The 144,179-nt window shown below is 44.8% G+C and overlaps 1 protein-coding gene and 1 long non-coding RNA gene across 6 annotated transcripts; one reads left to right on the top strand and one right to left on the bottom strand.

Moving 5' to 3' along the window:
* The first annotated feature begins 72,619 nt into the window (after positions 1 to 72,619).
* On the top strand, positions 72,620 to 132,991 carry TP53INP2 (tumor protein p53 inducible nuclear protein 2). Of its 5 annotated transcripts, none has more exons than XM_030212728.1 (5): positions 72,620 to 72,885; positions 80,769 to 80,809; positions 95,562 to 95,918; positions 121,734 to 122,076; positions 132,592 to 132,991. In XM_030212728.1, the coding sequence occupies exons 3-5, from the start codon at positions 95,801 to 95,803 to the stop codon at positions 132,839 to 132,841; spliced, it is 711 nt and encodes a 236-aa protein (XP_030068588.1). In that variant the 5' UTR covers positions 72,620 to 72,885; positions 80,769 to 80,809; positions 95,562 to 95,800; the 3' UTR covers positions 132,842 to 132,991. The 5 variants fall into 5 exon arrangements, with proteins under 5 accessions (XP_030068588.1, XP_030068587.1, XP_030068589.1 ...); XM_030212727.1 differs by having other exon boundaries at positions 80,766 to 80,809; XM_030212731.1 differs by having other exon boundaries at positions 72,621 to 72,885; positions 80,766 to 80,809; positions 121,947 to 122,076.
* A 2,215-nt stretch (positions 132,992 to 135,206) lies between these two features.
* On the bottom strand, positions 135,207 to 137,106 carry LOC115476377. Its single transcript, XR_003943171.1, has 2 exons — positions 135,673 to 137,106; positions 135,207 to 135,539 (listed from the first exon to the last, which is right to left on the bottom strand). It is a non-coding gene; the product is annotated as an uncharacterized LOC115476377 (long non-coding RNA).
* Positions 137,107 to 144,179: the final 7,073 nt, after the last annotated feature.

Here is a 144,179-nt window from a genome sequence, read left to right as displayed (position 1 = left end):
AACAAATCATGGAACTCTTCACAGAACTTGGAAAGAATGTACTGCAAAGACGTTTAACGTTCTCAGGTGCCGTGGAGGACTTGCAGCTCATCTGCATATCCTCGGAGCCTTCGCCGGAGTGACTCCCAGGTCCGTTCCGATCCACTCGGGGCCTCTGCTCAAGGTGCACAGTGCTCCTACCAGGTGCTGTGGAGGACTTGCAGCGTTCTGCATATCCTCACAGCTGCATCCGGGGTGACTCCCAAATCCACCCCGACCTTCCCAGGGCCTTCGCCACAGTTACCCAGGGCTTTCGCTCCACCTACCCAGAGCTACCAGGTACTTCTTAGCCAGGATCAGGTGACCCTCAGGGGGAGGAATGCTGGCTTCGGCCTAACCCCTGGTAAGCCTTTTCTTGGTTGAGAGGTGCCCAGCTCTCCCACAGGTTGCCTTCTCAGGTGCCGTGGAGGACTTGCAGCTCATCTGCATATCCTCGGAGCCTTCGCCGGAGTGACTCCCAGGTCCGTTCCGATCCACTCGGGGCCTCTGCTCAAGGTGCCGCGCGCCTAACGGTGCGCGAAAGCTTTCCTTCTAATAAGTTCTGGGAGAAGAGGATATTTCTCTGGTAAGTGAACAAATTTTGCTTGTGCTTTCGGAACTTGAAGATTGGGGTTTAAAGGAGGAACTGTAAGTTAGTGATAGGCTGATATCCTTAATACTTTAGCAAGTTTTAAATTACGTAAAAACTCAAAAAACACTAAGATGGAGTCAGCAGTCCAGCAGCGAGAGGGGTGCTATCCAGTCTTTTGCATTGAGTGTCACATGTATGATTATCTCCCAATTGGTGAGGTGTCATATGTGTGTGCCCGATGCAAAGAGCTCCTAGCTCTCAGAGAACGTGTCCGTTCTCTAGAGGCTAGAGTAGCAGACTTGATGGAGCTGAGGGAGACAGAGAGGTACATAGAGGAGACCTACAGGGATGTTGTAGAGAAGTCCCACCTCCAGTCAGGTAGCCCCTGTGCTACCTTGGAGGAGGGAGGTCTCCTAGAAGGAGAGCATCACCCTGGTGAAGTAGGAAGTACTCCTGTAGCCAGGACCTGCCCACCAGGGGATGTATTATCCTTTCGCACCGAGGATATATCTCCAAATGTTGCCCGGAAGGGAAAGGTTAGGACAGCTGTTGTACTTGGTGATTCGATCATTAGGCATATAGATAGCTGGGTGGCTGGTGGACGTGAGGATCGCCTGGTGACTTGCCTGCCTGGTGCGAAGGTGGCGGACCTCACGCGTCACCTAGATAGGATTTTATATAGTGCTGGGGAGGAGACGGCTGTCTTGGTACATGTGGGTACTAATGACATAGGAAAATGTGGGAGAGAGGTTCTGGAAGCAAAATTTAGGCTCTTAGGTAGAAAGCTGAAATCCAGATCCTCCAGGGTAGCATTTTCTGAAATGCTACCTGTGCCACGCGCAGGGCCCAAGAGACAGGCAGAGCTCCAGAGTCTCAATGCGTGGATGAGACGATGGTGCAGGGAGGAGGGCTTTAGATTTGTTAGGAACTGGGCAACATTCTGGGGAAGGGGGAGCCTATTCCGAAAGGATGGGCTCCATCTTAACCAGAGTGGGACAAGGCTGCTGGCATCGGCGTTTAAGAAGGAGATAGAGCAGCTTTTAAACTAGAAATGGGGGGAAGGCCGACAGTCGCTCAAAAGAGCATGGTTCGGGATAAGGTATCTTTCAAAGATATCACCATAACAGGGAAGATAGAGTATCCTGATAGTAAGGTTGCAAAAGAGATTGTAGTAGATCGGGTATCTTTAAATAACAATAAAAATCAGACAAAAGATTGCCAATTAATACTGTCAAGTACTAAGCATGATGTACTTAGGAACAACAAACATAGTTTGAAATGTCTATATGCGAATGCCAGGAGCCTAAGAAATAAGATGGGGGAGTTGGAATATATTGCACTAAATGAAAAATTAGATATAATAGGCATCTCTGAGACCTGGTGGAAGGAGGATAACCAGTGGGACAATGTCATACCGGGGTACAAATTATATCGTAGTGATAGGGTGAATCGGATTGGTGGAGGGGTAGCATTGTATATTAACGAGAGCCTTGAATCAAATAGATTGAAAATTCTGCAGGAAACAAAACACTCCTTGGAATCACTGTGGATTGAAATTCCATGTGCAAAGGGGAAAAGGATAATGATAGGAGTGTACTACCGTCCGCCTGGCCAGGACGAACAGACGGATGCGGAAATGTTAAAGGAAATCAGGGACGCAAACAAACTGGGCAACACAATAATAATGGGGGATTTCAATTACCCGCATATAGACTGGGTTAATGTAACATCTGTACACGCAAGGGACATAAGATTTCTTGATGAAATCAAGGACAGCTTCATGGAACAGCTAGTTCAGGAGCCGACAAGAGAAGGAAAAATACTAGACTTAGTCCTTAGTGGTGCTCATGATCTAGTGCAGGGGGTAACGATACGAGGGCCGCTTGATAACAGTGATCATAATATGATCGGTTTTGATATTGGCATTGAAGGAAGTGAAACTAGGAAATCAAGTACGCTAGCGTTTAACTATAGAAAAGGTGATTACGACAAAATGAGAAAAATGGTGAAAAAAAGACTGAAAGGAGCAGCTCGCAGAGTAAAAAACTTGCATCAGGCGTGGATGCTGTTTAAAAACACCATCCTGGAGGTTCAGGACAAATATATTCCACGTATTAGAAAAAAGGGAAAAAAGACTAAACGTCAGCCGGCGTGGCTAAACAGTAAGATAAAGGAAATCATTAGAGCCAAAAAACAATCCTTCAGAAAGTGGAGAAGAGAACCAACTGAAAGTAACAGGATAGATCATAAGGAATGCCAAGCCAAATGCAAAGCGGAGATAAGGAGGGCAAAAAAGGACTTTGAGAAGAAATTAGCGTTGGAAGCAAAAATACATAGTAAAAATTTTTTTAGATACATTAAAAGCAGGAAACCGGCCAAAGAGTCGGTTGGGCCGCTGGACGAAAATGGTGTTAAAGGGGCGATCAAGGAGGACAAAGCCGTAGCGGAGAAATTAAATGAATTCTTTGCTTCGGTCTTCACCGAGGAGGATTTGGGGGGGACACCGGTGCCGGAAAGAATATTTGAAGCGGGGGAGTCGGAGAAACTAAACAAATTCTCTGTAACCTTGGAGGATGTAATGGGTCAGTTCAGCAAGCTGAAGAGTAGTAAATCACCGGGACCTGATGGTATTCATCCCAGAGTATTAATAGAACTAAAAAATGAACTTGCGGAGCTACTGTTAGAAATATGCAATCTGTCCCTAAAATCGAGTGTAGTACCGGAAGACTGGAGGGTAGCCAATGTTACTCCGATTTTTAAGAAGGGTTCCAGAGGAGATCCGGGAAATTATAGACCGGTGAGTCTGACGTCGGTGCCGGGCAAGATGGTGGAGGCTATTATTAAGAATAAAATTGCAGAGCATATACAAAAACATGGACTGATGAGACAAAGTCAGCACGGATTTAGTGAAGGGAAGTCTTGCCTCACCAATCTAATGCATTTTTTTGAGGGGGTAAGCAAACATGTGGACAATGGGGAGCCGGTTGATATTGTATATCTGGATTTTCAGAAGGCGTTTGACAAAGTGCCGCACGAAAGACTCCTGAAGAAATTGCAGAGTCATGGAATCGGAGGTAGGGTATTATTATGGATTAAGAACTGGTTGAAAGATAGGAAGCAGAGAGTAGGATTGCGTGGCCAGTATTCTCAGTGGAGGAGGGTAGTTAGTGGGGTCCCGCAGGGGTCTGTGCTGGGTCCGTTGCTTTTTAATGTATTTATAAATGACCTAGAGATGGGAATAACTAGTGAGGTAATTAAATTCGCCGATGACACAAAATTATTCAGGGTCGTCAAGTCGCAGGAGGAATGTGAACGATTACAGGAGGACCTTGCGAGACTGGGAGAATGGGCGTGCAAGTGGCAGATGAAGTTCAATGTTGACAAGTGCAAAGTGATGCATGTGGGTAAGAGGAACCCGAATTATAGCTACGTCTTGCAAGGTTCCGCGTTAGGAGTTACGGATCAAGAAAGGGATCTGGGTGTCGTCGTCGATGATACGCTGAAACCTTCTGCTCAGTGTGCTGCTGCGGCTAGGAAAGCGAATAGAATGTTGGGTGTTATTAGGAAGGGTATGGAGTCCAGGTGTGCGGATGTTATAATGCCGTTGTATCGCTCCATGGTGCGACCGCACCTGGAGTATTGTGTTCAGTACTGGTCTCCGTATCTCAAAAAGATATAGTAGAATTGGAAAAGGTACAGCGAAGGGCGACGAAAATGATAGTGGGGATGGGACGACTTTCCTACGAAGAGAGGCTGAGAAGGCTAGGGCTTTTCAGCTTGGAGAAGAGACGGCTGAGGGGAGATATGATAGAAGTGTATAAAATAATGAGTGGAATGGATCGGGTGGATGTGAAGCGACTGTTCACGCTATCCAAAAATACTAGGACTAGAGGGCATGAGTTGAAGCTACAGTGTGGTAAATTTAAAACGAATCGGAGAAAATTGTTCTTCACCCAACGTGTAATTAGACTCTGGAATTCGTTGCCGGAGAACGTGGTACGGGCGGTTAGCTTGACGGAGTTTAAAAAGGGGTTAGATAGATTCCTAAAGGACAAGTCCATAGACCGCTATTAAATGGACTTGGAAAAATTCCGCATTTTTAGGTATAACTTGTCTGGAATGTTTTTACGTTTGGGGAGCGTGCCAGGTGCCCTTGACCTGGATTGGCCACTGTCGGTGACAGGATGCTGGGCTAGATGGACCTTTGGTCTTTCCCAGTATGGCACTACTTATGTACTTATGTACTTACTATCAGATTCATTCTATTTTTAAGCTGCTTCAAGTTATCCCACACTGTGCTGTAATTTCTCAGGCATTGCACATTGTAACCAAGTACCTCCAAGTGCAGCCAAGGATAGAACAATCTCCTCCAGCCACAGGCTCCCGGTACAGTCAGGAAATAAATGTCTACCAGCAACTTTAATCTTTAAGGACTTTATTCCATGCAGGTTTCCAGTAGACCTGATACAGAGTTCCCACAGCAGCATTCACCTTCAATCTTAAGCACATGTAAGCCACCTGAAAGTGTGTGGCAAATAGTCCCCTTTAAGCAGTAGGCTATCAGCACCTATCAGGATTCAATACAGGCTCACAGTCAGCTCCAGTCTGGGTTCTTTATCCAGTGCATAGTAAATAGTAGTTCAATTCCAAATAAAAGCAGTTCATTCAGTTCATCATCTCAGTTAAATCACAAAGCAGCAGTTTCTACCTTCTACTCTCTTTACCTTCAATGGAGGGTTAAGTGACTTGCCCAGAGTCACAAGGAGCTGCCTGTGCCTTAAGTGGGAATCAAACTCAGTTCCTCAGGACCAAAGTCCACCACCCTAACCACTAGGCCACTCCTCCACTGTTGCTACTATTTGAGATTCTACATGGAATGTTGCTATTCCATTAGCAAAGTCGGCCCTTGCAGATCACCCATGTGGCCGCGCAGGCTTCTGCTTCTGTGAGTCTGATGTCCTGACGTGCAGGACGTCAGACTCACAGAAACAGAAGCCTGCGCAGCCTTCTACATGGAATGTTGCTAGTGGAATAGCTTTCCCACTCCTTCGTGCTCTCTTCCAATGTTTCTTCCCTTCATCCTCTCCTCGTTTCATCTTTCTACCCCTTGCTATCTCTTCACACACTTCCCCCTCCACTTTTCCATCTCCTCCTATCCCATCAATGGAAACACAGGCTGTGGGGATCAGCAGCACTGTACATATTTCAAGCCTCTGAAGAGCAGCAAGTAACATCGCTACTCCTGCCTGCCATTCCACTCACTGCACGGCACTACCTCCTGATGGCTTCACAACACACTTTCCAGGTCTTCATTACATACCGCACTTGAGTACCATTGCTACTCAGAGGAGCTTGCTCCCAGTGCCTTTAGAACCTCTTAGCGAGAGTCTTGGGGTAAGTCTCCAAGGTCAGAGAAGAAATCCTTTTCTTTGGGGGAACAATAGATCTTCTCGGAGCTTGACCCACAGAGTTAGATTCAAATTGGAATCTATGTTTATGGTTTTATATTGTGTTTGTAGAGCAGAGGGACGACTGTTTGGAATCTCATTGCCAGTACTAGAACCAACAAAAATTTACATCTTGTCTGACCTCAGTAGTAAGCAGGCAGGCTAGTACTTGACGGATGCATCTTCTGGCCTCTTCCAGAAAGAGAAAGAAGCTGACAGAAACCAGGAGGACACAGGAGTGACTATGATAATCAGTGGGAGGGCACAGACTGTAGATGAAAGCTCCCTCTGACTTTAAAGCTGTTTTCAATTCCTAACTTGTCACTTGCTTGTAACCTTTATCTTGTCTTCCTCTCTTCAATAGTCCCTTTTCCCTATGTGTCCTATCTGTCTGTCCTTCCCTTATCCCTTATTTGTCCTGTCTGTCTGTCCTGATTTAGATTGTGAGTTTTTGAGCAGGGACTGTCTTTTCTTCATGTTCAACTGTGAAGCGCTGCGTACGACTGGTAGCGCTATAGAAATGATTTGTAGTAGTAGCAGTAGATTCAAACCTGAATAACTGTCTTTGGCTTCTGAGATCTCCCCAGCCTTTGGCCTTTACTGCTAGAGTTAGGCCGCCAACTGGATCCAGATTTGCAGGACAGGGTTGATCTAGTCCTTGGTCTACTTCATTGCATGCAGGGACTTGTTGTTCTGATTTTCCCCATTGCATTGCCTAAAAAAATCAAGACTATAAGTCCCAGCATGTACTGGGGTAAACCCAGGACTGGATCAACCCTGTCCTGCAAATCTGGATCCAGTTGGCAGCCTTACACTAGAGCAAGTCTAAGCCTGAGCAATATAGATACTAGGCAAGGGGCCACATACCAAGCTACCAAGAAAAGGCTAAGGAAGTTACTGGAGCAGACAGATGTCAGAATTGCTTCAGCTGCTACCTTGTTTGGATGCTGGAGAGCAGAGGGAAACAACAAATCGAGCGGAAGATATCCAGAAAGACCAGACTGAAGTCATAGATGTTAAAAGCCAAAATGATTTATTAGGACCCAACACGGTCCGTGTTTCGGCCAAAAAGGCCTTCCTCGGGGGTCTTCAAATTGGCATATATGGATAATCCTTCCAAAAAGTTTTTATGAAATGAGACGATCTGGACAAAACATATGCGGAGCAATAACTCCATTCTTCAGCAAAACACTGGGTCACAACAGCCTCTTTGGTGTCGGCTGAGTTATTCAGAGACTCGATTGGAGAAAAGTCTGAGGGAATTTGCTTATTCAGCCTCCTGGTATGAACTAGTCCCGACTCTGCTCCGAACAACCAATACATTCTGTTCATGAGCTGGGTTCCCATTACTCTGGGCATTCGCTAGGTCACTGTACATAAGTACATAAGTATTGCCATACTGGGAAAGACCAAAGGTCCATCGAGCCCAGCATCCTGTTTCCAACAGTGGCCAATCCAGGTCACAAATACCTGGCAAGATCCCAAAAATGTACAAAACATTTTACATTGCTTATCCCAGAAATAGTGGATTTTCCCCAGTCCATTTAATAACGGTCTATGGACTTTTCCTTTAGGAAGCCGTCCAAACCTTTTTTGAACTCCGCTAAGCTAATGGCCTTTACCACATTCTCTGGCAACGAATTCCAGAGTTTAATTGCACGTTGAGTGAAGAAAATGTTTCTCCGATTCGTTTTAAATTTACTATATTGTAGCTTCATCGCATGCCCCCTAGTCCTAGTATTTTTGGAAAGCGTAAATAGACGCTTCACATCTACCCGTTCAACTTCACTCATTATTTTATAGACCTCTATCATATCTCCCCTCAGCTGCCTTTTCTCCAAGCCGAAGAGCCCTAGCCGCTGTAGACTTTCTTCATAAGGAAGTCGTCTCATCCCCTTTATCATTTTCATCGCCCTTTGCTGCACCTTTGCTAATTCCACTGCCTAAATGACAAACACCTAGGTTACATATTTGTAATATTAATTTTGTTTTGTTTTATGTTTGATTCTAGTGTGAATCTCTTCATAAAGGCGGTTAATAAATCCCAATAAATAATAATATATGAATTATATGTTTTAGTTGTACGCTGCATAAAATGGTTTTAATCAGTTTTCTAGTTTATAAATGTGCTACTGTCTGGTCACCAATGCCAAAATTCTTGGGCTGTGTCCTTTGTACCTTTTGAGCACGTGCAGTTCATGATTGCCAGGACTCAGATGGCTCTATTTAGGGTTCCCATCTTCAAAGACCTGCTGAGGTAATGGCGATAGTTCTTTCTGAAATCTCCACACAAACTCTCGATTCCTCAGGTATCCCTTACATAAGGAAGTTTTCATAACTCTCCTGGAGAAGGCTCTGGAAACCTCTCTGGGCTCCCAGTACACATCCTATTAGATAAGACCACTGTTATTCCCTTCATGGGCGTGACAAGATCACGCCATGTCCCTAAGCTAAGGTAACAAGACCTTATATTTTCAAAGCACTTAGCCTTCCAAAGTTCCATAGAAACCTATGGAACTTTGGAAGGCTAAGTACTTTGAAAATATGCAATATGTACAAAGTGTCCTTCCAGAAGTAAACTGGTGAAGAGTCAGGAGACAGAAGTGTGCAAAAGAAAGTAAACAAGGCAGGGAAAATATAGAATGAAAAATGAGCATGATTGTAACCCCAGAGGCTTCTTCCAGTATGCAAATAGCTGAGTGCAGACTGGAGGTATTATACCAGCCACTTTGAGGATGAGACACTGGAGACATTAGACAGAAACACTTGGTTCCTTTTTGCAGCTGCATTTGGTAAGGAATTTGCATTTTAAAAAACATGTTACATTATGCAAACTAACAGAGGATGATACACTAGACATTATAAGGTTTAATGAAGAGAGGACTTAGGAGAAAAGGCTGATTAGCATGCATATTAATGAGGCATCAAGTTATAAATAGCATTTATCTTCTGTCACTGTTCCCTCTAAGCTGAGTGGATGACCTCCAACTGCATTGCGGCCACTGGGGGGTGCTGCTTCAATATTGTGTTTTTCAATCGCAGACACAGACAGGTTCCCTGGAGTCACTATTGAAAAGGTGACAGTGAAACAGCACCACCCACTGGCAGGACTGTATGTGGAGGACTCCCACTCAAGGGAACAGAGGTCTAAGTATAGTCCTTGCAGATCAGTTTAGGCTGTAAAGTTTATGTAGAATCTATTCCTAACGGGTCCAGTAATCAAAACCACTTAACTGGGAGGGAGAGGCTTATACCTTGTTAAATGGTGCTATCTGGGATTATTTGGTGTCACTTACCCAGATACTGCCATGTAATATTACCTCTAACCGGTCCAACAGAAACTGGCTGTCTTGTGGTTAGTCTGGGGCTAGAGTCAGCCCTTAACCGGTAAGTTAACCGTTCAAATAGGACCACAGAAATATCAGTCCTATCTTTGCCCAGTTTAACTTGTTTGCTTAAGGGCTGAATATTAACTGGATAAGTGCTGGCCATTTACACATACCTAATGTAGTAAATGATGGCAGATAAAGACCTGACTGGTCCATCCAGTCTGTCCAACAGTCACATTCATTCTCAATTCTAGATTTAAACGACTTGATCATGGTCTTTCTTTGTTGTTTCTGGGACATAGACCGTAAGAGTCCGCCGGGCTCTGTCCTTTTGTTCCAACTACTGGAGTCGCCATCAAAGCCCACTCCAGCCTATGCGATTCTGTCTTCTCATTTGCGGGACACAGACTGTAAAAGTCTGCCTGGCACTGCCCTCATGTCCCAAATTACTGGAGTTTCTGTCAAAGCTCCCTCCAGCCCATCCTAAACTGGAGTGCTATATGCGGGGCTCAGTCTCTTTATTGTGTTGTGGTGAAGATACATAGATGACGTTCTGTTGATATGGAAAGGTGACGATATAGTTTTACAGGAATTTAGACCATACCTAAACCAAGTGGATAACAATATATCTTTTTCAAGCCATGTGGGTGGTACAGAGGTGTGCTTTTACTACTACTACTACTACTTAACATTTCTAGAGCGCTACTAGGGTTACGCAGCGCTGTACAATTTAACAAAGAGAGACAGTCCCTGCTCAAAGAGCTTACAATTTAATAGATAAGAGTGAGACAAATATAGGACAATCAAGCCATTGTGACATCACTGATGAGGTTGGCTCTTAGGCATTGGTGGAATGAGGCATTATGACATCACAATCTCAGCTCTGGTTAAATCACTGCTATATGTAATGCTACTACTACTACTTAACATTTCTAGAGCGCTACTAGGGTTACGCAGCGCTGTACAATTTAACAAAGAGAGACAGTCCCTGCTCAAAGAGCTTACAATTTAATAGATAAGAGTGAGACAAATATAGGACAATCAAGCCATTGTGACATCACTGATGAGGTTGGCTCTTAGGCATTGGTGGAATGAGGCATTATGACATCACAATCTCAGCTCTGGTTAAATCACTGCTATATGTAATGCTACTACTACTACTTAACATTTCTAGAGCGCTACTAGGGTTACGCAGCGCTGTACAATTTAACAAACAGAGACAGTCCCTGCTCAAAGAGCTTACAATTTAATAGATAAGAGTGAGACAAATATAGGACAATCAAGCCATTGTGACATCACTGATGAGGTTGGCTCTTAGGCATTGGTGGAATGAGGCATTATGACATCACAATCTCAGCTCTGGTTAAATCACTGCTATATGTAATACTACTACTACTACTTAACATTTCTAGAGTGCTACTAGGGTTACGCAGCGCTGTACAATTTAACAAAGAGAGACAGTCCCTGCTCAAAGAGCTTACAATTTAATAGATAAGAGTGAGACAAATATAGGACAATCAAGCCATTGTGACATCACTGATGAGGTTGGCTCTTAGGCATTGGTGGAATGAGGCATTATGACATCACAATCTCAGCTCTGGTTAAATCACTGCTATATGTAATACTACTACTACTACTTAACATTTCTAGAGCGCTACTAGGGTTACGCAGCGCTGTACAGTTTAACAAAGAAGGACAGTCCCTGCTCAAAGGAGCTTACAATCTAAAGGACAAAATGTCAAGTTGGGCAGTCTAGATTTCCTGAGTAGAGGTATAGTGGTTAGGTGCCGAAGGCGACCTTGAAGAGGTGGACTTTGAGCACGGATTTGAAGATGGGCAGGGAGGGGGCCTGACATATGGGCTCAGGGAGTTTATTCCAGGCATGGGGTGAGGCGAGGCAGAAAGGGCGGAGCCTGGAGTTGGCAGCGGTGGAGAAGGGTACTGAAAGGAGGGATTTGTCTTGAGAGCAGAGGTTACGGGTGGGAACGTAAGGGGAGATGAGGGTAGAGAGGTAAGGAGGGGTTGTAGATTGAGTGGATTTGTAGGTTAGTAGGAGAAGCTTGAACTGTATGTGGTACTTGATCGGAAGCCAGTGAAGTGACTTGAGGTGAGGGGTGATATGAGTATATCGGTCCAGGCGGAAGATAAGACGTGCAGCAGAGTTCTGAACGGATTGAAGGGGGGATAGATGGCTAAGTGGGAGGCCAGTGAGGAGTAGGTTGCAGTAGTCAAGGCGAGAGGTAATGAGAGAGTGGACGAGAGTTTGGGTGGTGTGCTCAGAGAGGAAAGGGCGAATTTTGCTAATGTTATAGAGGAAGAAGCGACAGGTCTTGGTTATCTGCTGGATATGTGCAGAGAAGGAGAGGGAGGAGTCGAAGATTACTCCGAGGTTGCGGGCAGATGAGACGGGTATACAAATGAAGTATGAAAAAGGGAAGTTCATTACTAGGACTTACAGAAAACCCACGGATCGGAACTCCCTTCTCCTTTATGAGAGTTCTCACCCGCGTGCATTAAAAAACAGTATACCGGTCGGGCAATTTTTAAGAGTTCTTAGGGCTTGTTCGGATAAAGATGATTTTAAGACACAGGCAGTGGAAATGCAGAACAGATTTTCTCAGAGAGGTTACCCTAAAAGAGTGGGAAAACTCAAGTCAAGAATGATAGCCACATTACCTGTGTTTTACCTAACGGACCTGGTATCTTTAAGATCAGAGATATCATTAATAAACATTGGCCCTTGCTGGGGATTTTGGATGGTTTTGAGGAAAAAACCCAGGTATGCTTACACAAGGGGGGCGGAACATTGGAGAACACTTAAAAAAAGGAAAAGGCAGATATAGCATGGAAGGAGGTCATACCAAGTGCAAAGGTTGTGTGTATTGCCCACATGCGTTGGAAACAAAATGGATATTGGTACCAAATCAGGCACATGTTAAAAAATGTTACTTACAAGATAGAACTGATTGCGAGTCTGATATGGTGATATATGCAGTCACTTGCCCGTGTGGCCTGTGGTACATAGGTCAAATAGTCAAAAAGGTGAAATTTCGCTTGGCACAACATTTAAGTAGCATATGGTTATCTAAAATAGATATGCCGTTGGTAGAGCACCGGATGACTGAGGGACATGCTATTGCTGATTTCAGATTTGTAGTGTTGGTACAATTCAGAGTGGGGGAAGGGGGAAATATTTTGCAGAAAATGATGTGTAAAGAACAACGATTGATATATGAATGGCACACAGTATACCCACGGGGTTGAATAAGGAAGTGGAGTGGGTGGGGTTGTGAGGCTGTTCTAGGTAGGTGTCAGGCTTTCAGAGCAGAACCTGGGTTCGTGAGCCCTTGGGCCACTGCCGAGGAGTGGCAGCGGCAGGCAAAACCACCCCACACCAGAGACAAGGCAGAACTCTGGCAGGGACAGCTAGATTTCACCTGCACTTGACCACCATTCCCCAGGGGTTGAGCCCCCAGGTGCAGGTGGCCGGCAGGACTTACCGGACAGGAACTGGAAACCAACTAGGCTGAACAGGGTAGGACTAAGGGTCAGAGGGGAAAGGAATATTCATGGGCAGCAAGGCAGGAAACTGGGCTAGGACTCACAGACAGACAGTACTACACTAGGCAGGAAATGGACAGGCTTAAGGGTCAGGACTGAAAGCTGCAAAGCAGCCACTAAGAAAGGAAACACAGACAGGTAAGAGACAGAACTGAAAGCTGCCAGGCAGCCACTAAACAAGAAACACAGACAACCAAGAACTAGACAGAGAAATACAAACAAGAAACAAGACTGGGAAACAAGCAATACAGTACAAGATACACTACACAAAGACTAGACTAAAATCAGGCAAGAATCTCAGACAATAAACTGGGCTAGGCAGAAGTGCACAGAGCACACCAGCATACCAGGGACCTTAGGCGAAGCAAAGGCAAACACAGAAGTCTCTAGGTGATTAATAAAGCCCATCAGCACCTGAGGCTCAGCTGCATCAATCTCAAGGCAACTACGGGTGCTGTTCAGGCACAAACAAGAAAGACAAGTCTGGCAGCCTGGAAGATCCAGATCGGACTGGGCCTGGAACGGGTAGGGACAGCAAGACAGTCTATGGCAGCCACCAGTTCTGGTCACCAGAGGGCGAGGGGAGCACAAACCAAGAAGCAGGCAGAAAGCATACTGAAGCACAGAGAGGTTCAACATATACAGGTGCAGCACAGTGGAGTAATTAGAGCCATGCTGGAAGCAGCCAGCACACAGAGACAGAACTAACTCAGAAAGGACAGACAGAAGACAGCTCAGAAGCTGACCCCCAGAAATAAGGTAAGTCTGAGAGGGGTTACGCCCACAGATGTGACAGTAGGAGGAGCCATTGGTCCCGGGTATTTAGAGAGAGCGCATGCGCTGGCGTTTTTCAGCAGCAGCGCCATTATTCTGTGACTCCTGAGGGGGATCAAACCTGTAGGAGCAGCCGTAGCGATTTTGAAGGTACATCATTTTCTGAAAAGAAGTAAATGGTAAAGAGTATATAATAAGTGGTATTGGTATTGCTAATAGGTTATTCCCATGGTAACAATTCTATTTCCTCATAGTTAAACCCATGAAGACGCCTCTGGGTGAAACGAATGGATTGCGTTGGGTTTGACGGTGTTGGAAGCTGTTTATTGAATCTACCAACTGAGGACTTGTGTGTGTGTGATTGAAAGTTGGTAAGAAGTGGTTTTCACTCTGGATACAGGACACGTGACAGGACTGAAGGGACAATAACTGACCCGCGGATATTTATATTAACTGAAGGTTGTCTAACACAAAGCTGAAAGAGGCATAAAGAAGAGGATGTATTAAGGAAGAACATGAAGCCGTTTGGATTGTTGGCTCTATAACCTTGAATTATGGACCAGTGTGAGGACTTGTGAACACATAATTGGAATACGCTTCAGTAAATTGAAGGTTTGGTTAAAAGAACTAATGAACGCTGTATGATACCTCCAGTTAGAAAATTTAAAAAATTGAGTTTGAAAAATTGTTAGTGAAAAAGTCTAAATTTGTTGGATTTTTTGCTCTTTTTTTTTTGTTACATTTGTACCCTGCGCTTTCCCACTCATGGCAGGCTCAATGCGGCTTACATGGGGCAATGGAGGGTTAAGTGACTTGCCCAGAGTCACAAGGAGCTGCCTGTGCCTGAAGTAGGAATTGAACTCAGTTCCCCAGGACCAAAGTCCACCACCCTAACCACTAGGCCACTCCTCCACATAAACACATAAGCACCGCCATACTGGGAAAGACCAAAGGTCCATCAAGCCCAGCATCCTGTCTCCAACAGCGGCCAATCCAGGCTTCAAGAACCCAGCAACCCCCCCCCCTCCCAAAAAAAAAAAAAAAATTAAAATATATATATATATTTAAAATGTTCAATGGGCTTTTCCTTCAGGAATCTGTCCAAACCCCCTGTAAGGTCTTGTATCATAGAGGAATATATGTTATTAGAATATGAGAGGTATGATTGAAAAGAGTGAGTGGATTGAATGATTGGTGGAGGAAAAGGCGGATATAGACAGTCCATTGGGAAATTATTGTATACAAATGATTTGATATAAGTTTATAATAAAGTTACACACATATATAAATTTAAATGTGGCTACTTAGGGGAGGATTAGAACAATTGGTTAGGGGAGGAGTGGCCTAGTGGTTAGGGTGGTGGACTTTGGTCCTGAGGCACCTGAAGCTCCTTGTGACTCTGGGCAACTCACTTAACCCTCCATTGCCCCATGTAAGCCGCATTGAGCCTGCCATGAGTGGGAAAGCGCAGGGTACAAATGTAACAAAAATAAAATAGATACTATTGGAGATTCTACACGGAATGTTGCTACTATTGGAGATTCTACATGGAATGTTGCTACTATTGGAGATTCTACATGGAATGTTGCTATTCCACTAGCAACATTCCATGTAGAAGGCTGCGCAGGCTTCTGTTTCTGTGAGTCTGACGTCCTGTACGTACGTGCAGGACGTCAGACTCACAGAAGCAGAAGCCTGCGCGGCCACATTGGTGATCTGCAAGGGCCGGCTTCTACATGGAATGTTGCTAGTGGAATAGCAACATTCCATGTAGAATCTCAAATAGTAGCAACAGTGGAGGAGTGGCCTAGTGGTTAGGGTGGTGGACTTTGGTCCTGGAGAACTGAGGAACTGAGTTCGATTCCCACTTCAGGCACAGGCAGCTCCTTGTGACTCTGGGCAAGTCACTAAACCCTCCATTGCCCCATGTAAGCCGCATTGAGCCTGCCATGAGTGGGAAAGCACAGGGTACAAATGTAACAAAAATAAAATAGATACTATTGGAGATTCTACATGGAATGTTGCTACTATTGGAGATTCTACATGGAATGTTGCTATTCCACTAGCAACATTCCATGTAGACGGCTGCGCAGGCTTCTGTTTCGGTGAGTCTAATGTCCTGCACGTACGTCAGACTCACAGAAGCAGAAGCCTGCGCGGCCACATTGGTGATCTGCAAGGGCCGACTTCTACATGGAATGTTGGAATAGCAACATTCCATGTAGAATCTCAAATAGTAGCAACAGTGGAGGAGTGGCCTAGTGGTTAGGGTGGTGGACTCTGGTCCTGGGGAACTGAGGAACTGAGTTGGATTCCCACTTCAGGCACAGGCAGCTCCTTGTGACTCTGGGCAAGTCACTTAACCCTCCATTGCCCCAGGTACAAATAAGTACCTAAGCCGCATTGAGCCTGCCATGAGTGGTACAAATAATTAAAAAAAAATATATATATATAATTGGTAACTAAAAAAGAAACGAGAGCTCAGGAATAGAGGTAATGCATAACCATTGGGAATATCCAATTATCTTGATGAGCCTGAATCTGATATTACTTTAGAACTACTGATCTAGACCTAACCTAGGAAACTTTGGACCATTAAACCAGACGTCCAATCAGAGGCTAATGAATTCACTTATTAAAGGCAACAAATCAGCATCTTGAGGTTCAGTTATCAAAATGAGCTGTCATTTTTCAACAGGAGAATCACATCAATGTTTACAAAAAGTTTTAAAATTCTAAAATGATTTAGCACATACTAAAATGCAAAACCAAAAGGTCAGACCTGAGGGCTATCAAGCCCAGTGGCTAATTCAGGTCACAAGTATCCAACAAGATCTCAAACATTGGATGTATTTATTCTCAAAGTGGACACATCCCGAGCGCTAAAAATTATTAAATGATATTTTTCTTTTCTATTTTTGTTGTCTGGGCATTTTAGTTTTCTAATTGGGCGGGTCCCGGTCTCTTTTCCACTTTTCTTGTGTCCGTCTCCTCCTAAATTATTTCCCAGGTTTTCCTTATCAAATGATGTCATTTGAAGGAAGAATATACACTGTCATTCAGAAGTGTCTGTGAGGCTAACTAGGAGAATTTGTTATACACAAACATATATGCTTGCTGTCTTAATTCACATTTTTTCATAGATATATCACAAATTCCTGCTTAGACTCAAGGGCACCTCCTTTTTAGGCATCTGGTGCTACATAGTGAGAGCACATTGTATAATGGTATGTGATCGCCCGGATTATACTAGCGTAACCCAGCATTGGTTCCAGTGGCGTAGCCAAGGGTGGGCTTGGGTGGGCCCAGGCCCACCAGTAGCAGCACACCTATGATGTGGCCAGCAGAGATTCCCAAGCTGAAAACTCCTAACAACTGTCCATCCTGCATACCTTATAAATAGCAGATCTTCGCCTGCAGGAAGCAGCGACTGATACATACTGCTTACACCGGCCCCACAGCCTTCCCTCTGACGTATTCCCGCCTATGGGGAAACAGGAAGCTGCATCAGTGGGAAGGATGTGGGGCCTACATGAGAAGTGTGTATTAGTTGCTCCTCACTGCCGGTGAAAATCTGAAATTTAAAAGGTGTGCAGGAGAGGAGGGATATTTGAGAGACCATATGGCATGCAGGCAAAAGGAGAGACCAAATCACCTATGGGATGAGGTGGGGTTCTTCTGCCCACCCATCTTGGGCCCAGGCCCACCCAAAATTGGGTGTCTGGCTACGCCTCTGATTGGCTCACCTTTATTTTTAAGTACCTGCAATTCCACCACCATAGCCCTGCTGTAACTGTGGGTGTAATGTACAGTATTCTGTAAGTTGCGCATGTAAGTGGCGGCAGTGCCTGTGCCCCCCCCCCCCCCTTCACGCCATGCCTATTACATGCACCCTTACAGAACAGTTACCTGCAAAACTACTGGGCTTCTGCATGTTTAAGATGTGCAGGTGTTCAGTTATAGAATTGTCCTTATGATGTGCAGAAAACAGGAAATTTGGATTGACTGGCGTATTTGTGGGTTGCAGAATACCAAAGTACAGGCAAGGTAAAGCGCACTGATAAATTGCATGCTTTCGCACAGGAAGAGCAATATCACCCTCTGCTGGTTGCAGGAGCACATAACACCAAAAGCTATGGTTTTTCAATGGAGGACACAGATAATATAGTCAGAGAGGCTTGTCACAAGCTGAACCCAGCATAGAATCAAAGAGGCAGACACAGGACACCCAAGTAGCAGACTGCTAACTTTAAGAGAGATTCTCCGCAAAGTGCCTGCACTTAGGAAACGAAATGTTCATGCATGAGAAAGAAGTACCTTGAAGTGCAGTGGGGTTCCCATCTCTCACCTGGCCATTGAGATACCTGCACTGTGGTGAATTAGGAAGTGGTGACAAGGTTTCCAATCCCTACCAACAATGGAGATCCCCACGCAGCAGAGTGGGGTGGCTTGGACTGAGTTATTGTATGACAGTGAAATGATGAAAGCGTGCATTGATCTTTTGCCAGTGCGCCCCTCCCCCCAGTGAAGTGGTCCTGGCCTGGACCCGAGGAAGGCTCTCCACAGAGTGGATGAACACAAAATCCTACGGGGTACAGATATAGAAAAACAAAGTGGGAAGTGGAGCAATGACTTCAGGACGCTGAGACTAAAGTGATATAAAGTAGAATAAACTTTATTGTAGACTTCCAAGATCGTAAGAAAACGCTTGTACTTTTTAAACCTACAAGCGTTTTCGTATGATCTTGGAAGTCTTTGATTAGACTATCCAGCGTTGGATACAAATGTTTTTCGGTAACATCCAAGACGAGACAGTGATTCAAAAAATTATTTACACCGCTCAAGACTCCTGAGGCGGGCCTGTGGCCGAAACACAGTACTGTGTCGAGTCTACAATAAAGTTTATTCTACTTTATATCACTTTAGTCTCGGTGTCCTGAAGTCATTGGTCCACTTCTCACTTTGTTTTTCTATGCCTGGCCTGGACCCACCAAGAAAAAATAAATACATTTTATCTGATTACTCTGCCTAATACTTATCCAGGCATGAAAGGGTTCCATTTCTATTTGTTAACATTCTCATTCTGACACTTGCACCTTTAGTCCCATGTGATTATACATCAGTTCATCATGTTGGCCCCCAAATTCACATGTTGCTTGATGACATTCTGGTCATAGTTCAGACTGGGCTTGGGCTGTTGTATTAACGATATGTTACCTGTAAGATATTAATAACTCTTACCGAGTAGAATTTCACTGTTTGAATTTGCCTTTGTTTGAGATTTTGGGCTTCTTTTTCAAGCCACGCTAGTGGTTCCCACGCGGCAATGACGATCACGCCCATTCAAGTGACTGGTCTTTGTCATCATTACTGCACTGGGGATCGCTAGTGTGGTTTGATAAATGTGGCCCTTTATTATGTCTGTCCTTTTTATTTTCCATCTTGGATAAAGGCAGTGTATAAATCAATATTTTATTCTAGAGGATGCTTTGGTTTAAAGAGGTCTATAAATAAAATAAACTTTATTAATTAAGAGGATTTTTTACTATGCTGCATTAAATACCTAGCATGGATTTTAACGCGCAGTTGACACTAATTCAGACCTGTGGAATGCCCTCCGCATATTAAAACCAGCAGCAAAGTAACAATACCAGCACTGGCTTCCTAATGCAGGTAGAAGTGGGAGCTGGGTGTGACATGTTGAAAGTGCAGCCAGTTGTGACCGAATCATACTACTTGCTATCTGTTAAGACTACTGACAGCAGGGCTACACTTACTGCAAGGCTGAGAATGTTAGGGCTCTTCAGCTTGGAGAAAAGGCGGCTGAGGGGTGGTATGATAGAAGTCTACAAGATAATGAGCGGAGTAGAGCGGACAGATGTGAAGTGTTTGTTTACACTTTCAAACAACAATAGAACCAGGGGACACAAGATAAAGCTAGAATATGGTAGATTTAAAACAAATAGGAGAAAGTTTTTCTTTACTCAGCGTGTAGTTGGACTCTGGAACTCGTTGCCGGAGAATGTAGTGACAGCAGCTGGCCTTATGGAGTTTAAAGGGGGTTTGGACAGATTCCTGAGGGAAAAGTCCACTGAACATTATTAAAAATTAAAAATTTGTTTTTTGGAGGGGGTTTGCCGGGTTCTTGAGCCTGGATTGGCCACTGTCGGAGACAGGAGGCTGGGCTTGATGGACCCTTGGTCTTTTCCCAGTATGGCGGTACTTATGTTCTTATGTTCTCAAGAGGAGGCAGTAAGGAGGAAAATTCAATAAACATAAGCTGTGAGCCCTCCAGGGACAGGGAAATGCTCAGGATATCAGAATGTAACTCACCTTGAGCTACTACTGAAAAAGGTGTGAGCAAAATCAAAATCAAAATAAATAAATAAATAAATACGGCTTAAAGTTAGGTGCCCAAAATGGAGACACTAACCCCTGGATTCTACGTGGTGTGCTTAGATTTAGGCGCTGAATCAGCACGGATTCTGTGGAAACTCAAGCGAATAAAATCTTTCTTTCCTAGAGAAATATTTCGATATCTAGTCCAATCAATGGTATTAAGTCACTAGACTACTGCAATGGCATATATGCAGGATGCAAACAACAACTCGTAAAGAAACTTCAGACTGCACAAAACACAGCAGCAAGACTAGTCTTTGGCAAACCCAAATTCGAAAGTTCCAAGCCCCTTCGAGTGAAATTGCACTGGCTCCCAATAAAGGAACGAATCAACATCAAGATCTGCACCCTAGTCCACAAAATCCTTCATGGAGATGCACCAGGCTACATGTATAACCTCATCAATCTTCCAGCCAGGAATACATCAAGCACATGCCGTTCATGCCTAAATCTCCACTACCCTACCTGTGCAGGCCTCAAATATGAATCCACCTACGCTTCCTCTTTTTCGTTTATTAGCACCCAGTTGTGGAATGCGCTTCCAAAAGCTGTGAAGACTACTCAAAACCATCTCAACTTTAAGAAATGACTTAAGACCAATTTATTCCGGAAGGCCTACCCCCTGGATCCAACATAAAACCTAAAGTACTGCAAACCAGCACATAATTGGACCACTGTGGACCTTACTACTATTACTATTTAGCATTTCTATAGCGCTACAAGGCGTACGCAACGCTGCACACTTTCCCGCTTTCCCTCTACACCCTATTCTTTCTATCCTCAATGCCTACAATATTCTATTGTATTTGTCTTCTGGTGGATTGGCGATAGCCTTTTTCGGTTTATTGTAAGCCGTATTGAACCTGCAAACATGTGGGAAAATGTGGGGTAGAAATGTAATAATAAATAAATAATCAATGCATATAACTTAACAAGCTTAACAAGCAGTAATGAGCACTAATTGACACAACTCGCTAAGTGTATTCTGTAACAATGTGCACCAAACTTCTAACATGTACAGGCAAAAAAGGGCATGATTATGAGTGGGGAAATGGGCGTTACGTTGGCGTTCCAAAATTTATGTGCTCAGTTATAGAATATGGCCTAGTGCACCTAAATCTACACGCAAGGATTCATACCAAGTTTTCATTGGTGTAAATGGATGCGTGTAGATTTAGGCGCTGAAATATGAACGAAATGTATTCTATAATCGGCGCCTAAATCTAAGCACTGATTATAGAATACGCTTAGTTGGAACTGACTTCAGCACTGATTTTTTAGGTGCCATATTGTAAAGGGGTCCGCTTCCTCCACTCTGGGTTGGGGCCGGCAGCCCTGTTAGGCTCACAGGTTTCCAGCAAAGAACCAGACTGCCATACGGACTTAAGACCAAAGTGCTTTATTCTCAATTCAGTTCCACTCTCAAAATTGAAGTGCAGTTCACAAACAGGGTTCAGGCCGGGTTCCAAACTCCAGCCAACATCCTTAATAGTTCAGGCCCACTTCCTTTGCACTACCTTCCCCTCTCCCTCAGAAGGGCTCAGTCAAAGTTCAGCCTGCTCTTCTATACATCCCAATAATTCAACCCTTTCACATACAGTCTCTTCAAAGGAAACCACTACTTAATGCCCCTGTCCTCTTCACAGCACCCAGGAGGACCTCACAGCACCACACCCCTGTGGCCTCTCACACTGCCTTCATGTGCTGGACAGGGCTACCTTTACATTCTCACACTCCATGCCAGCTTACTCTCCCCCACCCAGGGAAGCTCCAGTGGCAGGCCCTTTCTGTCCTCTACCTACTCCATGGCAGCTTCTCTCTCAATCAGTTTCCTTTCCATCCTGATGGCTGGGAGCCACCCAGAAATCTCTCCCCCTCTCACAGCTGGAGGGAATTATATACCGGCAATGTAGCTAAGGGACTGAGCTTCACCTCCCCTTCTCCCTCTAGTGGGGAAGGGAGTAACTGGCTCCCCTAGCACTGAGCCACTGCTCCCCCTGCTGGGGTTGGAAATCCGTTCCACCCTTTTGGGGCTACCCTCCTTTCTCCTGCTTGCAAGGGCTTCTGGGAACCGTAGTTCAGGGATTAGCTGTTTCTCTGTGGGGCCCCGAGTGCTAGCTTTGTCACAATATATAGAACTCCTAAGCTAGTGTTCTATAAAATCAAATTTGTACAGAGGTCCAGAGTCTCAATGCATGGATAAGATGAAGGTGCAGGGATGAGGGATTTAGAATTATTAGGAACCGAGCAACATTCTGGAAAAGAGAGAGCCTATTCTAAAAAGATGGGCTCCACCTTAACCAGAATGGAACCAATTTGCTGATTTTGATTAGAATTTGAAAGATTTTCATGTGGAGTTTCTTATGACCTGTGATGACATACAGTAGATGAAATAAATGACTGCTTTATGGAGCAGATACTTCAGGAACAAACAAGAGGGGAAGATATTTTATATTTAGTCCTTACTGGTGTAAGAGGTTACAGTGTTGGATCCAAATTTCAGATAATAACTGAAATGAAGGCACTAAAGAAATCTACTGCAAATCAACAGATTTAACTTTTTGGAAGGGCAACTATGATAAAATGAGGACAATTATTTTAAAAAACTAAAAGGCGCTGTTGCAAAGGTTAAGAATTTAAATCAGACATCGTCTTTGTTTAAAAATGCCATCTTGGAAGCCCAGATCAATTGTATTCCATGTGTCAAAAAAGGTGATAGGAAGGTAAAACGACAGCTGGCATAGTTAATACTAGGTAAAAGAGGCCGATAGAGCCAACAGAACATCTTTCAAAAAATGAAAAAAGGATCTGAATTTAAAAAAAAACAGAAGCACTAGCATGTTAGATGCAAGGCATTGATAAAGAAGGCTAACAAAGAATTTGAAAATATACTTGTTATAGAGGCAAAACCTCATACTGTAGCTAAAACTGTTTTAGGTATATTAGAAGCAGAAAGCCTTTGTGGGAGACAGCTGGACCTTTAGATCACCAAGGCATTAAAAGAGCACTCAGAAAGGACAAGGCCATAGTGGAGAGGCTAAATTAATTCCTTGCTCTGGTCTTTACCGAGGAGGATATAAGGAAGTTACCTGTGCCAAAAGGTATTAAGGGTGATGATATAGAGGAACTGAAATAACTTTTGGTGAACCTAGAAGATGTAATAAGCCAAATAAAAAAATTAAAGAGTGGAAAATCCCCTGGACCAGATGGCAGTACATCCCTAGGTACTGAAGAACTCAAAAATGAAATTGTAGATATACTATTGATAATCTGGAACCTGTCATTAAAATCATCCAGGATACCTGAAAATTGGAAGGTGGACAATGTAACACCAATTTCCAAAAAGGATTCCAGGGGTGATCTGGGACACTACAGACCAGCAAACCAGATTAAAATTACTGAACACGTAAATAAACATGGTTTAATAGGACAAAGTCAACATGGATTCAGCCAAGGCAAGTCTTGTCTCGTCAATTTGCTACACTTTTTGAAGGCATGATAAGATGAGCTGGTTACAGTGGCGTTCCTAGCCTCGATGACACCCGGGGCGGATCGCAGATGCGCCCCCCCGTGAAATGACACCTCCCCCCCGGGTGCACACTGCTGGGGGGTGTGCCGTGGCGCGCGCCTCTCGGCTCCGAGTTCGCTACGCTAACTTCGCTGGTTCGCTGCAGCTCCCTCTGCCCTGGAACAGGAAGTAACCTGTTCCGGGGCAAAGGGAGGGAGCTGCAGCGAACCAGTGAAGTTAGCGTAGCAAACTTGGAGCCCACAGGTGCGCACCGCGGCACCCCCCAGCGGCGCGCACCCGGGGCGGACCGCCCTCACGGCCCCCCCTTGGTACGCCACTGGCTGGTTAATGTAGTATATTTAGTGGTCCTTTTACTAAGGTGCGGTATTCGCTATTGGATTTAATGCTAATGATTAGTGTGTGCTAAATGATAAGATGCCCATTATAGTCTTATGGGCATCTTATCGTTAGCATGCGCTAAATCTGATAGCACACCTTTGTAAAAGGAACCCCTAGTTTTTCAGAATGCTTTTGAAATAGTCTCTCATGAGAGTCTCCTGAGAATATTAAAAAGTCATGGGATGGGAGGCAATATTCTGTTGTGGACTGAGAACTGGCTAAAAGGCCAATTCTGAATGGAGAAGAGTGATTTTGGTCAAGTTTCAGACATATTTTTCGGTTTGTTTCAGAAATGAATACAAGTAAATTTGATGAATGCATGTAAAAAATTTGGAATGCCCACAGGTCAATTTTACATGCATTAATTCAAATGCATTTGTTATGCACATAAAATATTTTGAATAAAAACCGCAAACCCAGTGTACATCCCTATGGGAATGAGTAAGAGGGGTAATCATTTATTCTGCCAGTAGATGGCAGCACATAAGTACATAAAAGAATCCTATAGGTGCTTTTAGTTATTATTTATTTGTTGCATTTGTATCCAAGTAACAAAAGGTCACGGGAATCACTCTACTGATTTATAATTAATAACAACTGAAAAACAGCGAGTGTTAACTAACGAATGTGAAACAAGTTCTAACTCAATGAGAAACAGAGGAGGAGAGGACCTCAGACCAGTGCCACCTTTTTAATCAATAAAATGATATCCATGTGGCCGTAATCATATAATCACTGGTCCTCTACCAACCTCCTCCCTCAATGTTGATTTGTGTGCTGCCTGCTCTATGACGGTGCTACCTATCGCCCCCGTCTTTAACAAATATTAAACACCACAGCCACTTAGCTCATTGCTGCTCCAACCAGGGGCTCCCCGACGGTCCCGTTTCGCCACTAGGGCTTTGTCAAGGGAAAAGCTCCCTGCAGCACCGAACTGTGGTAAGTATCGGACGAGCCAGTGAAGCCGCCGAAGAGATGTGCGCATTTGTATCCCTCATTTTCCCACCTATTTGCAGGCTCAATGTGGCTTACATAGTACCGTGAAGGCGATCGCCAATACCGGTATGAGCAAATACAGAGTGATGTTGTAGCAGAGTACAGTTCATGTGTTACAGACACGTTAGGGAATCGTAAGGGGAAGAGTTAAGTTATGTCCAGTATGAGCTTTGGTTTCATTGTGTTGCAGGGTTAAGGCATTTAAGTTGGCTCGTTAGGGTATGCCTTTTTGAACAGGTTGGTTTTTAGTAGTTTCCGGAATTTTAGGTGGTTGTTTGTTGTTTTTACGGTGCGTGGTAATGCGTTCCATAGTTGTGTGCTTATATAGGAAAAGCTGGATGAATAGGTTGATTTGTATTTGAGTCCTTTGCAGCTTGGGTGGTGAAGATTTAGGTATGTTCGTGTTGATCTTGTTGTGTTTCTGGTTGGTAGGCTTATGAGGTCTGTCATGTATCCCGGGGCATCACCGTAGATGATTTTATGAACCATGGTGCAAATTCTGCTGCACGACTAATATTCCGCCAAAGTCGCTATGCTCACATCAGCCCTCTCCTGAAGTCGCTTCACTGGCTCCCTATCCATTTCCGAATACAGTTCAAACTCCTCTTATTGACCTATAAGTGCATTCACTCTGCAGCCCCTCAGTACCTCTTCACCCTCATCTCTCCCTACACTCCTCCCCGGGAACTCTGTTCACTAGGTAAATCTCTCCTAACTGCACCCTTCTCCTCCACCGCTAACTCCAGACTCCGTTCCTTTTATCTTGCTGCACCATATATCTGGAATAGACTTCCTGAGCCAGTACGTCAAGCTACATCTCTGGCCGCCTTCAAATCTGGGCTAAAAGCCCACCTGTTTAATGCTGCTTTTAACTCCTAACTTTTCACTTGTTCGTAACCCTTATCTTATCTTCCTCACTTCAATAGTCCCTTATCCCTATGTGTCCTGTCTGTCTGTCCTGACCCTTATCCCTTATTTGTCCTGTCTGTCTGTCCAAATTAGATTGTAAGCTCTGTTGAGCAGGGACTGTCTCTTCATGTTCAATTGTGAAGCACTGCGTACGTCTGGTGGTGCTATAGAAATGATAAGTAGTAGTAGTAGTATTTGGAATGCACTGAAAACTTGACTGGCAAGGGGGTACTCCAGGACCAGACTTGGGAAGCACTGCCATAGGATACTGGCATGAGTCCCCATCCGCACACCTAACATTAGGAACTTTTACCTTTTGGTTGGTTCTGAAAGGAGGTAAGAGATGGTAAAAGTTTGAAATAGTCTCATGTTTAAAGGAATGATGGTAGAAGTCACTAGATGCCCTAGGAATGATTACATTTAACACATAATTTGTACAATATCCCCCAAATTCTAGAAAGTTGAACATGCTAATTATAGAATATGGTCAGTTGTGTCACAACTTAACTCCAATTAACAGCCAGTTATTGAATTACAGCCAATTAGTGGATATAATTGGCCTTAATTAGCATTAATTGGCAACAATTAGTAGTTATGTGCACAGCCTCCCTTAGAAGCTATTCACCTTCAAGGGAGGCATGGACATGGAAGGGGCATGGGCGGATCAGGAATGTTCTAGAATACTCCCATTTAGCTGCCTAACTGCCTACAGTCCTTTGAGCTGGCGGAAGTGCTCAGATCTAATGCTAGGTGTGCGGATGGGGACTTATGCCAGTGTCCTATGGCAGTGCTTCCCAACTCCGGTCCTGGAGTACCCCCTTGCCAGTCAAGTTTTCAGCACATCCATTATGAATATGCATGAAAGAGATTTGCATAAAATGGAGGCATCGTATGCAAATCAATCTCGTGCATATTCATTGTGGATATCCTGACTGGCAAGGGGGTACTCCAGGACCGGACTTGGGAACAGCAGTTCCGCACAGAACCGCCATTATAGAATTCCTCCTTAGCGCACATTTTGACTCCATTTCCTGAATTTCCCCTTATGGAAGCAATTCTATAAATGGGGCCTCAATTTAGGTGCCCTGAGGACATGTGGTGAGAGCTTATTCTGTACCGGCATCTGGGCCCCCCAGATTCAGTTATTGAATATTAGTAGAGAGATGCGGTAGCCGTGTTAGTCCACTTCTAAAAGCAGAAAATAGAAATAGAATAAAATAAAACAGAGAAAAGAAAAATAAGGTGATACCTTTTTTATTGGACTAACTTAATCAAATCTAATCTATCAAAAAATGTATTGTTAGTCCAATAAAAAAAGGTATCACCTTGTTTTCTTTTCTCTGTTTTATTTTATTCTATTTCTATTGACTGCTTGACTATTAGTGTAACCTGGTATCGGCACACCTAACGTTTTTGTGCCTGCCAGAGAACTGGCGTAAATGTGGCAGGGACTCAGGTAACCTACCGTGTTCTGTACATTCTGTGCATAAGTGGGAATCCTGAACATGTCCCACTCATGCTCCGTCCATGCGTTTGCCCCTTTGCATTTCTGCACAATTCCACTCACACATGCCACTCACAAATGGCCACCAAACCCAAGCTAAAAATCAGCGGATAGCCGGTTATATCACTTGATATAACTGGGTAGCTGCTAACCAGCGATATTCAGTGAGAGACAGCTGCCTCTCTCCTGCTGAATCTTGCCCGATAGTAAGTACCATTTAATCAGCCAGGTGATTTTGAATACCGTGGGTAAGATCATATGACAGAGAAACTGACTCATCCAAGGTGTCAGTGATAGAAGCGGGATTTGAATCCTGGTTTCCCTTGATCTCAACAGCTATGATCTAACCCTTAGGTTGTGGAAATTGAATAATTTTTATACCAGAAATATATATATATATACATTAATATAATATTAGTAAGTAGAGCAGAATCTGCTCTATGGTCTACAAGGTCACTTCCTCTCATAATTAGTCCCAGAGTTCAACACTGTGTCTGCAGGCGCAATGATAAAGTTATACTGTAGGGGGTGCCACATGTCCCTGGCAGTCTAAGATGATGAAAGCCATGAGGAGGTATGGACTGGAAATTAGATGATGTCAGGATTAGGTCTGGGAAGGATTTTTCTCTTTCTTGCCATTTTTGTGTAAGGCATAAAACTTTAGTCCTAATATATACATAGTAACATAGTAGATGACGGCAGAAAAAGACCTGCATGGTCCATCTAGTCTGCCCACGATAAACTCATATGTGTATACCTTACCTTGATTTGTACCTGTCTTTTTCAGGGCACAGACCGTATAAGTCTGTGCAGCAGTATTTCCTGCCTCCCAACCACCAGTCCCGCCTCCCATCACCGGCTCCGGCACAGACCCCGTATGTCTGCCCTCCCCCATCCTAGCCTCTCAACCACCAACCCCTCTTCCCCCCGCCACCCAATTTCAGCTAAGCTTCTGTGGATCCATTCCTTCTGCACAGGATTCCTTTATGCCTGTCCCACGCATGTTTGAATTCCGTTACCGTTTTCATCTCCACCACCTCCCGCGGGAGGGCATTCCAAGCGTTCACTACCCTCTCCATGAAGAAATACTTCCTGACATCTTTCCTGAGTCTGCCCCCCTTCAATCTCATTTCATGTCCTCTCGTTCTACCGCCTTCCCATCTCCGGAAAAGATTCGTTTGCGGATTAATACCTTTCAAATATTTGAACGTCTGTATCATATCACCCCTGTTCCTCCTTTCCTCCAGAGTATACATGTTCAGGTCAGCAAGTCTCTCTTCATACGTCTTGGAACGCAACTCCCATACCACCCTCGTAGCTTTTCTTTGCACCGCTTCCATTTTTTTAACATCCTTCGCAAGGTACGGCCTCCAAAACTGAATACAATACTCCAGGTGGGGCATCAGAGTAACGTGTAGTGGATGATGGCAGATAAAGACCAGTGTAGTTCATCCAGTCTGTGCAACAGTGGTGTAGCCAAGGGGTGGGCCCAGGCCCACCCACTTTGAGCTGAGGCCCATCCAGTAGCAGCACACCTATGATGTGGCTGGCAGGCATTCTTCCCAAGCCCCACCAGCCGAAAACTCCCAACAACTGTCCCTCCTGAATACCTTGTAAATAGTAGATCTTCACCTGCAGTGAGCAGCGACTGATACAAACTGTCTACACCAGCCCCACAGCCTTCCCTTTGATGTATTCCTGCCTATGTGGAAACAGGAAGTTGCATCAGAGAAAAGGCTGTGGAGCCAACATGAGCAGTGCATATTAGTTGCTGTTCGCTGCTGGTGAAAATCTGCTATTTAAAAAAATTTGCAGGGAAGGGGGGGTGTTTGACAGACCATATTGCATGCAGGCAAGAGAGGGAGAGACCTGCTTTCATTTGGGGGGGGGGGGGGAGGGGAGATTGTACCTGCCGTGCAGTGCAAGTGACTTTGAGGCAGAGAGGGTGGTGGTTTGTACCTGCCACATAGAATGGGTAACTTCCTAGTTTTATATGGGGAGGGGGTGTACCTGTTGCATAGTGCAGTTGACTTTTCTCATAACTATTTTTACTTTTGGGGGTGAAGTGGGAATCGAACTCAGTTCCCCAGGACCAAAGTCCACCACCCTAACCTCTAGGCTTCTCCTCCACTCCTAGGTTAGGTGCTGAATATTCAAGGTATAGTCTTGTCTACGTGAGGAGTGGAACTGAAGATCACAGAAGGAGCTTGGGAGAAGAGTCTATGTTCTGACAACCTGCCTGAGTAGGGATCAGCAGTCAAGGTCCCAGGGACTGGACCACTGGAATGGAGCCCTGTTAGTCAGGATAACTGCAAGACTGAAGAATGCAAGAGGGGCTGAGATATCAGAGACCTTTCTGAAATTATTTATTCCAATACCCTTGGTGGTTCAGGGAACCAGTAAGGAAAAGGACATTTGGAGATTTTACATACATTGATAACCCCAGTGGGTTCAACAAATCTGGAGGACTGGAGAGGAAGGAGTTAAAGATATTCTGGGAGTTTGCAGAGTCCAGAAGCTGGAAGAACATGGATGTGAGACCAGGAAGAGAAGGGAGAGCCACTCTGCCTGCCTGATCAGAATGTCCCTGGATCAGCTTTAAAAGGAGGAGTCCCTTAGCTTTTGAGCATGAGACAGAGTTCTAGCAGTATTACACCATTACTCATTTTCTGTGAAGAGAACAGTATGTTCAGAGAACAGAGTAACTTTTATTTATCACCCAGTAAAGACTGTGAGGTCAATATTCAGTTACATGCAGTACACCTAACGCAGATGCTTTCAAATTACACATTTCCCATTTCCGTTTTCATCTATTTGGTCTTATATCCCACATTATCCAAATCAGGATTGGTTCTGTGTGGTTACAGTGTAACAGGGTCCATTAAACATGGTTTACATTGTACTAAGTAGCTGCAGTGAACAAGTTTACAGTGTAAAGAGGGACTTACTATGATTAGGAGTCAAACAGAGAACTGCAGTCATGGTGCTTAGAGGGTAACAGGGAACCTGCTATAACAACAAACCTACCTTGTAGCAGTTACATTGTAACAGAGAGAGGCTACAATCAGCAGGGTAACAGCGAAATTAAGAGCTAGTGTCACAATGTAATAAAGTACATACCCAGTAACAGTGTGGCTGTGTGTTATTATGAAATCAGGGAAATGTTATTGAGGGGCCTAATCGAATGGTGCCGGCTATCTATATGGGCGGCCATCTATATGGCCGGCGCCGCAAAGAGAGGTCCCAAACCGTATTATCGAAAAATATGGCCGGCCATCTTTCGTTTCGATAATATGGTTGGGGTCGGCCAAATGTCAGAGATGGCCGGGTTTGAGATGGCCGGCATCGGTTTTCGCCGATAATGGAAACCGAGACCGGCCATCTCAAACCCGGCCAAATCCAAGGCATTTGGTCGTGGTAGGGGCCAGAATTTGTAGTGCACTGGTCCCCCTCACATGCCAGGACACCAACCGGGCACCCTAGGGGGCACTGCAGTGAACTTCAAAAATTTCTCCCAGATGCATACCTCCATTACCTTGTGTGCTAAGCCCCCAAAACCCACTCCCCACAACTGTACACCACTACCATAGCCCTTAGGGGTGAAGGGGAGCACCTACATGTGGGTACAGTGGGTTTTTTGGGGGGGGGGGTGGAGGGCTCAACACTTACCACCACGAGTGTAACAGATAGCATGGGGATGGACCTGAGTCCGCCTGCCTGAAGTCCACTGCACCCACTAAAAACTGCTCCAGGGACCTGCATACTGCTGTCATGGAGCTGGGTATGACATCTGAAGCTGGCAAAAAAATGTTTTTAATTTATTTTTTTTAGGGTGGGAGGGGGTTGGTGACCACTGGGGGAGTACGGGGAGGTCATCACCAATTCCATCCGGTGGTCATCTGCTCAGTTTGGACACTTTTTTGAAGCTTGGTCCTGAAAATAAATGGACCAAGTGAAGCCGGCGAAGTGCTCGTCAGAGCCGGCCTTCTTTTTTCCATTATCGGCCGAAGCCGGCCATCTCGTAACCACGCCCCGTCCCGCCTTCCATACCCTGACGAAACGCCCCCTTGAAGTTTGGCCGGCCCTGTGATGGAAAGCAGTTGAAGCCGGCGATCTCCTTCGAAAATAAGCAGGATTGTTAACTCAGTTGAAGAGTGACTGGGAACCGTTTTGTACGCGGTCTTCGGAGGCTTAGCCTTTGTTGGTAAAACATTTTGTGAAGAGGTGTGATATTAGCATTTTGTGAAATGTAAGGTAGTCGTTTACACATGTATTCATTTGTGCTGTCTATTTAGACAGTGCCCATGACCAGGAACGTCCCAAGCCGGAAATGCGTCCCGCCCACAGCATCACAGCCAAGCAGGGAAGGCAATAGACAGGACACAATTATGTTGCCCTGCCTCCTTTACGTCCTCTGCCGCCACACTGCCCACACATAGCTCACCACGGCCCTGCCAATGACTATACGCATGGAACATCCAAATTATTGCAGGTATAACCTAGGTATTTAATTTAGACATTTCAGCGAAAATTCTCAACATTTAGGCGCCTGGATGATGTGAACTAAGCATGAATTCTTGTGCGGGCATCCGCCATTTTGAAATACTAGTGTAAGTCTGCATTTAGGCTGGAGTACTAAATGCCCACATCTGACCGTAAAGTGCACGAATGATGGGACCTCTGGGGGAGTTTCAAGATGGCGGACGCAGCTTGAGAGCGTTCGTCGAGTCTCCCTGGACCTTTCTCCTTTTTCTGATTTAAAACAAGATTTCTTCAACTAAAATGCCCCATACTAAAAGGAAAGGGGTGGTCAAGAGCTTACCACCCGCAGCGACGACCACTCGATCGGTCCAGTCGACCCTCGACGCTTTCGCCACAAGCATGCCACGGGTGACAGCGGTGAGGAGTTCCGCGGTGGAAGGGGTCGGAGGAGCGACGGCTTCCCTGGAACAGGATACCATCACTCTATCCTCACCGGATATTTCCCCACCTCTGTGTCCCGCAAACTACCGAGACGCGGTGGAATCTCCAACAACGTCCGAAGTTGACGTTGAGGATTATTCGGCGGTTGGCACTGCGGGGGCAGCGAGCGGGAGAGGTTTTCAACAACAAGAGCAGGAAGCTCGCACGGAGGTAACCCTCGAGGCCATATGGGCAATGTTAAAAACTTTGAATCAAACAGTTCTAAAGGCTGCAGCTGATACAGCTTCTCTTGTGACTAAAGTAGATTCTTTGCAAGACTCTCTTGAAAAAATTAAACAAGATACTATTAAGCAGAATGATATTTTTCAACAAGAGATTTCTTCTATAAAAAATACAACTGTCTCCTTCATAAAGGATAAAACCTTTACTCATAGTAAAATAAATCAGCTGGAGAATTATAATAGGAGACTTAACCTGAGAGTATTAAATTTCCCAAAAATGGTTGAACTGAGTGGTCTAGAACTATTTAAGAAATATCTCACTGAGGTTCTCAATTGTTCCCCCGAGATGATTCCTCCTATAAATAAAATATATTACCTTCCAATTCCACAGAAGAAAACGGAGGAACAAAGGAGAAAATCAGAAGCACAGGGAATGCAAGAGGACGGATTACAAAATTTAACAGCTTTTCTTGAAAATTCATTGCCTGAAATTCACACCCGTTCAACTTTGCTAGTTTCTCTGGTCTTTGAGCAAGACCTTAATTCTATTATGAAACTATATTTCAAAAATGCTCAAAAATCTTTTTTGGGATCTCGCTTGTGGATCTACCCAGATGTCACTAGATTTACTCAGGAAAAAAGAAGAGAGTTTCTATTATTGAGAGATGAAGTTAAAGCTTTGGGAGCTAGCTTTTTGCTAGCCTATCCATGTAAATGTCTAATCAAATACTTGGATAATAAGTACATTTTCTATGAACCTGAACAATTGAAAAGCTTTGTTGGATCAAAGAAGATTGTCACATGACCTCTTGGACTAAGGGAAATAATGAAGTATTGACTACCTGTGGGGCGGTCTAGGTCCTATTGCCTAAATAAGAAAAATAATTTGTTTTTGTTCTCCTCAATTTCTTTAACTTCCCCCTAAAGTGTTTGTGGTCTAAGATAGGAAAATATTGTTTCTATTGATATGAGAAATATTATTGTAATTTCTTTTGTTTGATATTTCAATTCCGAGTTTTCTTTAACAAGTGTATCTTGTAATTATGTGAAATTATAAATAAATAAATTAAAAAAAAAAAAAGTGCACGAATAATAGTGTTCTACAACCAACACACGCTACTACCCAACACGCCCCCTAAGTGCACGGAAAATACTTGGTTAGCCATAGACAGGTAATTTAACCAGTCAGGAGCCTCTCCTGGTCATTTAAATCATTTGGAATATCGGGTCCATAGCTGCCGGAGTTCAGAAGCCGGCTTTACATGTAGTAGTGATTCCAGATGGCCCTACACAAACTCCCCATTGCCAACATCAACACTTGCTTACCGAGAACATAGTTATGTACATTCACTACAATGCCATGGAGAAAAGATTTTTTTTTCTGTGATGGCCTGTACCCTATGGAATCCCCTCCCTTCGTCAGCAGGACTCCCTGAATCAGTTTAAAACTGACTTGAAGACTTTCTTTTGAGGCTGCTTTTTCTTGATCCCTTCTTCGCTGGAGGGGAACGAAGGGGAGTTCGTCAGCATGGAAGACTGTCTTAGTTGGTAGAGTACTCTTTGTGTGATGTGTCCTAGACTCTTGTGTATCTTTCCTATCCCAATGGAATTATTTTCTGGCATATTTATGTAGCGTTCAGTTCTGGTCGCCGTATCTCAAAAAAGATATAGCACAATTAGAAAATGATAAAGGGGGTGGAACTCCTGCCATATGAGGAAAGGCTAAAGAGGTTAGGGCTCTTCAGCTTGGAAAAGACACATCTGAGCAGAGATACGATTGAGGTCTACAAAATCCTGAATGGCGTAGAAGGAGTAGAAGTAAATCAATTTTTTACTCGTTCCAAAAGTACAAAGACTAGGGGACACTCAAGGAAGTTACATGGAAATACTTTTAAAACAAATAGGAGGAAATATTTTTGCACTCAATGAATAGTTAAGCTCTGGAACTCTTTGCCGGAGGATGTGGTATCAGCGGTTAGCATATCTAGGTTTAAAAAAGGTTTGGACAAGTTCCTGGAGAAAAGGTCCATAGTCTACTATTGAAACAGACATGGGGAAGCAACTGCTTGCCCTGGGATTTGTAGCATGGAATGTTGCCACAATCTGGGTTTCTGCCAGGTACTTGTGACCTAGCTTGGCCACTATTTGGAAAACAGGATACTGGGTTAGATGGACCATTGGTCTGACCCAGTATGGCTACTCTTAGGTTCTTATGTACTTATAATTTAAAACAAATCGGAATTCATTGCCGGAGAACGTGGTGAAGGCGGTTAGCTTGGCAGAGTTTAAAAGGGGGTTAGACGGTTTCCTAAAGGACAACTCCATAAACCTCTACTAAATGGACTTGGCAAAAATCCACAATTCCAGGAATAACATGTATAGAATGTTTGTACGTTTGGGAAGCTCGCCAGGTGCCCTTGGCCTGGATTGGCCGCTGTCGTGGACAGGATGCTGGGCTCGATGGACCCTTGGTCTTTTCCCAGTGTGGCATTACTTATGTACTTATGTCCTCTACTTGGCTCACTTTTATTACATAGAGCAGTGATTTAACCTATTGTGATGTCATAGTGGCTCATTCCACCAATAAGAGCCAACCTCATTAGTGATGTCACAATGGCTTGATTGTATAGAATGTTTGTACGTTTGGGAAGCTCGCCAGGTGCCCTTGGCCTGGATTGGCTGCTGTCGTGGACAGGATGCTGGGCTTGATGGACCCTTGGTCTTTTCCCAGTGTGGCATTACTTATGTACTTTATGTAGATTTGAATTTGATTATGTAAACTGCTCAGACAGCCTTCTTGATGGGCAGTATAGCAAGTAAATAAAGAAACTTGGAAATATATATCTTTCACCAAATATTTAATGCTATTTAATAGGTCAGAACAGATGCTGACTGGTTAAATAGTGCTTAACCGACTATCTGCTGATATTCAGTGATGGATAACTAAACTATCCTCCGTGGAATATCACAGTTAGCAGCTGGCAGATAACCAGTTATCTGCTGATTTTTAAGCCGGGTTTTGCAGTTATGGTGCACTAACCAGTAGGCTACTCCTCCAACAGTTCAGGTGTACCCATGTGTGTTCAGCCATGTCTCGCCCTGTTCAACAGGAAGTTTGCATCAGAAGGAATAGGATGGCCATGGTGGAGCTTTGAGTATCTATGCAGCAGAGACATTTTGCTCTCTGGTGAAGTGCAATAAAGACTTCAGAAACACAGAGCTCACCTAAGCCCGTGAAGTAGTCATGGAGACGAAAGCTACGGCATTGGGCACTTAAGAGGAAAGATTTGGAATGGCTTGAGACTTTTGTCACGCAAATGTTGCTGGCACCTAACTTTAGGGGACCTTTTGAGAATTACCTTCTAGATGGGTCAACTAGTAGTATTCTATGAAGGGAGAGAGGTTCCCCTTCTCTCCACAAGTGTTACTGTCAAGCCCTCTTAGATCTAAGGGTCATTTCCTCCTTCATAGGTGAAGGTAATTCTCTGGGTTTCTTCTTCACTAAGTAAATTATATTGATGACATTTTTCCTTTCTTTTTCCTGATTTACTAAGTGTGTTCTACTTTGCCCCAGGATACATTGAGCTCTGCACCAGAAAAACAGTATCACAATACTGGTCCAACTTGTTCTGCAGTCCACGCAGTGCGCAGCTCCCGGCTGTTAGAGATACTTGATACAGGTGATGTCAACATACCAAACTTTCAATGCATGAGGAAGCATTTCTAAATTATAGTCCATGGGCATCAGCTAATGGAAACTGGCGCTCAGTACCGCATCAATACTTCCAAGGTTTCAGGAATGGGGATAACCCAATCAGCCACTGAGGCATTCATGCCCTACAAGAGCCACACAGATGTGCCAGAGACCAGACATCCCAGATGCCACAAGTCTGAAAGTTAATTAATTAAGAGGATTTCGGTTTGAAGGATTTGTACAGGGTAGGATAGAGGCAAAACCAAGCTGGAATGGGTATACTGTATATTGGTGTATCTTCCTTCTGTTTTTAATTATGTCAGTTTAATTTGTACTTTGAAATAAATAAATAAAACTCTAGGTTCCTGAGCCCTGAAGTCATGTTGGGTGAAGAAAGAACTCACCTGTGGGATGCTGTGTTCCTCCTCTGGCTCCACCAATTTGTTGACCCCTCAAGTACACTGCAGGTCTCTCAATAAAAACACACGGATCCACGTGCAACGCCATAGCTGACTTCATTTTTATGGCGATTACATAAAATACAGATGTTCAGCGCTGCAATCTGGATACTGAATCTCTGGATACAGCAGCGAGTGTTGCCACAATAACTAAACTATCCAGACGACATTAGTACAGAAATTTTTCTGACCTAAGTTTATCAAGATAGTGGGTTGCACTCAAAATAACTTCTTCCTTTGCCCATGCTCTGCCCTCATAGTTTGCCACAATAATTAAAAGAAAAACTACAAATAAATTATAAATTTTAGTTTTAGTGGTATAAAACTGAGATGTAAACAGCACCGAAGGTGTCAAATATCACATTTCAAATATATTTTTTAATCCTCACACAAGTTTTTTTATGTATAAAAAAGTGTCCAAAGTGAAAATCTGAAAAACATATAGCTTGCAAAAAAAAAAAAAAACATCAAAACCAAGAGTTATCATTCCAAAGTCTATCAGCAAAAACATGGATATATCCACAAAACTCCCTGTCTCATCAGCTTGTAACCTTGGGGTCATCTTCGACTCCTCCCTCTCCTTCTCTGCACATATTCAGCAGACTGCTAAAACCTGTCGTTTCTTTCTGTATAATATCAGCAAAATTCGCCTTTTCCTTTCTGAGCACACTACCTGAACCCTCATCCACACTCTTATCACCTCTCACTTAAGACTATTGCAACTTGCTTCTCACAGGTCTCCCACGTAGCCATCTCTCTCCTCTTCAATCTGTTCAAAATTCTGCTGCACGACTAATATTCCACCAGTGTCGTTATGCTCATAGTAGCCCTCTCCTCAAGTCACTTCACTGGCTTCCTATCCGTTTCCGCATACAGTTCAAACTCTTCTTATTGACCTATAAGTGCATTCACTCTGCAGCTCCTCAGTACCTCTCCACTCTCATCTCTCCCTATACTCTTCTCCGGGAACTCCATTAGGTAAATCTGTCTTATCTGCACCCTTCTCCTCCACCGCTAACTCCAGACTCCGCTCCTTTTATTTTGCTGCACCATATGCCTAGAATAGACTTCCTAAGCTGATACATAAGTGGGGTAAAAATGTGGAAAAAAGTGGGGTATAAATTTTCATAAATAAACAAACAAACAAATAAATAAATAAATAAATAAGTAATGCCACACTGGGAAAAGACCAGTACGTTAAGCTTCATCTCTGGCCATCTTCAAATCTAAGCTAAAAACCCACCTTTTTGATGCTGCTTTTAATTCCGAACCCTTATTCACTTGTTCAGAACCCTTATTTTATCATCCTCACTTTAATATTCCCTTATCTCTTGTTTGTCCTGTTTGTCTGTCCTAATTAGATTGTAAGCTCTGTTGAGCAAGGACTGTCTCTTCATGTTCAAGTGTACAGCGCTGCGTACGTCTAGTAGCGCTATAGAAATGATAAGTAGTACTACTAGTAGTCTTTGGGATTCCGGAATCTTGCTACTCTTTGGGATTCCGGAATCTTGCTACTCTTTGTCCTTATCCCTTATTTGTCCTGTTTGTCTGTCCTAATTAGATTGTAAGCTCTGTCGAGCAGGGACTGTCTCTTCATGTTCAAGTGTACAGCGCTGCGTACGTCTAGTAGCGCTATAGAAATGATAAATAGTAGTAGTAATAATACTTATCTTAATATTTATTGTAGGTATGTTACACTCTGCCCAGTGCGTAGCCACTAGAGAAACAAGGAAAAGGGAAGAGAAACGCTTGGCTCAGGGTTATGTTTTAATAATCACAAGAAATATTCTTTGTGGCCCTTTCCCTCATCAAGGGTTGCATAAAAGACACATCGGGATTTTTGTCTCCTAGCAACTGTTCTGTTTTGATGGTTTCCACTTGACGTGCAATTGTGGCTTTTAAGAGACGTGCTAGACCCATAGGTTTTCATTTTTCTCAGCAAAATGCAGGGCAAGGCAAGGGAGGGATGTGTTATTTTACAAACACACCCAAGGTAGACACTCTCTCACTTTCTACAAAGTTACAGTCAAGCTTTATTTTGAAGTCTTGCTCATTTTACGGATGTTACATTGCTATGTAATTAGAAAGCAATGTAGACCAGGTCAAAGTGGAAGTGAACCAGGTGGGTTTCTGTTCAGTTTGCTTCTGTAGGAGTCTAGTGACTTCCAATTTGCAGGGATTTCTTTTTTTCCTATTTTAAAATGGTGCCTGTGACGGGGTCTACAGAACGTTGCCCCTCTCCCTTAAGGAAAGTCCCTCCAATAGCCAGGGCCACCTTAAGAAATATCCTTCTATAAGTAACCAGGGCCACCTTAAAAGCACAGGTCCCGCCACGGGAGGGGTGGAGCTGAAAGCGGGGAGTTTAAAAGTAAGGGCCAGACAGAGACAAGGAGACAGGAGAGCCTAGAGGAGAGAGAGGAGAGGCTCAGCGTATGCCCTGACCATAGGCATAGACTAGGGGGGGCGAGGGGGGGCAATGCCCCCCCAAACGATGCGAGGCGCCGCCGCGCCATTAGTTAAAAAAAAAAAAACACATGCAGGCACGCGCTCCTCTCCATCCGCTTGGCTTCCCTGCCCTCTCTATCTGTGTCCCGCCTTCCTCTGACGTCATTTCCTTTCGGGCGGGACGCAGACAGAGAGGGCAGGGAAGCCAAGCGGACGGAGAGGAGCGTGTCCGTCTACCCCTCTCTCTTCCTCCCTCCCTCCGGCGCAGGCAAAGACTGCTGCCGCATAGGTGGGAACAGGAACTTGAAGAGAAGGCTTCCGGGGCAGACCGAAGGCAGCGTGTACATCGCTACCGCTGCCAGGAACGCTGGAAAAGACTGCTGCCTGCGCCGGAGGGAGGGAGGAAGAGAGGGGGTAAACGGAGTCACCATCTTGGACCTCGCGGGGGGGGGAGCAGAGGGAAGGAGCAAGAAATGGATGGGACTGGGAGGGGTGGGGAGCAGAGGGAAGGAACAGAAGATGGATGGCACTGGGAGGGGTGGGGAGCAGAGGGAAGGAGCAAGAGATGGATGGGACTGCGAGGGGTGGGGAGCAGAGGGATGGACCAGGAGATGGATGGAATTGGGAGAGGTCAGGCACAGCAGAGGGAAGGAGCAGAAGATGGATGGGATGGAGGGATGGTGAGCAGAGGGAAGGAACAGAAGATGGATGGGACTGGGAGGGGTGGGGAGCAGAGGGAAGGAGCAAGAGATGGATGGGACTGGGAGGGGTGGGGAGCAGAGGGAAGGAGCAAGAGATGGATGGGACTGGGAGGGTGGGGAGCAGAGGGAAGCCTACTGGAAAGAAGACACTGCATAAAACAGAAGACACTGGGATCAAAGCGAATAGAAAAACTAAATGATCAGACAACAAAGGTAAATAAAAGTGTTTTATTCATAATTTATTAATTGAAATGTGTCAGCTTTTTGAAATGTGCATCTGTGATATTTTGCCTGTAAATTTCATTTTCTTCCTCCATATTAGCATATTCATTTGCATATGTATATATGCAAATGATATGCTAATATGCTCTGCCCATTCTTTGCCCCCCCAAATGAAACAGTCAAACTACGCCTATGGCCCTGACTGAAGACATCCCAATGCTGTGATCAGGCTGAGGAAAGCCCTTGCTGCTGTTTAAACTTTGCCAGTTTGCTGGAGGTCTGGCCGGAACCAGACCTGAAAAGTAAAACAGAACTGAAAGGCTGTGTTTGAGACTTATCTGCCAAAGCTTACCCACTGGGGGTTCCCCATTCCATGCCTCGGACTCTGTGAAAAAACAGACCCAGGGCTTTTTGTTCTTGTAAATAAATACATATTTTTGCATTCTACATTTTTGTCCGGCTGTATTATTTCCTCCTGCCATACCCCCCCCCCCCCCCATGGATTTGTGGATTTTCCAACAATTCTGTGCAGATTTTGCTGCAAACTGGGCCAATCTTAAAGGAAATGAGGTCAGCAAATACGTATGAGATTTTATGGAATTTGCACAAAGTTGGTTGCTGTTACTCATAAGCCTAATTTTGGAACATTCACATTTCTCGATTTCCAGCACACTGCTAAGAACGCCTACACATTGTCACTGAATGGGTGACTCACTATATGAGCTAATTCAGGTTTTATTGATGAACTGTGACATCCATAAGAATTTCTAGAACTGGAGAGAGAAATCACATCAGGATAGATACAAGACTAGGGGACTCTCAAGGAAGTTACAGGGTCCTACTTTTAAAACAAACAGGAGGAAATATTTTTTCACTCAACAAATAGTTAAGCTCTGGAACTCATGGCCAGAGGATGTGGTATCAGCGGTTAGTGTATCTGGGCTTAAAAAAGGTTTGGATAAGTTCCTGAAGGAAAATTCCATAGTCTGCTATTGATATAGACATGGGGAAGCCACTGCTTGTCCCTGGGATCGGTTGCATGAATCTTGCTACTCTTTGGGATTCTACATGGAATCTTGTTACTCGTTAGGATTCCAGAATCTTGTTGTTCTTTGAGGTTCTACATGGAGTGTTGCTACTCTTTGGGCTTCTGCCAGGTACTTGTGACCTGGATTGGCCACTTTTTGAAGCAGGATACTGGGCTAGGTAGACCTTCAGTCTGACCTAATATGGCTGTTCTTATGTTCGTATACAGCTTGTGTGTTTGCCTAGGAAGAGGCATCAGGTTGGAGGATGTTCAATCTACTGTTTGTACTTTTGATTGTAATAATTTCAATGTTTATGTCTGATAGATGGAACACCTCAGAGATGCAGAACATTTCTGCTTCACAGTGGTAAGGGCTTCTTGTGGACCAGATGTTTTGAGTTGTTGAATGTACACAAATTAACGAGGAATTCTCCACAATCTAACCTCCATTGGGTCAGTTAAGTAACGCATAATCCTACCCTGCCAAGGCATCTTCTGGAGGTAGGTATGAGAAGCCAGGACAAAAAATAAAAAAATGATTGCATACCTCCAGGAAAGTTGAAGGATTAGATGGCATTTATGTATTCTGACTCAAAACAAGGTATCTAAGTAATTGGTTTTGTTATTTAGAACAATACTCAACCAGAAAAGAATGTAAATTGACCCCTTGCTTTACATTAACAGGTAAACTCAGCTCACTTGCAAAAAAGATACGCAACACAAGTAACATTTTTATCTTTATCATGAATCTTCTTTTTCTCTTTATTTTCCAACAGGGCTTCTATTTCTATATGACAATTGTGTTGTTTTTCCTCAATGGATCAAGAACCTTTCTTGAAATCTCTCTCTCACTTTATATACAGGTGTGAAAAGCGAGCATGCGCGACGTGAGAGAAAAACCAGCCACAGGGGTAGGGCAGGCAGTTGCGTCAGATTGAAGAGCAGCTCAGGAGAAAGACTCCTTCTGCTGGCGGAGCCTCGGAATCCTGCCAGCCAAGGTATTTGTAGTTGCGGCGGGGGGGGGGGAGGGGCGGCAGTGGCGACGACCCTGGGGGGTGTGGTGGCCCCGCCCTGGGCCCGGCTCAGTCTCACGGTGGCCCTGCTCTTTGCAGCCAGTTACTGCTAACAAATTTTGACTTTTTCTCATTGCTCTGCTCACTGAGTGTGTTGATTAAATCACTGCTGTGAGGAAAATAAACTTTCATTGTAGTACTGTAACTGGGGAAGGCCCAATGTCCCACTCATTTCTGCCCACAGGCTCATAAAGTCGTTCCTTGCATCTTTCTTTGTTATGACTTATTGCCACCTTTATGTAGAGATTCACCCAAGGCAGTGCTTGATATATACAACTGGCATTGTGTTCACAACACTTGTTACCCCACCTCACCTGAGCTCGGCCAGGGACTGGAGCCTGCTGGTATTTCCCCTCTACACCTGTTTCAAGTGTTAGGATAAATGCGACCTGGAAGTTTGTCCTAGAGAAACTGTGTTTAAAAAGTCTGGATAGCTTCCTAAAAGAAAAGTCCATAAGCCATTATTAAAATGGACTTGGGGAGAATCCACTATTTCTGGGATTAGCAGCATAGAATGTTTTTGGGGATCTTGCCAGGTATTTGTGACCTGGATTGGCCACTGTTGGAAACAGGATGCTGGGCTTGATGAACCTTTGGTCTGTCCCAGTGTGGCAATACTTATGTACTTATGTACTTGGGATTCTGAATGGAATCTTGCTACTCTTTGGGGTTCTACATGGAATGTTGCTACACTTTGAAATTCTGCATGGAATCTTGTTATTCTTTAGAATTCTAGAATCTTGCTACTCTTTGGAGTTCTACATAGAATGTTGCTACTATTTAGGTTTGTGCCAGGTACTTGTGACCTGGATTGGCCACTGTTGGAAACAGGATGCTGGGCTTGATGGACCTTTGCACTGTCCTAATATGGCAACACTTATGTACTTACGCACAATAAAAAGAGTCCTATAAGACACAGGGAACTGGACATGTGCTCTGAAAGAGCCTATTACAGGGAATTACAGCACAGAACCCATACCACCGGAGCAGCGCAGAAAACTAACTGACCAATGCTTGAAGGAAATGGTATTCAAATTCTATGCACACTGTAAAAGTGAAAGCAAGGTTAGGGAACACAATGAGCTCAACTCTTATGTACATGCACCAGCCACACATTAGCAGCTGTTTTCTGTGCTCTTATATATAAGCTTTTCAATGTTTTTTTACTTGGAAGGTTTATATTTTAAGTGCAGGAAACCAGTGGCATAGCTAAGGGTGGGCCTGGGTGTGCACAGGCCCACCCATTCTTGCCACAGGCCCACCCAGTCCATAAGGCCCCCAAAACTCTTCAGTGGCAGCACCTCACTACTCTCTCTCCCTCTTCACTTGTGGCCTGGCATCTGCCCGTTTCTCTACCCCCTCCCAGGCTACCTCAGAGCTCCTGCGGGCAGCATCCTGTGCCGGCCCTGCAGGCTTCTCTCTATCATGTCCTGCCCTCAATGATGTCACTTCTTGTTTTTTTGTGGGAATGTGGTAGAGAGAAGCCTGCAGGGCTGGTGCAGGATGCCTATAGGAATTGCGACGGACAATGGCTCTGAGGTAGGACCGGGGGAGGGGGTTCAGAAAGAAACGGGCAGACGTTGGGTCATTAACCCCCCCCCCCCCCACTATATTGTATGTATGTACAGGGGTAGCATTGGGGGTGAGACGGGCCCACCCAGGTTAACTCTGGGCCCACTCAAAATGGCAGGTCTGCCTATGCCCCTGCAGGAAACGGGCAGCAACGTATGCTTTCACTTTCAGGTTTGCTCTGACTCACACACATTCGTCTCCCACTACTAGCGCTTAGGGGCTTGCACGAGGTTCCTTCTGCTTCCAAATTAAATAGGAAATGGCTGATTTTAAAGAAAGAATCTTGAGAAATCCTCTGTTCAAACACCCTAACGCCTGCTCCGAGCTGGCATTAGGTTTTCAGTGCGCTGTTCTCTAAGCATTGGGAGGGAATAAGAAATAACCTCATTAACATCTGTTTGACTACATTTGCATGCTATTTGCACTAATTCTTGGTGTGCACATTAGGTGTCCCACACTAGAGGCCCCTGAGCACCAGCATTACATTACGAGGATCAGCCCATACGTTTTTGTGCCTGGTGCAATGGAGGATTAAGTGACTTGCCCAGAGTCACAAGGAGCCACAGTGGGAACCAAACCCAGTTCCCCTGGTTCTCACCCCCCTGCATTAACCATTAGGGCTTCTCGTATTCACTGATGCACTATGTCAACATAGGCTGGTTTCGATTGAGTTGGAGACCCAAAGAAGGAACAGGAGAAACTGCCAAACCAAAAAAAGAAAATGATTATTTATAGGCTATAGCCTTATACTCACCCTCAATCAGATTTTGTTTTTGCTCTGCATGTATTCCGCAGATTAACACTCCAACATTGTATTTGAAGCTCCAGGTTTATTAATAGAGCAGGGATTAGGTGAATGCCCAGATCCTGCGTTTCCATCTGTGACACTTTAGGATTGTAACACCCTGGGCTGGATGGAGCTCTGATCGGTCCTGTCACGCATCCCTCACTGCTCAGGATTAGCCTGGGCCAAACAGTTCCTAATGATGACCCAAGGCAGCCAGATAGACTTACCGTGCTGTGGACAGATCCAAAAAAAACCATGTCTACCTCGCAGTGTATTTTTAAATTGAATTATCTATTTGCAAGCAAACCATGCTTAAAATGGATGTACTTGGGTACCTGTGTGATGGGACAGTGTAATTCTCCTTTTAAACCTTAGCCAGTGCTAAGTTACAGCACAGAAGTCACCGGCTGAAGTTCAGCTGTTGGGAAGGGGCGGAGAGGTGACAACAATAGACTATGAAAGAATGAGCTCCTCCGAACCAGGACATGCTTTCCTTATGAGGCACTGAAGCAGCCTCAGTTCAGGCACAGATCGGGAGACTCTGCTGTGTGCTCTCATGACCAACCGGTTCAGCAACCTGCCATTAGAAAGCATTCAAGTACGCCTTGCCCTGCAAGGAAGGGGAAAATTAGCAAAAAAAAAAAAAAATGTTTAAACCCAACCTGACTGCAATATCCTGATTCTGCCACAGACATAGGAGTCAGCTCTGTGGGTGCTTCAGCACCTCCTAATGCTGAATACATTTGGGTGGCAATGCCGGTAATTGGGAAGGAAAACCGGTGCTGGGCAGACTTCTACGGTCTACGTCCTGATCGTGACTGAATAGATAGGGATGGAATTGAGTGCAAATTTTAAGGGGCTTCAACATTAGCTTCAGAACTTTTAGTACAAGAACAAACTTTTACCGTCTACGCCCTGAGAAAGGCGGGTATACATATAACGTACCACATACCATGTAAAATGAGTTTATCTTGTTGGGCAGACTGGATGGACTGTTCGGGTTTTTATCTGCTGTCATTTACTATGTTACTATGCCATACTTTGCATTGTTGTTTGAATATTTTTACTACTGTATGTCTATAGCTTATGTTTGAGTTGTTCTTACTGTACACCGCCTTGAGTGAATTCCTTCAAAAAGGTGGTAAATAAATACTAATAAATAAAATAAATATGATTTCCTGATTAAATGTAAAAGGACCTAATGAAAGTCCTGCATATGAATCACCCAACTGTATCTTGTAGCGAGATCTTTGTTCTCCTGTTAAAGTTGTATTATTTAATGATGTTCCTACTCTGGGCTCTTTGTGACTTGTCTCCCCTAATTCCTAATGTATCTGTCTTTCCCCTTTTTGCAGCTTTATTCCTCTGCCTCTGTTGTGATTTACCTACGGTTGTCCCTTGGTTTTATATCAAGATCACTAAATTTATGCAAGACTCTTCTCTTCTGAAGCCTTGCAATATCCTCTAACCAAGGACGGACCGACCGTTGAGACAATAGGGCAGTGCCTGAGAGTTCGGGGCCCAACTCTCTCCTAGCCTCCATTTAATCACTTTATTTGGTGATTAAGGGCCCATGACCCTTATTGCCCAATGACCCAGACCACTGTCACTCTACCCCTGCTTGTAGCAAGACGTCATCCTGCTTTATCACTCATCTCTCTCAGGACAGCAACTCCTCTAACTGGTGAAAAGTGCATCATTCCTCTGACCTTCATGCTGTCTCTCTTTGCTATGGGTTCCCTCACCCAGGAGAATTCCTATTGGACATTAACCCCAACTTCCAGCTATGTCAATGCACCAATCTAGCTTCCACGTGTGACGTCCTCTTTCCCCAGAGGTAGTCTACTTCAGGTGCCAAGCTCTGATTTAAGACTCCAGTAGGCATGTCCCTTGCCTGGTTCTTCCAAACTCCTGTCTACAGGCTTGACTCAAATCTATTTCTTATGCCTGAAAGGGGATAAATCCTAAATGCTTTATGTTTTCCTTTCCCTAAAGCACAGTTTTGGTACTTAAGAGTCCTTGCTCCACACACCTAGTCTATGTCCATGAGGCAGAAAAGAGGCAAAAGACCTGTCCCCTCCAAAAGCACCCAAATGTATAACCAAGGTGACCTCATCACTCTACTCTTGGCACATCCATGTGCGGAGAACTGACTACAAATGAGCTCTTAAAGAAATTAGGATTTAAAAGGGACACATAAGTTCCTTCATTCTGCCGAGACTCAACTGGGATAGATTTGATTAGACAAACCATACTCTGGTTGGATATTGCTGAGGGATAGTTTGCATGGGCCCTGCAAACAGCTGAATGGAAGGAATGCTTCCAGTTAGCAAATCCAGACTGAAGGGTCACTTGACACCTCTGTGTTTACGTCTTGCCTGGGAGCAGACGGCCACACTTGGGCAGTGCAGAGCCAGGAAAGTTATTTCAGCAAGGTTCTAATCCTGAAAATACCAGGATGAACCTTACCAGCTGTATTAAAGCAGGACCTCTCCTTTACATTCTTTTCCTCTCCTTAAACTTGAAGGCGATTTTTGGCTTCTAGTGTTTGTGGTCCCGTTTCTTGAAGGTAACCAGGAGTGGCTGAAAGTTTTCTTTCTGAAACTATTATATTTATTTATTTATTGGGATTTATTAACTGCCTTTATGAAGAAATTCACCCAAGGCGGTGTACAGCAGGTACAGTTTAACATCAAACTTACAATTTTGTTAACAGCATAACAATCCCACTGCTGCTCCTTGTGATCTTGGGCAAGTCACTTAACCCTCCATTGCCTCAGGTACAAACTTAGATTGTGAGCCCTCCTGGAACAGAGAAATATCCAGAGTACTTGAATGTAACTCACCTTGAGCTACTACTGAAAAAGGTGTCAGCAAAATCTAAATAAATAAAGATTCTAGAATTCTAAAGAATAACAAGATTCCATGCAGAATTTCAAAGTGTAGCAACATTCCATGTAGAACCCCAAAGAGTAACAAGATTCTTTGCGGTGGAGGAGTGGCCTAGTGGTTAGAGCACCGGTCTTGCAATCCAGAGGTGTCCAGTTCAAATCCCACTGCTGCTCCTTGTGATCTTGGGCAAGTCACTTAACCCCACTCCGGTATAAACTTAGGTTGTGAGCCCCCCTGGGACAGAGAAATATCCAGAGTACCTGAATGTAACTCACCCTGAGCTACTACTGAAAAAGGTGTGAGCAAAATCTATATAAATAAATAGCAAAATAACCAAGAATAATCATAAATACAATAAATGAGGTAAACTTAAAAGCAGTAGATTGAAACCTAATAATAGAACTACCCTGAACCAGTGTCAACAATATACACATTTAACAGCACTGGAATTCAAATACCAGAGATATAATACAGTGTTAGTATAATACTAATGATACACTTATTAAGCATTAGAACACTCAACTACAATAGATATAATGTGAATGATTTTCTACCGTTTCCTTTTAGTCCTTGACCTTCGAATAGTCATTTCTACCTCCTGAGGCCTCAGGTCACCTAATTAGAACATTGTCCTATATCATAAAAGCAGGAACTCAGCCTTCCGGTTGTAGTTTTAGCTGGTTTTCCCAGTCTGCTTTCTTCCTATGGCTGATTGGCTAAAAGAATACAGTGCAGTCACCCTTGCGTTATTCATCCAGGTGCCAAACCTTTTAAACCAATTCCACCGCATGAAGAGAAATGTTTTCCTTATAAATATTGGTGGATTATATCTGCTATATCTGCGCACACAGGGCCGTGAAAAAGCATACAGTATAGAGAAATTTTACAGCAGGGAACATTACTGTATATGCAAATATATGCAAATTATATTTACATATGGGTGCATGATGCAACATACATGCCTGGCTTTAGTACACAGTACAGAGCAACTAATCCTGGAAATGAATGAGTCACATTGTCATGTCTTGAAATACCTTATAATTACCTTCCTATGGCTTTTAATTCTGAGGAATGAAAAGCAGTACTCTTTTTGGCTGATAAAGAGATTTTGGATGTCACACACATGTTTTTCAGGTCAATACACCGATGAATTTTAAAATTAATTAAATCAAAGCCAATATAGTAACATATAGTAGATGATGGCAGAAAAAGACCTGCATGGTCCATCCAGTCTGCCTAACAAGATAAACTCATATGTGTATACCTTACCTTGATTTGTACCTGTCCTCTTCAGGGCACAGACTGTATAAGTCTGCCCAGCACCATCCCCGCCTCCCGCCACCGGCTCTGCCACCCAATCTCAGCTAAGCTCCTTAGGATCCATTCCTTCTGAACAGGATTCCTTTATGTTTATCCCACGCATGTTTGAATTCCGTTACTGTTTTCGTTTCCACCACCTCCCACGGGAGGGCATTCCAAGCATCCGCTACTTTCTCCGTGAAAAAATACTTCCTGACATTTTTCTTGAGTCTACTCCCCTTTAATCTCATTTCATGTCCTCTCGTTCTACCGCCTTCGTATCTCCGGAAAAGGTTCATTTGCAGATTAATACCGTTCAAATATTTGAACGTCTGTATCATATCACCCCTGTTTCTCCTTTCCTCCAGGGTATACATGTTCAGGTCAGCAAGTCTCTCCTCATACGTCTTGTAACGCAAATCCCATACCATTCTCGTAGCTTTTCTTTGCACTGCTTCAATTCTTTTTACATCCTTAGCAAGATACGGCCTCCAAAATACTCCAGGTGGGGCCTCACCAACGACTTATACAGGGGCATCAACACCCCCTTTCTTCTGCTGGTCACATCTCTCTCTATACAGCCTAACAACCTTCTAGCTACGGCCACCGCCTTGTCACACTGTTTCGTCGCCTTCAAATCCTCAGATACTATCACCCCAAGATCCCTCTCTCCGCCCGTACCTATCAGACTTTCCCCGCCTAACACATACGTCTCCCGTGGATTTCTACTTCCTAAGTGCATCACTTTGCATTTCTTCGCATTGAATTTTAATTGCCAAACCTTAGACCATTCTTCTAGCTTCCTCAGATCCTTTTTCATGTTTTCCACTCCCTCCGGGGTGTCCACTGTGTTACAAATCTTAGTATCATCCGCAAATAGGCAAACTTTACCTTCTAACCCTTCAGCAATGTCACTCACAAATATATTGAACAGAATCGGCCCCAGCACCGATCCTTGAGCTTACCAGCTGTATTAAAGCAGGCCTCTCCTTTACATTCTTTTCCTACAAACATAACCTGAGTGCTAAGGTGCTCGTGACTGTGCTTAAAAACATAAGATATGCCGTATGGGATCAGACCAAAGATCCATCAAGCTCAGCGGGTCTGTCTCTGATAAGGATGAGTCCAGCTGTGCCAGATGTAGGACAAGAGGAATGCTGGCATCCGCAGGCTACGGGCAAAGGTTGTTGAGTTAAGGGGGAGCAGCTTGCAACAGGGGTGATGTGGTTTTGCATCTGATGTGCTGTGCCACTGTATTCAAGAGGCAGACAGAGCTCCAGAGTGTCAACACATGGATTAAAGGATGGTGCAGGGAAGAGGGATCTAGATTTGTTAGGAACTGGACAACATTCTGGGGAAGGGGGGGCCTATTGCAAAAAAAAAAAATGGACTCCACCTTAAGAAAGGTGGAACCAGGGTGCTAAAGTTTGCAAAGGGTATAGGGCAGCTTTTACGGCAAATATATTTTACTGGCTGTATAATCCAGTACAAAAAAAACCCATCAAAGATACATAAGCACAGTAGCAATAACCCGGAGTGAAGCAAATATGTAATAACAATTGGCAAGGGCAGCTTTAAGCTTGGGAAAAGTTTACAGTCACTTAGGAGCACATTTTTAAACGATACCATCAAAAGAGAGTTAGGGTAGAAGTTGCAACAAAGGCAAAAAGTCAGGTGCCTTTAAGACAGAGTAAAAATGACAAATTGTCCCTGTCAACTGCTAAGTTGTTTGTAGATACAGATAAACAAAAAAAGAAACCACACTTCGGAAATGTCGCAATACAATTGCTGGAAACCTAAAAAATAAAACGGGAGAGTTAGCGTATGTGACCGTAAATGAAGAGGTAGAAAAAACAGACATCTCAGGTAGAAGAAGAATGACCAACGGGACATTATGATACCAGGGTACAAATTATATCACAAAGATAAGGTCAATCAAATGGGGGAGGGGAATTGCGCTATATGTTAGAGGGAATTAAGTCAAATGGAATAAAAATTCTGCAGGAAACTAAGTACAGCATGGAATCCTTATGGATAGAAATTCCATGTGTGAAAGGAAGAGAACGTTGGTGCAACTATGGCCAGAACAGATGGACTCCGGACCGTTTAAAGGCTGCTGTTCAGTACGTCTCCAGCAAGCCTGGACTACAGGTGGATGTGAAGCGTCTGTTCACACTTTCCAAAAATACTAGGACTAGGGGGCATGCGATGAAACTACAGTGTAGTACATTTAAAACAAATCGGAGAAAATTTTTCTTCACTCAACACGTAATTAAACTCTGGAATTCGTTGCCGGAGAACGTGGTGAAGGTGGTTAGCTTGGCAGAGTTTAAAAAGGGTTTGGACGGTTTCCTAAAGGACAATTCCATACACTGCTACTAAATTGACTTGGGAAAAATCCAAAATTTCGGGAGTAACATGTATAGAATGTTTGTACGTTTGGGAAGCTGCCAGGTGCTCTTGACCTGGATTGGCCGCTGTCGGGGACAGGATGCAGGGCTCGATGGACCCTTGGTCTTTTCCCAGTGTGGCATTACTTATGTACAGGAGGAGGAGGAGGAGGAGGAGAAGGATCATCCTTCCAGTACCTAGAAACGTTCCCCTGTCTTGACTCAAGAAAGGGAGTACCAGCTCCCAAAAGCACGTCAAGAAATGTTTATAGTCCATCATTTTTTTTTATTTTACATTTATTTCTCTGTACTTGGTCAATGGGTCACAGAAGACTACTAGCCTGGAGCAGGACAGATAAACAGGAAATGACTCTTCACGGCATCGTTACATAAAAACATTCCATGCAGACGGCAAAAATCAGACCCCTACAGAACCCATTACAGAACTATTATTTTGAAAAGGTATTTGGTGTGATAAGACTGCACCTGTGGTAAGGAAGTCTCCGAACTACAGTGTAGGGTGCAGGCAAGAGGAAACAAACAAAGGATTATAATGCACAGGCAGGATAACAAGTCTCTTAATTACCCTCCTGGGCAACAAACCACTTTGAATCTGGATTTTAGATTTGTTTTCTCATCTTTCGAAATCTGAGTTCAAAGCAAGGCCCCATCAGGCCTTATAATCTACAGTTCTGTACCTGAGACAGCAGAGGGTTAACAGGCCCTTTTACTAAGCTATGAAACAAAAAGTGAGGAGAACGAATGAGGATACCAAAAAATATATTTATTCATATAAAAAATATAATGAAAGATGACGACCCGACACGGCCGTGTTTCGGCCCAAAGGCCTGCCTCAGGGGTCTTTTTGCAATCTCCAACGTTCTGAGGCTGCCTGGAACCAGGGGAACCTTTGGGCCGATACACGGCCGTGTCGGGTCGTCATCTTTCATTATATTTTTTATATGAATAAATATATTTTTTGGTATCCTCATTCGTTCTCCTCACTTTTTGTTTCATATCTCACGGATCCGTGAGGGTTTGTACTTCCTTTTTTTTCTCCTTTTACTAAGCTAACATGTCTATGGCAGCAAAAATGGCTGTTAGGGAAATGAATGGGTTAATCATTTTTACATATACACCTTCCAGACAAGAAGCACTGTAGTTCGTCTTAGGCTTGCTTTTGGCTGGCTATAACACATGTTATCCGAAATATAGTACAAGAATGTGTTAATCGTATGGGTCATGAAGTTCATTCAAAAGGCGTTTAAAAAATAATGACCCAGGTGCAGAATGAGGTAAGGCATGGAGAAACTGAGCAGATAGACCATGTAAGGGAATAGATAATTGGACAAGCAGGATAATGAATTAGTTTCTATGAATTGATCTAATGGTGTAAGAAAGATATGTGAGAACAGTAGGATTTGTGTAGATCAGTCAACTTCATGAACGTATGCCAAATTTGTCTCTCTTGCAAGAAATGAAATGCTTAAAGCCTGACTTGGTCTCGTGCTGTTCGTGAGTATAAATGGTTAAATTCTTCGCACCTTCTGTCTCGCTGCACCCTACGCCTGGAATAAACTTCCTGAGCCCCTACGTCTTGCCCCATCCTTGGCCACCTTTAAATCTAGACTGAAAGCCCACCTCTTTAACATTGCTTTTGACTCGTAACCACTTGTAACCACTCGCCTCCACCTACCCTCCTCTCTTCCTTCCCGTTCACATTAATTGATTTGATTTGCTTACTTTATTTTTTGTCTATTAGATTGTAAGCTCTTTGAGCAGGGACTGTCTTTCTTCTATGTTTGTGCAGCGCTGCGTACGCCTTGTAGCGCTATAGAAATGCTAAATAGTAGTAGTAGTAGTCTCTTGTAAGCAGAGCTAATATTGTGATGTCATAATGCCTCAGGCCACCAATAAGAGCCAACCTCATCAGTGATGTCACAATGGCTTGATTGTCCTATACTTGGCTCACTTTTATTACATAGCTCTTTGATCAGGGACTGTCTTTCTTCTATGTTTGTGCAGCGCTGCGTACGCCTTGTAGCACTATAGAAATGCTAAATAGTAGTAGTAGTAGTAAATGGCCTTACACAGCATTCTGCGTTAGTTTTGCCATCTGCGCATGCTAAGTGCGCAACTGTTTTTGGAGGGGGGGTGTCAGGGGCAGAGGATGAGCACGGATGTGCTGGTTAAGTGTGTCCATAACATGGGGGCCCTTAATGCCTCCTAAATAAAAGCCAGTAAGATCACCTGTGGTCATTTTTTAAAATGGCCGCATGCCAACGCTAACATTAGCACACGGCCAGAAATAAAACAAATAGGAAAAAAAAAGTTCTTTTTGATGGCCGTGCTAGAAATGGGCTTATTGCGTGGGAAAAGGCCAACATAAGCATGCACCAAGCCCATTTCTTAGATCAGCTCAGTAAAAGGGCCCCTAACTGACTTGCCTGAGGTTACAAGGGGCATCTGCGGAGTGGAGGAGTGGCCTAGTGGTTAGGGTGGTGGACTTTGGTCCTGAGGAACTGAGTGCGATTCCCGGCACAGGCAGCTCCTTGTGACTCTGGGCAAGTCAATTAACCCTCCATTGCCCACCACATAGAGCCTGCCATGAGTGGGAAAGCGCGGGGTACAAACGTATCAAAAAAGAAAATGGCATTTGAACCCTGACCTTCTCTTTTCTCTACCTGTCGTTCTAACCACTAAGCTAAAATACAATAATAAAGCTGTGGGTGATGTGAAAGAACACGCCTTTACTGTGTAGAAATTGTAGACATGGCTAGAGCTTAGCAGTATATCTCTGACTCCAGCAGTGTCCTGGAGATGTGGTGTAAATCTCTTTTACTTCTTGGTAAACCTAGCTGCCATTGGATAATACTCTCTGGAATGTAGTTATCTATCTTTCTCTTGGATGAGTCTTCCTATCCTGTTTTTTTTTTCCAACTGAATTGTGCACTGCCTTGATCCATCGCGTATGGCTTATGCGGAATAGTAAAACTGAACAAACATAATATCACAGTAACAACAAACATCCCTTCTCTCCTCTCCTGCATAGGAATTGCAATAGATTTGGTTGAGGTAGCAGTTAGAAATTCGATGCTGAACGAATGAAAATGATAAGATGATGTGTCGGTCAAAACAAATATCATTCTTAAGGAAGTAATATGCATATTTAAATAGACTGTAATTAATGTGGCTGTAAGGGTTTGACTCACCTACAGAAGCTTCCTGTTGTGGGACATATGCAGATCTAAAGATCTAAAGAATGGGTGGCAGAGCTGGTGGTTGGGAGGCAGGACTAGTGCTAGGCAGACTTATACGGTCTGTGCCAGAGCCGGTGGTGGGAGGCGGGACTGGTAGTTGGGAGGCAGGGATAGTGCTGGGCAGACTTATACAGTCTATGCCAGAGCCGGTGGTGGGAGGTAGGGATAGTGCTGGGCAGACTTATACGGTCTGTGCCAGAGCCGGTGGTGGGAGGCGGGACTGGTAGTTGGGAGGCAGGGATAGTGCTGGGCAGACTTATACGGTCTGTGCCAGAGCCGGTGGTGGGAGGCGGGACTGGTAGTTGGGAGGCGGGGCTAGTGCTGGGCAGACTTATACGGTCTGTGCCAGAGCCGGTGGTGGGAGGCGGGACTGGTAGTTGGGAGGCGGGGCTAGTGCTGGGCAGACTTATACGGTCTGTGCTGGGGCTGGTGGTTGGGTGGCGGGGATAGTGCTGGGCAGACTTATACGGTCTGTGCCAGAGCCGGTGGTGAGAAGCAGGGATAGTGCTGGGCAGACTTATACGGTCTGTGCCAGAGCCGGTGGTGGGAGGCGGGACTGGTAGTTGGGAGGCGGGGCTGGTGGTTGGGAGGCGGGGATAGTGCTGGGCAGACTTACACGGTCTGTGCCAGAGCTGGTGGTGGGAGGCGGGGTTGGTGGTTGGGAGGCGGGGCTGGTGGTTGGGAGGTGGGGATAGTGCTGGGCAGACTTACACGTCTGTGCCAGAGCTGGTGGTGGGAGGCGGGGTTGGTGGTTGGGAGGCGGGGATAGGGCTGGACAGACTTATACGGTCTGTGCACTGAAGAGGACAGTACAAATAAAAAAGTAGCACAAATGAATTTATCTTCTTGGGTAGACTGGATGGACCGTGCAGGTCTTTTTCTGTCGTCATCTACTATGTAAAGTCCAATGATAATTATGTGCAATACAAAGAAGTATATCTATGTTCTCTGCAAAATGGCGAGGAAGTCTAAAAAGATCTGGTTTGTAAACACATACGGTACCAGGTATAAGTTATATGACACCATTATTCACTATAAAAAAATAGCTTATGCAGAAATTAACAGAACTGTAGAGCATGGGAAGGGCGACAGTCTACATGGTTAATGGATGAAGAAAAAGCGAGAGGCTAGCCTGATGGCCTAAATGATAAGTGCTGCACATTACCATGAAGAACAGGCTGGTCTTGGGCTTCCTTGGCCAGTAAGAACTGGAAATGAAGGGGAGAGGGGCAGTGTTCGGGGAAGGAAATCCTAGTTATCGCACAACGGGTCCGTGTAAGGTGGGATCCATGGTCTGAGTGACCCTGGTCAAGGGCTATCATTGTGATTTCTACACTGAGTTGGGAAGGGAGTATAAGGTTGCCCAACGATGGTCCCATATTGGAAGGGGCAGGCTGAACCACCGTTTTTTTTTAATCCCATTGCATCTATGGACTTGTACTTGTCGAGGTAAATATTCGGCTGGAAGCGGAGAGAGGAATTCAACATTCAGCCCTTAATCAGATATGTGAAACCAGACAAAGTTGGGACTGTGTTGTCTGCAGTCTGATTTGTCCAGTTACCTTGTTTGGGGGCTCCTTTTACAAAGCCAACCCAGTGACCACGGCAAATGTGATGAAGCCCATAGGAACTGAATGGGCTTCATCGTTGTTGCTACGCCAGCTTTGTAAAAAGAGCCCTTGGTTAACAGCTGAATATGAGGACTTGATTGCAAAAGTGGAGGAGTGGCCTAGTGGTTAGGGTGGTGGACTTTGGTCCTGAGGAACTGAGTTTGATTCCCACTTCAGGCACAGGCAGCTCCTTGTGACTCTGGGCAAGTCACTTAACCCTCCATTGCCCCATGTAAGCCGCATTGAGCCTGCCATGAGTGGGAAAGCGCAGGGTACAAATGTAACAAAAATAAAATAGATACTATTGGAGATTCTACATGGTATGTTGCTATTCCACTAGCATCATTCCAACCGCCACCTGAAACTGAACATGTCCAAGACCGAGCTTATCGTCTTTCCACCAAAACCCACTTCTCCTCTTCCTCCACTTTCTATCTCAGTTGATAACACCCTCATCCTCCCCGTCTCATCTGCCCGCAACCTCGGAGTCATCTTTGACTCCTCTCTTTCCTTCTCTGCGCATATCCAGCAGATAGCCAAGACCTGTCGCTTCTTCCTCTTTAACATCAGCAAAATTCGCCCTTTCCTCTCTGAACACACCACCCGAACTCTCGTCCACGCTCTCATTACCTCTCGCCTGGACTACTGCAACTTACTCCTCACCGGCCTCCCACTTAGCCATCTATCCCCCCTTCAGTCTGTTCAGAACTCTGCTGCACGTCTCATATTCCGCCAGAACCGATATACTCATATCACCCCTCTCCTCAGGTCACTTCACTGGCTTCCGATCAGATACCGCATTCAATTCAAGCTTCTCCTTCTTACCTACAAATGCACTCAGTCTGCTGCCCCTCACTACCTCTCTACCCTCATCTCCCCTTACGTTCCCGCCCGTAACCTCCGTTCACAGGAGAAATCCCTCCTCTCAGTACCCTTCTCCACCACCGCCAACTCCAGGCTCCGCTCATTCTGCCTCGCCTCACCCTATGCTTGGAACAACCTTCCTGAACCCTTACGCCAAGCCCCCTCCCTGCCCATCTTCAAGTCTTTGCTTAAAGCCCACCTCTTCAATGCTGCGTTCGGCACCTAACCCTTACCGTTCAGTGAATCCAGACTGCCCCAATTTGACTGCCCCGATCGGACCGACCGTTCACTTGTCTATTAGATTGTAAGCTCTTTGAGCAGGGACTGTCTCTCTTTGTTAAATTGTACAGCGCTGCGTAACCCTAGTAGCGCTCTAGAAATGTTAAGTAGTAGTAGTAGTAGTAGTAGAAGGCTGCGCAGGCTTCTGTTTCTGTGAGTCTGACGTCCTGCACGTAGACTCACAGAAGCAGAAGCCTGTGCAGCCACATTGGTGATCTGCAAGGGCCGACTTCTACATGGAATGTTGCTAGTGGAATAGCAACATTCCATGTAGAATGTCAAATAGTAGCCACAGTGGAGGAGTGGCCTAGTGGTTAGGGTGGTGGACTTTGGTCCTGAGGAACTGAGTTTGATTCCCACTTCAGGCACAGGCAGCTCCTTTTGACTCTGGGCAAGTCACTTAACCCTCCATTGCCCCTTGTAAGCGCATTGAGCCTGCCATGAGTGGGAAAGAGCGGGGTACAAATGTAACAAAAAGTAAAAAGTGCTAACTCTACCCACAACATAACTGGTTTCAGCTTAGGGGGTTAGAGAGGAATATTCAGTAGCACTATCCAGCTAAGTTCCACTGAATAGCCCCCGCACAGGTAATTTAACCAGGGGAAGAAACCTTTCTTCTTCAGTTAAATTGCTTTGAATATTCATCCCACCATCTCTATGAAAAAGACTGGACTAGAAGCCCGTAAGATGCAATTGGGACAAAACCATAAGAACATAAGCGTTGCCATACTGGGACAGATCAAAGGTCCATCAAACCCAGTATCCTGTTTCCAGCAGTGGCCAATCCAGGTTACAAGTACCTGGCAAGATCCCAAAACAGTACAACAGATTTTATGGTGCTTATCCTAGAAATAAGCAAAGGATTTTCCCCAAGACCATCTTAATAATGGCTTATGGACTTTTCTTTTAGGAAATTATCCACACCTTTTCTAAACCCTGCTAAGTTGGTTCTACCACATTCTCTGGCAATGAATTCCAGAGTTTAATTACACATACAGTGAAGAAATATTTTCTCTGGCTGTTTTAAATTTACTACTTAGTAGCTTCATTGCATGCCCCCTAGTCCTAGTATTTTTGGACTCCACTCGGTATCTTACAGGCTTCTATCATATCTCCAAGCTGAAGGGCCCTAAATGCTTTAGCCTTTCCTCATAGGGGAGTCATCTCATCCCCTTGGAGTGAAGGAGTAGCCTAATGGTTAGTGCAGGATCCTGATTAACAGGGGAACCGTGTTCAACGCCTTGTCACTCTGAGCAAGTCACTTAATCCACTGTTGCCCCAGGTCCAAAATAAGTACCTGTATATAATATGGAGATTGTTTTGATTATAACCACAGAAATGCAATGTGTCAAATCCCTTTATCGTTTGCATCGCTTGCTCTTCTCTATACCTTTTCTAATTCTGCTGTATCTTTTTTGAGATGCAGTGACCAGAATTCCACATAGGGTTCGAGGTGCAGTCGCACCATGCAGTGATACAAAGGCATTATAACATCCTCATTTTTGTTTTCCATTCCTTTCCTAATAATACCCAGCATTCTATTTGCTTTCTTAGCCACTGCTGCACACTGAGCAGAGGGTATCAATGTATCGTCAATGATGAGACCTAGATCTTTTTTCTAGGCGGTGACTCCTAATGTGGAACCTTGCTTCGCGTAGCTATAGTTTGGGTTCCTCATTCCCACACGCATCACTTTGCACTTGCTCACATTTCTGCCTTTGGGATGGCCAGTCTTCCAGTCTCGTGAGGTCGTTTTGCAATTTTTCACAATCCTCTTCCGATTTAACAACTTTGAATAACTTTGAGGGGAATAATCGAACGGCGCCGGCGATGTATTTTGGCGGCGCTGCAAACAGCTGTCCAGACCTGTATTTTCAAAAAAGATGGCCGGCCATCTTTTGTTTTGATAATATGGTTCCGGCCAGCCAAATGCCTTGGATTTGGCCGGGGTTTGAGATGGCCGGCTTCGTTTTTTAGCGATAATGGAAAGTTATGTCGGCCATCTCAAACCCCGACCAAATTCAAGGCATTTGGCCATGGGAGGAGCCAGCATTTTTAGTGCACTGGCCCCCCTGACATGCCAGGACACCAACCGATCTCCCTAGGGATCACTGCGGTGGACTTCAGAAAAGCTCCCACGTGCATAGCTCCCTTAGTTTTGGAGCTGAGCCCCCAACCCCCCCCAACCCCCTACCCACAAATGTACTGCACCCACTAAAACTGCTCCAGGGACCTGCATACAGCCTCTAGGACTTATGGCTGCTGTATAACTTTGGCACACCAGTTCACACCTGAAGACTAATCTCTCTGAAAAAGTCCTTTCTTGAAATAACCACGTTTACTCACAGTTAACTGCAGATCAGAGGTTGTGCCCCACTGGCAAAGAGTCCCCTGGTACTAAGATTAGCAGTAGGTCAGAGCTGGCATAATGGTGTACAATGCCCTCTTTCAGCACCATTCAAGGTAAGAACTACGTTCTCTAACACGGGAAAGGGAACTAAAACTGGCTTACAAAAATGGCCACTACCGCATGGACTACAACAGGAAACAAAACAGGGCACACTCTGACCCAGTAAGCAGGGGGAAAGCACCAGGGGAGTAGAGTCTACCAACTACCAATACCTACACCCACCACAATGCATTGCTGATGTGACTCTGCAGTGCAAATAACAGAAAAGGTGTCACACTCACCCCAGAGCCACATCACAAGCAGGAAAAGGCTGTCGGAGGACAGAACACATTCTGCTGTCATGGAGGTGGGTACGGCATTTGAGGCTGGCATACAGGCTGGAAAACAAAGTGTTTAAAGTGGGGTTTTTTTGGTGGGAGGGGGTTAGTGACCACTGGGGGAGTACAGGGAGGTCATCTTCGCTTCCTTCCGGTGGTCATGTGGTCAGTTTGGACACCTTTTTGAGGCTTGGTCGTGAAAATAAAAGGACCAAGTAAACCTGGTGAAATACTGCTTAACTTCGTTTTTTTTCCTTTATCGGCGAAAGCCGGCTATCTGGTAGCCATGCCCGTACCTGCCCATGTCCCGCCTTCGCTTTGCTGCCGACACGCCCCTTTGAACTTTCGCCGGTGAGGCGACGGGAAAGCGGCGATGCTGTCAAAAAAAGCAGCTTTCGATTATACAGATTTCACCACTTTTCCGAGATCGCCGGCCATCTCCCGATTTGTGTTGGGAAATGGCCGGCAATCACTTTCGATTATGAGCTGGTTTGTGTCATCTGCAAATTTAATTACCTCACTAGTTATTCCCATCTCTAAAACATTTATATGTTAAAAAGCAGTGGTCCCTGCACAGACCCCTGGGAAACCACACTATCTACCCTTCTCCATTAATAATACTGACCATTTAACCCTACTTTCTGTTTTCTATCTTTTAACCAGTTCTTAATCCATAACAAGACATTACCTCCAATTTCCTCAGGAGTCATTCATGAGGTATTTTGTCAAATGCCTTCTTGATAATCCAGATGCACAATATTGACCAGCTTACCTTTATCTACAAGTTTATTCACCCCCTTCAAAGAAATGTAGAAATGTTTTATCATTATCATGTTGCCCAAGATCCTTCTGTAACACTAAATGTCTATTTTCTAACTGTATTTCCACTTATCACGATGTATTGTAAGCCACATTGAACCTGCAAAGAGGTGGGAAAATGTGGGATACAAATGCAATAAATAAATAAATATATATATATATATATATATATATAACAGGATGCCCAGCATAGGAGCTGGTTATGGCATTTATTTTAAGCATAGAAATGTGATCACTTATACCAACCTATTGCTTGTCTAAAGGCCAACACTTACGTCTTAGCACAAACAAATGATAGAATTCTGTTATTTACACGTATGCCTATGAATTCCCCTCCCCCCCAGCCTGTGCTCTGCCCAAACTCTTTCCATGTGTACACCCACCAGCAAGGTACATGCCATCAATTACAACATGTACTTTTCCGCTGGTTAGTATTTTGTAAGAGGTCATTCGTGTACATATGTGGTCATTACATATGTAAATGACTGAAGTACCTCCATTTACATGTCTTCCAGCTGCTCAATACTAAGAGGTTCCTTATCTAACTACCCCCTGATGTATAACGGGTGGGATTAGTGCTACTCCATAAACAGAATGAGTAACCATCTACGGAAGCAGAGCCTTGTGATCTAAACAGATCCTCATTTATTTATTTAGGTGCATTTCTACCCCACACTTTCCCACATAAGCAGGCGCAATGTGGCTTACATAAATCAAGAGTATACGATTCAATATAGAGATGGCACAGAAACAGAATGTGACAGGAGGGGAAGGTACACGGGATGACACGGGGAAATGACGGGTGAAAAGCCAACAAGTGGTAGAGGTTAAACAGAGGATGAGCCAGGGGAATAAGCCTTGGTGAATAAGAAGGTCTTCAGGGACTTCTTGAACTGCTGATGGTCGGCAAGCTCCTTAAGCTGTCGTGGCAGGACGTTCCAGGATTGTGTGCTGATGAAGGGGAACGGCGAAGCATAAAGAGTCTTGTATTTCACATGCCTATAGGTGGGGTAATGTAGTTGGAGGTAAGTCCTTGCAGAGCTCTGGGCATTTCTGGAGGGCAGATCGATTAGAGTAAGCATGTACTCAGGGGCTTCACCATAGATGATCTTGTGTGTAAGTGAACAGATTTTAAATGTAATACGGTACCTTCCACAGGTACTGAGATGTAGGAATTATTTCAAAATCTCCAAGGGCCAATTTCAGTTCTCGCATGCACCAAATAACCACATTTGTGAGTTACAGTCAAAAAAGACAGATGGGATGGAGAACAATCGCCTTGGAAATGATGAAGGCTACTGAGAAAGTTGGAGGAAAAATACCAGAAGAGACATTTGCCTAGTTGGTGTGCTTGAGAGGAGACCTACAAGTCTATCAAGTACAACCTTCTCCTGGTTTCCTGATGCTCTGTCTATGTGGCAACAGAGGTCGGCAAATAACCCCGTTGTGTAGCTGTAGGCCAGTTCCAGAACAGTAAAGGAAAAAAAAAAGATGGAGCACCCAACTGAGCCCCTTCTCATTTCAAGAGATTTGTGAAGGGAGGTTTTTTTTGTTTTTGGCCCTCAAAGCTCATTGATTGCAGAAGGGTTTTGCATTTTGAAGACACTGCTGTACAATGAACATATATATATATAAAAAATCACACAGGCAGGTGTCACCTTAAAGAGTAACCAGTGTATTCAGACATGAGCCTTCAAGGACCAGAATCTGCTTCAGCAATGCATGAAATGTCAGTCAGAAGGTGGGTAAATATACATGATGAAGTACAGGAGGACACAGAGGCTAGAAAAGACTACGAAAAGTGCAGGGCAGGGTGCGGAAAGAAGGAGAGCAGAGCTGACAAGGTGGTGAGTGACAGAAAGAAACAGGAAGGCCCCAGAATACTTACATCCATTCACACCTGTAATGAGCCATGAATCCTCTTTGGCCCTATTCAGGGTTAGCGTGATGGTTTAACCTTTCTGACATGTTCCAATTCTGCAGTTTGAAGCTTCTTTGTAGAGTACAGCAACCTTAAGGTCAGACAGAGAGGCCGATGCTGTAAATTGTGTTCATGCAGTTTTATCCCACAATTTTGCAGAAAGGGTTTTTTCCACACAGGTTAATCCTGTGCAAAGCCTTGAGGCTCAGTACATTGTTTTAAAATGGTAATAATTTACCATTCTGCACCAATGCAGAGAAGAATGCTGAACAATGAAAGCCTGAGCACAGTGCCAGGGCTTTTTCCACCAAGTCACAGCAGGTGTAAAGAACCTGCAACTTGGCTTTGGTGATCTGAGGAAGTTCCACACTTCATCTCAGATCACCACTCCCTCTGGATCCAACCCACTGCCTCCTGCCCTTTGGAGTGGAGTAGCCTAATAGTTACTGCAGTGAGCTGCGATTCGAACTGGATTCAATTACCACTGCAGGTCCTTGTGACACTGTGCACGTCACGTAACCCTCTGATGCCCCATTGTAAATTGCTTTAGTGGTACCACAGAAAGGAGATATATCAAAGCCATGACCCTTTACCCCAAAGATGATTCCACACCCACCCCAACTCCAGAGGTGACTCTTTCAATCACCCTAATGCCTCCAAAAAATCCCTTTGATGGAGCTAAGTTGTTAATGCTACTACTACTTATCATTTCTATAGCGCTACAAGGCATACGCAGCGCTGTACACCATACACAAAAGATAGTCCCTGCTCAAAGAGCTTACAATCTAGATAAGACAGGTAAACGAACAGAACAATTAAGGGTAAGGGAATAAAGAGGTGAGGAAAAAGGACAGGGTAAGTGAGTTAGGAGTCAAAAGCAGTGGTAAAGAGGTGGGATTTGAGTTTGGACTTGAAAACGAATAAAGGCGGGGCTAGACGTACAGACTCGGGAAGTCTATTCCAGGCATGAGGTGCAGCGAGACAAAAGGAACGGAGTCTTGAATTAGCAGTAGAGGAGAAAGGGACGGATAAGAGAGATTTATCTACAGAACGGAGAACTCGAGGGGGAACGTAGGGGGAGACAAGAGTGGAGAGGTACTGGGGAACAGCAGAGCGAATGCACTTATAGGTCAATAGGAGAAGTTTGAATAGAATACGGAAACGGATAGGGAGTCAGTGAAGTGACTTAAGGAGAGGGCTTTTCCTACCATCTCTATGCTGATGACTCCCAAATCTACCTTTCTACCCCTGATATCTCACCTTGCATCCAAACCAAAGTTTCAGCGTGCTTGTCTGACATTGCTGTCTGGATGTCTCAACGCCACCTGAAATTAAACATGACCAAAACCGAGCTTCTCATTTTCCCCCCAAACCCACCTCCCCACTCCCCTCGTTTTCTATTTCTGTTGATGGCTCTCTCATTCTCCCTGTCTCCTCAGCTCGAAACCTTGGGGTCATCTTTGACTCTTCTCTCTCCTTCTCTGCTCATATCCAGCAGATCACCAACACCTGTCGTTTCTTTCTTTACAACATCCGTAAAATCCGCCCCTTTCTTTCCGAGCACTCTACCAAAACCCTCATCCACACCCTTGTCACCTCTCGTTTAGACTACTGCAATCTGCTTCTTGCTGGCCTCCCACTTAGTCACCTCTCCCCTCTCTAATCGGTTCAAAACTCTGCTGCCCGTCTCGTCTTCCGCCAGGGTCGCTTTACTCATACTACCCCTCTCCTCAAGTCGCTTCACTGGCTCCCTATCCGTTTTCGCATCCTGTTCAAACTTCTTCTACTAACCTATAAATGTACTCACTCTGCTGCTCCCCAGTATCTCTTCACACTCGTCCTTCCCTACACTCCTTCCCGTGCACTCCGCTCCATGAATAAATCCTTCTTATCTGTTCCCTTCTCCACTACTGCCAACTCCAGACTTCGCGCCTTCTGTCTCGCTGCACCCTACGCCTGGAATAAACTTCCTGAGCCCCTACGTCTTGCCCCATCCTTGGCCACCTTTAAATCTAGACTGAAAGCCCACCTCTTTAACATTGCTTTTGACTCGTAACCACTTGTAACCACTCGCCTCCACCTACCCTCCTCTCCTCCTTCCTGTACACATTAATTGATTTGATTTGCTTACTTTATTTTTTTGTTTATTAGATTGTAAGCTCTTTGAGCAGGGACTGTCTTTCTTCTATGTTTGTACAGCGCTGCGTACGCCTTGTAGCGCTATAGAAATGCTAAATAGTAGTAGTAGTAGACTTAAGGAGAGGGCTAATATGTGCATAGCGACTTTGGCGGAAACTGAGTCATGCAGCAGAGTTTTGGACTGATTGAAGAGGAGAGAGATGGCTAAGAGGGAGGCCGGTGAGTAGTAGGTTGCAATAATCAAGCCGAGAGGTGATAAGAGTGTGAATAAGGGTTCTGGTAGAGTGCTCAGAGATGAAGGGACAGATTTTGCTAATGTTGTAGAGAAAGAAACGACAATGCTGAGAAGTAGATAAGTTATATGAAAACCGCATAGATATATTATAATTTGTGATATAACTAGTCTTTACATCCGGATCATATGTGCTCAGATACTTATAAACCTCTTTTCTATGATGAACATTGGTGAGTCCTACAAGTTCATACACGGTTTACAAAAAGCCTGGTTTGCGTTTTTCGTCATAGTAAAACCATTTGAGAATTGTTGACACAGAAAAGGCTGAATTATTAGGAGGAGCTTGGACATTTGAAACATGGCAGGTGCCAGTTTTCAATTGAGGGGCCCGAATGGATAGATCCCAGAAGTCAAAGATGTATACCAACTCATTCATATACTACATGCGATTCTAAGAATGTAGTTTATGTGATTCCCACTTAAAAGTACATAGGGGGGAGGGTTGTGGTCTACTAGATCACCAGGGAATTTATCGGGAAGAGGGTGTTGGGAGGCCGCATGATTTTTATTGACATTTTGCCTATCAGTGGGTGAATCGATTACTGCTGACGCATTGACAGAAAAGGAGACATTTTACTTTTCAATATTGCAAATAGCTGCATATTAGCACAGTGGTGTATGTTGGTTTTTTTTTAACACAGTGGTAATTTGCATTGAGGAGCTAAAATGTTGTGTTAGGCTTACGTTAGCAAGCAGTGCACAGGCCCCCTCCTTCTACAAGCTTGCATGTTTAAATTTCTGGCTAGTACCCAAATTTGCACACACAAGTTAAGGAATAAGATCAGTTGCACATGTAACTAAATTCACTCATTAGCAGCCAATTAGCAGTTACACGCATAACTGCCCTAAGTCACTATTCTATAAGTTACACACTCAAATTCCAGAGCACGCAACTTCAAGGGGGGGGGGGGGGGGGCGAGGACATGGGAGGGGCATAGGCAGCTCAGGGGCATGTCAGGGTTCTAGAACACTAACATTTAGGGGTCTAACTGCCTTCAGGTAGATGCAAGCATTTACATCAGCCATTCAGCTAGCCTCAGTGCTCATGCCTAAAGTTAGTATCCTGATGTTACAGAATTTGCACTTAATGTGCATCATTCTGGCACTGAACGCTTGGCCACCTTTTGACAATTTGACCCTAAGTGACAGTGCAGAGTCCTAACACAAGTTTACTGCGTCCTGAAAGGTTGCAATGGTCTCCAACTGGATTCCGAATCTTTCCGTTACTAATGTCAGATTTCTGTCCATTTAGGATGGACTTATTTGTTCTGTGTAGACAGCAGAGGATGTTGCTGGCAGAAGACATACAGGTGAAAGAAGCCCAGATGTTGTACTTGACGTCCTTAGGTCCTGTGACAGTGGAGGGTTTGATTGCCGTGACTACCTAAGATTTATTTTTACACACTGCAGTTGGATAAGACATTTTTTCCCTTGGCAGCTTGCAGGGAAACCGGCCAGTTTGGCTCTGTTAAAATTCCACAGAGGTCAGAACTTACTGAGCGTTTTTACAGCTGCTCAGTAGGTCTGATGCTCTGAAAAGCACCTTTATACAGGATCATCATAATCTTATTATTGCAGCTCTTTGGAGAAACAGCTGCTAGAGATGAGATCATTTTGTTATGGGCTAGGTCTCTCTTTCCCCATTTCCTATTTGAGCAAGTGGTTTTCTTAGACTGTCCACTCTTTCTTTAAAGGCAAGTACATAAGAACATAAGAATAGCCATTCTGGGTCAGACCAATGGTCCATCTAGCCCAATATCCTGCTTCCAGCAGTGGTCAATCCAGGTCACAAGAACCTGGCAGAAACCCAATTAGTAGCATCATTCCATGCTACCAATCCAGGGGCAAGCATGGGCTTTCCCTATGTCCACCTCAATAACAGACTATCGACTTTTCCTCCAGGAACTTATCGAAACCTTTTTTTAACCCAGATACGTTAACCGCCATTACCGCATCCTCCAGCAACGAGTTCCAGAGCTTAACTATTCTTTCAGTGAAAAAAATATTTCCTCCTATGTGTTTTAAAAATAGTCCCATGCAATTTCATTGAGTGTCCCCTGGATTTTGTACTTTTTGAATGAGTGAAAAATCAGTTCATCTCCACCCGCACCACACAACTCAGGCTTTTGTGGACCACAATCATATTCCCCCTCAGTCATCTCTTTCCAAGCTGAAAAGTCCTAACCTCTTGAGTCTTTCCTCATACAGGAGCAGTTCCATCCCCTCTATCATTTTGGTTGCTCTTTTCTAATTCCGCTATATCTTTTTTGAGATATGGCAACTAGAATTGAACACAAAGGCGGTCAGCTTAGTGGAGTTTAAAAAAAAAGGTTTGGACAGCTTCTTAAAGGAAAAGTCCATAGACCGTTATTAAATGGACTTGGGGAAAATCCACTATTTCTGGGATAAGCAGTATATAATGTTTTGTACATTTTTGGGATCTTACCGGGTATCTGTGACCTGGATTGGCCACTGTTGGAAACAGGATGCTGGGCTCGATGGACCTTTTTGGTCTTTCCCAGTATGGGAACACTTATTTTTGTTACATTTGTACCCTGTGCTTTCCCACTCATGGCAGGCTCAATGCGGCTTACATGGGGCAATGGAGGGTTAAGTGACTTGCCCAGAGTCACAAGGAGCTGCCTGTGCCTGAAGTGGGAATTGAACTCAGTTCCCCAGGACCAAAGTCCACCACCCTAACCACTAGGCCACTCCTCCACTGTTGCTACTATTTGAGATTCTACATGGAATGTTGCTATTCCACTAGCAACATTCCATGTAGAAGTCGGCCCTTGCAGATCACCAATGTGGCCGCGCAGGCTTCTGCTTCTGTGAGTCTGACATACGTGCAGGACGTCAGACTCACAGAAACAGAAGCCTGCGCAGCCTTCTACATGGAATGTTGCTAGTGGAATAGCAACATTCCATGTGGAATCTCCAATAGTAGCAACATTCCATGTGGAATCTCCAATAGTATCTATTTTATTTTTGTTACATTTGTACCCTGCGCTTTCCCACTCATGGCAGGCTCAATGCGGCTTACATGGGGCAATGGAGGGTTAAGTGACTTGCCCAGAGTCACAAGGAGCTGCCTGTGCCTGAAGTGGGAATTGAACTCAGTTCCCCAGGACCAAAGTCCACCACCCTAACCACTAGGCCACTCCTCCACTCCTATGTACAATACTGAAGGTGAGGTCGCACTATGGAATGATACAGAGGCATTATTTATTCTTGGTCTTATTTTGCATCCCTTTCCTAATAATTTCTAGCATCCTCTTTGCTTTTTTGGCCGTCGCCACACACTGGGCAGAAGATTTCAGCATACTGTCTACAATGACACCAAACACTTTACAACTAAATATTTTCCTAACATGGACAGAGCTACCTCCAGAGCCAACTATTAGGAAAGGGGATGTTAATTATTATAAACTTATTCCCATTGTGAAAGAAACAGTGACACACACCATGTATGTAAATAACACCCAGTTTAGTCTAGAAGATAAAGCACACCTGAACACCGGTTCCAAGTATATAAAAAGCAAATTTATTCAGCAAAGTAATACAGATAAATTTATGTTCAAGCTTGATATACTGCAAGTGATCCTGTGACTTAGAATTTCTATGAACTGTCCCTAATGTTGGCAACAATGCATTGACGGAATCCCCCCAAACTGTCCAAGGTCAGATCCCCATACTACTATTACTACTTATTTCTATAGTGCTACTAGATGTACACAGCACTGTACAGAAACCTCATTCTGATTTCCATCACCAAAGGCATCCTGTAGGCAGGTACGGAGTAGAGACTGGAGATTGGCCCAGGTACTGCAGAACTTCAAAGAGAAATATTTCTTCAGCATATCCATAGGCAAAACATAAGGATATTTTGGGAAACTAATAAATCTCAAATTCCTTTTCCTGGATGAGTTCTTTTTTCCACAATACCACATTGTCTTTCACTAAGGCTTCAGCTGCATTGGCTGTGAAACCAGAGCTGACTCACAGCATCCTGTGAAGTAAACTTCAAAGAGGTCCCCTTTTAATAAACTCAGTTGCTGAACCCAACCAGTTCAAGCAAAATCCATGCAAGACAGTAAGAACCATATTTGACCCAAAGCAACACCAGGAAGAGGAACTGGTATCGGTAGCTTCATCCTGGTGCCCTTTATTGAATTTACCCCCCAGTTGCTTAAATTAATGCAGGTTTTCAACTAGTCACATCAATCAGCGGAAGCCTCAAATACCACGTAGAGTCAGGCTCATGGAGTCCTGCATTCTCCTTCTGACAGCAACAGCGGTTAGCTTAGCAGAGTTTAAGAAAGGTTTGGACGGCTTCCTGAAGGAAAAGGCCATAGAATGTTATTAAATGGACGTAGGGAAAAATCCACTATTCCTGGGACAAGCAGTACAAAATGCTTTGCTCCGTGGAGCTTGCCGGGTGATTGTGACCTGGATTGGCCACTGTCGAAGACAGGGTGCTGGGCTAGATGGACCTTTGGTCTGTCCCAGTGTGGCAATGTTTATGTCTTATGTCTTAATCTGCAGGCTAGAATTACTAAAGCCATCTAATGCACACTGGGACCGATGGAATAAAGCGTGGAAGGTGGGTGGGAGGTGTCAAGGGATCGTGAAGGGATTTCTGAGGACAGTGATTATAAAAGTCATGTCTTCTTCATTCAGTGGTTGTTATTGCTGGCATTTGGTCAATTTGTTGAATATTGTTATTGTCTTTCTAACTTCCTTGTTATTTCGGACATGCCTAATAAGAATTACTTTCACATAAAGGATGGTTGAGGCTGTGCACCCAGCTTAGTGCAGCTCCTGTGTAAAAATTCAGCACTGCTACAACTGCTCAGTGTCAAAAGGAGCTTTGCACATGAGCAAACAGTGCACAACAGGGCCACCGAGAGACAGAGCTGGGCCTGGGGCAAGGCAGCCAGAGCTCCCCCCCCCCCCCACTTGGGCTGCAGCCACCGATCCCTCCACTTGGGCCGCCACCGCTGAAGCCCCCCCTCCACTCAGGCTGCTGCCACTGCAGCAACCACCCCCACCCCTTACTTTCCTGTGTCTGCTCCTCCCTTGGTCTGTCAGGCTCCTTACTCCTGTGAGCCAGAACCTGATTTATCACGTTAACGCAATCAGCCTGGTCCCAACACACAGGAGCAGGAGAGAGATAGACCGAGGGAGCAGAACCTTCTGCCTGACTCCAGAAACCTTGTCAGCACTGGGCCCCCTTGCAGGGGCGTAGCCAGACAACAGATTTTGGGTGGGCCTAGGCAAGAAGTGGGTGGGCATCAAGTGTTCTCCCCTTCACTCACCACCAAAAAAAATCTCAGCTGGTGGGAAAACGCTTCTTTCCACCTTAGTAGTCCACAGCAGGCATGCGCTGAAAACTGAGCATGCGCAGGTGCCAGTATCGTGGAGAATAGCGTTTTCATTACCATCAGGGGGTTGTCTTCAGCCGGCAGAGCATGGGTTCCCCAGCAGCTACTGCTAAATATGTGCTACTGTTGGGTGGGCCTGAGCCCTAAGTGGGTGGGCCCTGGTCAGCCACTACCCCCTTTGAGTCCAGTCCTGGGGAATCTTCCCCCACCTCTCAGTGGCCCTGTACACAAATACTTGCACTGCCACTGCACAGCTCATTTAAATCTCAGGGTAATAAAGATATTAGCAGGACCATGCTGAAACTGCAGTCTGTGCAACACGCCCCTTGGTGCTGCGCCTCACCCACTAAGAGGAGTCAAATGGATGTAGAGCAATGTTGGTATCCCACCTCCCTTGCACCACCCTCGGTAAGGCCCTGGGTATTAACTATTAAACCCAGATGCAATGAGTTGCACAAAGACCTGCAGACCATGCGCAAAGTTCTGAGGAGGAGCAAAGCGTTAGCCTGTTCTGTGGATGGCATCAATGGGAGTTTCATGTCAAGAACATAAGAGTAGCCATACTGGGTCAGACCAATGGTCCATCTAGCCCAGTATCCTGCTTCCAGCTGTGACCAATCCAGGTCACAAGTACCTGGAAGAAACCCAATTAGTAGCAACATTTCATGCTACCAATCCCAGGGCAAGCAGTGGCTTCCCCCATGTCCATCTCAATAACAGACTGTGGACTTTTCCTCCAGGAACTTTTCCAAATTTTTTTAAAAACCCAGATATGCTACCCACTGTTATCACATCCTCCAGCAGTGCGTTCCAGAGCTTAACTATTTGTTGAGTGAAAAAAATATTTCCTCCTATTTGTTTGAAAAGTATTTCCATGTAATTTCATTGAGTGTCCCCTGGTCTTTGTACTTTTTGAAAGAGTGAAAAATTGATTCACTTCTACCCCACTCAGGATTTTATAGACCTCAATTGTATCCTCCCTCAGCTGTTTCTTTTCCAAGCTGAAAATCCCTAACCTCTAGCTTTTCCTCATATGGGAGGAGTCCCATCCCCTTTATCTTTTTGGTCACTCTTCTTTGAACCTTTTTTAATTCCGCTATATCTTTTTTGAGATACAGCGACCAGAATTGATGCATGCAGACCCACAAGATGATCTTAATGTCAACATATAGGATAAATTATCACATGTACATTTATGTCACTCTAAGTTTGTTTTTGCATTCAAAATATAGCTCCTGCTAGCACAAACTCATGTGTTTCCAGTGCAGTCTCTCTGTTTACATATATATATATTTTTTGCATGTAATCTATTTCCATACAATTTGGTTACTGGATTTGGCACAAAAGTTATTTTACACATGTGTTAGGAAACTGTGTGTTGAGCTCTCACAAGGCCTTTTGCAAGAAATATATTGCAATAACAATGCATAAAAAGGGCCCTGTAGTTAATAACACATTAATGCATACTAACACGCAACAACTCAATAGCACACTTTATAAATCCAGCCCAAGGGCATCAAGAAGTAGTCAGTCAGCAAGTACCAAAGAGAAATCTTTACTGCTCATTCCCAGAGGTTTTCCCCAACTTTTCTTAGATAATACTTGTGCACAAACCTTTGTTCCAGGAACTTGGTCACCTCTTTAAATCGAGCTGCACAGAATCATCCAACAACAAACTTGTATTAACACAACTTCGTGTATTTGTACGTTAGCCCGGTTTGCAAGCTACAGTTGAAAGCACAATCAAAACAAAACAATTAAAGACTCTAAAGTTCCCACAACTGCTCTGAAACCCTACAGAACCCCCGTTCTGCTAATAGCAGAAAGAAAGCCAGAAGGTGGGGGGGGGGGGGGGTTGATGGGGAAACAGCTGATGGATAACACTTTCCACAAATCCATGTCCAGCTAGAACCAATCAAGTCCCACCCGAACCACCACCAGTTCTCGAAAGACACAAACAGACCGGCAAACCAAGAACTCCTCCCAGGAGGGGGCGGGGGTCCGGGTGAAACCCAGAACCTAAGGATCCCTCACATACTCTCCTCCCTAGAATTCACCTTCCCTTCCCCTCCCGGCAGTCGCTCGAGCCGGTCTCCGCTTTGATAGGTAACTAGCGCTTATTGCGTCACGGAAGGCGGGGCTTTCCATTGTGACGCCGCAATCAGCTGTTTGAGCGTTCTAAATTCTGATCTGAGATCAGCTGGGAGCAGCAATAACAAAATAATCTCCGAGCGGGTGACATCGGATCAGATCTGGGAGGGGTCATTGCAGGCTGGGGGAGAAACTAAAGGCAGTTTTTTTTTTAACGGTGCATATTTTCTAAGCAACGAAACAAAAACCTCTTGTGTTTTATTGTTTTCAATCTAACTACCTCAGGCTTTGCCTAAAATTTGTGCTTTAAGATACTCCTTTTGTATGTTTACAAATAATTGAGAGGAGAAAGGCGGGTAAGTTATTGTTTTATTATTATTTTTCTAACTGCATGTGTTGTGCATGAAGGGGGTGGGAGGTGAGATTAGTAACTATGGCGTAAGACTGTTTGTTTTGGGATATGGTGGGAAGACTGGTTTTGCCGGCCGGTCTTTGGGCCTGCACTAAAAATATTTCCACAAACAAAATGAAGGGAAGAAGGGATCCTTTAATACCTCGGACTGCATCGTCCCAGAGCTCCTTGTTCCTGTAAAGAGGGAAAGAACGGTACCAAATCCTGCATCCTGACACCTAAGCCCTTTTTTTTGTTGTTGTTGTTGTTGTCGTTTTATAACGTTGTAGATCGTCTCGTCCAGTAGTAAGTCAACTATAGAAAATGGCCTTGGAAACGACATACCGCCTCCCCCTCCCGATACCCCCCAATACGTTTGGGGCAGGTTTTGTATTGCTGTGGAGCTGAGTCCTTATTGTCGTTTGGGTGCTTGTTTTATACGCTTAACGCCTGGGAGAGTAAAACAGTAATGTTTTTCGGGTTTAAAAACGAACGTGGGGTGGTTTCGTTGCAGATCTAAGTGTATCCCCCCCCCCTTTTTTCTGAGGATAGGGCGGGTTTTTGTTGGTTAGGGTTTGCAGTGTTATTGGTCGATACCTCATTATCCCCTGGTTTTGCTCTGAAATCTACGTGTTTAATCCGATTGTAATCATTTGGAGCAGAAGCAGCAGCACAGAAGAGGTGGCATCTTGAATTTTAGGTATTCGATTTCCCTGGGCGATGCACTTTGAAGTGTGCTGCCTGCCTGCATTTTCCCCCTCCCCCCACTCTCAGTTTTCATGAATGGTGGGATTGTGAAACGAACGTGTAAAAGAAATCTACGGGCCCGAGTATTTGGGCCCAAAAAGCGATCCTCCCTTCTGGGCTGGAATGTGCCTTGGAAACATCAATCCTTCTATGGAAATTGCCTTCCCCTGCCAAGTCTGTTTCCTTTTGACACAAAGCCGACTGCTTTTCCCTGGCGCCCAGATCTGGTTGGTTAATCTGGAGGGTGTTTGTTTTTTTATTTTTATTTCTTATGATTTTATATGTGCATTATTTTTTGCTCTGGTCGATGGCTGCATCTCTTGTTCTCTCCCTTTTTCTTAACGGATTAAGATTAAAGTCTTCTGATCTCTGTTCCCATTGGCTGTTGGGGATAGGAAGCTTGTGTTGACGCGACGTGATTTGCATATGACATTGAGACGTCACCAAGGCCGGCCTTCCCTCCGCTGTCCTCTGTTGACCTATTTGGAGCTGAGCGTTAAAGAGCCCCTGCAAGCTTTGCTTTAACATCTGTGCTCTCCAGATGTTTGATGGCGAGCATGGTGCAAAATTCTAGCGGGACTGAGAGCTGATTGATAGAGTTGACTTGTTTGTTTCGCTGGCTAGAGGTCCTCTGAGCTGCATTGAAAACTGGATTACATGGGCGTCATTATTATGCAAAGCAGATTCTAATGCACTGTTAGTATGGGAAACAGAATGGGGATAGCCCAGATATGAAATGTGGCCTCTGGCTTTAAAAAAAAAAAAAAAAGAAGGTTGCCCTTCCTCATTTTCAAATACATTTCACCGAATAATTATGGGGTGAAAGAGATAGAAGTGTATTTTAATTACTGAACTCAATGAGCTTAGCTGTCATTTCCAAAATGCATCTTCTGTTGTGGAAAAAATATGATCATGAAATCTAGAGTGCTGGATAGAGTTTTGTGTCTGAAAAAACTGAGAATCCAAGTCCATAGGAGCCAACTTTTCAAAATTATTGGGGGTGCTAAGCCCAATGGGAATAACCCCTCCCTGGACACGTACAAAGAATTTTCTCAATATTGGGGGTGCTCAAGCATCCACAGCACCCACAGAGTCGGCTCCAATGAATCCAACTGATACTCCATAATCTTTTAAAAGATGAAGGAGACTGTTCATCAGTGGTTCCTTGTTTTGGGGGTTTGGAGGCTCTTCTGTTTATGAGAGACAGACCTCGAGCTTCTGTGCACCAGTGAACACAACCATTGAAAATTCAAGTTTAGTTGTTAGGATATGACATCAAAACACACAGATATTGCTTTGTAGTAGACTCGAGGTCCCCCATTCTGTAATGTAAATTGGCATTTATATTGCCCGATTCTGTGAATACAGAGCAGATTGCATGCAAATGATTAATATAAAATGTAATATAAGAGGTCTTCCACTACCCACCTGTCTCTATCCATCCTGCAAAATCTTTTACTCATGTCTTTCCTCCTTTTCCAAGCTCTCCTCTTCAATTTTCTTTTAGTCTTCTGTGGCCCATGGGGAGGGGGTGCGGAGAGATGTGGGGCCTCATTTGCATATGTCAGTAGGGGCTGAAGAGCAGGGGCCAATTGGAAAGAACACAGTTAATGGTAGGGTTGGGCCTCCTCCTCTTCCCTCTGTGTATTCATGTTTCCCTCTTCTCTTCATATTTTCACGTTACTCTTTTTTTTTTTTTTTTCTGTTTCTCTGTCCTACCATCTTCTCTTCCCCATGCTTCTGTGCTGTACCCAGCTGAAATTTCCCCGGGGCAAAGATTTTTGAATCTGCCCCTCTCCTTTTCCACCACACCTACAGGCCTCTTAATCTTCCCTTCTGTGACTCTGTCACGGTCAACTATCACCTGTCTGTGTCCTTCCTCCTCTACTGTCAGGCCCCAACACCTTCCATCTCTCCTTCTTTCCCTTATCGTCCACCAACCTTGGTAAAATGTTCCTTTGGGTAATTATTTATTTGGATTTTGCTGACACCTTTTTTAGTAGTAGCTCAAGGTGAATTAGATTCAGGTACACGGGGTATTACAGCTTTGAAACAATATCCCGTGTAACTGATCTTGAGCTACTACTGAAAAAGATGTGAGCAAAATCTAAATAAATAAAATCTAAATTAAAAAAAAAAACACAACACATTAAATTCCTGCTTCTTCCTCTGTATGTGTCCCTCAGGCACACTCCCTATCAAATTCTCTAAGGGGGTGAGGCATGCTGCCCCTCCCCACCCCATGTGGAGTAAGACAAGTGGAACTAACTCCCCACAGAGGACTGAACTGCCTTCTCTTTGCTTGTCCACCACTGGGTTCACAGTTGCAATCTTTCCTGCACAGAACCAGGGCATGGGGACAACTCCATTCTGTCCTCCATCTGGGGGTGGCTGTATCCTGAGCTGTCCTCCCCTCCACCTCCTGCATAGAACCAGCCCATGCACCCTTTTTCCTTAATGAATCACTGTTTGCTTTTCTCTGACTCACTTACTTTGGTCTGTGTTTGGATTTGGTTCACAACTTTTTCAGTTGTAGTTGGTATTTCTCTGTCCCTGGAGGGCTAATCTAAATTTGTACCTGAGGCAATGGAGGGTTACATGACTTGCCCAAGGTCACAAAGAGCTGCAGTGAGATTTGAATCTGATTTCCCTGGTTTTTCAATCCACTTCTTTAACCATTAGGCTACATTTATGATTCAAGGCAGGAATAATTAGAAAACATTTTTAAAAAACTGCATTGAATGACAAAAAGACCCTTTTTTTTTTTTTACATTTTTGATGTCGGTATTTGTTCCAAAATACCAGTTCTGCCATAATTTCATATGTACTGCCAGACATGAAAATGCTTACTACTACTACTTATCATTTCTAAAGCGCTACTAGACGTACGCAGCACTGTACACTTGAACATGAAGAGACAGTCCCTGCTCGACAGAGCTTACAATCTAATTAGGACAGACAAACAGGACAAATAAGGCCTTAAGGACAAAGAGTAGCAAGATTCCGGAATCCCAAACAGTAGCAAGATTCCGTATAGAATCCCAAGAGTAGCAAGATTCCGTATGGAATTCCAAAGACAACTACTACTACTACTGCTTATCATTTCTATAGCACTACTAGACGTACGCAGCGCTGTACACTTGAACATGAAGAGACAGTCCCTGCTCGACAGAGCTTACAATCTAATTAGGACATTCAAACAGGACAAATAAGGGATAAGGACAAAGAGTAACAAGATTCCGGAATCCCAAAGTGTGACAAGATTCCGTGCAGAATCCCAATGAGTAGCAAGATTCGGGAATCCCTGAGTAGCAAGATTCCAGAATCCCAAGCACTACTACTACTACTACTACTTATCATTTCTATAGCGCTACTAGATGTACGCAGCAGTGTACACTTGAACATGAAGAGACAGTCCCTGCTCGACAGAGCTTACAATCTAATTAGGACAGACAAACAGAACAAATAAGGGGTAAGGACAAAGAGTAGCAAGATTCCGGAATCCCAAAGACTACTATTACTACTACTTATCATTTCTATAGCGCTACTAGATGTACGCAGCGCTGTACACTTGAACATGAAGAGACAGTCCCTGCTCGACAGAGCTTACAATCTAATTAGGACAGACATACAAGACAAACAAGAGATAAGGGAATATTAAAGTGAGGATGATAAAATAAGGGTTCTGAACAAGTGAATAAGGGTTAGGAGTTAAAAGCAGCATCAAAAAGGTGGGCTTTTACTCAGTACATTGCTTATTTTGGCACTGTTCTGTCTTTTTTTTTAACAGGACATCTTGAAATATTTGTTAGACCTTTTTAAGTCCAATACAATTGGTATCTTATTAGTTTCTGCATCCGACCTGCCCATGGCCCTCCCACAGCCACACACCCTTTTGAGTGGCATGGCGTAGAAAGGCGCATAGGCAGATCCATGCATAAATACCAATTAGTGCCAGTTAACCCCCAATAATTGATTTAAGCCCTAACTGACTAATTCGTTTTTGCGCATCTGGGATTCATGCCCAACTTTGAGCGCCTTATATAGAATCTGTGGGGACAAAGAGCTGAGATGAAGGTTAAGGAGGATGTGTCATTGCCGTAAAATGACGACAGGCAATGCACTGAACTGCAGAAACGTTATCTGCTATCATACCAATGATTGTGTGTAGAATTCACATTTGGCATTTGATACGCAGATCTAGAGCATTCTAAAATATATGTGCATGCACGTTCTCTGTGCAAGATATTGATTCCACTACTAGGCCATAGTGATTTGTTCACTCTCTTGTGCACATTCTTTGCACACACAGTATTTTCATACAATTTGTTGACTATATTGGCCAGAAACTTTTTTTTTAAACATATTCACTAGGAACCTCTGCAGTAGACTTCAGTGCACAGCTCTATAACATGGGTTATTAAGGGACTCTTTTACTAAGGGTGTGCTGAAAGTGGCCTGCGGTAGTGTAGACGCATGTTTTGGGCACGCGCAGAATCATTTTTCAGCGCACCTGTAAAAATTGGCTTTTTCAAAATTTTTGCTGAAAATGGATGTGTGGCAAAATGAAAAATTGCCACGCACTTCATTTTGGGTCTGAGACCTTAACTGCCAACCATTGACCTAGGGTAAGGTCTCCATGTGGTAATTATCAAGAGGAAAGACATCCAGATTTCTTGTTCCGATAATACATGAGAGGATGTCCTTACGCTGGAGACGTCCATCCTGAACAACCATTTTACAAACTGAAATGTTTACATTTTATAAACGGGGGGGGGGGGGGGGGGGGGGGGTGGGGGGGGGGGGGAAAACAAGGCATAGAGACGTCAGGCAGCATTCTTATTAAAATGGCCACACAGTCATCCTTGCAGAACAGAGGACTAGCCTAGTGGTTAGTGTAGTGGATTGTAAACTCAGACACTGGTTCAAATCTGGCTGTAATTGCGATCCCTCCAGGAACAGAAAAATACCCGCTACTCCTGAAGATACACCTACTTCACTTCAATAACCTTCAGGCTTGCAGGTGTCTTATTTCTTTAGGTGCAGAAAATATTTTTGTGTTCATGGAGAGCGCCCCAGGAAAACAAAATTAATAGTGAGGCTGCTCCTGTGACCTCTTGCTGGTTTGTGACACAATGGGCCAGATTTGGATGTTTTTTTTTAAGGCATTTTGAGGTCTCACATCTAATTTGATAATGAGCACCTTTAGGCTCTAAGTTCTAGAATAGCGCCAAGGTGCACTTGTGTTCATACCTGCCACTTTACCCCCATTTTGGTTCGTAACTGCTATTATAGTGTGGAAGTTACGCACCTAAATTTTTGGCACACTAGAGGAATCAAAAACACAAATATTTAGTTTACAATCGCTGGTGCTAATCCAGTGGACTCATTCCCAGCCCTCGAGGGCAGTCCTTCAACTGGATTCCTGCCAGTAGGGGGTGCTGCTTCCAATTACTAGGGAAAGGCCAGTTCACCTATTGATAATGTGAAACGGCACCCAACCACTGGCAGGACTGTAGGCAGAGGACTCCCTGCCCGGCTTAAGGGAACACTAGCTGCCAATGGTCAGGTTTTTAGGGTGTGGCAAAAGGGGGCCGGGCTGGGATTGGCATGAGTTTTACACGCACGCCGAGGCTCCCTTTACTGCAACTGGTAAAAGAGAAGGTCTTGCTTTCCTGGGAAATGGCGGGAGACAAGTAAAGCACTTGCCCAGTGGCCAATTCGGAGGGGAGCCCTTACCGCCACCCATTGAGGTGGCAGTAAGGGCTCCTGTGCTAACCCAGTGGTCACTGGGCAGCGTGCGGCACTGCCTGATTACCGCCAGGTACAATCTGGCGCTACAAAAATAATACACTTTTGTAGCGACAGAAATGATGGTGCGGCAGGGGTGGAAAGTGCTGTTGGGCTGTTGTGGTAGCCTGGTGGTATGTCCGTCATAGCGAGCGGTAAGCTCGCGTTGGGCTTAACTGCCACTTAGTAGAAGGAGCCCTAAGTTATGCACACAATTGGTGGTACGCAATTGCTCACCTAACTATGCGTGCCAGACGTAGAATTAGTGGCTGACTGTGGTCTGTATTCCTATCGTGAATTCTAAGGATTGTGGGCATTCTTTCTAGCAAATGGCTAAAACAAAAAATTTAAATGAAAAATGCGAAACATAAATAGGGTTAAATATTAAAGGCAGCAGCAGTTAGTGCTTTTTGGCTGTACTGGTGTTGCCTGGATCTTCAATGCCAGGCCATGTCCTGGCAGCGGCAGGGCCGCCGAGAGACTAAACCAGGCCCGGGGCAAGGCTGCCTTGCCTCCACCCCCCCCAACTGTTGCCCTCCTGTCGCACCCCGCCGTTGCAGTCCCTGGTCTCACCTGCCTGCCTCCACGGCTCTGGGTCCCCTGCATTCGAAGCGGCAGTCGCAGATCGCCTCTTTTCTGGCCTTTCCTCCCTGTGTCCCGCCTCGTCTGATGTAACTTCTGGTTTCCGCGAGGGCGGGACACAGGGAGGGAAGGCCAGAAGAGAGGCAATCTGTGACTGCCGCTTCGAATACAGGGTCCCGGAGCCGAGGAGGCAGGCAGGTGAGACCAGGAACTGCAGCGCCGGCGGCCTGACCCCGGTGCCGAGCCCCCCTTGGAGGCCCGGGCCCGGGGAATTTTGCCCCCCCCCCCCCCTCTCGGCGGCCCTGGATATCTGGGTTTGTCGACTGGCTATCCCTTATCCAGTTAACTGTGATATTTCAGCAGTTAACCACCTAAGTGAAACCAGTCAAAGACAGGACTGTTCTTTATGCAGTTAATATCGGCACTTATGAATCTCTTCATAAAGGCAGTTAATAATAAGGCCCAATAAATAAATAAGTGCTGACTCCACCCCTGCACTGCCCACACGGCCGCTGGCTTTAGCTTTAGTGGTTCGTGCTGGTATTGGTGGCTAGGCCCGTGCAATTGATTGAACCAGCCAGGAGCCTCTTCTGCCGGTTAAATCGCTTTGCCTGTGGACTCTGTGTGCCTGTGCTTCAAAGCCTAGCTTTCAGTTTTGACAGGATCTTGTTTGCATTGTGAGCTAACAGCTTATCTGTACATTCAGCTCTTTTCCTCTCCTTTCAGCAGGATGCAGAGGCTCAGAATGGAGGCAGCGAAGGTGATACGAGGTGGGTGGGTCTCTTTGTATCCTGGTGACGCTTGGTTTTGTGTCCTCCTTGCCACAGCGTTTGTGAAAAAAAGGACCCCAAAGTTTCCAGAGTCAGTTTTGACAGTGCCTTAATGGTAGAATAGTTTTCAGAAATCGACTAGACTTATGACTGGCGTTGGGTTCTTAATTTGGTTAAGTACAAAATAGAACGCACCTTTTTATATGGCATCCAGAAAGGTCCGCACAGTGCTTAGAGCTTTGTAACTATGCTCCGGTCAACAGAATCTTCTAGCCACTGAATACGGAGCACATAAAATCTGCCTTCATAAGAAAAATGTGAGGAAGCATCCCTTAGTAGATGGATAGTAAATGATATGGCTTGGCAGACTGACTAGGCCGTATGGACTTTATCTTCCGTTCTATATTTCTAAGTTCTAACATAGGTATGCAGAAGCCATCCCCCCCACCCCCCAACATTAATGGAAAATGAAGAGCCATTTAGTAGAATAGGCCATGGCCTTTTGTAAAACACACTTGAGCCACTACATAGTAACTGACCTGCTCATATTTCTGCCCCCCCCCCAAAAGAAGAGAGAGAGAAATCTGTTCACTAACCCAGCCCAGCTAACACTGAGCTCCACCGGTACCTCTGCTGTGTAAGTGCCCCTTTCCCCCTCTCCAAATCCCTCCACTGTTTTGGAAGAGTCCAAGGAGTGAAATGCCCACCAGTCTGGCTGCTCCCCTCGAGATCAACAGACTTTCCTCTCCCAGTGTCTTGGGGTTTTCCATCCCACTGTGACGAGTAACAACTTTCACGCAACTGAAGTATTGCGTGATCGTCAGTGTTCCACACCTATAACTTTAGGCAGGTGGGTGAGCAATAACGCTGGGCAGGCAGTAAGGAATGTGGCACAATTCCTTCGCCGGAATTCTTACTTGCTCCACCTGTCCAGGCTCTTTCACCACCCAATCACCGAGTACAGGATTTAAGAATTGTCTCCAAACTTGCCCACTTTTGCCCATACCCTTTTCCTGACATCTTAAAGGCGGAGAGGGTGGTCCCCTTGGCCATGTTAATTCCAGCTGGCCTTAGTCCCGGCCAGCCTCCTCTTTTGTTGGCTGTGAGAAGTAACTAATGTGAATTTATAAGACGAAATTAAGACCACAGTGCCTGTAGACAAATATAAAATTATATCGTTGGAGAAGTGGAAGACTTGTAGCTCACTGTGTATAAAAGTACTTTCAGAATGAGGATGTGGCCAGCGGGGCTCTTGCAAAAATCAACAGGAGATGAAAAGCAAAATGAAAAATGCTTTTTTCTTAAAGTGCCTGACACGGCACCGTGTTTCGGCTAAGTGCTTGCCATAGCGACTTTTTGTTTGCAGCGCCTACTATCTTTCCTGGATTGACACACTGCGTCCTTTTTCAAGATAGCGTGTGTTTCAAGTACACAAACTTATAAATATTGATAACCTGTACCAAGACCCCTGAGGCAGGCACTTAGATGAATACGGTGCTGTGTCAGGTACTTTTAACAATGAAGCATTTTCGCGTTTTGCTTTTCGTCCTCCTGTTGATTTTTGGAAGAGCCCCGCTGGCCACACTGCTTATTCTGCGAGTACAAAATTATATCAACCGTGTCCATAAGTAGAAGCCTAAGTGGGGGTTTGTTTTAATTTATGTGTAGATGGAGCACGGTGGTGATTGGTTAAGTAAAATTTAATGCCCTAAAGCTCAGCTTTGACTATCTGGATGTCCACCTTCGGATTTTATTCAATAAAGAAAGTCATGAGAGTTGAGAAACCTTGAATTGGATTGGCTAATAGCTGTAGACAGTGGTGAAGCTCTTCCTTCGGATCTGACTTCTTGTGAGACTGTCACTGAAATGCTTTTGTGTTTCCACTTATATATACACTGATAGTTATCAATATTTGCTTATTTCTGATCCGAAGAAGAAGGGTTCCCTTCGCAAACGAATAAAAAAAAATGTATTAAGTTAGTCCAATAAAAAAGATATCCCTCTTATTGTCTTTTTCTCTGTTTTTGTTTTATTTCTATGTATTACCTTTAATCTAAGCATGTTTGTATGGTAGGGCCTGGTGGCATTGGGAGGGGAGGGGGAGATTCTCTTCTGCTACACAGAAAACAGAGCAGTATTCAATTAATGAATGTGATGTTTTGGAGTGGAAAACAATAATTAAAGGGTGGAAAAAATGATCTTGACGTCTGAGAAAGGTAACCCAGAGTATATACCTTGTCATCACTTTCCACATCTTTTGACGCTTGGAGGCAAATGACCTTCAGATGCTCCGAAGGTGACAAGACCATATCCTGCAACTACATTTTAAAGGATAATTTTATACTTGATTACTTTTAGAATGACGAATTGGTCAATCTCCTGCCACCCAGTCCTTAAGGGCTCTGCTTCCTTTTCATGTGGACGTTGGAACAGTGTATTTTTCTTTTGACTAACATTGTTCTGTTGCAATTTCTACATTCTTTTCCCTCCTTGGCTATGTTAAGCATTTCATGCTGGGACATTCCAGGAAGACACATCAGTGCTGTTTTCAAGGACCTCTGTACACGCCACACTATTGTTTACTCTCTGAAGAGAGGTGGACAGCATTCCTTGGGTTTAGGCGTGGTTTAGCTGCTTAATTTAGTGGGCGGGAGGTTAATTCAGTCATTCTTTTCCCCTTGCCTACTGCTGCCGCCTAGCATTTCTCACAAAAAAAAGACCCCCACCCATAATCATCAAGCTGCCCCTTGTCACCTGGTTGTCTTTGTAGTGGGCTTCCCCTTGCCACCCCAATACTGACTCTAGCAGTCCCTCAGTGCCATGTGGCTCCCAAATATAAGGTATGTTAGACCGTACAGGCATGTGCCTGCATGTGTAACATGTTTACTGCAGTTTTTTCTGTACTGGATGTGGCTCTAGTGATGTAGCAGCTCATACTGCGAGACTTTTGGCTCTGCAGCAGCGCAAGATAAAGTTCTCAAGCTCCTTATCCACTGCCCAGTCATAAGAACATAAGTGTTGCCATACTTGGGACGAACTGAAGGTCAATCAAGCCCAGCATCCTTGTTTCCAACAATGGCCAATCCAGGTTACAAGTACCTGGCAAGATCCCGAAAGAGTTAAATAGATTTATGTTGCTTATCCCAGAAACAAAGTAGTGGATTTTCCAAAGTCCATCTTAATAATTTTTTTTAAATAGTTGTATTCTTATATTAATATTAATTGTCTTGTGATGCTTCTTAATTTGTTAGATAAGCCGCATCAAACCTGAGCTTTATGGGAAAATATGGGAATAGAAATGTCAAATAAATAAATAAATAATGCCTAATACTTTTATTTTAGGAAATTATCCAAACCTTTTTTAAAACCCTGTGAAGCTAACTGTTTTTTTTTTTTTTTTTTACCACATTCTGTGGCAATGAACTCCTGAGTTTTAATTACATGCTGAGTGAAGAAATATTTTCTCTGGTTGCTTTGCTACTTAATAGCTTCATTATGTGCCCCCTAGTCCTAGTATTTTTGGAAAGACTAGACGTGCAATTCACGTTTGTTCTAGGTCTCTCCCCTCGCCCATCTCTTCTCCAGGCTTTAGAGCCCCTAGCTGCTCCATCCCCTTTATCATTTTTGTCGTCCTTCTCTCTACCTATTCTAATTCCACTATATCTTTTTTGAGATGCGGTGACCAGACTTGCACACAGTATTCGAGATGCAGTCACACCATGGAGTGATACAAAGGCTTTATAACGTCCTCATTTTTGTTTTCCATTCCTTTCCTAATAATTCCTAACATTCTTTTTGCTTTCTTAGCTGCCGCTGCACACTGAGCAGGAGGGGAGGGGGAAGACTTGGTGGGTGGCAGCCTGGCTCCATATGAGAGCCTCCTCTCCTGCTGCCCCCTTCCTCCTTACAGAACAGGGGGCACTGTGAGGACCCTGTAAACTGATTAATTACAGCACTGACTCTGTAAATGCAAAAATGTCCAAAAAACCCAGTGCCAAACGTAGTCATTGGTTTGAAAATCGCACTATTTTAAACATATTTGTACTTGGTGCATCTTTCTTTAAGGGCCATTTTCAAACAACAAACATTCAAGAGAAAAATGCACAAAAACGAGCCACTGGGATGTGTGGGGCAGGGGCGTAGCTACGTGGGGTCACCGGGGCCTGGGCCCCCGTAGATTTGGCCCTGGACACTCACTTCCGCTGCCAACCCACCCATCAACCCGCCGTCGCCGTCTACCTTGCTGGCGGGGGACCCCAACCCCCACCAGCCAAGTCCTCTTCTTCCTTCATTCTGTTTCTGAGTCTGACGTCCTGCATGTACAACGTGCAGGACGTCAGACTCAGAAACAGAACAAGGAAGAAGAGGACCTCGGCTGGCGGGGTTGGGGGCCACCACCAGCAAAGGTAGGTGGGGGAGGGTTGGCGGTGGGAGGGGGGGTCGAGAGGGTCATCGGCAGGGGGGGGGTCAAAGTTGGTGGTAGCGGCGGGGGGGGGGTTGGCGGCGCAAGGGGGGGGGGCTAAATGTGCCCCTCACCTCGGCCTCTGGACCCCCCCCTCCCGCTGAAGTCTGGCTACGCCCTGGTGTGGGGGCCAGCAGTCTTACTATTCTGGCCACACAGGACATTCCAGCAGAGCAGTGGGGCAACCTAGGGGCATTGCAGTGAACTAAAGGTCCCAGGTACCACATCACATCATAACCCCCTTATTGTATGATGAGATGAGCCCTCTAGCAATGTCAAAAAATGTGCTGTAGCCAAATGTCTACAGTTGTCACCTATATGTGGGTTCAGTAGGTATTTTGTGGTTTTTGGAGTGCTCATACTTTCACCACAAGTGTTCCAGTTAGAGCGGGATGTGGGCCTGGGTCCCCTGCTCTATAGTTCACTGCACAACTACTAGGGCTACTCTAAGAGGAGGTGAGCGTTATATCTGCAGCTGTCACTTTCACAGGGGGGTGGGAGGGAATGGTGACCACTGGGGATTAAGGGGGTCATGCCTTTATCCCTCCATTGGTTATCTGGTCAGTTCGGGCAACTTCTTGGCGCTTAGTCGTTATTGAAACAGGTCTATCCAAAGTCCTATTGGTTTGCCTTGGATGTTTTTACAGTGTTCCATTAGTGCAGGAAAACATCCAAATCGTAAGCCTGCCCCTAGTCCCACCCAACATATGTCTCCAACACGCCACCTTGAGATTTAGACAAACTGCATAGAAAAAGCCTTAAAAATGAGTTTCGAAAATAGCAATTTGATTGTTTTTGCAGGGTGGGGGGGAGTCCATCTGTTGTCTTGTGGACATTTTTTCTATTTTGCAAATGACTCCTAAAGCTTTTTTTTTTTTTTTTTTTTTTTTTTTTTTAAACAAGTTCTTAACTTGATTTTAGGTCAACATTACCAGTGTGGTCATCTGATTATTTGCCAGAGTAATTCTAAATTGGTTAGAACTCTCCATCCCAGTACACACAGTATGGCCAAACTATAATTCTTGTCTGTAAACATAGACCATGATAATCATGAAGACATGATAATGTTCTAGGAAGACCCCTGGCGGACTGGTCTGGGAGAGTTTTTTTTTTTTTTTTTTTTTTGTCAGACCTTGGTGAGCAGGAAGCAGGCTTTTTGTTACTCTGTACCAACTGGAAACCCTTGCTCCTTCCAGGGCTTGTAGAAAACTGATTATACTCCACTGCTAGTTACTCTTTCTTTGAGGTCAGAATGGATCCTAAGGAGCTTAGCCGAGATTGGGTGGCAGAGCCAGCCGGTGGTGGGAGGCGGGGATAGTGCTGGGCAGACTTATACGGTCTGTGCCAGAGCTGGTGGTTGGGAGGCGGGGATGGTGCTGGGCAGACTTATACGGTCTGTGCCAGAGCCGGTGGTGGGAGGTGAGGATAGTGCTGGGCAGACTTATACGGTCTGTGCCAGAGCCGGTGGTGGGAGGCGGGGCTGGTGGTTGGGAGGCGGGGATGGTGCTGGGCAGACTTATACGGTCTGTGCCAGAGCCGGTGGTGGGAGGCGAGGATAGTGCTGGGCAGACTTATACGGTCTGTGCCCTGAAAAGGACAGGTAACAAATCAAGGTAGGGTATACACAAAAAGTAGCACATATGAGTTTGTCTTGTTGGGCAGACTGGATGGACCATGCAGGTCTTTTTCTGCCCTCATTTACTATGTTACTATGAATAGTAGGACTATTCAAGGAAATGTAAGTAGAGTGAGGACATATCATAGAAGTAGTTGATGGATGAATTTGCCCCTAGTTGAAGAAGCAGGGATGATGAGAATAAATCTAAGTCGTTTGCTTATTACTTTCAGGGAATTTAAGAATTATATAAGTTTTATTGTATGAGAAGTGCCTGGTGTGCAGAAGCTGGCATGCAATAAAACAGACGTCATTGCCCAGCAGGTGTGAACTGTCCCAGTGCTAACTCAGAAATGTGACGTCCCAATCTGAGTTGTCCAACCAGTCAAATTTTCAGCTGTGCCTGAAGGAGATTTACGTGTACTGTCTCCATTGTATGCAAATATTGTCTAAAGCAATTCATTATGAAAGCTCAATGGCCCAGGCAGCTTGAGAAACACTGATAAATGGATGCAGAGGTGATCTATTTATTTTGTTGGATTTGTTTCCTCTGTAGCTTTTGTCACTTCTTCTGCTATCTTGGAATCTGGTTTGGAAGTCTGACCGTAGTAATCATTGCCTTCAAATTAAAGAGGAATCATCTCCTCCCCCATCCCTACATTGCCAGTATGACGGAAGAGCTGTTCAGACTAACTGAAATTAATGTGTTGGTGTATGTGTGTCCTCGGCAGTAAGAAATGTTGTTTCACATCTGTCAACAGTCTGAATATCGTGCCTTAGTTCTGTATGATTCATTGTAGGGGGCTGACGAGCTTCATGTGCGTACAGCACTTGTGTTGGGAATGTGTTTCTTCCCTCTGTTTCCCCCCACCCCCTCCAAAAGGCCTTCTGATTTTAGCATTCTTTACACAGTGGAAGACCTTGGCTGGGGTGAAGCTAGAATGTGGTGTTGCTGTATTTGACAGTCGGGGAGGGGGAGAGGAGGCATGAATTTCTACCCTTGCTCACTGTGTATTTGGGATGGGATGACACTACGGTGTGATGGGCTACGTACTGAGAGCCTGATGGGTAAGACTAAAAAAAGAAATTTTTTTTTTTTTATAATCGCATAAAAATAGAACTGGCAGCCTTCCAATGTTTTCCTAGCTTAGTGCCTCTCACCTTTGGCTGTATGAGAGAAAACAGTTTCTTGCATGTAGTAGCGTCTCTTCTAAAAGCTGGATATTTCCCATGGTTTTATATTCCAGCAGGTGGGTTGCATTAGGTCTTTGCACATGGTGGGTGTATTCTGTGAAATGAATGTAATGCAAATAGCTTTAATTATAATTTCAGTAAGACACGTCTGTCGCTAGTAGGAGCCAATAATCAAAAGTAGGTCTGGAATGAAAAATAATTCAAACAAGTTTTCCAAAAAAAAACAAATGTCTATAATCCTGAAACTGACAAATGGAAAGTGAAGAAGCAGATTCATATTGAGCAAATGTAGTGACTATTTTAATATCCAGCTCTTCACTGTATAATGGAAAACAAAAATGAGGATGTTATAATGCCTCTGTATCGCTTCATGGTGCGACCGCGCCTCGAATATTGTGTTCAATTCTGGTCGCCGCATCTCAAAAAAGATATAGTGGAATTAGAAAAGGTGCAGAGAAGGGCGATGAAAATGATAAAGGGGTTGGGACGACTTCCCTATGAGGAAAGGCTAAAGTGGCTAGGGCTCTTCAGCTTGGAGAAAAGGCGGCTGAGGGGAGATATGATATAGGGCTATAAAATAATGAGTGGAGTTGAACGGGTAGATGTGAAGCGTCTGTTCACGCTTTCCAAAAATACTAGGACTAGGGGGCATGCGATGAAGCTACAATGTAGTAAATTTAAAACAAATCGGAGAAAATTTTTCTTCACTCAATGTGTAATTAAATTCTGGAATTCGTTGCCAGAGAATGTGGTAAAGGCGGTTAGCTTAGCGGAGTTTTAAAAAGGTTTGGACGGCTTCCTAAAGGAAAAGTCCATAGTCCATTATTAAATGGACTTGGGGAAAATCCACTATTTCTGGGATAAGCAGTATAAAATGTTTTGTACATTTTTGGGATCTTGCTGGGTATTTGTGACCTGGATTGGCCACTGTTGGAAACAGGATGCTGGGCTCGATGGACCTTTGGTCTTTCCCAGTATGGCAATACTTATGTACTTATGTGATGTTCCTGAAAAACACAAGGCATTCATTAGTGGAATCTAACTTTCTATAGCTCTTGGCATCCCGTTGCATGCTTAAGCAATAGTAACCCTGAGAATTGGACTGGTGGTGTTTAGAAGGACCTGTTGCTGGTCACACGTCAAGTTCTGATTAGACAGAGTCAGGAATGAGGAATCGCACTGAAATCTAAAACATGATAGCAAAAGGACCATGTGTGTCCTATCCAAACTGTCCATTCACATCAACTGCTCAGTTTTGCTATCCCTTCAGATCCTGTGTTTGTCCCATGCTTTCGTGAATTCAGATACTGTCTCCCACCACCCCCTCTGGGAGGTTGTTCCAAGTTTTTTTTAAATTTTTTATTTATAACCATTTAAATTTTTACAAGCGATAAAACAACTTGCCGGAAATACAGAGAAAGTAACATATAGGAATTATTTCAGTCGGGTAATTCTATTCTCTTCCTTAGACCACTAAATAGGGAGAGTGAAACAAGACAAGGAGATCAGTTAAACAGTAAACAGAAAAAAAAAACCCCGTGGTATTAACCTGATTATCCCCAGATATTACTCGTCTAATTCATTATTCCACATTGATCATCTGGTTGGCTTCTTCAAGGCCAATACGGTGTAAAGTCAAATCATTTAATTGAAAACATACTTATTGTCCAATATTAGTTAGAAACAGTGGTGTAGGAAGGGGGGAGGGCGGTTTGCCCGGGTTGCACGCGCTTGGGGGGTGCCGGCCCTGCCGGTTCCCTGCTCTCTCTGTCCCGGAACAGGTTCCTGTTCCGGGGCAGAGAGAGCAGGGAACCAGCGAGGCCGACGCAGCTCCGAGTGATGTGCACTCGGGGCGGATCGGCCCTCCCACAGGTAAGAATGCGGTCCGGGGGGGGGTTTGCACTCCTAGGGGGGGGGTTCACTCCAGAGGGGGGGGGGTGCGCTGCAGAGGGGGGGGGGTTCGCGCCGTGCTGCACCTGGGGGGGGGATGCCCAGCGGCGACCCGCCCCGGGTGTCATTAGCCCTCGCTACGGCACTGGTTAGAAATAATACATCTGATTACATTCTTTCTCTTTTAAAAACCAGAAGTTATTTAACAATACATATACTTAAGTCTCTAATTCAAATCCCACTGATTAAAGTAATCCCAGTTTTCACAGGCTTCACTCCTTTTAAAGTAATAATTTGAGGAAATAAGTTGTTCCAGGTTTTTAATATCTCTTTCTGTGGTCAACCATATTATATGCAGGATCCAAGTACAAAAGGTCTTTATCAGAACCCCCATTTTGATTGGTTGCGGCTTCTGTGTCGAGTCTGTAATAAAGTTTGCCATTGTGACTTATCTGTCCCAGTCCCTGGAGTTATTGCTCCACTTCCCACTTCTTCTTTTTTTTTCATTGTTTTTCGTGGGATTCGTGGATTACCCATCCCAGAGCTATCTGGCAATCCTCCATGTTCAGTGGTGGTGGCCCAGATAACTAACCATTAGTTATTAGTTAACTAGTTGTTGCTGAATATTGGTGATACCTGGACAATTTCTGGGCACTACCAAAGAGCCAGAAACTCTGCGTCTGTATCAAGACAGGGACTAGCATTGAATATCTGGATCTAATTCAGTGAAAACAACAACAACAAAAAAAATACACTGCCCCCCCCAAGGGCTGAACACCAACTACAGGAATTCTAACATTTATAGATGTCAAGACACAACCAACCATGACCTGAGGGCGGAGGTCACGGGATGTTCCGTGATCTACAGGGTTTATCATTGATCATTTATTCAGACTTAATATACTGCCTTAGTATGCAGGCAGGTCAAGGTGTTTTTTTATTTTGTTACATTTGTACCCCGCGCTTTCCCACTCATAGCAGGCTGAATGCGGCTTACATGGGGCAATGGAGGGTAAAGTGACTTGCCCAGAGTCCCACTAACAACATTCCATGTAGAAGTCGGCCCTTGCAGATCACCAATGTGGCCGCGCAGGCTTCTGCTTCTGTGAGTCTGACGTCCTGCACGTACGTGCAGGACGTCAGACTCACAGAACCAGAAGCCTGCGCAGCCTTCTATATGGAATGTTGCTAGTGGAATATCATAGCAACATTCCATGTAAAATCTCCATTAGTAGCAACATTCCATGCAGAATCTCCAATAGTATTTATTTTATTTTTGCTACATTTGTACCCCGCGCTTTCCCACTCATGGCAGGCTCAATGTGGCTTACATGGGGCAATGGAGGGTTAAGTGACTTGCCCAGAGTCACAAGGAGCTGCCTGTGCCTGAAGTGGGAATTGAACTCGGTTCCCCAGGACCAAAGTCCACCACCCTAACCACTAGGCCACTCCTCCGTTGTTGCTACTATTGGAGATTCTACATGGAATGTTGCTATTCCACTAGCAACATTCCATGTAGAAGTCGGCCCTTGCAGATCACCATTGTGGCCACGCAGGGTTCTGCTTCTGTGAGTCTGACGTCCTGCAGGACGTCAGACTCACAGAAACAGAAGCCTGCGCAGCCTTCTACATGGAATGTTGCTAGTGGAATAGCAACATTCCATGTAGAATCTCCAATAGTAGCAACATTCCCACTCATGGCAGGCTCAATGGCAGGCTCAATGCGGCTTACATGGGGCAATGGAGGGTTAAGTGACTTGCCCAGAGTCACAAGGAGCTGCCTGTGCCGGGAATCGAACTCAGTTCCTCAGGACCAAAGTCCACCACCCTAACCACTAGGCCACTCCTCCACTGTTGCTACTATTGGAGATTCTACATGGAATGTTGCTATTCCACTAGCAACATTCCATGTAGAAGTCGGCCCTTGCAGATCACCAATGTGGCCACGCAGGGTTCTGCTTCTGTGAGTCTGACGTCCTGCAGGACGTCAGACTCACAGAAACAGAAGCCTGCGCGGCCTTCTACATGGAATGTTGCTAGTGGAATAGAAACATTCCATGTAGAATCTCCAATAGTAGCAACATTCCATGTAGAATCTCCAATAGTATTTATTTTATTTTTGTTACATTTGTACCCTGTGCTTTCCCACTCATGGCAGGCTCAATGTGGCTTACATGGGGCAATGGAGGGTTAAGTGACTTGCCCAGAGTCACAAGGAGCTGCCTGTGCCGGGAATCGAACTCAGTTCCTCAGGACCAAAGTCCACCACCCTAAAAACTGGGCCACTCCTCCACTCCAAAATAAATGTTTAAAAAAATGAAAAGAATAGGAAAGATGGTAATTATACAAGAGCACAGGAAGTGGTTCAGACACTCTGTTTATGGTCTGGGTCAAAGATCCTGGGCTCAGCTAGTTGCCAACATCTATCACTTCAACTGTTCTTCTTCTGAATTAATTGGGAAATGCTGGTTGAAAAAAAACCAAAATGGGTTTTTTTTTTAACTGGTTTGAATTGTGTATAACAGGACTTGGAACATATGGAAAGTGACGGGGCATTCCAGGATGATGGTGCTAATATTCTCTGTTGGTATTAGCTCTGTATTTCAGGAAGACTGATTATCCGAATACACGGAGAATATCTAATATTGACAGAGAGTATCAGCTTTAACTTTCTGAATATACGGAGACATATCTGACAATAATTCAGCTGCTTTGGATTACTTTAAAAATACCTTCTCATCATTGTGACCCCTGACATAGGTGCGGCAGCACCGAAACACGGCCCGTGTCGGGTCTTTCATGAATAACTGTTGTCACCTAAAGTTGATGATTAAAAAAATTGTGTCCCTCTTTTTAAGGCCCCTGGTGCTTTTTTTTCTTTGGTAGGGCAATTTAAAACAGATGAAACTTCTTGTGATAGTTTAGAATCAAGAATTATACCCAAATAGTGGAAAGAAACTGGGCTTATGGGAAAATTTGAAACGAGTGAGATTGAGATCTGGTACAGGTGAATGACCTGCCCTTGTGGGAAGTGACAAGTGGGGCAACCACCCTGGGGTCCCGCACTGCTGTGGCAGACCTTCCCTCAGCATATGTGTTCCTCACAGCTTGTGAGCTGCAGTGGTGTAGCCAAGGGTGGGCTCGGGTGGGCCCAGGCCCACCCACTTTGGGCTCAGGCCCACCCAGTAGCAGCACACCTATGATGTGACTGGCAGGGATCCCCGAGCCCCACCAGCTGAAAACTCCCAACAACTGTTCCTCCTGCATATCTTTAAATAGCAGATCTTCACCTGCAGTGAGACGCAACTGATACATACTGCTTGCTTTGGCCCCATAGCCTTCCCTCTGATGTATTCCCGCCTATGCGGAAACAGGTAGATGCATCAGAGGGAAGGCTTTGGGGTCAACATGAGCAGTGTGTATTAGTTGCTGCTCGCTGCTGGTGAAAATCTGTTATTTAAAAAGGTATACAGGAGAAGGGGGGATGTTTGATAGACCATATGGCATGCAGGCGAGAGAGGGAGAGACCAAATCACTTGTGGGACAAGGCAGAGTTCTTCTGCCCACCCATCTTAGGCCAAGGCCCACCCAAAATTGGGTGTCTGGCTACGCCCCTGGTGAGCAGAGTGGCACATTTAGCCTACCTGGGTCCCCATACCCTCTGAGTCACCTTTGGGCTACTTATGACAGAAATTTTGGATGAACTGCTAAAACGTTATTTGAGGAGATGGAGGACTGACATGACTTTTAAGGTCAGCTTCCCTGTAGAAAAGAATTGGCCAGCTCTTCAGGTGCTGCAAAATAAGGCATGAAATGTCTACATGACACAAGCTGTTCACCTTCTAAACTGATATTATGCACAAGCTCTGAAGAGACCGAGGTCCTTTCTTCTAGCGTCTTCTCGTAGATGGGATTAGATATTAGTTGAGGGTCCCAGGTGTGATCCTGGAAACTGAAAAACCAGTGCCAGGCAGAATGGTAGAAACTAATATAAAGAACAGAATTACTGAACATACAGGAAACCGTGATTTCATGGAACTAACCCAGCATGGATTTAGCCAGGGGAAGTATTGCCTCACCGTCTGCTATATTTTCTTGAAGACATGAATAAACACGTGGATAGAAGTGAGCCAGTTCATGTGATGTGTTTGACAAGAGTTCCCTTCTATGAGACTCTTTGAAGAACTTAAAAAAGTTATGAGATAGGAGGCAATATTCCACCGTGGACTGGGAACTAGTTACAAAGGTAGAAACCAGTGTAGAAAGAAATGGTGGGGTGTGTCTGGGGCAGAGTGTGAGCCAGGGGCATAGCCAGACTTCGGCGGGAGGGGGGTTCAGAGCCTGAGGTGAAGGGGTACATTTTAGCCCCCCCCCCCGGTGCCGCCAACCTCACCCCCGCCATTGCCGACACCCCCCCCTGCCACTGCCACCACCACCACCACCTTTGACGACCCATGCCGATGGCCCTCTCGACCCCCCCCCTCCCGCCGCCAACCCGCCACCGCCATTGCCTACCTTTGCTGGCGGGGGACCCCAATCCCTGCCAGCCGAGGTCCTCTTCTTCCCACGAAGGCTTCGTTCTGTTTCTGACGTGCAGGACGTCAGATTCACAGAAACAAAACGAAGCCTGGCTGATCTGCAAGGCTTCGTTCTGTTTCTGTGAATCTGACATCCTGCACGTACAACGTGCAGGACGTCAGAAACAGAAAGAAGCCTTCGAGGGAAGAAGAGGACCTCGGCTGGCGGGGATTGGGGTCCCCCGCCAGCAAAGGTAGCTCGCAGCGGGGGAGGGTTGGCGGCAGGAGAAAGGGTCCAGAGGGTCGTCGGCAGGGGGGGTCCAGGGCCAAATCTACAGGGCCCCCATGGCCCCTCGTAGCTACGCCACTGGTGTGAGCATCTTCTGTGCTAATCGGTTAGAATGTCTACATTGCCGCACGAGTCTTGTTGCCCAAAACTGGGTGGCAGTAAGGGCTCGCGTACTAATCTGTTTTATTGGCCACGTGCAAATGACAAAATTAGTGTGTGGTCATCAATACAAAAATGGGAAATTTCGCTTTCGTAACCCTAGCGGTAAAATTGACCTTGGCGCATGGGAAAGATCCGCCTAACGGTGTGCTAAGGTCACTTTCTACTGCTGTTTGGTAAAAAGGCCCTTACTTTGTACCCTAGGGACTTGCCTAGTATGTTACGGTCATATTATTATATTAAACTTTTGTGTTGTATTTCCTTAAGCCAAAAATTGTTCTTTTTGCTTGATTTTTTTTTTTCTTAAATTTAATATTTATATATTTTACAATGATTATTAATTTTTGATAGTTTTTCTATAGCACAGGCTTTAACGTTATAGGGAGAACATTTAGGGCCCTGCTTATTAAGTTACGCTGGCGTTCTTAGCGTGTGCTAATGCTAGAGACACCCATATATTCCTATGGGTGTCTCCAGCATTAGCTCGTGCTAATTATAACACGCCTATAGCGCGGCTTAGTAAACAGGGCCCTGAGAAATTTAAAGTGAGTTGCAGCAAATCCCCCAACCACATCAGAAGTTTGTATCTGTAAAGGCGCTGAATCAACTTCTTTTCCTTTTTACAGGTCTTTTGCACTGAAGCCAAGTGAAAAACAACTCTACATGATTGCACTATTCAGAACTTGTCCCTGCTAAGATCCCTGTACAGAAAAGAGGCTCCTTCACTGTGGAAAAAAAAACACGCTACCAGCCCTAAAGCTCCGTCTTCACAACATCTGAGGCCAAAACACCATCTCATCCTCCCCTGGTTCTTTCTTTTGTATAAGGTTCACCTTGAAGCCATTCCCTCACCACCACCGTAACCATGTTCCAGCGAATCGCCAGCCTCCTCTTCGGCGAGGACACAGATAGTACCCTGGTGGAGCCGAAGCCTTTTCTGTCTGAAACGGAGGATGACGGGTGGCTGATCATTGACCTTCCAGGTGAGAAAATTGTTTTTAAAAAGCAAGGGAGTATTCATAACCCCTTAGCCACAGTTCTGAGGACTAGGCCTGTCAAACCTCCTGTTGAGAGGATCCTTGAATTTAAGAACTTTGACATGGCAGTTGAAAAATCAAGAAATGGCTTTTTTTTGTTGTTGTTGTTCCTTATTACCTAAAAGCAGGTGGTCAGTGGGGGTAATTTTTATAAAAAGACCTTGAACTGTTGAAGAACGCACATAGACGCTTATGTTTTTCCTTATAAAATATACAAAAACCAAAATAAATACCTTTTTTAGACAATTCAAATAAATGAGTGATGGTCCAACATACCAGAGGCAATAGCCAATATTTCTAAATCAAATACTTTATGCCTCATCCATTATAATCATCGGACCATTTTCAGAGCTTGAAACGCAATAATATGGACTGTAATACAGTGGAAGAATTAAGTGAAAGATTTATTTTTTGTTATAAGTGAAATAGATCTAAAATAAATTTAAAGGAATGTAATTTGAAGGACTATATCACGAGAGGCCTTTTATTTTATTTTAATTATTTGAAAATAGGCCAGTGATGACGATGGATGAGGCATAAAGCATTTGAATGTAGTTGATGATGAGAGGTGTTGAGCTGCAAGTGCTGATAAAGAACAGACCAATTCTGGTCGCCATATCTCAAAAAAGATATAGCGGAATTAGAAAAGGTTCAAAGAAGAACAACCTAAATGATAGAGGGGACGGAATTCCTCCCGTATGAGGTTATCAATAGAAATCAAACAAAAGAAAACATGGAAAAGAAAATAAGATGACGCCTTTTTTATTGGACATAACTTAATACATTTCTTGATTAGCTTTCGAAGGTTGTCCTTCTTCCTCAGATCGGAAATAAGCAAATGTGCTAGCTGACAGTGTATATAAGTGAAAACATTCAAGCATTACTATGACAGTAAAATAGATACTATTGGAGATTCTACATGGAATGTTGCCACTATTGGAGATTCTACATGGAATGTTGCTACTATTGGAGATTCTACATAGAATGTTGCTTCTATTGGAGATTCTACATGGAATGTTGCTATTCCACTAGCAACATTCCATGTAGAAGGCTGCGCAGGCTTCTGTTTCTGTGAGTCTGACGTCCTGCACGTACGTGCAGGACGTCAGACTCACAGAAGCAGAAGCCTGCGCGGCCACATTGGTGATCTACAAGGGCCGACTTCTACATGGAATGTTGCTAGTGGAATAGCAACATTCCATGTAGAATCTATAGAAACCAAACAAAATAAAACATGGAAAAGAAAATAAGATGGTACCTTTTTATTGGACATAACTTAATACATTTCTTGATTAGCTTTCGAAGGTTGCCCTTCTTCCTCAGATCGGAAATAAGCAAATGTGGTAGCAAATAGTATATATAAGAGAATCATCAAAGCATTACTTTGGCAGTCTGACAGAGTGGGAGGGTGGGGGTAGGTAGGAGGTATGCATGAGGACATCAAAGCATTTCATTGATATTCTAACAGGATGGGTGTGGGTAGGTGAGAGGAGGGTGATAAACAGAGAAATACAATTTTATGGTTTATAATGGGCTAGAAAACCCAGATCCTTAAGTCCTGTTTGTTGGGTGTCAAAATATTCAATCATTCTGACTTCAAAGGTCTTACGTTCCTGTATTGTTTTATGGTTCAACAATTTTATTGATGATATTACACGGATAACAGTACCAAGAAAACATAATGTATACTCTGATAATTAACAAATTCACAGCTCAAAAACCTAACGTATAACATTATCATCAATGTTTTAGTATAGAACCCCCCTCCCCCCCTGCCAGCACGCTAGAACAGTGGATTATGAACTCATATATTCCCCCAACCCATACCAAACTTCCACCACTCTCGAAATCTCGTCAGGAACAAGAAATGTTATCAAAAATTAGAACAGTAAGACAGACACTAAAATCCTTCCCTCTCCTGTATTATTCTAACTATGAAATCACTGGTGCAGTGTCCTGGTCTTGTAAAATGCTGGCCCACCGGGTTGGGAACCTGACTGGTATACCTCCTACCCACCCCCACCCTCCCACCCTGTCGGACTGTAATGCTTGGATGTCACACTCATATATACTATCTGCTACCACATTTGCTTATTTCCGAACTGACGAAGAAGGGCAACCTTCGAAAGCTAATCAAGAAATGTATTAAGTTATGTCCAATAAAAAAGGTATCATCTTATTTTCTTTTCCATGTTTTATTTTGCTTGATCTCTATTGATAACCTTTAAGAGTGGACTAACACGGCTACCACACCTCTCTACTCCCGTATGAGGAAAGGCTAATGAGATTAGGGCTCTTCAGTTTGGAAAAGAGACTGTTGAGGGGACGGTGATTCAGGTCTACAAAACCCTGAGTGGTGTAGAACAGGTAGAAGTGAATCAAATCCTTTTCCCCCCACTCATTCGAAAGGGACAAAGACCAGGGGGCACTCAATGAAATTACGTGGAAATACTTTTAAAACAAATCGGAGGAAATTGTTTTTTCACTCAAACAACAGTTAAGCTCTGGAACTCGCTGCTGGAGGATGTGGTGATGGCAGTTATTCAAACCTTTTTTTAAACCTAGATATATTAAGTTCCTGGAGGAGAAGTCCATAGTCTGTTATTGAGATGGACATGGGGGAAGCCACTGCTTGGCATGAGATTGGTAGCATGGGATGTAGCTACTAATTGTGTTTCTGCCAGGTATTTGGAAGCAGGATGCTGGGCTAAATTGGTCTGACCCAGTATTCTTATTTTCTTATGTAAATACACCAAGCGGTGAAAGCCGTAGTCAATTTTTTTATTAAAAACAGAAGAGGGAAAACAGTGCCCGACATGGCTAGTGAGTACCACATGGAGATAATATCCTTGTCCTTGGAGGTAACAGTTAGTTACCTGTATACTCGTATCACCCCTCTCCTCACTTCACTGGCTTCCGATCAGGTACCGCATACAGTTCAAGCTTCTCCTACTAACCTACAAATGCACTCGATCCACAGCCCCTCCTTACCTCTCTACCCTCATCTCCCCTTACGTTCCTACCCGTAACCTCCGCTCTCAAGACAAATCCCTCCTTTCAGTACCCTTCTCCACCACCGCCAACTCCAGGCTCCGCCCTTTCTGCCTCGCCTCACCTCATGCGTGGAACAAACTCCCTGAGCCCATACGCCAAGCCCCCTCCCTGCCCATTTTCAAATCACTGCTCAAAGCCCACCTCTTCAATGTCGCCTTCGGCACCTAACCACCACACCTCTACTCAGAAATCTAGACTGCACCAACTTGACATTTTGTCCTTTAGATTGTAAGCTCCTCTGAGCAGGGACCGTCCTTCTTTGTTAAATTGTACAGCGCTGCATAACCCTAGTAGCGCTCTAGAAATGTTAAGTAGTAGTAGTAGTAGCAGGTGTTCTCTGAGGGCAGCAGGATATATTCTCACGTAGCCTCCCTCCTCCCCTTGCAGTTCAGTTCTGTTAGCTAGAGACTCCACTGGTTAATCGAACACTAAAAAGTTCTATAAAAACCGGAGAGCGGTTCCCATGCAGGGCTTCGTCAGATGATCTTACCCCACATGTGAGACTTTTGTATCCTGGAGGAGGAAGTGATGTCGCTGGTACATTGGTACAGCTTAAATGGAGAGTGCTGTGTGGGCTAGTGAGAAAAATGCCTTATACCATGAGAGAAATCCGTCGTAAAGCCCTTACAGAGCTGCAGTGTGGCATGGAGAGGTTCCAGATGATGTGTTTTGATTTGTCTATTTTTTTTCCCTTTTGTTAGTATTTTATTATATATGCTCAGTTGTATCTCTCTGAGAATTGTAGATCGTGTGTGTAATACATTTTTTAATGCATAAAACATAATGATACGTTATGCCGGCAGAATTGAGCTCTTGATTACTCCCACCTCAGATGGGAACCACACATGTACTTCTTTACCTGCAGGGTTTTGGGGTGTTCCCGAGGAAGGGGGAAGCCGCTACTTACATTTTTGCCTTTAAAAAAAGATATCAAAATAAAAGCAGGCACAAATTTGCGTGGGAGCTTCTTTGTAAAGCAATAAAGGCAAACTCGCTGAATAATTTTACTTAGATTGTCCTGGCAAAACCCTGTGGGTAAAAATTACCCCTGGGCCTTGCAGAAATATGGCCAGTTTGGTGATTGGCCTGAAAAGGAGCATATGGTGTTTCTAGGGTTGCCAGCTGGCTGGTATTTATTTGGCTGACCTGACCGGTGCTCTTAGGCCAACTACTGGTCTGCAGACTGGCCTGGACTCCTCACGCCACTGCTCTGCCTCCCCCCACCCCTGCCATTTTGATAATTGTGACAGCGGTGGTGACGGCAGACTTAAATCCGGCCCTGCCCTCTGGACACTCACTGTGCAATGTGTCCACCCCAGGGCCAGCAGCAGAAGTGTTTAATCGCATCACCTGCAGCCACAGTTCCAGTCTCGCTTGTAGAAGATGCAAGATCTCAGGGGGATTTTCTCTTTAAAAAGATTGGTGCTCTAACTAGTACAGTGAAATAGCTCTATTAGAGAGTTGCACTTCACTTGCTAGTACAAATAACAAACAGCCCCCTTTGTATAACGCTTTTTAATTATTTATATCGTTCAAACATATCAAACATATATCATTCAAACATGCGTGGGATAAACATAAAGGAATCCTGTTCAGAAGGAATGGATCCTCAGGAGCTTAGCTGAGATTGGGTGGCAGAGCCGGTGGTGGGGGGCGGGGGGGATAGTGCTGGGCAGACTTATACGGTCAGTGCCAGAGCCGGTGGTGGGAGGCGGGGCTGGTGGTTGGGAGGCGGGGCTAGTGCTGGGCAGACTTCTACGATCTGTGCCCTGAAAATGGCAGATACAAATCAAGGTCAGGTATACACAAAAAGTAGCACATGTGAGTTTATCTTGTTGGGCAGACTGGATGGACCGTGCAGGTCTTTTTCTGCCGTCATCTACTATGTTACTATATTTCTTCAGAAATTATAAAAATTTCTTTTTCGCCTTTGTTTTTCCTCCTGTTACTTCAGGCTTTCAGCTCAACTGGAGCCCATCTTTATTGGGTTGCAGTGCCCAGAGACTCCATGAGGTGTTGGGGGGGGGGAGGGGGTTGCTCCTTATAGTTTAAATAGCCTTCTTAACTTGCCCCAAAATTTGCACTGATGCACTTGGCTAGGTGTCGCAGCCTGTGGCCCGGCCCCTGTATGTTACCCCTAGGTGACACCATTGAATGATTACAGGGGCCATAATTGCGGCCTTTTCAGGAACCCAGCTCTGGCTGACCTAGAGAGCAGAGGCTTGGCCTTGTAATCGGACCCAGGCCTGCCTGTCAAGTTATTTTTGAACAGTCCTACTTTCATATGTCTAGTAGCACTATAGAAATGGTGATTAGTAATAGTAGTTAAATGACAGATACATCACGCTTATCTACAGAGTATAGGCAGGTAACAATCAATACATTTAAAACAAACACAAGCACAAACAAATATAAAAAACTAAGGCCTATTGCACCTAATAAAGCCAAAGTAAATAAAAACGGGTCTTTCTTCCGAAACTCCATCAGATGAATTGCTAATGGCAGCCCCACGGTCTGTACATCGTCAACTGAAAAGACCCATGACCATGTACTGGATTTGCAAAGTGTCTGTAAGGAAGGGCAGTCTTAACTGTTGGCTGGAGTGCAAGAACCATGAAGGATTGTACCAATGGAACGACGTAGCCATTCCATGCACAGGTACCCTGAACATCGGAAGTATCAACCTAAACTGTACTCAACCATTTCACTGGCAGCCAGTACAGGGGGTTATATGATCCCACGGTCCTACTTCTTAGAACTTCAGTTTGGAGACCGAAGGCTAAGGGGAGAAATGAAATCCTGAGTGGAGCGGAACGGGCCAATGTGAAATTGATTTAGTCTTTCATAAAGTGCAAAGACGAGAGGATGCACCATGATGTTACTAAGTAGTGCATTTAAAACAAATGGGAAAACAGAAATTTTTTTCTCTCACCAGATAATGAGTTTTGAAACTTGGCGCTGGAGGATATGGTAAAAGCTGTTGGCGTAGCTGGGTTCAAAACAGGTTTGGACAAATTCTTGGAGGAGAAGTCCATGATCCTACTGTTAAGGTAGACCTGGGGAAAGCCTGTACTTATCTCTGGGGTTGGTAGCATGGAATCTTACTACTCTTTTTCGGGATTCTGCCGTGTACTTGTGACCTAGATTGGCCACTGTTGGAAGCAGGATAAGTACATAAGTACATAAGTAGTGCCATACTGGGAAAGACCAAAGGTCCATCTAGCCCAGCATCCTGTCACCGACAGTGGCCAATCCAGGTCAAGGGCACCTGGCACGCTCCCCAAACGTAAAAACATTCCAGACAAGTTATACCTAAAAATGCGGAATTTTTCCAAGTCCATTTAATAGCGGTCTATGGACTTGTCCTTTAGGAATCTATCTAACCCCTTTTTAAACTCCGTCAAGCTAACCGCCCGTACCACGTTCTCCGGCAACGAATTCCAGAGTCTAATTACACGTTGGGTGAAGAAAAATTTTCTCCGATTCGTTTTAAATTTACCACACTGTAGCTTCAACTCATGCCCTCTAGTCCTAGTATTTTTGGATAGCGTGAACAGTCGCTTCACATCCACCCGATCCATTCCACTCATTATTTTATACACTTCTATCATATCTCCCCTCAGCCGTCTCTTCTCCAAGCTGAAAAGCCCTAGCCTTCTCAGCCTCTCTTCATAGGAAAGTCGTCCCATCCCCACTATCATTTTCGTCGCCCTTCGCTGTACCTTTTCCAATTCTACTATATCTTTTTTGAGATACGGAGACCAGTACTGAACACAATACTCCAGGTGCGGTCGCACCATGGAGCGATACAACGGCATTATAACATCCGCACACCTGGACTCCATACCCTTCCTAATAACACCCAACATTCTATTCGCTTTCCTAGCCGCAGCAGCACACTGAGCAGAAGGTTTCAGCGTATCATCGACGACGACACCCAGATATTGGGTTAGATTTGACCCAGTAGGGGAACTCGTACTTTCATATGAAACAAGTCGGGCAAATTGCATTCTGTGCCAACTGATTTGTTAATACTAGAAGACAGAATTAACATTATGATAAAATGGATTTTCTATACTTCACTGGTTAAGGAATTTAAAACGCTTGTTCGGGCACTGATTCTTACACAATTAGATTGAATATTTTGTACTGTATGTGGGCTGCTTAGACTATGGGTATGATTGGACATTACAAAATAGCGCTGCTTGATTTATTATGTAAGCCTAGAAAAGAGGATCAAGTCTCCCCACTTTTTTATTCGACTCTGTCGGCTCCCAATAGAGACTTGGTGCTTTCTCAAATTGTGCACTTTTATTCCTAGTATTATGTAAGGCATTGCACTGTCTTATTTGTACAGAAACTAGACTAGTTTCTGTACGTATTTTTTGCTCTGCAGCTTATTTGAATTTTTGACTGTCTTGTGTCATTTTAAAACTTTTTGCACCATCTGGTAGATCTTTGCGAAACTGGAACCTCTTGAAACTCCAATTTCCATCGGTGAAGGGAATAACTGAAGAGAATGTTTACTTTAACAGTGTGTTATCAAGCCCTTCTTTTAAGGAACTCTCTGCCACAGGAAATTTAGATTGTGAAAACAACTACCTTAAGATTTTGTAGGTAGTAGCTTAAAACCTTCCTTTATCAGAAATTTGTTTTTAAGATAATGAATTGACTAATGATGATCTTTCAGTTTTTGATATTTGTTTTTTTTTTTTCTGTCAGGATCTAATAATTGTAATCCCCAGTATGTCCTGGTCTCTCTTTCTGTAATCCGCTTTGAACGATGTTCGCAGGGTAATAGCAGAATAGCATAACCGAACTGTTATCAGAGAGGGAGGTTTTGGGTTTTTTTTTTAAGTGGGAGTGTTTGGCAGACAAGTTTCTCTGAGAGGCTAAATATCTAAGGTAAATTTATGCTAAGGCATAAAGATGAGAACTGCAGATAAACATACAGAGCCAAGAAATGGAAATTTCTGGCTAGTACTTCTGCTCAAAAAGGAAGGAAAGAGACTTTGAATCTCTGATGCAGACTGCAGCTGGAGAAACAGCTCAGTCGGTCCTCGGTGACTTTGTACAAGGATTCTTATGTAAGCCGAGGACAGCTTGTTTGTAACATGCAAGCATTCCCCTGTGTAACAAACCTCTATAGTACAAACCTTGTTTGTACCAAACCAAAGTTATGTTCCTCAGGTTAAGTCTCTGTTATAACAGGCGTTCTGCAGCTTTCAGCCTATCCTAGGCACAGCGTCTCCTTGGGTCCTAGGCTGTGTCATCATGGGGTGGTGTTATAGTGAGGGGAGGGTTCTCATGGGGCTGTGTTGTAGTGAGCAGAGGTGTAGCTGCTATGGGGCCATGGGGGCCAGAGCCCCCGTAGATTTGGCCCTGGACCCCCCTGCCAATGACCCTCTCAACCCCCCCTCCTGCCGTCGCCGTCTAGTACCTTTGCTGGCGGGGGACCCCCAACCCCCGCCAGCCGAAGTCTTCTTGCTTTGTTTGGTTTCAGAGAATGTCTGATGTCCTGCACGTACACAACGTGCAGGACGTCAGACTCGCGGAAACAGAACGAAGCCTTGTGGGGCTTCGTTCTGTTTCTGTGAGTCTGACGTCCTGCACGTAACGAAGCCTTGTGGGGCTTCGTTCTGTTTCTGTGAGTCTGATGTCAGGACGTCAGACAGACTCAGAAACCAAACGAAGCAAGAAGACTTTGGCTGGTGGGGGTTGGGGTCCCCCGCCAGCAAAGATAGGCGACGTTAAGGCGACGGGCGGGGGGGGTCGTTGGCGGGAGGGCCACAGTTGTTGGAGGTGGTTCTGGCGGAGGCAGGGGGTGTCAGCAATGGCGGTGCCGGGGGGGGGGGGGGGGTTAAAATGCGCCCTCTCACCTTGGCTCTGGACCCCCCTAACGGTGAAGTCCAGATACGCCCCTGGTAGTGAGGGGAGTGCTGTCATGGGAATAGTGTTGTAAGGGGAGTTCGGCCTGTGCAGTTAACTTTAGCAATAGGTTTTACTTAAGGCAAAATGACCATTAGGTCCCCAGAGTGGAGAAGATTCTGAAGGGGAAAGCTCGGACATGCCAAGTCACACGCATTTGGTATCCTTCTCCAGCTTGCATGTATAACTGTATAATCTCATGTGGTCCGTCGAACTCACTTAAGGCCGCCGCTCGTAGCATTGAACAGGCGCTGCTTCCGGCCAAGGCAAGGCCTGCCTTCTGCCGCTCCCACCTCCAGAAACTGGAAACATCGTCGGATGAGGTGGGACCAGCAGAAGAAGAGAATGGAAGGCGGGGATAACGCGCTATAAGCCTGGCATTTTTCCTACCTGCCAGTTTCCTGGAAACCAATGGAGCTGTCTGAATTTGGGGTCCTTCAGGTGTATTGTAGGAGTGAATGGGAGATATTTGGTGGGAAGAGAGGTCACCGAGGGAAGGTGCAGAATGTTTTTCCTTGGTAGTATGATGAATCTTTTGTGCACTCAAAATAGTTACATTGATCCTTGGCTGGATACCATTAGACTTCTGCATTATGTTCCTTCAACAGGAATGCACTTTCATATAAAATGAAAGTAGAAATTTTCCATTAAGTTTCCTCATTTAATTTTAAAAACAGATTAAAAAACAAACAAACCAAAAACCCCTAAGAGATGATTCTTCCCCCCCAACACTTCATTTCATTTTAAAATGGAACCCTAACCTTCAGCCAGAATTATGCTCCAGTGCCACAGCACAGCAGACAGACCTGAAGGTAATTCTGGCCCTTCCTAAGTCTAATTGGTTCCCGCTGTGCAGGTCAGGCAGAGGAGGATCCTGATGGTAGGACAGGAAACGTTCTCTCCCTGCAGACTTCCAAGGGCACGAGCACCTCCAGAATTAGCTCTGGGAAGAGAGTGGTGGTTTCATTTGCATCGTTCTGCAAGCTGTACAAGGGGGGCCCTATTTATAGATGACTCTGATGGAAAGGGTTAGATTAGTCAGTGGTCGGAAGACATTTTTAAAGTGGTTTACTTCATATGTTCATGCATGAAATAGTTTGGTGTGAAGGGGACAAATGAGGACTGAATAGTTATAGCCATCCAAGGGACTTGGTTGGCCTAGAAACAAATGGGGAGGCTACAAAGACTTGATAAGTATTGGCATGAGTCTTAGTTTGTTCCCGTTCTCTGTCAGGTCCTGGGATTTGTCAGTTGCTAGCAGCATGGAGGCTCTTCGGGTGCTGGAAGGTGACCAGGGCTGCATTGAAATTCTCTGCTAAGCTCCCTGACCAGGGGAAGGGGTTGGAATAAACATTTACTTAGACACACTTTTAAAATTTAATTTTACTGACTGAATGTCTGTCCTATTGTTTGTGCGTTATTACAACTGTGTGTTTCGTGATCTGCTTAGAAGCATGACAGTGGAGTGAACTGAAATGATGCGTAGCTGGCCAGCTGACGACAGAAAGCCCTTTCACAGATACCCATGGAATCTAGAACTGCATGTGCGGAGGCTAGCAATCTCTGGACCCTCAAGGTTAAAGTATGCTTGCAAAGGAAATTAAAGAGGGAGGGGGAGGTTCCGTGGGATTGGAGAAGAGCAGATGTAGTCCCTCTTCACAAAAGTGTTGACAGAGAAGAAGCTGGAAACTACAGGCCGGTAAGCCTCACTTCGGTTATTGGAAAAGTAATGGAAGCGATGCGGAAGAAGAGGATGGTGAATTTCCTGGAATCCAATAAGTTGCAAGATTCGAGATAACATGGTTTTACCAAAGGTGAAGCATGCCAAACAAACCTCATTGGGTGACCAGAGAATTGGATCAAAGATGTATGATAGATGTAATCTACTTAGATTTCAGCAAAGCCTTTGGCACGGTTCCTCATAGGAGGCTCTTGAATAAACTTGACAGGCTGGAGATAGGACCCGAAGTGGATTAGGAATTGGTTGACGGACAGATGCCAGAGGGTGGTGGTTAATGGAATTCAACTGGATGAGGGAAAGGTGAGTAGTGGAGTGCCTCAGGGATCGGTGTTTGGCCCGATTTTGTTCAATATATTTGTGAGTGACATTGCTGAAGGGTTAGAAGGTAAAGTTTGCCTTGTTGCAGATGATACCAAGATTTGTAACAGAGTGAACAACCTGGAGGGAGTGGAAAACATGAAAAGGAATCTGCTGAAGCTAATGTTTGGCAATTAAAAGAAGTGCAAAGTGATGCACTTAGGGAGTAGAAATGCACGGGAGACATACGTGTTAGGCAGTGAGAGTCTGATATGCACAAACAGGGAGAGGGATTTTGGGGTGTAAGTATCTGAGGAGCTGAAGGCATTGAAACAGTGTGACAAGATGGTGGCCCTAGCCAGAAGGATGCTAGGCTTTATAGCGAGAGGTGTAATCAGCAGAAGATAGGAGGTGTTGATGCCCCTCTGCGTTTGGTGAGGCCCCACCTGGAGTATTGTGTTCAGTATTGGAGGCCATATCTTGCTAAGGATGTAAAAAGACAAAGTGGTGCAAAGAAAAGCTACAAAAATGGTATGGGATTTGCGTTACAATACGCATGAGGAGAGACTTAATGACCTTTCCTGGAGGAAAGGAGATTCAGATGTTCAAATATTTGAAATGTATTAATCCACAAACAAACATGAAGGCGGTAGAACTAGAGGACATGAATTGAAGTTGAAGGGAGGCAGACTCTGACAGGAAGTATTTTTTTCATAGAGAGGGTGGTAGATACTTGGCATGCCCTCCCACAGGTGGTGGTGGTGATGAAAACGGCAACTGAATTAAAAAATGCGTAGAATAACCACAAAGGAATCCTGTTCAGAAGGAATGGATCCACAGAAGCTTAGCAGAGATTGGGTGGCAGAGCCGGTAATTGGGAAGCAAAGCTAGTTCTGGGCAGACTTGTACGGTCTGTGCCCTGAAAATGGCAAGGACAAATCAAGGTCAGGTATACATAAACTCCTGCTAGGCAGACGGGATGGACTGTACAGTCTTTATCTGTCGACATTTACTATGCTGTGACGTTACTATGTAAGTTCGTTGTGAGCACGAATGTGAATTTCTTTGAAATATAGGTGCTTCTCAGATTGTTTTACTAATATTTGGAATGAAAAGGGATATGTATGCTAGTATGGATATATGATGAGAAAAACGTTTCAAATCCTTTGAGCAGCTTCATACAATTTGGGGAGCTCTCTGGGTAGATCTAGTCCACGTAAATGTTACTCATGCTTTTTGTAAGAATTTCATCTGTCTCGTTTTATCCGTATAGAAAGAGGTGTTCCCTTGGGGTATGTTTAGCTTGGGGGAGTCACCCACACTCATATAACATGATTTTCAAACGGATGCTTGTAGTTTTTCCTCCTCCGCATAAGCCATTTGCTGAAATAGTAGCTGAAACAGATATGGATATTTTTGTACTTACTGAAGATAAAGCAAATTTTCGTACATTGTGTTTGATGACTTAATTAGCCCAGGTAGGAACAAATGCTTGAGAATGAGAAGTGCTTGTCAGATGACGCTTAAATTCTTATTTAACCAAGGGAAATCCTGGGGAATTTACACCGAGTGGTCCAGGATTGTGGATTCTACAATCTAACGGTTGTAGACGTCTTTGAACTGGCTTAGTTCCTGGAAGAGCTCTAGGGAATGCTGGATGGCTACGGTTTTGCCCATTCATTTTGAGCTGTAATTGTGCTAGGAGAAAGTTGGACCATTCCATGACCACCGAAGTTTGTTCTGAGAATGCAGCCAGAGCAAATGCCCAGGAGCCTCATTTCAAGAAAACTTTGCAGCGATCACTGAGGAGAGTGGAGAGCCGCAAGAAAATTGAACTCCTAGTTACAAAACACACAAGAACTATTTATCCATAGATTTTTATCCCAATTTTCAAAGTCAGAGTACACGTATTTTCACTTATAAAATTGCTTAAGTACCCATAGACCAGGGGAGGTCAACCATGGTCCCCGAGGGCCACAACCCAGACTGGTTTTCAAGATTTCCACAATGAACATGCATGAGACCAATTTTGGATGTACTCCTTCCATTGTCTGCAAATTAGATCTCGTGCATATTCATTGTGGAAACCTCGAAAACCCGTGTTGTGGGTCTCGATGGTTATGCTTGCCCACCCTTGCCATAGACAGTTTTTTTTTTCCTCATGGGTACTTTTTTCCAACCAAAACAACTCGGGTACTTCTGAAAATAGTGTGCAGCACTGCAATCCTGCCCAAGCCCTAACCACATCCCTACTAACTTCAGATAAATGTACAGCAGAATATACATATTTTTAATCTCTACATAGTATGAGCAAATTTCAAATAGCCCATTTTCATGGGCAGAACACTATGTCTACATTTGTCCCCTCCCCAGTGTTTATTCCAGTGGAACTAATTCGTGGCCTATAGCCAGATTCCCTTGGCTGATCGCCGACTTGGCTTAATCTTTGAATTTTCTAGCTTGCTCAACTCTGATTTATAGTATGTGGCTGGCCTTGATCGTGGTGTATTTTAGGATTGTCTTTTGAACTAGTGCACTCTTCAATGTTTACATGGGTGTCCTATATAGTGTAGGAGCTCTCGAGCCAGTCTGCCTACAATTGAGGCAGTGCATGCAAATTTACCTCATGTGTATCCTGAAAACCTGGCTGGCTAGGGGTGTCGTAAGGACTGGGTTAAGATCCATTGATCTAGTTATAAAAGAATGGTTGGGTCTAAAAGGTTGGAGGGAAAGTGTATCATGATTTATGTATCCAAGTTCTGTCTTGAATTACTGTCCTGCTGTAGCACTATATATAGCAAATCATAAATATCTCGTAAGCAAACATGTTTATCTGTGCTCTCCTAAAACATGTGAAACTACACCCAGACATGCCTGGCCACTCATATTTATTTATCAACAACAGAACACATCATGACACTAGAAACCTACTTCTCCTCTTCCTCCACTTTCTATCTCAGTCGATAACACCCTCATCCTCCCTGTCTCATCTGCCCGCAACCTTGGAGTCATCTTTGACTCCTCCCTCTCCTTCTCTGCGCATATCCAGATATCCAAGACCTGTCGCTTCTTCCTCTTTAACATCAGCAAAATTCGCTCTTTCCTCTCTGAACACACCACCCAAACTCTCGTCCACGCTCTCATTACCTCTCACCTTGACTACTGCAACTTACTCCTCACCGGCCTCCCACTTAGCCACCTATCCCCCCTTCAATCTGTTCAGAACTCTGCTGCACGTCTTATATTCCGCCAGAACCGATATACTCATATCACCCCTCTCCTCAGGTCACTTCACTGGCTTCCAATCAGATACCGCATTCAGTTCAAGCTTCTCCTTCTTACCTACAAATGCACTCAGTCTGCTGCCCCTCACTACCCTCATCTCCCCTTACGTTCCCGCCCGAAACCTCCATTCACAGGACAAATCCCTCCTCTCATTACCCTTCTCCACCACCGCCAACTCCAGGCTTCGCTCATTCTGCCTCGCCTCACCCTATGCTTGGAACAACCTCCCCGAGTCCTTACGCCAAGCCCCCTCCCTGCCCATCTTCAAGTCTTTGCTTAAAGCCCACCTCTTCAATGCTGCGAGGATGGTATGGGAGTTGCGTTCCAAGACGTATGAAGAGAGACTTGCTGACCTGAACATGTATACTCTGGAGGAAAGGAGGAACAGGGGTGATATGATACAGACGTTCAAATATTTGAAAGGTATTAATCCGCAAACGAATCTTTTCCAGAGATGAGAAGGCGGTAGAACGAGAGGACATGAAATGAGATTGAAGGGGGGCAGACTCAGGAAAGATGTCAGGAAGTATTTCTTCACAGAAAGGGTGGTGAACCCTTGGAATGCCCTCCCGCGGGAGGTGGTGGACATGAAAACGGTAATGGAATTCAAACATGCGTGGGATAGGCATAAAGGAATCCTGTGCAGAAGGAATGGATCCACAGAAGCTTAGCTGAAATTGGGTGGCGGGGGGAAGAGGGGTTGGTGGTTGAGAGGCTAGGATGGGGAAGGGCAGACTTATACGGGGTCTGTGCCAGAGCCGGTGATGGGAGGCGGGACTGGTGGTTGGGAGGCGGGAAATACTGCTGGACAGACTTATACGGTCTGTGCCCTGAAAAAGACAGGTACAAATCAAGGTAAGGTATACACATATGAGTTTATCGTGGGCAGACTAGATGGACCATGCAGATCTTTTTCTGCCGTCATCTACTATGTTACTATGTTCAATGCTGCGTTCGGCACCTAACTCTTACCTCTCAGGAATTCCAGACTGCCCCAATTTGTCTGCCCCTATCGGTCTGACTGTTCACGTGTCCTTTAGATTGTAAGCTCTTTGAGCAGGGACTGTCCTTCTATGTTAAATTGTACAGCGCTGCGTAACCCTAGTAGCGCTTTAGAAATGTTAAGTAGTAGTAAGTAAGTAGAAGTCTGACTCCAGATTAAGGGGAGGAGAGAACAGAAACTCGCCTAGGTTTTTCCTTGCAAAGAAGCAATCCTGAAAGCTGGAAGAAAAAAAAGACAAATAGTTTGAAAGGGCATATGTTATCTTTCAACTGATTTTACAGACTCAACTGCAGGGTTTTTTGTTTTTTTTGAGTACCTAAGGCTGATGAGAGAGCAGATCTCTTTCCGAGCGGTACCCACTTCTGCTGGCGTACGAGTCCAGAGTCTTAGAGTATCATATTGTGCTGAGTAATATCCAGTGTCGGTCACAGTCGGACTCAGAGGTGAAGGTGCAGCCTTTACGGCTTGGTCTTCCTCTGGTAAATGCTTCCTAGATCCTTTTAGGCCCCGTAGTGGTCTTTATCTGCCCTCATTTACTATGTTACATGTTAAGCTCCTTTTCTTGGATGGTGGCACCTAATACAGAACCTAGTCTCATGTACCTATGTGGCTTACGGTTTATTAATTTATATTCTACCTATTCGTAAGCGGAGTACATATTAAATATACATGGTCATAAAATAAAAATATAAAATAAAAAGAACAATAACAAATCAGATAAAAATGCAAAAAATATCCAACATGTACCATCATGGAGATGCCTCATCCCTTATAATAATTCTCACCATCAACGTTCTAATGTGGGACTGCCTGTGTCCGTGCCTCCTGAGCTAGGCTCCGAAGCCCGGATGACGTCACTCACAGCTGATTCAAAGGCAAGGGGATCTACTCCTCCCCCTGCCTGGGAATCAGCTGTCAGTGCGCCGCGCAACAAAAAACTGCAAGCGCGGCATCACAAACCCCCCCCAGCGCATCACCAAATCACCCCCCCCCCAAGCACATCAAACACCCCCCTCCCCCCACCCGAAGCACATCTACACCCCTCCCACACACACGTGGCTCCCTCACGCCCCTCCCACCGAGATCCACACTGCACCCTCCCTCCGATTTCAACACCCCCCCTTCCGCGTTACTGACCCCTAGACCCCCCTGCCGCGACACTCTTGACCCCCCTTTCCGCCAAAAACCCTCCCCCGCCGCCGTCGCCGTGTACCTGTGCTGACGGGGGACCCCAACCCCCGACAGCCAAAGTCCGCTTCTCGACTGCGTGGCGTTGCTTGAACAATGAACTGATCAAGTTTCTGTGCATGCGTCTGACATCAGACGCACACACGGAAAGTTGATCAGACTCAGCAAGCAAACAACGCCGGCGTAGACGAGAAGAGGACTTCGGCTGTTGGGGGTTGGGGTCCTCCGTCAGCACAGGTACGCGACAGTGGAGTCGGGGGAGGGTTTTCGCTGGAAAGGGGGGGGGTCGAGAGGGTCGCGGCAGGGGGGTCCAGGGGTCAGTAACGCGGGGGGGGGGGGGGGGGTTGTTGAAATCGGAGGGAGGGTGGAGTCTGGAACTCGGTGGAAGGGCGTGAGGAGGCCTTGAACTGGAAGGAAGGAAGGAAGGAGAAGGAAGGAAGGGAGGGGGGTGTGGGTCTCGCAGGGGACAGAGCGAGAGAGGGTTGGGGAATTACCTTGCTAGCGCCTGTTTCATTTCCTACCGAAACGGGCCTTTTTTACTAGTATTATATAAAGTTTAGCACCCAAATTTGTGACTAGCACATTTATAGAACAGTGGCAGTTGTCAGCCTAACTTAATTGTTAAATTAGATACCAGTTGGCCTTAAGCACCAATAATGGACCTTAAGCGGTATTATTTAGTAACTGCACGTAGGCCTTATTCTATAAACTTAGCGCCTAAATGCTATAATGAGCGACTATAGAGGGAGCGTGCCCATGGGTGGATTGGGGGTGTGATTTGTAGTTCTGTGCATATGACTTGCGCGTGAGTGCTCGCATCTACCGTTAGGTGCACACGTGCCGACTTGCGCATCATTCTATGATGGAAATTTCATGCACACAATTGCCATTATAGAATTGGGGCTTAGCACTCAATTTTTGCCATACTTTCTTGAGTATTGTTTTTCCCTATATGCAATACTTTATACTTGTCCACATCCACCCCCCCCCCCCCCCCCCTCCGGGTCTCAAAAGGTCCTCCTGTAATTCCTCGCAATCCACTCATGATTTATCATCTTTGAATAATTTTGTGTTATCAAAAAATGTGAGCACTTTAATTGCTGCTCTTTGAAGGCACACAAACGCACAGATGCTTTGTCCCTGAAGTAATGTGACCCATGCATTGCTAAGAGTTTCATCAGACGTTACCCATCACAAAGCAATTATGTCTAGAAGTTGCATCGCATAACATTGACAGCTGGCACACTTGTGCTACTTTTCCTCTCCTCAAATACAAGCCAAGCTTGAAGCATTATGGAATCAAACAGGCCACAACTTTATTGTACAAAGTTAGCAGCAATTTACCTGGAGTTCAGCATTAAGAGTTGGCAGGGCCGTGCCTAGGGTCTCTGGCGCCCCCCTGCAGACTATCAATTGGCGCCCCCCCCCCCGTGAAAATGATCACGCCCCCCCCCCCATGAAAATGATCGCTCACCACTTGCCACACTGATAGGAATTGTCAGCAATATTCTTAGAAACAAATTGCTATACATTGCAAAATAAGATAGCAGATGTAAATTCTCAAAGTGGACATATTCCAAATGCTAAAATGAAAATAAAATGATTTTTTTTCTACCTTTGTTGTCTGGTGACTTTCTTTTTTCAATCATGCTGGTCCAGTATCTGATTCTGCTGCTATCTGTCCTCTTAACTCCATTTCCAGGGCTTCCTTTCCATTTATTTCTTTACTTTTCTCCTTTCTTCTTCATTTCTTGCTCTATATCCATTTCCAGCAATTTCTCCTCTCCCTGGGTCCTGCCCTCCCATCCATGTCCATTCTTGTCCCTCTCTGCCCTTCCCTCCTCCATCCATAGCCAGCAATCCTCCTCTCTCCCCTCACCTCCATTTCCAGCAATTTGTTCTCTCCCTGGGCCCCCATGTCCATCCTTGTCCCTCTCTGCCCTTCCCTCCTCCATCCATAGCCAGCAATCCTCTCTCCCCTCCCCTTCCAGCAATTTGTCCTCTCCCTGGGCCCTGCCCTCCCATCGATGCCTCTCTGTCCTCCCATCCATGCCTCTCTGCTCTTCCCTCCGCACCCTGGGGCCTTTAAATCTTTTACTTCCGGTCGCAGCAGCGTCAGTGAAAGCGGAGAGCTGCCGACGTCTCCCTTCCCTTTGCGCTCTTGGTTCCCTCAGTGTCCGCCTTCTTCTGACGTCAGAAGAAGGCGGGACACTGAGGGAACCAACGAGTGCAAGGGAAGGGAGACGTCGGCAGCAGTGGCGTAGCTAGGGTAGTTGACACCCGGGGCCGGTCATTTTTTTAACACCCCCCCCCCCCCAAATCCAGTACTAGGCATACCGAGAATACAAAACACGACCTATAGAGCAATTTTATCATACCATAAGCAGTCGTTTCTATGAGTCACACAAGGAAAAGGAAAGCATCTTAAGCACTACAGTGAGCACTAGAACATCAATTCACCTATTGTAAAACGAAACCAGACAGAATAGTACAGATCGTTGATCCTGCACAGTCAGTGCCAACTGAAAGCCATGTCTTTTTCACAAACACAGATACACCCTAATCCACTATAGAATAAGTAATCATAAACTTTCTATTTAGACAAAAATTAAACTGAACCCCCGATGCCAGACTCTGCATACAATGCAACGCCAAAGAAACAGAAAATGTCTCCTAGTACTGTGCAAAATATAAAGACAGCAGATGTAAATTTGAAAAAACTAACAAATACCAATCACCACTTTACAAATTAACACATAGAAATAAAACAAATACAGAAAATAAAATAATACCATTTTATTGGACTAATACATTTAACTTCCAGAGGCCAAAATCTCCTTCCTCAGGTCAATACAGTATAGTGCTGTTACAGTATCCTATCCTGATCTGAGGAAGGGGGTTTTGTTCTCTGAAAGTTAAGTCAAAATGTATTAAAATTAGTCCAATAAAAAGATGACCTTATTTACATGTTCTATTTATAAACATTTATTAACACAGCTAAAATACTATATCCTAAAGCAAAATAATAAAAATATATATTTACAGTTTGTTGTCTTTGGTTTCTGCTTTCCTCATCTTCTTTTCACCGTCTTCCTTCCATCCAGCATCTGTCTTCGCTCTCTCTCTGCCATCCAGTGTCTGCCCTCTCTAATGTGCCTTCCATCCACCATCTGCCCTCTATTTCTGTCCCTTCCATCCACTGTCTGCCCTTTCTCTCTGCTCCTTCGATTCACCATTTGCCCTCTCTCTTTCCCCCTCCCATCCATTCAGGGTCTGCCCTCCCTCTCACTCCCCATTCCATCCAGGATCTATCCCCCCTCTCTCAATGCCCCCTCTTTTCAGCTCCCAGTTCCCACCTGCGGCTGCCCCTAGTTCCAGATCCATTGATTCTCCCATCCACCCCTGCCCCAGGCATGACCCCATTCTCCCTCCTGCTCACTTTTCAGACCCCAGTTCCAGATCCATGCCCCTTCTCCCATCTGTCTCCCACCCAGTCCCTTCTGCTATCCAAGTGCCCCCACCCTCACCCCATCTGTCTCCCACCCAGTCCCTTCTGCCCATCCGAGTCCCCCTCACCCCATCTGTCTCCCACCCAGTCCCTTCTGCTATCCAAGTGCCCCCACCCTCACCCCATTTGTCTCCCACCCAGTCCCTTCTGCTATCCATGTGCCCCCCACCCTCACCCCATCTGTCTCCCACCCAGTCCCTTCTGCCCATCCGAGTCCCCCTCACCCCATCTGTCTCCCACCCAGTCCCTTCTGCTATCCATGTGCCCCCCCACCCTCACCCCATCTGTCTCCCACCCAGTCCCTTCTGCCCATCCGAGTCCCCCTCACCCCATCTGGCTCCCACCCAGTCCCTTCTGCTATCCAAGTGCCCCCCACCCTCACCCCATCTGTCTCCCACCCAGTCCCTTCTGCCCATCCGAGTCCCCCTCACCCCATCTGTCTCCCACCCAGTCCCTTCTGCTATCCGAGTCCCCCCCACCTTCACCCCATCTGTCCCCCACCCTCACCCTGCCTCGTCTTCTCCCTGCCACCCGGTCTTTAAAAATAAATTGCCGACGCGATAGGGAGCGCAGCACCTCGTGTGCAAGTAAAAGAAGCGGATCCGATCATCTCATTTGGCCTTCCTTCACTGTCCCGCCCTAGAGGAAATAGGAAGTTGCGTCAGAGGAGGGCGGGACAGTGAGGGAAGGCCCAATGAGATGATCGGATCCGCTTCTTTTACTTGCACACGAGGTGCTGCGCTCGCTATTCGCGTCGGCAATTTATTTTTAAAGGGCTGGTGCGGGGGAGGGGCTGCCAGGAAGAAGAGCAGCGGGAGTGGCGGCACCCCCCTTTCTGATGACACTCGGGGCGGACCGCCCCCACCGCCCCGCCCTTGCTGGTCGGCAGCGCTTTCACTGACGCTGCTGCGACCCAGGTAAAAGATTTAAAGGCCTTTGCGGCGCGGGGCGAGGGTAAGCACCGCGGCGGCACCCTCCAGAGGTGGGCGCCCCCCTGCGGCGCTTACCTCGCTTACCGCATCGGCACGGCCCTGAGAGTTGGATTCAGTAAATGGTGCTCAAAAAAAAATCGATGCCCGGCGCTGCATACCTTTACCAAGCATTACAGGGTGGATTTTGCAGCAAGCTCAGAAGCCAGTTTGGGGGCTGCAGCCCACAGGGCGGGGGTGCCAGGGTGCTACCCACTCTAGGGATTGCTTTTAAACATCGCACAGGTTCTGGAATAATGGGAAGCTACATACTGGAAGGAGAAATTTAGGTTTTACCTGATCATTTTCTTTCCATTAGTCCTTCCCACTATTTCAGGGGCCCACCCGAGGTTTCTGAGATCTCTAGTCAGTGCGAAGTAATGGATCAAATAATGGCTGTTACCTTGTATGGTGCTTCATGCATATCTTTTCTCTACAAGTTGTCCAGAGATGAGAGAGGTCCACACATGTTTACTGGTCTGGTTAGTGTTAGGTTAGCGAGTTGTTTAAGGTGGTTGTGTTTATTCTGAGTTTCTCCTTACCGCTTGTCTATGCAAATACTGAGGAGCTAGATTGGATGCCAAGAGAGATGTATCCAGGGTTGCCAGGTGGAAAATTTTTACCCCACCCCTGACACCCCCACCCCCGCCATCATCAACCCCGCCCCCGCCGTCACCGGCCCCGCCTCTTCCATCACCGGCCCCGCCTCCCCTTCATCGGCCCCGCCCAGAACGTCATCGGCCCCACCCAGAACATCACTAACCCCGCCCAAAACATCACTAGCCCCGCCCCACAGCCCGAAAAACCGCAAAAAAACCCGCCGAAAGACCCCAAAACAAGCCCAAAAAACCGCAACCCGCCGCGGGCAAAAATTACCCGTGGCGGGTCGCGGAAAACTGCCCACCCAGGGGCGTATCTGCGTGGGGCCACAGGGGCCTGGGCCCCCGCAGATTTCGCCCTGGCCCCCCTCCCCGCCGTCAACCCTCCCCCGCTGCTTACTTTTGCTGGCGTGGGGCCCCAACCCCCGCCAGCCGAGGTCCGACTCGCAGTCTCCATATTTCGTCTTCCTCCGTGGCCATGCTGCAAGGAAGTAACGCTGCAGTGCTGATTCGTTGAATCCAGTTCGGAGTCTGACGTCGCAGCACGTTGTACGCGCATACAGCGTTACTTCCTTGCAGCATGGCCACGGAGGAAGACGAAATATGGAGACTGCGGGTCGGACCTCGGCTGGCGGGGGTTGGGGCCCCCCGCCAGCAAAAGTAAGCAGCGGGGGAGGGTTGACGGCGGGGAGGGGGGTGGAGAGAGGCGGCGGCGGGGGGGGGGGAGGGAGGCAAAAATGTGCCCCCCTCTCTGGCTCTGGCCCCCCCTACCGGCGGATTCCAGATACGCCCCTGCGCCCACCTGGCAACACTGGTTCATGTATCTCACCTCAGTTTTCAGTCCTTTATCGCCACCTGCTGGTTGATGGATGCAACTATCCCACAGGTTCTGGAACAGTAGGAAGGACTAATGGAAAGAAAATTCAGGTAAGACCTAATTTCTCCTCCCACTAGAACAAAAAGGGAAAAGTCCTAAACATATATGAGCAAAAGATGCTGTGGCTCCAAGACGGGGGTCCAGCTGCAAGTTAGGAACTGCTAAGCCCTGTTTTCTTTCTCCTGCGCAATCACTGCCTTGTGTAACAATTGTGCTATTCCAAGGCATTGCAAGCTAATTATAGGTTTCTGTGTCTAGGTGGTCTTTTTTTTTTTGTGTAATGTTTGCAGGCTTATTTTCGAAAGAGAAAGACGCCCATATTTCGACCCAAATTGGGAGATGGGCGCCTTTCTCCCGTGGGCGCCCAAATCGGTATAATCGAAAGCCGATTTTGGGCGCCTCCAACTGCAGTCTGTCGTGGGAACGAACAAAGTTGACGGGGGGGGGGGGGTGTCGGAGGTGTGGTGAAGGCGGGACTGGGGCGTGTTTATCGGCCGAGGAGAGATGGGCGCGCTCTGCCTATAATGGAAAAAAGAAGGGTGGCAGAAGTGAGAATTTGGGCTGCTTTTTTTGGACCCTTTTTTTTTTTCCACGAACAAGTCCACAAAAAGTGCCCCAACTGCCCAGATGACCACCGGAGGGAATCGGGGATGACCTCCCCTGACTCCCCCCGGTGGTCACTAACCCCCTCCCACAAAAAAAAGAACTTTAAAACCATTTTTTTCCAGCCTCAAATGTCATACGCAGGTCCCTGGAGCAGTTGTTAGTGGGTGCAGTGGACTTCAGGCAGGTGAACCCAGGCCCATCCCCCCCTCTACCTGTTACACTTGTGCTGGTAAATAGGAGCCCTCCAACCCCCCCCCCCCCCCAAAAAAATAAAATAAAAAAAAACCCCACTGTACCCACATCTTGGTGCCCCCTTCACCCAAAAGTGCTATGGTAATGGTGTAGAGTTGTGGGGAGTGGGTTTTGGGGGAGGATTTGGGGGGCTCAGCACCCAAGGTAAGGGAGCTATGGACTTGGGAGGTATTTTAATTTTTTTTTTAATTGTTACAAGTGCCCCATAGGGTGCCCGGTTGGTGTCCTGGCATGTGAGGGAGACCAGTGCACTACGAATCCTGGCCCCTCCCACGACCAAATGCCTTGGATGTGTTTGTTTTTGAGCTGGGCTCCCTCGGTTTCCATTATCGTTGAAAACCGATACCGCCCAGCTCTAATCCGCCCAAATCCAATGCATTTGCCCGGTACGAACCGTATTATCGAAACAAAAGATGGACGCCCATATTTTTCGAAAATACGGTCTGTCCCCCCCCTTTGCGTACCCTTCCTCGGAGATAGTCGCCCATGGAGATGGGCGTTCGCGTTCGATTATGCCGCTCATGGTGTCCCTCATCTGTTTGCTGAGAATGGGATGAAAACACAAGTATTTTGGGTTGCTGTGTTAGCCCACATTAATATATGGAAATGAGGAGCAATAATGAACAGGCCGCTCTCCACCTGCATGGCGTATACACTTTCAAATATATGAATGTACAATAGGTGATGTCGCCTTGTTGAACAAACTCAATCTATCTGTGACTAGTTGGGGAGTTATCCTTTCTTCTGCAGATAAGTGAGGAGACAGAAAGTTGCACTGGTTTTAAATAGTACAGAACAGCCGGGCTTGAGGCTGCGTGCATTAGAAGCTCCACGTTACCTTTCAATTACAGAATTACCTACAAACCTCCAGCGATAGAAGTATACACAGCATAAAAACAAGTCTTAAAATGCAGTTCATCAAGGAAGAAAAAAATGCCTCAGACTCCCTGCCAATGATTATTAAATATAGACAAGGAGAATATTCATGTCACAGGCTCAAAAAAAACCTTCCAGATACCAAATTCAATTTTAATAAATATAAAAGTACATATTAAGCTTTAAAAAAGTGAACAAAATAGTATATATTTTCTACAAACAGGATGTAGTTCAAAAACTTCCAATATCATGATGTTATAATGCCGTTGTATCGCTCCATGGTGCTACCGCACCTTGAGTATTGTGTTCGGGGATGGGACGACTTCCCTATGAAGAAAGACTAAGGAGGCTAGGGCTATTCAGCTTGGAGAAGAGACGGCTGAGGGGAGACATGATAGGGGTATATAAAATAATGAGTGGAGTGGAACAGGTGGATGTGAAGCGTCTGTTCACGCTTTCCAAAAATACTAGGACTAGGGGGCATGCGATGAAACTACAGTGTAGTAAATTTAAAACAAATCGGAGAAAACTTTTTCTTCACCCAATGTGTAATTAAACTCTGGAATTTGTTGCCGGAGAAAGTGGTGAAGGCGGTTAGCTTAGCAGAGTTTAAAAAGGGGTTGGACAGTTTCCTAAAGGAAAAGTCCATAAACCGCTACTAAACGGACTTGGAAAAATCCAAAATTCCAGGAATAACATGTATAGAATGTTTGTACGTTTGGGAAGCTTGCCAGGTGCCCTTGGCCTGGATTGGCCGCTGTCGTGGACAGGATGCTGGGCTTGATGGACCCTTGGTCTTTTCCCAGTATGGCATTACTTATGTACTTATAATTCTTTGTTTAATACTCTGTTTTGTGCATTCTTGCCTTACAATTTCAGATCAGTAAAGTGGAGGGGGGGGGGGGGGGGAGGGGGAAACTAAACTTTATAGTTACAAAGGGCCTATGCTGATAATCAGCAAGAAATCCAATACTTTCAATTTACTTAAAATATTATTAACTTAAGGATAGTTAATTTAAAAGGTCTCTTATACAACTTGTTGAACTTTTTCTGCACTTCTGGTCAGTTACTTTTCTTCACTTGCTGACACATCCCTTGGGCATTTTGTAGGTCTGTGGATAGCCTCTGCTGGCAAGATGGCATGGTCTCGATAGGAAAGCAGGTGCCAGAGAACAGCTATATCCTGCATGAGAGGCTGACAGTGTACATTGTGGGTGGTAAATGGAAGGTGCCCTCAAAGTGTTATTAGGAGGACAGAGAGCACTATCAATGGAAGAGAAGGGTATCCCCCCCGCCATTTTAATATTTACTGCACCACGGGTGGCCTGGTGAAGCATTAACCGGTGCTTCCTTGTTGGTGGTTTTGTACTTCAGTTTGGTAAAAAAATTTCCACTGTTGGGGTTCTTTGATTTTACTAATTTTTCTCCTTCCCTTCTTCCCCCTCTCCTTCCCATCATATACCGAATGTGTGTGCCCCTCTCTGTGCTGCTTTCCCTTCCAAATCCTCTGCATGGCTTGAAACTATTGTTTTGTCGGGCTCCTCATATCATGTGGCTGTTGCTTTTTATCTCTCATTAGATAGTTACGCCTCAACCTCAAGTGAAGGACAGAGAGTAGATGAGCGGGGCCCCTCTTGTAGGTCTCGCCTTGCTCGGGGGTCCCCTACTTCTACTGGTTCTTCACCCTGCTCCTTCCATGACTGTGGTGGTAGATCTATGTCCCCTTTGCCCGACCCCTGCTTGATGGACGAGAGTTGGTTTGTTACCCCTCCCCCCTGTTTTACTGCAGAAGGCCCGGGTCCAGTGACGGTGGAGAGCAGCCCACTGGAGGATCTGCTGATTGAGCACCCCAGCATGTCCGTCTATGTCACCAGCAGCATCTTGATGGAGGGGGAAAGCCCTACTGAGCAGAGCACAGATGGGTAAGAAGTTACTAGATTATTGGTCTTTTATATGTACTGTACTCAGTTCTTGGGTGGCCAGGGGCTTATTTGTCCTTCTTCTGGATTTTAATGATTACTACTACTACTACTACTATTTAACATTTCTAAAGCGCTACCAGGGTTGCGCAGCGCTGTACAATTAACAAAGAAGGACAGTCCCTGCTCAAAGGAGCTTATATATTGATTTATGGCTAATGGTTGATGGAGGTTCATGAATTGGGTCATTGTATTATCATCTGGCTCCTGGTTTTCATTTCATTAGATTGGATTGGGGGGGGGGGGGTTCTGTTTACGTTGACATTTTGCACAATTAATGTATCTTTTCATACACTGCTTTGGGTGGTCTCTTTGACTGGTAGAATGGTATATCAATATTTTAAAAAGGCTTTTTATACCGATCTGATTTTGTTCTTGTATGTATATCCACATTTTTTTAATCCCCTCTTTTCCCTAAAGGTTTGAATGCACTACTGTTCAGTTCAGAGTGCCGGCAATCCCACGAGCTTAGTGGTGATGCAAGGTGCCAGTTCAAATGTAAACTGGTGGGTTCCAAGGTTAACGCTCGCCAACTGGTTACTCTATTTCTGCTATAATTTTATTAGGGATGAGTACTTTATTTTCTTTAAACATGAATTTTTTTTGTACACAAAATTTTTTTTAATGTGCATAATGAAACGAATGAACAGGCTTAACAAATCTGAAACGAAAAAATTATGAGGCTGCATGACCCTTTCGTTTATAGTTGTTTGGGCAGCTCAACCAGTGGCGTTAGCAGTGAGCAGTAGGCTTGTGACTTTCACTAATTGTTATGAAGAAACAGTGACGTGTAACATTTATTTGTAATGCAGTTTAAAAATTACAACACAGTGCAGTACATTACGTAACAGCGTTGGTGATGCAAATATGTATTCTTGTCCTGATTACTGAAATGCCATTGCACAATGAGGCTTTGGTGGGCCCCAGATTTAGGCATAGGTCACTGCTTCTAACACACAATGTTCATAGCAGGGGCGTATCTGGAATCCGGCGGTAGGGGGGGCCAGAGCCAGAGAGGGGGGGCACATTTTTGCCTCTCTCCACCCCCTCCCCGCCGTCAACCCTCCCCCGCTGCTTACGCGCGTACAACGTGCTGCGACGTCAGACTCCGAACTGGATTCAGCGAATTAGTACTGCAGCGTTACTTCCTTGCAGCATGGCCATGGAGGAAGATGAAATATGAAGACTGCGGGCGGACCTCGGCTGGCGGGGCCCCCCGCCAGCAAAAGTAAGCAGCGGGGGAGGGTTGACGGCGGGGAGGGGGGCCAGGGCGAAATCTGCGGGGGCCCAGGCCCCTGTGGCCCCACGCAGATACGCCCCTGGTTCATAGTAACATAGTAGATGACGTGAAAAAATACTTCCTGACATTTTTCTTGAGTCTGCCCCCCTTCAATCTCATTTCATGTCCTCTAGTTCTACCGCCTTCCCATCTCCGGAAAAGGTTCGTTTGCGGATTAATACCTTTCAAATATTTGAACATCTGTATCATATCACCCCTGTTCCTCCTTTCCTCCAGGGTATACATGTTCAGGTCCACAAGTCTCTCCTCATACGTCTTGTAACACAAATCCCATACCATTCTCGTACCTTTTCTTTGCACCGCTTCAATTCTTTTTACATCCTTATCAAGATACGGCCTCCAAAACTGAACACAATACTCCAGGTGGGGCCTCACCAACGACTTATACAGGGGCATTAAAACCTCTTTTCTTCTGCTAGTCACACCTCTCTCTATACAGCCTAGCAACCTTCTACCTACGGCCACCGCCTTGTCACACTGTTTCGTCGCCTTCAGATCCTCAGATACTATCACCCCAAGATCCCTCTCCCCGTCCGTACATATCAGACTCTCACCGCCTAACACATACGTCTCTTGTGGATTTCTACTCCCTTAGTGCATCACTTTGCATTTCTTCGCATTGAATTTTAATTGCCAAACCTTAGACCATAATTAGCAACGCCATCATGTCTTCATCCATAACTTCCTCCACAGCAATAGAGCAGTGGGTAGTCCAACAGTAGCAACTCCAGCCAGAAGATTTGGTGGTACTACTACTACTACTACTATTTAGCATTTCTATAGTGCTACAAGGCGTACGCAGCGCTGCACAAACATAGAAGAAAGACAGTCCCTGCTCAAAGAGCTTACAATCTAATAGACAAAAAATAAAGCAAGCAAATCAAATCAATTAATGTGTACAGGAAGGAGGAGAGGGAGGGTAGGTGGAGGCGAGTGGTTACAAGTGGTTACGAGTCAAAAGCAATGTTAAAGAGGTGGGCTTTCGGTCTAGATTTAAAGGTGGCCAAGGATGGTACTGACAGGTTTTGTGGTGGCCCCATGTCCCTGCTCCATAAAGGCTTCCAGTTACCATGGAGACCTTGGTGATAGGCACATTACCACAAAGCCCATTAGCATCTGAGTGCTCATATGCTCTATGCTGAATTTTCTGCTTCAAGTTGCTGGCCTTTCCATCGGGAGCTTCCGTCATTTTGCTTGGACTGGAATGGCCTTGTTTACAGCACCGTTGCATTCAACATACACACCTTTGTGAACAGCTTTTTCCCTCAGCTCAGGCTTTGCCCAAAAATTGGCTGATTTCAGGATCTGGTATTTTGTGAATACACTCAACCCTCCATCACCCCAGTATCTGTCTATAGTATATAAACCACTTTGACTGTAACCATAGAAAGGCACTGTATCAAGTCCCTTTCCCTTATACAAGCTATTATTAGAACACTGAGAGCATCTTGCTAGCGACTTCATCAGAAAACAACATCACTGTGTATAATGATGCACAGTAGTACATAAGTGTTGCCACACTGGGACAGACCGAAGGTCCATCAAGCCCAGCATCCAGTTTCCAACAGTGGCCAATCCAGGTCACAAGTACCTGAAAACAGTACAATACATTTTATGCTGCTTATTCTAGAATAAGTAGTGGATTTTCCCCAAGTCTATTTAATAATGGTCTATGGACTTTTCCTTTAGGAAGCTATCCAAACCTTTTTAACCCCCCCCCCCCCCCCCCCCCCCCAAGCAAACCGCTTTTACTACATTCTCTGGTAACGAATTCCTGAGTTTAATTACACGTTGAGTGAACAAACATTTTCTCCGATTTGTTTTATATTTACTACATTGCAGCTTCATCGCATGCCCCCTAGTCCTAGTATTTTTGGAAAGCGTGAACAGACGCGTCACATCTACCCTTTCCACTCCTCATTATTTTATAGACCTCTATCATATCTCCCCTCAGCCGCCTTTTCTCCAAGCTGAAGAGCCCCAGCCTCTTCAGCCTTTCCTCATAGGGAAGTCGTCCCATCTCCTTTATCATTTTTGTCGCCCTTCTCTGTACCTTTTCTAATTCCACTGTATCTTTTTTGAGATGTGGTGCCCAGAATTGAACACATTATTCAAGGTGCAGTCACACCATGGAGCAATACAAAGGCATTATAACGTCCTCATTTTTGTTTTCCATTCCTTTCCTAATAATACCTAACATTCTATTTACTTTCTTAGTGACCGCCGCACACTTAGCACAGGGTTTCAACGTATCATCAATAATGACACTTAGATCCTTTTCCTAGTCGGTGACTCCTAATGTGGAACCTTGCATTACATAACTATAATTTGGGTTCCTCTTTCCCACATGCCACTTTGCACTTGCTCACATTAAAAGTCATCTGCCATTTAGATACCCAGTCCCGCAGAATCTCATAAGGTCCTCCTGTAATTTTTCACAATCCTCTTTCGATTTAACAACTTTGAATAACTTTGTGTCATCAGCAAACAGTTGCAGTGTTGTCATTTATTATCATTTTAGAAAATCAAAGGAAGACATTTCCTTATACCAGTGGTTTCCAAAGCTGGTCCTGGAGGCACCCCAGGCAGTCAGGTTATCAGCATACCCACAACTAACATACACGAGATAAGATTTGCATGCAGTGGAGGCAGTGCATGCAAATCTCTCTCATGAATATTCATTGTGGTTATTCTGAATACCTGACTGCCTGGGGTTGCCTTTGGGAACCACTGCCTTATACACACAAAATAAATGATAGATACTATGAGCATTGTGTATGCAATATGGCAGCAGCCCTGCTTTCTTCATAGACGCAATCCACTCCGTTCCTGTAGCAGCTAATGTTTAAACAGATATCTCATTTATTCTGTAGCATAATCACCAGACCTGGCGTTCATACTTTAGCAGTCCACAACAAGCGATGCACAACACCTCCACCACCAAAATCAAAACCCATCTATATAATGCATTTTTTTGAGGGGGTAAGCAAACATGTGGACAATGGGGAGCCGGTTGATATTGTATATCTGGATTTTCAGAAGGCGTTTGACAAAGTGCCGCACGAAAGACTCCTGAAGAAATTGCAGAGTCATGGAATCGGAGGTAGGGTATTATTATGGATTAAGAACTGGTTGAAAGATAGGAAGCAGAGAGTAGGATTGCGTGGCCAGTATTCTCAGTGGAGGAGGGTAGTTAGTGGGGTCCCGCAGGGGTCTGTGCTGGGTCCGTTGCTTTTTAATGTATTTATAAATGACCTAGAGATGGGAATAACTAGTGAGGTAATTAAATTCGCCGATGACACAAAATTATTCAGGGTCGTCAAGTCGCAGGAGGAATGTGAACGATTACAGGAGGACCTTGCGAGACTGGGAGAATGGGCGTGCAAGTGGCAGATGAAGTTCAATGTTGACAAGTGCAAAGTGATGCATGTGGGTAAGAGGAACCCGAATTATAGCTACGTCTTGCAAGGTTCCGCGTTAGGAGTTACGGATCAAGAAAGGGATCTGGGTGTCGTCGTCGATGATACGCTGAAACCTTCTGCTCAGTGTGCTGCTGCGGCTAGGAAAGCGAATAGAATGTTGGGTGTTATTAGGAAGGGTATGGAGTCCAGGTGTGCGGATGTTATAATGCCGTTGTATCGCTCCATGGTGCGACCGCACCTGGAGTATTGTGTTCAGTACTGGTCTCCGTATCTCAAAAAGATATAGTAGAATTGGAAAAGGTACAGCGAAGGGCGACGAAAATGATAGTGGGGATGGGACGACTTTCCTACGAAGAGAGGCTGAGAAGGCTAGGGCTTTTCAGCTTGGAGAAGAGACGGCTGAGGGGAGATATGATAGAAGTGTATAAAATAATGAGTGGAATGGATCGGGTGGATGTGAAGCGACTGTTCACGCTATCCAAAAATACTAGGACTAGAGGGCATGAGTTGAAGCTACAGTGTGGTAAATTTAAAACGAATCGGAGAAAATTTTTCTTCACCCAACGTGTAATTATATTTCCAAGTTACTCGCTTTAACGTCGTCCTTTAATCTCCAACTATGCTCCACCTCCCCCACTCATCAAAATGGTCACTGTCTTGATCTCATCTTCTCCTCCAACTGTTCACCCTCTAGTTTCCTTGCCTCCGATCTTCCCCTCTCTGATCACCATCTTATAACTTTCACACTTAAATCTCCTCCCTCCCAGTCCCGTCCTATCCTATCTAATTTATCTAGGAATCTTCACGACATTGACCCTTCATCTCTATCCTCCCATGTTTCAAACCTCCTCTCTACTGTGGCACCATCCACGTCTGTCAACGAGGCTGTTTCTTCTTACAACAATACTCTATCCTCTGCCTTAGACACTCTTGCACCTTTGATGACCCGCCCTGTAAGGCGTACAAAACCCCAACCTTGGCTGACTTCTAATATCCGCTACCTACGTTCCTGTACCCGCTCCGCCGAACGCCTCTGGCGGAAATCTCGGGCCCTTACTGATTTCTTACACTTTAAGTTCATGCTGACCTCCTTCCAATCTGCTCTTTTACGTGCCAAACAGGATTATTATATCCAACTGACCAACTCTCTTGGCTCTAATCCTCGACTTCTCTTCACCACATTGAACTCTCTCCTCAAGGTGCCCCCTCCCCCAACTCCCCCTTCATTATCTCCTCAGACCCTTGCTGAATTCTTTCACAACAAGGTTCAAAAGATAAACCTTGCTTTCTCTACCTCACCAGCTCTCCCTCCACTAGTCCGTTCCCCTCTCTCTCCTTCCCCTCATTCCCTTTCCTCCTTTCCTGAAGTTACTATTGAGGAAACTACACTTCTCCTTTCTTCCTCAAAATGTACCACCTGTTCCTCTGATCCCATTCCCACCCACCTTCTTAATGCCATCTCTCCTACTCTTATTCCTTTTATCTGTCACATTCTCAACCTCTCACTTTCCACTGCGACTGTCCCTGCTTCCTTTAAACATGCTGTGGTCACACCTCTCCTTAAGAAGCCTTCACTTGACCCTACTTGTCCCTCTAATTACCGACCCATCTCCCTCCTTCCTTTTCTCTCCAAATTACTTGAGCGTGCTGTTCACCGCCGCTGCCTTGATTTTCTCTCCTCACATGCTATTCTTGACCCATTACAATCTGGTTTTCGCCCTCTCCACTCAACTGAAACTGCGCTTACTAAAGTCTCCAATGACCTATTACTGGCTAAATCCAGAGGTCAATATTCCATCCTCATTCTTCTTGATCTTTCCGCTGCTTTTGACACTGTCGATCACAGCATACTTCTCGATACCCTGTCCTCACTTGGATTCCAGGGCTCTGTCCTTTCCTGGTTCTCTTCCTACCTCTCCCTCCGCACCTTTAGTGTTCACTCTGGTGGATCCTCTTCTACTTGTATCCCTCTGCCTGTCGGTGTACCTCAGGGTTCTGTTCTTGGTCCCCTCCTCTTTTCTATCTACACTTCTTCCCTTGGTTCATTAATCTCATCCCATGGCTTTTCCTACCACCTCTATGCTGATGACTCCCAAATCTACCTTTCTACCCCTGATATCTCACCTTGCATCCAAACCAAAGTTTCAGCGTGCTTGTCTGACATTGCTGCCTGGATGTCTCAACGCCACCTGAAATTAATATGACCAAAACCGAGCTTCTCATTTTCCCCCCCCAACCCACCTCCCCGCTCCCCCCGTTTTCTATTTCTGTTGATGGCTCTCTCCTTCTCCCTGTCTCCTCAACTCGAAACCTTGGGGTCATCTTTGACTCTTCTCTCTCCTTCTCTGCTCATATCCAGCAGACCGCCAAGACCTGTCGTTTCTTTCTTTACAACATCCGTAAAATCCGCCCCTTTCTTTCCGAGCACTCTACCAAAACCCTCATCCACACCCTTGTCACCTCTTGTTTAGACTACTGCAATCTGCTTCTTGCTGGCCTCCCACTTAGTCACCTCTCCCCTCTCCAGTCGGTTCAAAACTCTGCTGCCCGTCTCATCTTCCGCCAGGGTCGCTTTACTCATACTACCCCTCTCCTCAAGACCCTTCACTGGCTCCCTATCCGTTTTCGCATCCTGTTCAAACTTCTTCTACTAACCTATAAATGTATTCACTCTGCTGCTCCCCAGTATCTCTCCACACTCGTCCTTCCCTACACCCCTTCCCGTGCACTCCGCTCCATGGATAAATCCTTCTTATCTGTTCCCTTCTCCACTACTGCCAACTCCAGACTTCGCGCCTTCTATCTCGCTGCACCCTACGCCTGGAATAAACTTCCTGAGCCCCTACGTCTTGCCCCATCCTTGGCCACCTTTAAATCTAGACTGAAAACCCACCTCTTTAACATTGCTTTTGACTCGTAACCACTTGTAACCACTCGCCTCCACCTACCCTCCTCTCTTCCTTCCCGTTCACATTAATTGATTTGATTTGCTTACTTTATTTATTTTTTGTCTATTAGATTGTAAGCTCTTTGAGCAGGGACTGTCTTTCTTCTATGTTTGTACAGCGCTGCGTATGCCTTGTAGCGCTATAGAAATGCTAAATAGTCACTTCACTGGCTTCCGATCAGATACCGCATTCAATTCAAGCTTCTCCTTCTTACCTACAAATGCACTCAGTCTGCTGCCCCTCACTACCTCTCTACCCTCATCTCCCCTTACGTTCCCGCCCGTAACCTCCGTTCACAGGATAAATCCCTCCTCTCAGTACCCTTCTCCACCACCGCCAACTCCAGGCTCCGCTCATTCTGCCTCGCCTCACCCTTTGCTTGGAACAACCTTCCTGAACCCTTACGCCAAGCCCCCTCCCTGCCCATCTTCAAGTCTTTGCTTAAAGCCCACCTCTTCAATGCTGCGTTCGGCACCTAACCCTTACCGTTCAGTGAATCCAGACTGCCCCAATTTGACTGCCCCGATCGGACCGACCGTTCACTTGTCTATTAGATTGTAAGCTCTTTGAGCAGGGACTGTCTCTCTTTGTTAAATTGTACAGCGCTGCGTAACCCTAGTAGCGCTCTAGAAATGTTAAGTAGTAGTAGTAGTAGTAGTAGACTCTGGAATTCGTTGCCGGAGAACGTGGTACGGGCGGTTAGCTTGACGGAGTTTAAAAAGGGGTTAGATAGATTCCTAAAGGACAAGTCCATAGACCGCTATTAAATGGACTTGGAAAAATTCCGCATTTTTAGGTATAACTTGTCTGGAATGTTTTTACGTTTGGGGAGCGTGCCAGGTGCCCTTGACCTGGATTGGCCACTGTCGGTGACAGGATGCTGGGCTAGATGGACCTTTGGTCTTTCCCAGTATGGCACTACTTATGTACTTATAAATAATTCTCACCCAGTAATTCTTAGCACCACTCACTGTCACTGTCACCCGCCCCCCCCCCCAGCCACGCCTCTTCCGCACATAATTCGCAAGGCCAACGTTCTAAGTGTAGCTGCACTTCTGGAACGTGAGGCGGCATAGATCGGAATGTGTCCCCACAAGTGTCCGCCCCGCCCTCGCGTCCGAACGTCGTGACGTCCCCCATGATGTCCGAACACCATCACCGCCCCGCCGTCAACACGTCGAGGGCAGCTGAACATACACACTACAAACGCCGCCGCGAATGCCGCTATGCAACCCCCTACAAACAACATTGGCGCCCGCCCCGCCCTTGCATTTACACATCAAGGGCGCGAGAGGACTTCCACAGCCTTCATCTGCGCCTCAGAGGACCGCGACAGCGAACAAAATGCAGCGGCGGTAGGTAAAGAAGGTGGACTCCTTCCTCCACCACTTCAGACACAACAGACGACATGCTAAGCACGACTGACATCACTCCCCTTCACTCGCGCGCAGGCAGGCAGGCAGGCAGGCAAGGAAGCAGGGAGGGAAAGGGGGGAGAGGAGTGACACCCTGCCACACCCACACCCACACACACACTCTCTCTCTCTCTCTCTCTCTCACACTCTCTCTCATATTCTCTCTCTCTCTCTCTCTCTCTCACTCACACACTCTCTCTCTCTCACTCACACACTCTCTCTCTCACTCACACACTCACACACACACACTTGCCCACAATCACTCTCTCTCAGTCACAAACACACACTTCCACCTGGGAGGGAGAGAGGGAGGGGGGCCACCCTGGCACAAAATCCTCTTCAAGACATTCATTGCACAAAACAAATACCTTGCTAGCGCCCGTTTCATTGCTCTCAGAAACGGGCCTTTTTTTTACTAGTAAGGTAATAAAGTCCTTTTAGTCCATTACATGTTCTAATCAGAGTTAGGTAATAAGCTGTGAAGAGGTGGTTGGGCCTTTTCCAGGAGTCAGTTGATAGATGTGAACAAATGCATTTAATTTACTCCCACAGAAATCCATGAATCAATTCTGTCCATCTGTGTAACCAGGAATATCCTTTGTGAGTAGCAAGTTTCAGATAAACTGAGATTTTGGATACAGCTACTAAAAGCACCAGAATTTAGATTTGAAAGTTTCTGGTTCTTGGTCCAAGCTCTGCTCGTTAAATCAGTGGTTCCCAGTCTCTTGTTTTCTATGGCCAAAAAAAAAAAAGTATGAAAAAATTATAAAATCCCTTCACAAAATCCAGTCTCTCCAAACCTTAACATACAGATCTTTCTTTGTGTTTCCCACAGTTTTATACTAAGGATGTTGGAAGACGGGTCACACAGTACAGGCAGACTGCTATTCCTTTTACTGGTAGACATGTCGTGGGCTAGGCCTAGAAGCCCAGGAGCGAAATTTCCTTATTTGCATTGTCCTAAACAGCATGTTGACCATGACGATTCTAATTGTCAAAACTATTTTAAAATAATGTTTTGGATTTTTTTTCCATTTTTAGTTAAAATGTACAGTATTAGAAGTTTATAATAATGATAATAACTTTGAGGGTTGGGCATTTCCAGGTGGAATAAGGGCCCTCTTAAAATTCATTCTGCTAGACATTAACGACAGGAACTGCCTTCCCTGTCAGTAATATGGTAGTCTGTAATTATTCTAATAGTGCTTCATCTTGTAACTCACTTGGGAGCTATTATTGTCTTTGTTTTGGGGCTCAACCCCTAAGAGCCCCTGTTACTAAGAATACAGAGCTCTTTCACAAGACCAGGCCTCCTAGAATCTCAGTCTCCTATACCAGAAAGACACTTATTTTTCTCTTTTTGTCATCCCTCAGGGCTGTAACTCAGACTATAGTGGAACGCCGGGCTCCTCATCATCCTACCTCCATCACTGCCAAAGCTACCATCTTGGAGAAAGTTAACCATGTCTGCCGGATCCAGCGAGCAAAGGAGCTGGTAGAAAGGCGGAAACTTAGCCGCAAATCCATTCAGCGGCAGAACTATACCAGAGAACGCCGCCCACGGTGGGCCAAACAGAATGGCCCGTTTGTCTATCAACCATGCAATCGCCAGTACAATTACTAACCTGTTTTCAGGGAGTTTACAACAGGGGCATTAGTCTACTCTTCACTCTGAGCTCCAGCCTCTACCCTTTCTGGTGTGGTTTTCAGATTTACAGGGGTTTTATAGTTTCTCTTCCTCAATAAACAAGTCCCCATTGCAACAGGCCTTTTTTTTTTTTTTTTAACAAAAATTCTTCCTTTCTTGTAACATTTGCCTTCTATAAGAATGGCCATGACAGGCAGCAGAGATCTTTGTAATGCTTACCCCAGGCGTCAACCCCTTTCACACCAGAGCAAAGACAGAGCTGCCAGCATTGTACTAAAACTTTTTATTTTATTTTTTTTGAATGGTTGGTGGGGGCACTAAGATTGCATTCATTGTTTGTTTAGGGGAGGAGGGGAAAGTATATTTTTATTTTTGGAAAATTTTATTTATTCTGCAGGGGTGTGTTCTGGGTTTTGTTGTTTTAAGAACATATTTATATGATCGGTGGGGGTTCTCGTCCGAAACTGTCCTGTAGTCACTATGAGTACATTGAGTGTCGGAGCTGGTTTACAAGGCAGAGGTAGGGTCTTTTTTTCTTTTTAATGCACAGAACCTGCAGTAGGTGGGGGAAAGGGAAATGGGACTTGATAAACCGCCTTTCTGAGGTTTTTGCAACTACGTTCAAAGCGGTTTACATATATTCAGGTACTTATTTTAGGGGCAATGGAGGGTTAAGTGACGTCCCCAGAGTCACAAGGAGCTGCAGTAGGAATTGAACTCAGTTCCCCAGGATCAAAGTCCGCTGCACTTACCACTAGCCTACTCCTCCACTCATTCCACCAATAAGAGCCAACCTCATCAGTGATGTCACAATGGCTTGATTGCCCAATACTTAGCTCACTTCTCATATTGTGATGTCATAAGGGAACTGGGACGTGATATACTGCCTTTCTGAGGTTTTTGCAACTACATTCAAAGCGGTTTACATATAGTCAGGTACTTATTTTGTACCAGGGGCAGTGGAGGGTTAAGTGACTTGCCCAGAGTCACAAGGAGCTGCAGTGATAGCAGGAAACCAGTCTACATAAATCAAATACCAGCTACCCATTACACAAACCTTTCTGAAGACTTAATGGTGAGTGCTCCATGCTTTGATTTTCCTATAGCAGCTCCCCCCATCGCCTTTTTCTTCAGCAGCACTTCAAGCAGAAGTGTGGTGGTTTTTTGTAGAACGGCTTGGATCACAGCACTGTGCCCCCAGAACTATGGATTTCTAACATTTTTGGGTTTTTTGGTTAAGTGAAGGATTTAGATCTTTGGTGGGAGGTATAAAGTCGGTGCTTTTTATCCTATTGTCCATGACCTCTACTGATCTACCATCAGACTGAAAGATTCTGTTGTAGGTGGTTTCAATCTCTTTGACCTGGTACAGGTCACTATTTATTTCTAGTCGCCTCGGAACTTCTTCTCTGTGCTCACAGAGAACTGAAATGGAGTATCTGCACTTTGTTTCCAGCACTTAATATAGGAAGGTTTAGGTAATTAGAATAAAAATAGATCTTAGCAATGGTTACTGAAAATAATGCATTTTGAATGCAAAGAATGGAAGGAAGGTTGCGTCTTGTGCCTATGACGATGTCTCCTGCGAGGTTGCTCTAGCTCAAACGCACCTACATGGAGGGGGCTCTCGGCTTTGAGTTTATGCTGCAGTTTTTACTGGGGTCCTGCAGTTAATGCCCTTCCTGTATTATACCCTGCCGAGTTCTAATCTGGGTTCTTAGGCTTTCATGATAACTCCTTCAGGCTCTCCTTTGCTTCAAGTCATGGCGCCCGTGACACGCCCATGTCTTCTTTTAGACAGCTCAGACTTGGTTATGGTAATAAAGAAACCAAATTTATTTACTTATTTGTATCCCACATTTTCCCACCTATTTGCAGGCTCAATGACAGTTGGAGTATCATTATGTGCTAGCATTGTCATTTTTTGGTAACATCTTGTAAGCATTGTCATTAGATCTGCGATGTAGACGCACAATTTGAGCCATTACAGTTTATTAACTTAACTGTCCTGTCAAAGAGGAATTGCCAGTTTCTGTTCAGTGGCTGCATGTAGGACCTGAGCGAGATCCAGCATTAAGCAATTCTGCAGACCTCTGACTAAAAATATAAGTAGGGTATAGATAGAGAAAGAAGTAAGCCAGTTTTCAAAGCTGTTGATATGGGAAAGAAGAATCTTGCCCTTGTTTAAGCAACGGTCTGTAAAAATCGACAACTTTTGACAAAGTAAAAAAAAAAAATGTGTGTAATGTATCTATTTTAGCCACATTGTGAGGTGTTCCTTGGGGTATGCTTAGGTTTGAAAAAGAGGGGTGGAGGATTTGAATTTAGCGCATGCCTTTTGTTTCAATAGTTACTCAAGGTAAATTACATTTAGGTACTCCCTATATTTCACTGTTGCCGGAAGGCTTAGTCTGTTTCTACATGAAGCAATAGAGGGTTAAGTGACTTGCCTAACATCATAAGAAGCAATAAAAAAAATTCTAACTTTGACGTGATGTATGCCCCTGAGGCAGTTTTCACAGTGAGCATATGCAGGGCTGTTGTATTTCTTTGTACAGATTGAGAACTCCCATATTTTCCAGATACTGCACATATAATCAATCTTGATTAACTTTTATAGAATAATTAAAATGTAAACAATTAGCACACAAACTACATTCCTCTGTTCCCATACCTATTACTAATCATTTCTAAAGCGCTACTAGACATACGCAGCGCTGTACACTTGAACATGAAGAGACAGTCCCTGCTCGACAGAGCTTACAATCTAATTAGGACAGACAAACAACTGATAAGGGAATATTAACCATGCGTAATACAGCATGAGCTGATTGACTGAATGCACCCAGCAGCAATAAGTTTCTAAGTCAGATGGTACAACCTGGAGTTACCAGATGGTTACTGGTTATCAAAGCCAGGCTGAAGTGGTCCTGCTTTTGCTTGTTATACCGTAGGTGCTTAAACCCTCCCCTCCCCCTACACACAACCACACTTGAGCAAACTCCCATCACTGTGCCCAGGGCAGGGTAATTTTCCTGTTGAGGTGAGCTAGTCACTCTGAAAGGCTCCTATGCCGTGTACTGCTTCTGAGGACTTTGTTTCAATTCTCTAAGGACAGCAGAAGGGGTGTAGGGGTGATTAGCCTAAAACAGTTGTGGTCCTCGGCCAATTCTCATCTGCTTTGGCCTGAATCTTGGTGCTAGTCGTGCGTTTCCTTGTGTATGAGCAGGGAACAAGGACTTCCTGAGTTCTAGTATCCAAATCATAAAAGGCACTGGGTTAGAGAGCCAGCTTAAAAGAAAGGAAGGACAGTTCATCCATATAGTTTGTATATTTGACAATTTGCTTTAGGCCAGGGTTCTCACTGAGGAATGAATAAAGAGAAAACAGTGTTTTTAAAAAAAAAAGAAGGTGGTAAAGTACGTTGAGGATGAGGCCGATGGAAAGTGCAACAGGAAAAAAAATGGAAGCGTGAGAAGAGAACTGAAGGAAGAAAGAAAGAGAAAACAAGGAAGGAAGATGAAGGATGGATATTAAAGGTCCTCAGGAGATGCAAACAGTTAGTGTTTTTATTAGGTGCAAAGCGACACTATGAAAGTGTCACCCTCTGGCTTTCTCAGTCTGTGTTTGCTGAAATATGTCTGTCATTGTTCTCGGGTTCCTGTTGGCAGTTCTTGACATCCTCAGAGAATCTGTTGGTAATTGTCAGATAGCAGCTCCACTTTCCCAAACAGCTCCTAACCTAATCACCCTGCTTGCGGTCTGGAAGACACACGCATGGCTGTGGTTCTCCCAGCACATGTTGGAGGAAGAGGGTGATGGCAGGGAGCCTTCGTTAGTACCTACTGTGTTAGCAAACATCTTTGGCTGATTTCTTAATTGTTAATATCATAGTTTTAAGTGCAAGCTTGTAATTAAGCAACCTGGTGAAAGAAAACATTCCATGCTCTGTCAAAAGAAAAGGTAATAGGCTTCTCGGTGTTTGATAAGAAACCGTGCTCACAGTATATCTATCTCAGCATGCAACATTGTACATGGCCTGACCGTCAAAATTGGAATCGGTGCTTACACCCACAATGATACATGATGCTCATTTATGATAAAACACTTAGGAACTGTTGACATTCGTGTGTGCTTTAGGATAGCTTTGAATTCGAGGAAAGGGGTCACACGTGAGCTGCAGTGGAAGTGGTCCCAACTGCTTGACCCTATACTAGAATTAGAGCTAAGATCAGGATGTCTGGGGGGGGGGGGGGGGGGGGGGGGGGGGAGAAGACGATCAAGGAATATGGCTAAATGTCCCCTGGTGCCTTAGTGTTAACACTTTTTAAGGCAGTACTGTACAATCAGCTGCTACTCACTGCTTGGCTTGTAAGATGGAGGTTTTCTTTAGATTTTTTTTTTTTTTTAAATTTTTGTTACATTTGTACCCTGCACTTTCCCACTCATGCCAGGCTCAATGCGGCTTATATGGGACAATGGAGGGTTAAGTGACTTGCCCAGAGTCACAAGGAGCTGCCCGTGCCTGAAGTGGGAATCAAACTCAGTTCCTCTGGACCAAAGTCCACCACCCTAACCACTAGGCCACTCCTCCACGCTCTGTTCCTATATTTAAAAAAAAAACAAAAAACCCCTAAACCAGCAATTTCATCTGATAGATTTGAAGGTACTCATAATATTTACTTTTGCTGGCTAATTAAAAGTCTAATTTTACTAAGGTTGACTCTCATTCTGTTAGTGAATGAGGCCCATGGTCTATCAGATGTGACTTTTTTTTGGGTTTTGCGTAGCCATTGCTCATCTACTCTGGTCCAGTACGGCATCTCTCCTTTCCAGTCTGTACTGGTGTGGCTTGGGCTGATCAGCCTTTAGTGATGGGGAAGCAATCTGCTGTGTGTTTCATGCTGCTGGTTCTAACACATCTTGTCATGTTGAGGGGAGGATCCAGGAAGTTTGAACTCCAGGTCCTCACTTAGTACATGACACTACGGTCATCTTGGAAAAAACATGTTTTGCTTGTCACCAGAAGCGGTTCCTATTGTTGCAGCTTGTGGGCTATTTACATGCTGTGTATCTCTGGTTTTCACACTGGATGCCTTTTGTAAAATGGTTCCAGAAGTGGATGGTTCACCAGGCTGTGAAGTGTGAGAATGCAATTATACTTCCTGGGGGTCTAGGAATCGGTACCAGGTTAACGTGATGTCTTGTAATCTAATGTCATTAAAGCAAAACAAGCATGTGATGTCATTTGGCCATTCTGCTGTTTATATCTCTCATCCTAGTGCGCCCTTGGATGTATTTTATACAGACTTTCTAGCGCATAAACACAGCTTTAAAGCCAGCACTTACACATCCTCGGTCTCCTTCTGTGGTGTGGAACGCTGCTGCTGTTCTTGCATCAACTGTGCCATTTTGGAAATTAAAATAACAACAAGTAAGCCCTCCTGTGATGCATCAAAAGATTTGTGCAGTCACACCATCTTATTCGTCATTCTTGAGAAATTCTTTAAGCTACCTTCACAGCTGTCAGAAATGACCTCATATGTGGGCTAAAATCTGATTGGTCCAAGCAGCCACTTGCGACACTTCTGCCATCATATGTTAGTGTGTATGTGATGTAATTTGACGCCTTTATCAAATGGTTGCCCCAGTGGAAACCAGGTTAAATGAGAACATGAAGGTAAGGCACGTTTTTTGTTTGCTTTTTCTTAAGCTGCTATGGATGTTTTTTGAAATACTGCACAGTGTACAGGAAATAAAATGTTAGCACAAGTGCATTGGCATCACAAATTCACCTGACCTCTTTGTACAGGTTTGCAACAGCCTTACGTTCTTTGTGTGGGGGTGTTTGGTTGTGGCATCCCCTATATTTGATTTTCTTCTATAGTCCCATGGTTCTCCTACTTTACATAGATCTTAGGGATTTGGCATTGAACAGCACAGTAACATCTATCTGAAACCACAGGGTGGCCGAGATCTTCTTAAAACAAGCACTTACTGATCAATAACTTATTTTCAAAAGGCTTGAAGTTTGTTGTACTAGCTGAATTTAATAAAACACTTGGCTACTGTTGCTTTATAATTAAAGAGAAGCTACATTTTCTGTCTTTGCACTTTCTGTACATCTATTTTCATATCTGTTATAGATCACGATGAAGGCATTCGCTGTTAAGATTCTTTCCTTTCCATTTCAGTAGGAGGGGGGTCTGACAGTCTGCTACATGACGTGGAAAGCAAATATTTGCATTAACAAAAAGTAATAATTTCTCATTTCTGTCTTTGGGAATTTTTTTTTTTTTTAAAGCTTTAAGATGATTGATACATTATTGATGCCACTAGTAGATAGGAAAAAGGGGGGTCTTGCTGTTTTTTTCTGGTTCATGCATCTCAGTCTAGTATGGTCTCCAGGTTGTCATGATCATGAGGGAGAAACCATTTAGTCAGAACTCTTCATTTCCATACATGCAAGATTATCTTAATCTCTTATGCACAAGCATCTAGGGGGCAGTTCGATAGAAAGGTACCTGCGTTTAGGGATCCTGCTGAGATCCTATTCTATTCTGGCATCTTGTGTCCAGACTCCGTTCTAGAATACCAGTGTAACCTGCTATCGGGTCATTGTATATTTACATGCGTAACTGTGGGCAAGCATGTGTGTAAATTGCACTTGTGAGAGCCTGCCATGCTGCACTCACAGGAATGCCCCTCTTCCTTTAAGTTTCTTTATGGAATACTAGTGTAATACACGTCTACATTTTAGGTGCAACATTACAAGCCGTAGAGCTGGTATAAATACTCATACCTAACTTATATACAATTTTTTTTTTGGCATTCTATAATTTATGTTTGTAACCGTGCTTTGCCCAGCTTTGATGTATGTACGTACCATCATATTTAGGTGCCACATTGCTGAATAACATGTAAACACAAGTGGCTTTTATGTAGCAATATATCAAACTTAACTATTCTGGACATTTACACACATTTTTTTTCTGCTCTTCATATAGAATTGCCTCAGAATAAGCAAACAGTTCTGTGGACAAACTGAACCATTCCTCTTTTCATCCCCAATTGTATCGATGGCCTTATAGCTCTGTAAGAGGAGCAGGGCTGCAAGTCCATGGATCTACTATAGGGAGCCACGCTGACTTTACTGTGGACCTTATGACATAGAGCTCTCTGGTCACGTGTAAAAGACAGGCGAGGCCCAATGGAGTGGCCCCTGGCATCATTAGCAGGAAGCGCAGAAGAAAACTGCAAGCCAGCCTGAATGCATTTTCTTAATGTGGTGTTTACAAAACCCCTGCAAACACCTAAATGATCACTGAAAAGCTTCTGTATACTGATAACCGACACCGTCCTGTTTTAATGCTGTCCTTTCCGCAGAATTTACCACTCACAGTTCCCCTTTCATTATAAGGAAATATAACCAAGAGGTGCTCAAACAAACGAAAAACACTTTTGTAAATATTTTAGAGTTGGACGTCAGTTTGCATATAGTATTTTTAACTTGTGAATAACTGTGTGGTGTGATCGTGACTGGAAGGTTTTTGACAAATGCTTACATGAAGTCTGGATGTGCGAATGCCATGCTGATTGCATTTAATGGATTAAAGGGTATTTTTTTTTTTTTAAATAATTGTTCTAGGAGAAAGCTACAGCATGGACTCAGGGACTATATACAGAGCGCTATTATCGCGTTAGGATCCTATTGGTGCATAGTTCAGAATCTCTGGGTTCTGGAAGTACTGTGTGAGAGACTGTTGATGCAAAGTTGCATGATGTAAATGACTTTGCTAAAATCTACTTTTCTGCATGATTTGAAGAATTTGCTGTAGTAATAGCTGCTTTGCCATTGCAGAGAGAGGGAGGGACAGTTTGCTTTGCTATAACATTGGTCTGAACTTAGGATATAGGAAGCGATACAATACATGATCTGCATCGTTTTGTGATCAGTTTTACTGATTCTTTAGTGTAAGCAAAGCGAGTGTTTTTTTTTTTTTCATTATGTCCAGTGAACATTTTTAATGCAGTGTACTTAAGGTCCAATTTTCCTCTCCAGACAGAAAAGACTAAATGAATGGGTTGCTTCATTCTCAGGTCCTCTTTTGTGTGGATTGGGCCCAGGCAAGGATTTGGCCAGGGGTTGTCAATGAGAAAATGTCTGTACATTGCAGAGGATGAGAGAATTCGTCTAGTCTTCCATCCGCTGGCCATACAGCATCAGTAATGAAACTTTGTGTGTACTAAAGACGAAACAAAATTAAGCATTTTGAAAATAGTGCAAGCTAAAATTGAAATGAAAGAGAATATTTGAACAGGAAAAACTGCTACAGCCCCCACCGGTAATCAGTGTGGTGTGTATAGCCCCAGTACTAAATGTTAATACATACAGCACCCCTACATTCCAGGACAGCTTTTAAGGTATTCAAAGATCAAGGCCTGCCAGAACTGTGATGTACAGCTGATGATCCCTGAACCAGGCTAAGGGCTTAAAAGACTTGGTTTGACTAGAACCCAAATGGTTTTTTTTTTGTCACCGATGGGGGTGTTTATCTCAGCCGCATCCAAATATTGTGCAAATTGTCCATTAAAAAGGGCTGAAACAGGACCATCCTAAACTTATAACTCAGTCCTTATGTTTGATCAGAGCCAAAGAAGGAATGCTGTAACTGAACATTTCCAGATACTTGGCCGTGGCTCTAGTTCAGGAATGTTGTAGAACTGAAGGTTCCGAGTAAGCTTAAGTGAATCCGATTCTGTATTGTTTTATGGGAAGGTGGACTGAATTTAAGCTCAGTGCACTACTTAATTAGTAGTAAAAGAGTAACTCTCTAACGGGCTGCCACAATTTAGGCACCCCATTCTATAAGAACAGATATATGCAAATTGGTATTAATCCCCCTGATATTCAAAAGCATTTAATAGGCCAGGATTGGCACCTGGACAGTTAAATGCTCCATAAGTTTAAGTTTCAAGTTTATTTTTTGTTTAGTATACCGCCCTATGGAAGACCTGATTTTCAGCCCCCCCCCCCCCCCCCCCCCCCCCATTTAGCGGCTATATTTGGCCACGTGAATACCTTTGGCAGTTAGAAGATAACCAGCTAAGTCTGAATAGCAACCGAGCCAGTTATCTTCAAACCAGCCAAAATTAAACCGGATCTTGAAACGGCCTGGCACTGAATATCTTGGCTTTAGCGGTGGGCTCAAGATCGGCCCCTACATGTAGGCGCACTGAGTTTAGACTAGGTCTAAGACTAGTGGAAGGCTGCCCAAATGCAGCACTTACGCCTGTCACAGTATTCTATGTAAAATATTAGACCTGTCCATGCCCCCCCCCCCTCCCTTTTGAAGGCCCTGTTGCATTTACACACTAAGCGATTTGTGTGCTTAAATCAGGGGTTCTCAACCCAGTCCTCGGGACACACACCCTTCCAGTGACTTTTTAAGGATACCCACGCTGAATATGCATGAGACAGATCTACATAACATGAAGGTAATGCGTGCAAATTTAGCTCATGTATCTCTTGAAAAACCTGACTGGCTAGGTGAGTCCCGAGGACTGGGTTGAGAACCCCTGGCTTAAATTAGAGAATAGTGCTCTGCTAGCTCTTGTGTGCATAAATGTTAGTATTTTGTAAAGTGCACAAAAGACATTTATTAAATAAGGGGGCAAGTGTCTTTATAGTGTGGCTTCATGATAAGAGCTATGCAAAGTTTCCTACTTTTGTGTATGTTTTTCCAATTACCCTTTAATATTCTAGGATCATACTGGAAAGCGCTGGTGTTCAGGTACTTTTATTACCTGAATCTGGTAGCCCCAGAGCTGCTAAATTACCCAGTTCCTGGAGGGAGACTTTTTGGCCAGGCCTGGTTTTAAACTTGCATCTCGAGGCAGTGTGGGATGCATAGCCCTGATTCTACCCATTGTAATCAGTGCTGCAGATCCCATAATGCATCAGGATGAGGTTAGTAAAACTCCAGGACTGGCTTAACATGTCTCTCCTGCAACCCTAAGCTTCTCTGCCTATTAGGGACAAGCTTAACAAGTCCTCCTTTTCCCCATCCATGACCTTGTAGATCTGCTTCTAATAAGCTGAAAACATCTTGCAAATGCCATCTGAATTTTAGCTCCAAATTTTGGACTGCTGTGCCATGCTTCACCATCCATCAAGCCATTTGGTTTCATTAGTCATTAAGCCAATGAACTTATACATGTTGACATACAATATAAGATTCTGGGGATAAGAACTAATGACTTAACTACAGCAACACTGCCCTGGTTCAGTTCATTTAGCTTGTTTTTAACTATATCAATTTGGAGAGAGGCAAACGGAAGCAACTGGTAGGGGCCAAAGCACCACGAGGGGCTCTCGATGATGACTGATGGTTTGAGGCAGAGTTTTAGAATACCTGCCACTACCAGCTGGACCCATTTGTTTATGTCTGCTCTGGGCGCCAGTGTGCCTCTGGCATATTGTATTAAAACCAGGGCCCGTGACTTTTCAAAATCTTGTGCATAACAACCCCACAGGAATGAAACGTACAAATTATTTCATTTAGCGCACACCTTTTCCAATGGAGAGATATATTCAGGTACAAGTAGGTATTTGTGTCTCCAGAGCACTTATAATCTAGTTTCATGCCTGAGGTAATGAAAGATGAAGTAACTTGTCCAAAGCCACAAGGAGTGGTAGAGGGATTTGAACCCTAGCTTGGGCTGCTGTATCTATTAGGCTACTCCTCCACTTCAAGATAAAAACAGAAATGAATGTTTGGGAGAATAAGACAGAAATCCAATCCCGAATCCACAAATGTAATCCACCAATGACAGTTAACTGAACTCAACTTTATAATGTTTTACATATATTCCACAAGTTAAATTCATATTCAGGCTAATTTTTTTAACAGCTGACATAGAATAGTTTCTGCATTTGTATAACATATAGTATTGTGTATATATAGTATAAAATTTAAAGTCCATATAATCTGCATATAGGTCCTAGAAGCTAAGTATTTGTAATATTTACCTCTGTATTCTGCCTTGTCATGCTGTATTAGCTTTATATGTATCTGTCATGTATATTTGCATACTTTTCTGTCTTTAACCCCATTAAGTTATTTAATTTTGCATCAAACTTCACTTAACTAAGACAGGTGGTTTGGAGGAAGTATGCATGAATTACTGTCCATGTGTGAATAAATTATTAAACTATATGATTGTGGAACTTTGTCCAAACATCTCTCTCCAAGGCTCGTGTTGAGAGATGCCCTTCTTAAAACACGTGTGGAATATCTGCCTGTAAATTTTT

This window comes from Microcaecilia unicolor, chromosome 8, assembly GCF_901765095.1.
Source record: "Microcaecilia unicolor chromosome 8, aMicUni1.1, whole genome shotgun sequence".
Classification (NCBI taxonomy): domain Eukaryota; kingdom Metazoa; phylum Chordata; class Amphibia; order Gymnophiona; family Siphonopidae; genus Microcaecilia; species Microcaecilia unicolor.
This window is presented reverse-complemented; position numbering and strand designations above follow the sequence as displayed.

Excerpts from the sequence above, each read along its gene's own strand:
- TP53INP2 (XM_030212729.1), top strand. The coding sequence starts at position 95,801 with ATGTTCCAGCGAATCGCCAGCCTCCTCTTCGGCGAGGACACAGATAGT. Across the intron at positions 95,919-121,733 it reads GCTGATCATTGACCTTCCAG|ATAGTTACGCCTCAACCTCA; the intron begins GTGAGAAAATTG and ends ATCTCTCATTAG. Across the intron at positions 122,077-132,591 it reads ACTGAGCAGAGCACAGATGG|GGCTGTAACTCAGACTATAG; the intron begins GTAAGAAGTTAC and ends GTCATCCCTCAG.